General features: G+C 39.3%; 1 protein-coding gene across 1 annotated transcript; it reads left to right on the forward strand.

The window, feature by feature from the left end:
• Positions 1-8,310: 8,310 nt before the first annotated feature.
• On the forward strand, positions 8,311-120,827 carry LOC128100676 (serine/threonine-protein phosphatase with EF-hands 1-like). The gene is made up of 17 exons (XM_052723207.1): positions 8,311-8,500; positions 16,907-17,062; positions 47,434-47,561; positions 49,760-49,820; positions 59,782-59,945; positions 68,914-69,028; positions 72,693-72,739; positions 91,825-91,991; positions 94,992-95,028; positions 95,894-96,043; positions 98,590-98,742; positions 102,359-102,544; positions 104,394-104,536; positions 107,395-107,501; positions 112,802-112,965; positions 114,536-114,620; positions 116,026-120,827. Exons 2-17 carry the CDS (start codon positions 17,017-17,019, stop codon positions 116,223-116,225), a joined length of 1,953 nt encoding a protein of 650 aa, XP_052579167.1. The 5' UTR covers positions 8,311-8,500; positions 16,907-17,016; the 3' UTR covers positions 116,226-120,827.
• Positions 120,828-123,788: the final 2,961 nt, after the last annotated feature.

Here is a 123,788-nt window from a genome sequence, read left to right on the forward strand (position 1 = left end):
TGAATGGTTGGGTCTCAGGAGGGCCCTTACCTGTCAGTGGCAAGAGCTCTTTTAATTACTTCCTGTGACTAATCAAATATGACCTCTCGTCTTTTGCAGTCTCCTTGTTTGTTCAATACCTAGAATTCATCCTTGGAGATATGCTTGAGCCATTTTATTTATTTAAATACAATTACTTGATATTCCTTTAGTCTCTTCAAAAGAGAGCAGGCCCTTTATATCAAAATTCTTTGTGTTTTTGGATAAATTAACCCTGTTGCAGTAAATTTTTTCTGAGGATGGACCTGTGATATAGACATTTATGTTTATTTACAGCTAGACTACTAAAGTCACATTTTGTATACATGATTAAATGCACATGGAAATAGAAAATTAGTGATAAAGAAAACAGATAAAGACATGTTTTAATACTTTGTTTTCTACTAGCAGATCTCTGTGCATTTGTTGGGAAAAGCACCCCAATTAGGAAACTACTAGGAATCAGGATGTATTAATTGGGTGTGATTGCATACTACTGTGGCCCCAGCATTAGAAGGATAGTTCCTAGTTACTAGGGTTGGGAAGCCTGTCCTGACTTCTCATCATTTTGGTGCTATTGAACTTGAAGGTAACAGGGACCATGAGTAGATAGACTCCTTCAACATTCCCAGCCAAGCAGATATGTGAATGTTGTTATGTCTCAGTCTATTCAAACCTGCTGCTGTGCCTAGATGCTACCATATTCCTCAGGGTGTGTCATGATTCATAAAGGCAGATACCTATTAGAAGAACTTTGCCTTGGCAGAAATTAGAACTGTGGCCATTTCCAAGAAGTGAAATAAGAGAGCTTTTCCCGCAATGCCCCCTCTTGCCTCTGCTGTTAGCCAACATTTTCTATTCCCTTCTGTCTTTTTGGAGTTTGTTACTACCATCCAACTAACCAAATATCCTAGCTTGGGGTCCCTCAGTAGCAGAGCCTGAAACCAACATTTTAGGATAATAAATTTGGTTTTTGCGGGCTTTTTTTTAGGGTGCAGTCCCTCTATGTAGCCCTGGCTGTTCTAGAACTCACTATGTAGACCAGGCTGGCCATGAACTCACAGAGATCTGCTTCTCTGCCTCCCAAATTCTGGGTTTACAGTTTTGTGTGTGTGTGCAAGCCACTATGCCTATCTAAGAAGTTTATTTGTAAGATGAAAGGAAAGCCAGTAGGGGAGTGGAGAAGTGAGAAGAGGGAGACAGTGAAGAGCCAGTTCCTCCTGTAGAGATGGACACGATATTTTTTTCTATTATTATTATCAAGAATGCAGTTCATGCCGGGCGGTGGTGGCACATGCCTTTAATCCCAGCACTTGGGAGGCAGAGGCAGGCAGATCTCTGTGAGTTCGAGGCCAGCCTGGGCTACAGAGTGAGTTCCAGGAAAGGCTCCAAAGCTACACAGAGAAACTCATTGCTAAGTGTTGTAGAATGTGCATGTTTGTGGGAACAGTCAACCTTTTTTTTAATTCCATGTGTTTTTCATATCATGTATCTTGATCCCATTTATTCCCATCCCTTTGTATCCGCCCTCCGCCCCTGCACCCCCCCCTGGATAAAAAAAAATTCAAGAGAAGAAAAGGAAGTAAATAAAATAAGAAAAATACAAAAGGGGAAGGAATTAAAAATCTCGTCATGGAAGCTGCAGTGCCACCCAACAAGTCACGCTACATACCCTTTTGTCCATACATCTATCTCTACTTGCAAGTGTTCATTGCAAAGAGTCATTGGTCTGGTTCGAGGCCTCTGGTCTCCACTACACGGTCGATGCTGGGCCCCCACTAGGACTCTTCCTGGACATCCCGATGCTGCCCTGTGTTGTGGAGATCCTGCAGCTTTGGGTCTGTGGGTCAGGTCCTATCATGTGCTTCAGAAGATCATAGATGGGGTGGATGTTGGGGCAGGCCAAGTCACAACCCTGGGTCTGGGCCTAGGCAGCTGTAGGGTTGGTTCACCAGATGGGAAATAGGGACAACTCTCCCATGGTCACAACTTCAGGGCTGGCTCACCCACACCTGCACTAACAGGATTGACTCTATTGTGCTGCCCTGGTGAGGTGCAGGGCCTGCTCTCCCAACTGTTGCAGCTGGTGGGGGTCAGGGACAGTTCTCTTGCACTTATGACTAGAAGGCCAGCTCTTCTACCTGCCCCAGGTGTTGATGGGGGGGGCACTTCTCCCCTGCCCATGTCACCACCACCAGATAGGTAGTGGAGACAGTTCTCCCATGGTCACATTTTCGGGGCTGGCTCTCTTATTCTCACTTCTTCTAAGTTCTTCTCAGTCTTCAGGTCATGTGTCCCTTCTTTTAGAAAGCCTTCTCACATCCCCCTCTATGGGCTTTTTGTGCCCCTGAAGTGCCCTGTATTTGTCCTATTAGGTATTCTATCTTACCATATCACTTTATTTATTGATGTAATATTGCTTTTGTGCCCCTTACCATTAGAGGTACCTGAAGTTTATAAAACAGTAAGGAAGATTTTTGTTTGTAAATTTATGCCATTTCTCATCTACTTATGTGTTTGTTCCACCAAATACTGTATTTTAGTTACCATCTGTGTCCTTTCCTTCAGCATAATTGAGTGAACTAGCTCCCTCTGTGTCTGTCTGTCTGTCCGTCTTTTGAGAGGGAGTCTCATGTTGTCTAGGCTTTCCTGGGGACTCACTATGTATACAGGATGCTCTTAAACTCCCAACTCCCTGCCTTCACCTCCCAAACATATGGTGTGTACCACCATGTCCAGCTCTCCATCCCATTTGGATGTTTTTGTTGCCTGTGCTTTTGGCATCACATCTATGAAATCTCTGTCAAGATTAAAATCTTGAAACTTTTGTTGTTATTCCAAGAAGTTCTTCTTTATTTTCTTCTTAGGAATTTTATGGACACAAGTCTTTCATTTAAGATTTTAATCCACTTTGAGTTGACTTTTTGTGTATAGTGTAAGGTAGAGATCCAATCTGATTCTTGTGTGTACGTATATTCAATCTCCCTAGCACTGATTAATTGGAGACTATCTTGTTGTTGTTGTTGTTGTTGTTGTTGTTGTTGTTGTTTGAGACAAGTTCTCACTTGTATCACTTGTAGCCTTGGCTAGTTTGGGACTCACTGTTTAGAACAGGCTAGCCTCAAAACCACAGATACCTGCCTACCTGTGCCTTCCAAACTCTGGGATTATGGGCATGCACCACCAAGCCTGACTTGCTATCACGTTAAAATGATACCATTGCTTGATGGAATAATCTTTGTTAGTAGTGATTTACATTCAGAGCTTGAAAGATATCATTCCATGCTTTCTGGATTTGGGGTTTTGTGATGAAAGGCCAGACGTTTCTCTGATAGATCTGCTTTTATGAATTTTCTTTTGTGGCTTTTAACAGTTTATTTATTGTGTCACTTTAGCATCATGGATAGTGTGCTGGTTGGATATATCCCTAGAAATATTTGGGGAGAGGGAATCTTAATTGAGTAATGCCCCATAAGATTGGCTTGTGTATTTTCTAGATTGACCTCCTATATACAATTGACAAACAGGCTGAGAAGGAAATCAGAGATACATCACTCTTTACAATAGCCATAAATGATATAAAATACCTTGGGGTAACTCTAACTAAGCAAGTGAAGGACCTATATGACAAGAACTTTAAGTCCCTGAAAAAAGAAATTGAAGATATCAGAAAATGGAAAGATCTCCCATGCTCATGGATAGGCAGGACTAACATAGTAAAAATGGCAATCTTACCAAAAGCAAGCTACAGATTCAATGCAATTCCTATCAAAATACCAACACAATTCTTCACAGACCTGAAAAGAATAATACTCAACTTCATATGGAAAAACAAAAAAAACCCAGGATAACCAAAAGAATCCTGTACAATAAAACAACCTCTGGAGGCATCACAATCCCTGACCTCAAGCTCTACTATAGAGCTACAGTAATAAAAACAGCTTGGTACTGGCATAAAAACTGACATGTGGCCGGGCGGTGGTGGCGCACGCCTTTAATCCCAGCACTCGGGAGGCAGAGCCAGGCGGATCTCTGTGAGTTCGAGGCCAGCCTGGGCTACCAAGTGAGTCCCAGGAAAGGCGCAAAACTACACAGAGAAACCCTGTCTCGAAAAACCAAAAAAAAAAAAAAAAAAACTGACATGTGGACCAATGGAATCAAACTGAAGACCCTGACATTAATCCGTACACCTATGAACATATAATTTTTGATAAAGAAGCCAAAACTGTACAGTGGAAAAAAAGAAAGCATCTTCAACAAATGGTGCTGGCATAACTGGATATCAACATGTAGAAGGTTGCAAATAGATCCATATCTATCACCGTGCACAAAACGTAAGTCCAAGTGGATCAAAGACCTCAAACATAAATCCAGTTACTCTGAACCTGATAGAAGAGAAAGTAGGAAGTAGTCTTGAATGCATTGGCATAGGAGATCACTTCCTAAATATAACACCAGTAGCACAGACACTGAAAGAAATAATCAATCAATGGGACCTCTTGAAACTGAGAAGCTTTTGTAGAGCAAAGGATACGGTCAACAAGGCAAAGCAACAGCCTACAGAATGGGAAAAGGTCTTCACCAACCCCACATCTGACAGAGGGCTGATATCCAGAATATATAAAGAACTCAAGAAATTAGACATCAAAACGCCCAACAGTCCAATTAAGAAATGGGCTATAGAACTAAACAGAGAATTCTCAACAGAGGAAGCTCAAATGGCTGAAAGACATTTAAGGAATTGCTCAACATCCCTAATCATCAGGGAAATGCAAATCAAAAAGACTCTGAGATACCACCTTATGCCTGTCAGAATGGCTAAGATCAAAAATACTGAAGACAGCTTATGCTGGAGAGGATGTGGAGTTAGGGGAACTCTCCTCCACTGCTGGTGGGAATGCAAGCATGTACAACCACTTTGGAAATCAATACGGCGCTTTCTTAGAAAATTGGGAATCCATCTCCCCCAAGATCCAGCTATACCACTCTTGGGCATATACCCAAGCAATGCTCAATCATACCACAAGGGCACTTGCTCAGCTATGTTCATATCAGCATTGTTTGTAATAGCCAGAACCTGGAAACAACCTAGATGCCCTTCAACTGAAGAATGGATAAATAAAATGTGGTACATATACACAACAGAATACTACTCAGCAGAAAAAAAACAATGACATCATGAGGTTTGCAGGCAAATGGATGGATCTAGAAAAAATCATCCTGAGTGAGGTAACCCAGACTCAGAAAGACAAACATGGTATGTACTTACTCATAGGAGGATACTAGATGTAAAACAAAGATGACTAGACTGCTACTCACAACTCTAGGGAGGCTACCTAGAAAACAGGACCCTAAGAAATACACAGGGATTGCCCAATGACAGAAATGGATGAGATCTACATGAACAACCTGGATGTGAGTGGGGGTAATGAAGGACAAAGTTCGAGGGAAAGAGAGCTTAGGGGAGCGGGAGATCCCAGCTGGATCAAGAACAGAGAGGGAGAACAAGAAATAAGAGACCATGATAATTGAAGACCACATGAAAATAGGAAGAAGCAAAGTGCTAGAGAGGTCCACAGAAATCAACAAAGATACCTCCACAATAGACTACTGGCAATGGTTGAGAGAAAGCCCGAACTGACCTACTCTGGTGATAGGATGGCCGAACACCCTAATTGTCGTGCTAGAAATCTCATCCAATGACTGAGGGAACCGGATGCAGAGATCCATGGCCAGGCCCCAGGTGGAGCTCCAGGAGTCCAATTGGTGAGAAAGAGGAGGGTTTGTATGAGCGAGAATTGTTGAGACCAAGATTGGAAAAAGCACAGGGACAAATAGCCAAACGAATGGAAACACATGAACTATGAACCAATAGCTGAGGAGCCCCCAACTGGATCAGGCCCTCTGAATGGGTGAGACAGTTGATTCGCTTGATCTGTTTGGGAGGCACCCAGGCAGTGGGACTGGGTCCTGTCCTTAGTGCATGAGCCGGCTGTTTGGAACCTGGGGACACTTTGCTCAGCCTGGGAGGAGGGGACTGGACCTGCCTGGACTGAATCTATCAGGTTGAACTCAATCCCCAGGGGAGTCTTTGTCCTGGAGGAGATGGGAATGGGGGGTGGGCTGGAAAGAAGGCGGAGGGGGGGACTGCGGGGGGAGAACAAGGGAACCCGTGGCAGATATGTAAAATTAAATTAAATTATAAAATAAAAAATATATAATTACATAATTTTCTCCCTTCCGTTTCCTCCCTCTAACCCTGCTCATTCCCTCTCCTCTGTTCCTCTCAAATCTACTGCCTCTTTTTCTTTATTTTGTTACATATGTGTGTATACACAAATATATGTATATGTGCATAAAGGACCACTTGGGGCAAAGGCAAACTGCCTCTATATGAGGTTTCTGTCCCCTCCCCTCTCTTGGGAGTTATGCTGGGAGCCATTTGGTGGTCACTCATTTCCCTTTTCTGTTTCTCTACACTCTTCAGCGGCCCTAATTATCCTATCTGTGATTTCTCATGTCTGTTCTCTGTCACCCTGATTGTGCTCATTTACTCTTCCCATGGAGGCAGCTTCTAATCTCCTATCCTACCTTAGAAGTCACCCTATGCCTTTTTTTAAATTATATTAAAGATATAGCTAATCTAATTCATGGTGCAGAGGCTGGCTGTTAAAATAACCATCCGAGTTCTTTTCCTTCTTTCTGTGATTAAACAAATAATTATTGAGTACCTCTTGTGTATCCAAGCCTATGGATGCCAAGAGGACTAGCATGAGTTCTTTCTCTTTAGGGTTTAATTTGTAAAAGGACAAATTAGAGCACACTTTGGGAAGCTCTGTGATTGGACACGCCCATGACTTTTCGAGACAGGAGACAGAATGACTAATTCCCCTTTGGTGATTCAGAGAAGGCTTCACACAGAGGAGGTGACATCTGAACAACTACATCTAGACATAGCCATCATTTACTCACTGTGGACCCAACAGGCACTTGGCTGGAAAGCTGCCCATGGAGCTACATGGTCCACAATTTTGCAGGGGAGCCTGGGTAATTATGCTATCATTTACGATGTGTGTGGCAGCCTCATCAGATCCTAACTTTGGCATTCCTGCCATGAAAACCTGTATGGTTGTAGTGCCTCATAAGGAGACTCTCTGGTAATATTAAATATGCTAATAAAATACAGAAACTTCAGACTGCCTTCCCAGTTATTTTTGAAGTGACTCCATTAGATTAAATAGCAAACTAGTCACTATTTTGCTAGCTCTCCTGTGGCTCTCAATTGTAGAAAGATATTGAACTAAAGAGCAGTTTGGGGAGGGTTATGAAATGGTTATATCCAGAGTCCTGTCAATCTTGGTTGCCAAAGCCTAAAGACAGTTAAGTGTGAAAACATATACTGATGTAACCACCTCGTGAGAGTTTGAGAGAAAAATTGCTGGTGATGTAGCCTGAAGCCAGCATGAGTCTTGGGAATAGAGTCTCTGGGAACAAGGGCCTCGCATTGTTCCAGAAGGTAGATGAGCTGCTGCCGTTGGCATCTGTTAATGATATTGTTGCTTGAGGTTTCACGTGTGCCTTCCACCTCTTCCTTCTAAAACCCACCCTGCAGAACTACAGATCGATTTTCTGTTTCCTTTTTGATAATAAGGAGACTGTGTCTCTTTCATAGGTAGGTTCTCTAAAAAGGAGTTAATTGAACAGCTGAAGCAATATAAACATCATATGAAATAGTGTTTGAGTGTTCTCAAATGCATTTCCTTTAAACTCATGTCTTTCTAGTCTTAAGGAATATTTTCCTACTTCTTTCTCCTAATTATATACAAATTATATCAATGCTTTCTAAAATTCACCTTCATTGGACACAAAGAACAATTTTTCTGCCCTTATTTACTGAATTTCTCTTTTCTCTTTTATGCTGATGTGGCTTTCCTTTGCAAACAGCAGTCTGGTCCTGCCTGGATGGAGTATGGTCCCCTTGGAAGTAGTCATATGACTGCAGATTGCAGACCATTACTTGGGCACGCCCTATTATGTCCAGGCCAGTAACAGCAGGGTTGTGGCAGACAGCCACGCCTTAGAGGCTTGATCAGCTTCCCCAGGGTGTGTATATCCTGGCTTTTCTTTCACACTGAAAGGCACAGTAGTTTGGCCCTGCTCTAGCTATTGCTCGTTCTCTCTCAATCTTTCTCTCTCTCTCTCTCTCTCTCTCTCTCTCTCTCTCTCTCTCTCTCTCTCTCTCTCTCTCTCTCTCTCTCTCTCTCTCTCTCTCTGTGGTTATTTAAGCAAGAACTTTCCCTCCAAAGATGTGAAGTGTGGTTTTGTGTGTACACGTGTGAGGGGCGCTCCAGAGTGTTCTGAAACTGTACCTCTTTCTTTGCAGACCTCTGAATTATTCCACACACAGGCTTTTCTCATCTTTGCTTCTCCCAAAACACCTGGAGTGAGGAAAACTTCTACACTGGTCAAGCAGAAGATACAGGTAATATTTTTTTTGTACTTAGGCATTATTGGTCAGTGAAATCATATACTATAAACATATCTCATATGGAAAGAGGGAATATGTACTCCTTACAGTATGTTTTATGGTTTCGTAATTTCTCAGGGTGATTTTTTTTTTCAGCATTGCTGTTTGTAAAACAAGTAGCATCATTTAAAAAGAATGTGCAGATGACTTTGCACTCTGAAGAGCTGTGGTCTATTCCAAATGAATTTGATTTTTGGAAAAACTCTATGGTTTCCTTGGGTGAAGGCTAAGAGATGAGGAAAGAGATAAATGAGGAAAGAACCTTCCAGGCAGGTCCTTCATGGAGTATTTTCCACATTCCTCTATACAATCTCATGTGTAGAATTTTCCCTTTCTCTCCTTTGTCCTCATATAATCTTAGTAGACCACCACATATCTATCTGTGTGTTAAGAATTGGTACTAGTACCTTGTAGTGGTCAAGAATTCTGTTTACTGATTTAGTTCTTATATAGAATGATAGACCAGATCCTGAAACCAAGACCTAGCTATCCTTTAGTAGGCTTGTATTTCATTTTTTGGTTTGTTTTCCAGACACAGTCTCACTTTATAACTCAGATTGGCCTGGACGTTCCACTGTAGCTTGGGCTAGCCTGGAACTTCAGGTGATTCTCTGACATTCAGGGATTCTAATATGAACCACCATGTCCAGTTTAGGTCTACTCTCCCCACCTCACTATGCTCCCTGCCTGCCTCTTTGCCATGGCTTATGTAGAACACGCTGGCTTTAAACTTTCTGAGTTACTGAAGCTGTTTGCAAACTCCCGATCCTCCTGCCTCCACCTCCCAAGTGCCAGGATCATAGGTATGGGCCACCATGCCCAGCTATCACTCTTGAATGACTGCTAAGAGGTTTTAGTGTTGCCACTAATAACCTGTGCCAGGGAATATGGTATTTAGTTTTGAGTCTTATTTTCTTCATAACATGGAATGATGATGATACTACCTTGAAGATGTGTTGAAAATTCACTAGAATACTCTAACCATAAAGCACCTACTGGGTGAGTAAATAGTAGTGATCTTAGCTATTATCATTACTGTTAGAATAGCATTGTTTCAGATCTTAGCACCCTGGTGGGGACTAGGAGAGCCCATTTCTTTGTGAATCTTCAGTTATCCCAGATTCTCTAGCTACCCCTGGGGGTTTAGCCTCTGAGAGGCCCCAACCAAGTCATTCTGAAGGAAGTGGGTACCTGCCATGCACAGCCCCTCCTAACTTTACACCCACAAAGAAGGGCTGCTCTTTGTTCGAGCCGGTTCTGCATTCCTTCCGGAAGCTCTTCACTAAGTACTGAGTACAAGTCCCATCAGGTGAAGTGCTCTTACCCAGTTTTCTTACACACAATCTGAGCTATAGGGGTTTTAAGGACAAGCTGAATTCAAATTCTAGTTTGTCAGACTTTAAAACCAAGGCTCCCTGAGCCAGCATTAAGCAGATAGGAACAACAGTTTTTTGTTTGTTTGTTTGTTTGTTTTGTGAGATGCTTTCCCTCAAGAGTTCTTTGGAAAACAGTGGATTGCTTAGAGATTCACAATGCCTATTATTGTGAGAAGTCCTACGGTAAGGAAACCTGTTCAACCTGCCCTTTCCTGAACTTCTCAGATGGTGGGACCTTTGCCTCACCTGTATCTCTAAAATCATAAACTACAGAGACGGTCAAACTTTGGAAAACCTGCTGCCAGTGCAAGCTGCTGCCTGGCTATAATAATTTCAGATGCACCAACAGGTACTTTCAGGCACTTGATAGTTGATAGAAGTTTTCTTATTTTTTTCTACCGTTTCATCTGATGGGATCAAGGAAGAATTACCACGTCAATCTTGCATGTCTTTCCTTGTTCATTTAAGACCCTGGACACAGGCAAATGCTTGGTAGAAGAAAGCTGTGCAAAGGACGTACTTAGTGGCATCTGATGGCCATTTCTCTACCCCACCCTATCTCCATTAAGTATGTTTAGGCCATAGGCAGCAGGCTCAGAACTGCCGTTGCAGCAAGTGCCAATAAAAATGCACGGCCTGATGAGGCACCTGTCCCTCTTTCTTCCCAGAGAATGTCTACTCATTTCATGGAGGATGAATGACACCTTCCTGCCGATTTCCCATTATGCTGGTGAGGAAGGACTTGGGGACAGAGTCGGGTTCCGGATTTTACTTCTGTAGGGCCAGAGCTTGTGTAGCAATTTTTCACAAAACCAACACCTTTAGGAAAAGCTGAACTTTTGACATGGGGAGCTGCAAAGCTGACATCCAAGGCATTGTCAGAAGTGGACTTCTGTCAGGGTGGCTGAGCCACGGTGTGGGAGTTGGATAGAGATGCACTTTGCAATAAAAAGAATGCTAAGACGGAATAAGAACAAGTTGAGGAGGCTGGGCTGACACTTGGAAAGCTCCTAGAGCTGGAGGTGAAGCTGCCTCCAAGGGCCATCTTTTGTTCTCTGCACAGTTTCAGCTCTGCAGTTACAGTGGTAAAGTGAGAAGAATGAGCACCATCCAGCAGTTCCCCCCTCCAGACCTCCCCTGAATACACTGTACAAACCTTCTAATAGAACCCTTTCCTTTTACAGATTGTCCGCCAGTGGCCGATGACTCACTATTTCATGTTTGTTCTTTAAAACCATCCGTGGTATGGTTTTCGAGAAATTTTCATGATACAACGTGTCAACTCGAGCAGGGCTTTAGGAACCCCTGAGAAACCCATGGTCCCCTGAGCCTGAGAGCTCCTCAGGGAATCGCTTCTTCAGGCTTTGTTAGTGCGTTAAGTGCTCTGCTAATGCTGGCAGAGGGCGGGGCTAGAAGCAGCTTAGGCTGCACTGAGGAGTGGGAAATCTCTCCATCATCTTTATCAGCTATACAGTCAGAGGTGTCCTCAGAGGCACATGGGCACGGCTCACAAGTTGTTTCCCCCTCTGCTTTAAAGTCTAGGTTGGGCAGCCTAAAACAGCGTTTCCAATCCTGAACTGACTCATGTTTTGGTGAGAGCTAAACAGAACTCTGTTTCTTTGTCTTCCTCCCTTCCCTTTTTCCTCCGTCCATTAATGGAGAGAGAATAATAGGTTTAAAATAATTTAATAATTAATAACATACAATTCTAGCAGTCAATTACTGTTTCTAACAGACAACCAAATGATTCTAGAACAATTACCATTTCTTTCCATCCTGATTTTAAAATACGCTTTAACAAAGGCTTGATAAGCACTACCTATTTCTACTTTAATAAAAAGCTTTTATACCTTCAAAATAGCACATATCTGTGTATGCAATGATGCAATAACAATGATTTTTAGTAATTAATTTTTAAGGAACTCTAGCTTAGAAATATTCATTTCTTTACTTATCTTTTCGGCGTTTATCAAACACATTCTATGGGAATGCACTGTACAGGTGCTGGAGATTCAGAGGGTATTCAGGAAGAAAGTTATCAGTATGGAGCTCACAGTGTGCAGAAATGAACTCAAGTTTCGTGCTTTTGAAGTTCCTAGTGACTCTTTTGCTTTGTTTTTATTTTTGAGGCAGGCTTTTCCTCTGTATCTTAGGATGGCCTCCAGCTCTTAGTTTTACAAATTAATGAAATTTCTCCTTTCACAAGTTCTTTCAAAATTTTCTATTGCATATATTTATTTTGTGTAAATGTGTGGTGCCTGTTACAACATGTATGTGGAGGTCAGAAGACAAGATTGTGAGATTAGTTCTTTTCTCCCACTGTGTGGGTTCCAGGGATTGAACTCGGGTCCTCAGACTTCGTGGCAAGTGTCTTCCCCCACTGTGCCATCTTGCCAGCCCTTTGTGAGAGTTTCAGACATGCGTGGAATCCACTCTGATTATTCTCACCTTCACTGTCTCTTTCTGCCTTCCCACCTCTGTCAAACTCCTTTCTCCCCATTGGTCCCTTTACCATGTTCATGTCTTTTTATTTTGTTTTGTGACCCACTGAGGTTAACCAGGGCCATTGGTGTGTCCTTGGGTCTGGAGCTATCTGATGAAGCCTGATGGGTTTACTGACCTCATCCAAAATCCTTCAGTAGCCAATGGTTCAGTGGTGAGGAAATGGGCTCCATGCACTCATCCTCCACCTGGGACTGGGGTACTGACAAGTTTAGTTCTTTCCAGAGCCCCAAACACTTGAGTCTTCTGTTTCCCTCTCCTGGGTGCTGAGATTATAGGCATGTGTTACTGTGCCCAGCTTCCTAATGTAATTTTGTTATGTGATGAATTAACTTTGAGGGGGCCTTGATACAAATATCTTTGGAGATGCACTGCTTTTTTTTTCTGGCCAAGAAAAACATCAGGATTAAACTATATCACTTCCTGTTATCCAATCAGTGTTTGTTGCCTGCTCAGGGGCCAACTCTTTAAAATTTTTTAAAATTATTTTATTTTATGTTTGTGGGTGTTTTGCCTACATGTACGTCTATGTACCATGTGCATGCCTGGTACCCATGGAGGCCAGAAGAGAGCATTGAATCCTGGTACTGGAGTTAAAGATGATTGTAAGCCGACATATGGATGCTGAGAATAGAGCCAGAATACACTGGAGGAACAGCCAGTGCTCTTAACCATTAAGCCATCTCTCCAACTCCTCAAAATCCTACTCTTACAATTCATAAAAAGGGATAGAAGAAGTAGCATAAGGAAATATGGATACTATGGGAAGATAGTAGTTTTTGATCTGTGATATGTAGACTGCCAACATCAAAGTTCCCTGAAGGGTACACTTTATTGTTTATTTCTATACTTCTGGGGATTCAACTTGAGGTTCTTGGGCGTGCTAGGAAAGAATTCTACCACTCAGCTATGCCCCCAACCCATGGCTGTGTTCCAAGGCAGATTCCAAGACCCTAGGTTTTAAAAAGATGTCTAGCTTTATTGGTAAGGCCTGGGAATCTGTGTCTTAACCCCTCTCCCTCACTGGAAAGTACTGACTTGGAGAAAGCTGCTATGTCTGGAATAATAACTTCAAAAAGGGATGAAAGAACTTGCTTTCTCATAGGTAACCACAAATGACCTTTGGGAAATTCCTGAGAATGGAAATGGTACACTAATTTAAAAAGTGAGAAAAGAATAGATGCCCCAAACTACAGGCTTGTAATTATGACTGCAAAATTCAGCTTCAAATAGATGGATTGAAAGCACTTCTAGGAAAATGATTGCTAGGTAGAATCCAGGGTTTGCTAACACACGCCTTCTAGTAGAGACTGTCAAACTCTGTTGCATATTAGAAGTATTTAGAAAACTTTAACAGCATTTCTATTCGTGTGTGTGTGTGTGTGTGTGTGTGTGTGTGTGTGTGTGTGTGTGTGTGTGTGTGTATGTTCATCTATGTGTAGGTATACTGTATGTGCTGTGGAGGCCAAAGGACAACTTTATGTATTATTTCCTAGACGCTGTCCACATTGTTTTCTTGAGACAGGGTCTCTCACAGGCCTAGAAATCCTTGGTTAGGCTAGGCTGGCTGGTCACTGAGACATAGGAGTCTGTTCATTTTTTGCCTCCTCATTGCTTGCTCTACAAATGTATACTACCATACCTGGTTTTTGTTGTTGTTTTGTTTTTTAACCCAGGTACTGGAGATGAAATTCAGGTTCTTATGCTTGCACAGCAAGAACATTACTGACTGAGCCATCTCCCTAACCCCGTCATCCGATGCTCAATCATCCCATCCAGTAACAATTATATGAGAATCTCAATTGGTAGGTCCTGGGCATCAGTCTTTTTTAAACTCCTAGAGATTCTGATTTAATGGTTCAGGCTGAGATTGGGAGTTTTAAAAAGCCCCTTCAATAATTCTAATTGCTAACAAAGTTTGACAACTATAGGTCTGTATGACACTAAGCAAGTTGCTTAACTTTCTTGCACTGTATATACATACTAATTGTAAAGATCTTTCACATATTTAAATGTCTGTGATTCCTTTATTAAAATCTCTCCAAACTGACTGTTTTCCTTCCTCCTTCCCCAGACCACCTCCTTCTTCATCTCCTCTTCTTCCTCCTCCCTACCTCCTAAACAAATGAGCTTAGGCTGATAGATTATGAATGCAGTGGATCTGTGGTGATCCTGAAGAATGATGTGGAGTGTCACAAGGCTTGTTCGGCCTTTGAACTTGAGCTTGTTAACATTTTTATCCATGTGTTGTGTGACAAAACTTTTCCTGGGGAGATGCAACACACAAGCCCATGGTAGACCAACGTATGGATACCACCAAAGTCCAACTTGGTGAACCAATGAATTTAATTGGGGTTACTTACAATTATGGGTGAAGGGTTACTTACAAGAGCAGGAATGACTCAAAGACAGCTGCATCACCAAAGCCCACCCCAGCATGAGTAACAACTTATAAAAGCTGGGAACCTGGAGTGTACTGCACAGTCTATAGGCAGCTCAACAAGTTGGAACGTGTCCTTTCCAGATGTCTCAGTCAGTCTAAACCTCTTTCAGGCAGCTGGTATGGTCTCAGAGTCTTTACTGTTTGGCTTCTCTGAGAGTGAGCAGCTTGTTGGAGAGTGACTCTTGGTAGTCTTTATTGCTTACTCTAGCTGAGAGGATCCTAGTGAATCTAGTCAGTTTCAGGGACTTCCTGAAGCTCTTTTGAGTTGTTTACCTCCCTGCTTAAAGAGCTTCCCTGCAGGATATGATGTTTCAATATTGGAGGAAACTGTTATATAACACCATGATTTAGAAAACAAATATGCAAAAGGAGAAACTGAGGATCTCAGATTATAATTAATAAATTTGGGGAAGGTCTTGGGCCTTGGGTTTTTTTTGTGGTTTTGTTTGTTTGTTTGTTTGGGTTTTTGTTGTTGTTGTTTGTAAGGAGTCTCCTCCTTAGTGACTCTAAGGAATAGCCAAAAATTTCACTTTAACTTGGTTTTTGGCATAGTTAAATGTTTTTTTGTCTCATAGTCAGCCTCCAATTTGTGGTTAAAAGCCTAGGTAGATTTAATTACTCTCAGCTTAAAGCCAAAGCATCTGAATTATGTTAGCTCAATTGGTAGAGTGCTTCCCTAACATGGATGAAGCCTCCAGCACTGAATAAACTGAGTGGTACATATCTGTTATCCTAGTACTTGTGAAGTGGAGCAAGAGGATTTGGAGTCAAGATCATCCTTGGTTGCATAGGGAATTTGAGGCAACCCTGGGCCACATAAGTCTCAATCTCAAAATGAAATAAGACAAGCCCCAAAATGCAAAAACAAAATCACCACCAACAAAACAATCTACAAAAGAAATTCCCATCCAACTTGAAATAACCCAATGTTTAGAAAGGTTGATTAACTCAATACATAATGAAATCAGTTCTGAATAGAAAATCTGGTTATTAAGGTTATTATTGATTGCAAATAATTTTATAGTTAAATTTTATTTATTTAGTTTTGGTGCCTAGACTTGAACTTAGAGCATCAAGAATGCCACGAACATGCTATACCATTGAGCTATATTTCTAGTTTGGTCATTTTAATGTTTCCCTTCTTTAGCTGAGTTGAAAAATTTTTAAGCTTTTAGTGTAGAAGTAAAAGAAAAATACAGTTGTTCTCTGTGTTCTTATCAATAAATGTAAATAGGCCATCTGAATGTATCACAAAATAGAAGAAACACCCCCCACACACACAGCAAACAATGGGATGAGATGAGCAGATGCTATGCTCCACAGAGGAACCCTGTTGGAAGCCTTCATCTGATGATTCCAAAAGGATTAACTGGGTGGCTTTCTCTGAAGGATGTAGTAAGTATGAGGGGAGATGGCAAGGCTTTGGAGCTGCCTCTGCCACACCTGGAAGCTTGTTTAAGGACACACTCAAATTACGATTTATAAGTTTTAGGGGAGGTCTTGGGCCTCCTGTTTTGTAAGGAAGGCCCTTCTTGACTGATTCTAAGGAATATTGCCAAAAACTCACTTTGATTTGATTTTTGGCATAGTTAAATGTGTTGTTTTTGTCTCATAGCCTCCAATTTGAGCTTAAAAGCCTAGATAGATTTAATTACTTTCAGTTTTAAAGCCAAAACAACTGAATTATGTTAGCTCCTCCATATTCCATCCCCTGTATTTTAATTAGAAAATTACACACTCTTGCATTTCAGTGTTTCTTTTCATTTTTAGTGCCCAATTTTATACAAAGCTTGAACTGACCTGAACATGGGAAACTATCATTTTGGTGTAGCAGCAAAAACTATCTACAGCTATTTTGTGGCCGTTCCTGTGGTTTGAAAACTAAACAAGGATCGGATTATATGTGCTCACTTTTCACATCAAGTGATGAACAGCAATTCAGAAGCATAAAGTGAGGCGTGAGGCCTGCTGAGCAGGCCCTTAGCTACCATGTTGTTAACTGGTGCTTTCTGTCCCTCCCTGCTCTGTCTTCCTCATTAGCATCCATGTGCTGAAGGGAATCCGCGGCTTCTTGAAGCACAAAGGGAGGGACTTCACACTCAATTGTGGAGTCAGAAGTTGAATTTGTAAGCACCATTCGATTGAGAGTCATGGGCTGTGGCAGTTCTTCAGTAAAAATTAACAACACGGAGAAAGGTGAGTGCTGGGTACAAGCCTGTTTTTATGAATGAAAAAGAGGGATCAAGCTGGACGCACACTCCTTCCTGTTTCTTGTTTATTATTCCCATGGTTCTCAAGCTGCCCTGTGTGTTTCTGTACTAAAACATCATTATGTGGACTGAAGGTGAAATATTAGGGGAACATGGGAAACCATCTGTAGAAAGATGCAGCTTTGAGATCATGATATACTATAAAGTATTATTTAAGAGATGTGTTTGATTTCATTTCAGTTAAAATGTTCCAGTATAAAGTATCAATTTATAACTCAGTGACAAGGAACCAGAAAGACAATGGAATTTATATATCTACTTCTTCTATACTCATGTAATAGGCATACTATACCTATATGACATTTAGTGCTGGCATTGAATTTAATTGGATTTTATAGCTCAATGATCACATTTTAAAAATATCTATTCAATGTAGAACTTCATGAGATTTGCCTTACGTTTTAAAAATATTCTAGTGACAATGCCAGATATTCATTTCCAAAAGAAGTGTGTTGCTTCTGCATAGATGACATATCCACTTCTACCTCCATGTAGTTGGAGACTTAAATGTTGCCTTTGTTTATTTTGTACAGAGATACTTTTCCATAGCTACTGGAATCCAGCTGAAACTCACTTGCATGTTTAAGACACCTAGCTTCTGCAAGCAAACTAAAATAACAAGCTGCGACAATTATATGAACACTTTGCTACTAAGCTCCATTCTTTTGTTATCTAAGTTACGGATTCTTTCATTGGTTTTTATTCTATATCTCGGTTCAAGTTTATCCAGGTTTATGGTAGAGAGTTTAGGAGGCAGCGTATTCTATACTAGTTAGTCTAGGGTATTTTCTTTGGGGAGTCAACTCTTGTTCTCATCAGCTGAATTGTGCTAGGTTTGTAGGCTAATTTCTGATATTAGGAAGGAATATGACAGGTGTATTAACTGTTTGGAATCTAAGTATACCACAAACTAATTCCATGGTAGTAGTTTATTAACACAAACAGAGGAGACTATTACCTTATTTGATTATACAAAATGAGTGAACAAATAAAGGGTTTTATTATGATACCATTCTATGTGCATCATGTACTTTGCCATACTCATATGTATTTTGCTCATATTCACCTTCATATCACTTTTTCCTGCCTATTCCTTCACAGTTTGTCAGATTTCTTAGGTTAATAAAACACTAAGCTCAGGCTGGAGAGAGGGCTCAGTGGTTAAGAGGAATTGCTACTCTAGCAGAGGACCTGGATTTGATTCCCAGAAGCCATGTGGTGGCTCACAACCACCTGAAACTCCAGTTCTAGGGAAAATGATGGTCTCTTCTGGCTTCCACGGGCACTGTACACTCATGGTACACATATATACATGCAGGCAAACATTCATATACATAAAATAAAAATTAATAAATCTTTTTAAAAGATCATATATTTAAGGGCTGAAAAGATGGCTTAGTGGTTAAGAGCACTTGTTGCTCTTCCAGAGGACCCAGGCCTGTTTCCCAGCACCCACATAGTGTCTTCGACATCCGCAACTCCAGTTCTGGGGGACCTAAGTAACTTCTAGCTCTTTGAATTGCTTTTCAAATTTTTTTTTTTTTTTGGTTTTTCGAGACAGGGTTTCTCTGTGTAGCTTTGCGCCTTTCCTGGGACTCACTTGGTAGCCCAGGCTGGCCTCTAACTCACAGAGATCCGCCTGGCTCTGCCTCCCGAGTGCTGGGATTAAAGGCGTGCACCACCACCGCCCGGCGCTTTTCAACTTTTAAAATGTTATTTATAAATGGAAATACTAGCTTAGGTTTTGTATTGCTTTTTCTTTTAAGTAATTTATTGAGGTAAAAATTCACATAACATGAAATTAGCTGTCATAAAGTAAACAACTCAGTGGCATTTAGTGTATTTATGATATTGTATAACCACCACTCTTGTCTCATTCCAAAATGTTTCCATGACTCCAAGGTAAAACCCCAACAGTTTTTGTCTATTTCCATCTCCTTCCAATGTATAACAACAGTCAATTTGTGATCTGTCTCTATGGATTTATCTATTCCAGATGTTTGATTGCAATGGAACCATATACTAAGTGGCCTTTTGTGTTTGGCTTCATTCTTGTTGTAGCATCTATCAGTATTTCATTCCTTTTTATTGTTGAATAATACTTCACTGTGAGAATAGACCATGTTGTGTTTATCCCATTTATTAATTGGTAGATACTAGGTTATAAGTTGTTTATGCTTCACCCCCTTCTTGCTATTATGAACAATGTTTCTACGAACAGTCATGTATAGGTTATTGTGTAAACACAGGGTTTCAGTTTTCTTAGGCATATACCAATGAGTAAAATTGCTGGGTCAAAATGCTGAACATTTTGAGAAACTTCCAACCTATTTCCTCAAGTGATTACACCATTCTGTGTTCCTACCAGCAATATGTTAGTGCTACAAATTTTCCACATCCTTGGCTCCATTTTTATTGTATTTTTAAAAAATAATAACCATACTAGTGGGTATCAGGAGGCATCTCATTGTGGTTTTTATTTGTACTTGCCTAATGACTGATGATTTTGGGCTTCTTTTCGTGTGGTTATTGACCATTTGTACCAGTCTCTTTAGATAAGTGTCTATTAAGATCATTCACACTCCCAATATTTTGAGACAGGATGTCACTAGGGAGCCCATGGGGCCATAACTTGCTATGGAATATAGATGCCCTCTGTTACTGCCTCCTGAGTACTGGAATTATAGGCATGTGCTGCCATGTCCAAACACCCACTTTAAGAATTGTTATTTTTATACCATTTTATTGTAAGAGTTATTTATGAATACTATATACAAAGTTATTATCAAATATATAATTTGGAAAGCAGCTATGCTTATCAGTGTTCACCCACCTATCACTCAATATATAATTTGTAAGTATTTTTCTCACTCAATGACTTGTCTTCAAATATTTTTTTTGTTATTGTTTTTGAAGTGGTCTCCTGTAGTTCAGGCTGGCCTTGAACTTACTATGTAGCTGAGGATAACCTTGAACTCCTGATCTGCCTGCCTCTACTTCCCAAGTGTGCACCACCATGTCTGGTTTAAGGCATGGTCCAGGCTGGTCTTGAAATACTGAACTTTATGCCTTGTATTCTTTAGCACTTGCCTACTAGCATGATGCCTTTTTCGATTTCTTTCTTTCTTTCTTTCTTTCTTTCTTTCTTTCTTTCTTTCTTTCTTTCTTTCTTTCTTTCTTCTTTCTTTCTTTCTTCCTTCCTTCCTTCCTTCCTTCCTTCCTTCCTTCCTTCCTTCCTTCCTTCCTTCCCTTCTTCTTCTTCTTCTTCTTCTTCTTCTTCTTCTTCTTCTTCTTCTTCTTCTTCTTCTTCTTTTCCTCCTCCTCCTCCTCCTCCTCTTCTTCTTCTTCTTCCTCATCTTCTCTTCCCCCTACTCATCCTCCTCTTCTTTTGAATTGGGAAATAACAGTATTTTGCTTCATTTAGTTTGTGAACCAACATGCTTAATTAGGATTACTTACTGGAGAACAGGTGAGGGATATTTACAGAAGCATGGACCATTTATCAGTGGCTATACTGCTGAAGAATATCTCTCTCCTTCTGTAACTGTTAACTGCCTATAGATCTCAGGGAGGGCCTGGTACTCATCAACTCTTCCTCTTTAAATTCCTTTACTGTGCAGTTAAAATATAACATCAAAGAGCAGCACATGGTTTCTAGCTGCCATCTAACTTAACTGCCCACCTTGTGAGTTTAGTGGTGTCAGCCTGGAGACCCAGGTTTATATTTCCTGGCGGGGAGGTAGGTAGGGGTGTGTGTGTGTGAGACACACACACACAGAGACAGAGACAGAGACAGAGACAGAGAAAGAATTCGTTTTTTTTTCCTGAAGGGAATCTTTGAAATCTTTTGGATTTCAATATAGGTTTAATACCAGAAAGTAATTCCAAATGAAATGTTATGAATTAAAGAACTAAGATAGAATAAAGGCTCCATTTCCAAAGCCCCACACTTGATGGTTGGTGAACCCACCTCCTCCTATAGGGCATATGATGGACTGGGGCTGCAGACACTCTACATCTGAATCCTGAGGTCAGTTCTGTTACCATGTAGGGGTCTTGATCAAGTTCATCTTCTCTGCCAATTAAGAAATTAAAAGGCAGGGAAAAATCTCAAGCTCAATAGGTAGCAATGGGGGGAATTCTCAAACACAGCAGTCTGCTAAAGAAATCTGCTAAAGAAAGGCCTTTATTAGGGGTGAGGCATGTGTGCCTGCAGCAAGCACACAGAGAGAAAGACTCTCTGCAAAGCAGAGGTGATTTTTAACTTTCTTTATAGTGTTCTTTGCAGTGAAAAAGTTTTCAATTTTGACCAAGTCTAGCTTATTTTTAATTTTTGGTTTCTTTTGCTTTTGATGTCACCTATAATAATTGTTGCCAAATATAAGAAGATTTATGCTCATGTTTAACCTATAAGGTCTTTGTAGTTTTAGTTCTTACATTTAGATTTTTTGATCCATTTTGAGTTATTTTCACATATATGAGGTATGAGTATAAATACATTCCTTGTATGTGGATATCTGGTTCTCCCAATACCATTTGTTGAAAAGACTACTTTTTAAAATTGTCTTGACACTCTCACAAAATGAATTAACTGGAGGACTGGGGCGTGTAGCTCAGTGGTAGACTGTTTGCCTAGTGTGTGTGAAAGTCCTGGGTTGTGTATTCAGCACTAGAAAAAAATATGGGACTTCAGATGTAGCTCAGTTGGTAGAGTACCTGTGTAGCATGCACAAAGTCTTGTTTTTGATCGATAGCATGCTATAAAGCCAGGTAGAGAGCACATACCCATAATCCCAGCACTTAGGAGACAGATACTGAAGGATCAAGGTCATCCTTGGCTACCTTGCAATTTTGAGGCCAGCTTGTTTTATATGAAAGCTGTCGCTTAGACTTTGTTTCTCTTTTACAAGGTTACTGTAGGTATTTTGGGTCTTTTGTATTTTCATAAGGATTTTATAGTTAATTTGTCAATATATTTTAAAAATCCATATGAAATGTTTTGGGGGGATTATACTGAATATGTCTGGGGAATATTGCCAGCATAACAACTGAAACATGAAATCTATGAACATAGTATGTCTTCCCATTTATTTAGTTTTGGGTGCTACTATAAATAAGAGCGGTGGTACACGCCTTTAATCCCAGCACTCAGGAGGCAGAGCCAGGCGGAGCTCTGTGATTTCGAGGCCAGCCTAGTCTACAGAGCGAGATCCAGGACAGGCACCAAAACTACACAGAGAAACCCTGTCCCCAAAAACAAAACAAAAACAAAAATAAAACAAAAAAAGTTTATTTTCTTAACTTTTTAAAAATATTCATGCCAAGTGTGTATAAAATAACGGATTATTTTTCAAGACAGGGTTTCACTGTGTGGCCATTGCTATTCTGGAACTAGCTGTATAGACCAGGCTGGCCTTGAACTCACAGAGTGAGTCCTGGGATTAAAGATGTACGCCACCACCACCTGACTAATAACTAAATTTTGTATCCCCCAAAGTTTTTCTAACTTGAGTTATTAGCATGAAGAGCTAGTTATTTAGGGATTTTTATTTATGTCCTTTCATGTGAAAATAGGGTTAGTTTTACTTTCTTCCAGTGCTTTTCATATTACATTATTGCTTAATTATTCTAGCCAGATACTTTGTTTAAATACTGAACAGAAATAAGAGGGTAAATTTCCTTGTATTGTCCAGTCTTCATTGTCAACCTGACTGGATTTAGAATCACTTAGTAGACTGAGCATACTTCTGTGTTTATCTTTGAGGGCATTTCAAGATGGATTAACTGATAGGAGAAGATCCACTTTGAATGTGGGCAGCATAATCCCATGGGTTGGAGATTTGATAGAATACATTATTTTATTTTAATTAATTTTTCATGCAATATATTTTGATCATATTTCCCCTCCCCCAACTCTTCCCAGATCCTCCTCACCTACATATCCATACCCACCCAACTTTCCGTGCTGGCTTGTGCTCTCTCTCACTCTTTCTTTCTCTCTCATTCTAATAGGTCCATCTTTATATGTTACTTGGTCTTTTACACTTGCAGCTTTTAATATTCTTTCTTCTGTACATTTAGTGTTTTGATTATTATGTCATTAGATTATTATGTCATTGATTATTATGTCATTAGTGTTTTGATTATTATGTCATTAGAATGTCATTTCTGATGCAGTCTATTTGGTGTTCTATAAACTTTTTGTACCTTTATAGGCATCTCCTTTTTTATTTAAATTTTTTTCATTTTACATACCAACCACAGTTCCTCCTCTCTTCTCTCCTGCTGCTCCCCCTTCCCTCCTCCCCACCGTACCCGCCCCCCACTCCTCAGAGAGGGTAAGGCCTCCCATGGAGAGTCAACAAAGTCTGCAGTCAAGTTGAGGGAGGCCCAAGCCCCTCCCCCCTGCATCAAGGATGAGCAAGGTATGCCACCATAGGGAATGGACTCCAAAAAGCCAGTTCATGCACCAGGGATAAATCCTGGTCCCACTGCCAGGGGCCCCACAAACAGACCAAGCCACACAACTGTCACCCACATGCAGAGGGCCTAGTTCTTTCCCCTGCAGGTTCCCCAGCCGTCAGTCCAGAGTCCATGAGCTCCCACTAGCTCAGGTCAGCTGTCTCTTTGGGTTTCCCCATCATGATCTTGACCCCCACCCCTGCTCATACAATCCCTCCTCCATCTCTTCAACTGGACTCCAGGTGCTCAGTCCAATGCTTGGCTATGGATCTCTGCATCTGCTTCCATTGGATGAAGGTTCTATGATGACAATTAGGGTAGTCACCAATCTGATTACAGGGGAAAGCCTGTTCAGGCACCCTCTCCACTATTGCTAGGAGTCTTAGCTGGAGTCATCCTTGTGGTTTTCTGGGAATTTCCCTAGCACCAGGTTTCTCCCTAACCCCATAATGGTATCTCTATCAAGGTACCTCTTTCATTGCTCTGCCTCACTGTTCCTCCCCCAACTCAATCCCTCATGTTCTCATCCCTCATCCCATCCTCTCCCCCCTCCCAGTTTACCCAAGAGATCTGATCTATTTCCCCCTCCCAGGGTGACTCATGCATGTTTCTCTTAGGGTCTTCCTTGTTACCTAGTTTCTCTGGGGTTCTAGATTGTAGCCTGGTTATCCTTTGCTTTGCATCTAATATCTACATATGAGTGAGTACATACCATGTTTGTCTTTTTGGGTCTCGGTTACCTCATTCAGGATGAATTTTTTCTAATTCTATCCACTTGCCTGCTACTTTCATGATTTCATTGGTTTTTTGTTTTTGTTGTTGTTTTGTTTTGGTGGGGTTTTTTTTAACACTGAGTAATACTCCATTGTGAAAATGTACCACATTTTCTTTATCAATTCTTTGGTTTATGGGCATCTAGGTTGTTTCTAGGTTCTGGCTATAATGAATAATGCTGCTATGAACATAGTTGAGCAAGTATCCTTATGGTATGATTAAGCACCCTTTGGGTATATGTCCAAGAGTGGTGTTGCTAGGTCTTAAGGTAGATTAATTACCAATTTTCTGATAAACTGCCATATTGATTTCCAAAGTGGCTGTACAAGTTTGCACTCCCATCAGCAATGAAGGAATGTTCCCCTTGCTCCACATCCTCTCCAACATAAGCTGTTATCAGTGTTTTTGATCTTAACCATTCTGACAGGTGTAAGATGGTATCTCAGAGTTGTTTTGATTTGCATTTCCCTGATGGCTAAGGATGTTGAACAGTTCCTTAAATGTCTTTTGGCCATTTGAGATTATTCTGCTGAGAATTCTCTGTTTAGATTCATACCCCATTTTTAAATGGATTATTTGGTTTGTTGATGTCTAGTTTCTTGAGTTCTTTTTATATTTTGGAGATCAGCCCTCTGTCAGATGTGGGGTTGGTGAAGATCTTTTCCCATTCTGTAGGCTGCCATTTTGTCTTATTTACCATGTTCTTTGCCTTACAGAAGCGTCTCAGTTTTAGGAGGTCCCATTTATTAATTGTTGATCTCAGTGTCTGTGCTGCTGTTGTTATATTTAGGAAGTGATCTCCTGTGCCAGTGCATTCAAAGCTACTTTGCACTTACGTTCAGTGTAACTGGATTTATGTTGAGGACTTTGACCTACTTGACTTGAGTTTTGTGAATTTTTTGTGATAGATATGGATCTATTTGCATTCTTCTACATGTGGACATTCAGTTATGCCAGCACCATTTGCTGAAGATGCTTACCTTTTCCTGTTGTACAATTTTGGCTTCTTTGTCAAAAATCAGGTATTCATAGATATGTGGATTAATGTCAGGGTCTTCAGTTTGATTCCACTGATGCATTTGTTGGTTTTTATGCCAGTACCAAGCTGTTTTTATTACTGTAGCTCTATAGTAGAGCTTGAAGTCAGGGATGGTGATGCCTCCAGAGGTTGTTTTATTGTACAGGGTTGCTTTAGCCATCTTGGGTTGTCTGTTTTTCCATATGAAGTTGAGTATTTTTCTTTTGAGGTCTGTGAAGAATTGTGTTGGTATTTTGATGGGGATTGCATTGAATCTGTAGATTGCTTTGGTAAGATTGCCATTTTTACTATGTTGATCCTACCTATCCAAGAGCATTGGAGATCTTTCCATTTTCTGATATCTTCTTAATTTCTTTCTTCACAGACTTAAAGTTCTTATCATATAGGTCTTTCACTTGCTTGGTTAGAGTTACCCCAAGATATTTTATGTTATTTGTGGCTGTTGTAAAGGGTGATGTTTCTCTGATTTCTTTCTCAGCCCATTTATCATTTGCATATAAGAGGGCTAATTTTTTTTTTTTTTAGTTAATCTTGTATCCCGCCACATTACTGAAGGTGTTTATCAGCTGTAGGAGTTTCCTGGTAGAATTTTGGGGTCACTTATGTATATTATCATATCATCTGCAAATAGTGAAAGTTTAACTTCTTCCTTTCCAATTTGTATCCCCTTGATGGCCTTTTGTTGTCTTATTGCTCTAGCTAGAACTTCAAGTACTAGTGCATATATTGAATAAATATGGAGAGAGTGGACAGCCTTATCTTGTTCCTGATTTTAGTGGAATCACTTTGAGTTTCTCTCCGTTTAATTTGATGGTGGCTGTTGGCTTGCTGTAAATTGCCGTTATTATGTTTAGGTATGTTCCTTGTATCCCTGATCTCTCCAAGACCTTTATCATGAAGGGGTATTGGATTTTGTCAAAGGCTTTTTCAGCATCTAATGAGATGATCATGTGATTTTTTTTCTTTCAGTTTGTTTATATGGTGGATTACATTGACAGAATTTCATATGTTGAACCATCCCTGCCTCTCTGGTATGAAGCCTCCTTGGTCATGGTGGATGCTTTTTTTGATGGGTTCTTGGATCCATTTTGCCAGCATTTTATTGAGTACTTTTGCATCAATGTTCATGAGGGAGATTGGTCTGTAATTCAATTCTTTGTTGCATCTTTGTGTGGTTTGGGTATCAGGGTAACTGTAGCCTCATAAAAAGAATTTGGTAATGTTCCTTCTGTTTCTATTGTGTGGAACAATTTAAAGAGTATTGGTATTAGCTCTTCTTTGAAAATCTGGTAGAATTCAGCACTGAAACCATCTGGTCCTGGGATTTTTTTGGTTGGGAGACTTTTAACCACTGTTTCTACTTCCTTAGGGGTTATTGGTATATTTAAATAGTTTATCTGGTCTTGATTTTTTTTTTTTTTGGTTTTTCGAGACACGGTTTCTCTGTGTAGCTTTGTGCCTTTCCTGGGACTCACTTGGTAGCCCAGGCTGGCCTCTAACTCACAGAGATCCGCCTGGCTCTGCCTCCCGAGTGCTGGGATTATAGGCATGCGCCACCACCGCCCGGCAATCTGGTCTTGATTTAACTTTGATATGTGGTACCTATCCAGAAAATTGTCCATTTCTTTCAGATTGTCCAATTTTGTGGAGTATAGGTTTTTTGAAGTATGACTTAATGATTCTCTGGATTTCCTCAGTGTCTGTTGTTATGTCCCCTTTTCATTTCTGATTTTGTTAATTTGGATATTCTCTCTCTGCCTTTTGGTTGGTTTGGATAAGGGCTTGTCTGACTTGTTGATTTTCTCAAAGAACCAACTCTTTGTTTCTTTTATTCTTTGTATTGTTCCCTTTGTTTCTATTTTATTGATTTCAGCCCTCACTTTCCTGGGTGACTTTGATTCTTTTTGTTCTAGAGATTTGAGGTATGCTGTTAAGTTGCTAGTGTGAAATTTCTCCAAATTCTTTATGTGGTCACTTAGTGCTACGAACTTTCCTCTTAGCACTGCTTTCATAGTGACCCACAGGTTTGGGTATGTTGTACATTCATTTTCATTGAATTCTAGGAAGTCTTTAATTTATTTCTTCCTTGACCCACTGGTGATTCAGTTGGTTGTTGTTCAGTTACCATGTGTTTGTAGGATTTCTGTAATTTGTATTGTTGCTGAATCCTAACTTTAACCCATGGTGATCCAATAAGATACAGGGGCTAACTCCAATTTTTTGTATCTGTTGAGATTTGCTTTGTGCCTGAGTATGTGGTCTATTTTAGAAAAGGTTCCATGAGGTGCTGAGAAGAAGGTATATTCTTTTGTGTTTGAGTGAAATATTCTATAGATGTCTGTTATATCCATTTGAGTCATAACATCTGTTAGTTCCCTTATTTCCCTTTGAAGTTTCTGTCTGGCAGACCTATCCATTGGTGATAGTGGGGTGTTGAAGTCTCCTACTATTAGTGTGTGGGGTTTGATGTGTGATTTTAACTTTATTAATGTCTCTTTTACAAATGTGGGTGCCCCTATATTTGGGGCATAAATGTTTAGAATTGAGTCTTCAACTTGATAGATTTGACCTGTGATGAATATGAAATGTCCTTCTCCATCTCTCTTGATTAATTTTAGTTTGAAGTCTTTTTGTTAGTTATTAAGATAGCTATACCAGCTTGTTTCTTAGGTCCATTTGATTGGAAAATCTTTCCCAACTTTTTACTCTACAGTAATGTCTGTCTTTGAAATTGAGGTGTGTTTCTTTTATGCAGTAGAAGGATTAATCCTGTTTTTGTACCCATCCTATTAGCCTGTGTCTTTTTATAGGTAAATTGAGTCCATTGATATTAAGAAATATTAATGACCAGTGATTGTTAATTCCTGCTATTTTTTGGTTTTGTTGGTGGTAGCGTGTGTATTTCCCTTCTTTTGGATTTGTTGGTGTGATATTATCTATTGCCTGTGTTTTCATGGGTGCAGCTAAGTTCCTTGAGTTGGAGTTTTCCTTCTAGTACTTTCTGTAGTGCTGAATTTGTGGATACGTATTGTTTAAATCTGGTTTTGTTGTGGAATATCTTGTTTTCTCCGTCTATGGTGATTGAAGTTTTTGCTGGGTATAGTAGTCTTGGCTGGTATCTGTGGCCTCTTAGTGTCTGCGTCTGGAAAACATCTGTCCAGGACCTTCTGGCTTTCAGAGTTTCCATTGAGAAGTCAGGTGTGATTCTGATAGATCTACTTTTACATGTTACTTGGCTTTTAAATTTTTTTTTAATTTTGTCGAATATATTTTCTGTGCCTTTGAGCTGGAATTCTTCTCCTTCTTCTATCCCTATTATTCTTAAGTTTGGTCTTTTCATGGTGTCCCAGATTTCCTGGATGTTTTGTGTTAGGAATATTTTGGATTTAACATTTTCTTTGACCAATGAATCTATTTCCTCTATTGTATCTTCAACACCTGAGATTCTCTTTTCCATCTCTTGTATTCTGTTGGCTATGCTTGCTTCTGTAGTTCCTGTTTGTTTACCAAGATTTTCCGTTCCAGAATTCCCTCAGTTTGTGTTTTCTTTATTGTCTCTATTTCAGTTTTCAAGTCTTAAACTGTTTTCTTCACCTGTTTGATGTTTTTTTCTTGGCTTTCTTGGCTTTTTTGAAAGGATTTTTTATTTCTTCCAATTTTTTGTTTGCATTTTCCTCCATTTCTTTAAGGGAATTTTTCATTTCCTCTTTAAAGACCTCTATCATCTTCATAAAGTTATTTTTTAAGGTCATTTTCTTCTGCTTCACCTGCATTGGTATGTTCAGGTCTTGCTGTTGTAGGATATTGCTATTTATGTTGTTGAATGTATTCTTACCCTGCCATCTACCATCTGGGGTGGGGTAGTTACAGGTACAGGTGTTGATTCTTCCTCCAATTGGTGGAGGTGGTGCCTGTACCTCTGGGGGGCTGCTCTTCCTCCAATCAGAGCAGGTGGAGCCTGTGTATCCAGGCGGCCTCTGAAGCCGTGGGGGATGGTTGTGTGTGTGGGAGGATGATGGGTCCCACGTGTTTGGGGCTTGGGGTGGGACTTGTAGTTACAGGGTCCAATAGGTGGCAGGGGTGGTGGAGTGGCCTGACTGCAGGAGTCTTACCTGCTGACTGGCTGCTGGGGGCTGTGATGGGTGGGCAGGCATCTCCCTCTTTAAGTTAGGAAAATTTTTCTTCTATGATTTTGTTGAAAATATTTTTTGTGCCTTTAACCTGGTTTTGTTCTTCTTCTATACCTATCATTCATCGATTTGGTCTTTTCATAGTGTCCTAGATTTCCTGGAACTTTTGTGCCTGTCCTTTTTTTAAAGATTTAGTGTTTTCTCTGGCTGAGCTATCTTTCTTCTACCTTGTCTTCAAGTCTTATAATCTATTGGTGAGGCTTACCTCTGAGGTTTTTGTTTGACTGTCTGAATTCTTCGTTTCCAGTTGTATTTTTCTGTTTGAGTTTTCTTTAGGGATTCTATTTCTTTGTTGAATTCTGCCTTCATGGCTTGAATTGTTTTCATTGTTCTATTCAGTTCTTATGTTTTCATGAAGGCATTTATTCATATGCTCTTTAATGTCCTTGAATATATTCCCAAGTCTTTGTCTTGTGCTTCAGCTAAATTGCTTTTCTCAAGGCCTACTGCATGATGTTACTGGCTTCTGTAAGAAGCATATTGGCTTGACTGTTTATGTTTGTGTTTTGTGCCAGGATCTAGGCATCTGGAGTTATGATGTTTGAGGTGTTCCTTGGTGTAGATATCTGGTCTTGTCATTGTTGGGTGGGTGTTCTGTTCTTTGGTTGCTGTTGCCCACTCTGGATCTTAGCCAAGTATTTTAGATTACTTCCACCACTAGGTGATTAGATATTAAATTACTGTGTCAAGGGATAGGGATAATTTGAAAGCTCTTTATAGAAAATAATAGCTTTTAGGGCTGTGGGCTTCCTGGTAGAGTGTTTCTCAGGGTCAGTGGATAACACAAAGGAATGGAGATGGGCTGGAAGGGAAGACTGAGCTGGTCTGAAGGAAAAATCTAAGGAAACCCTGGGTCTGTGCCAAAATGTGATTCTCCAGGGTATGGAGGTGGTGTGGGAGGAGGGCTCTGGACTAAGAGTAAGTCTGGAAAGGGGATAAATTTTAATACTTGCACTGAATTTCAATGCTTAAATAATAATTTAATACATAAAATACATAAAGTAGCTTAAGGGAGAAAAGATTTGTTTGGGCTCCCAGTTCCAGGTTACCATCCATCATGGTGGGGAAGTCATAGAGACAGGAGCTTGAGGCCGCTGCTCAGGTTGCATCTTCAGACAAGAAACAGAGTGATCTGAATGCATGGTGCAGTTCATCTCCTTTTTTCCGTTTGTACAGAGCAAGATCCCTTGTCCAGATTTAAGGTGAATATTCCTGTTTCAATTAAAGTAATCAAGATAATTCCCCATAGGCCTATTCAGAGACCTGTTTTCCAGGTGATTCTAGAGTCTGTCAAGATAACCACACTAACCACCACAGGGCTATTTACTTATAATTCTTTTTATTTCATTATCTCCTGTTCAATGTGTTACTCAAAGTTTATTATGACTTCATATAATAACTATCTGAAATGCTAATACAATGCTGTTTACCCTCATTTATCCATAGATGAACATTTTATTTAAAAAAAGATTTTTTTCATCTGTGATGTGTGTGTGCACATGTACATGTGCCTGTGTGTAGAGGCCAGAGATTGATTTTCTGTGTCTTCTTTGGTCATTTTAACCATAGGTTTTGAGAGAGGATCACTCAGTTAACCTGTAGCTCACCAATTCAGAGATCCTTCTGTCTCCACCTCCTGAACAAGAGATGTTACAGGTTCTGTCTCCATACTTATCTTTATGTGTAAGTGTTGGGGATCCAAATTCAATCCTTCTGCTTGGGGAGCAAACACTTTACCTATTGAACCAGCACCCTGTCCCCATAAATGTTCACATTTTTAGAAATGTTGGAAGATATAAAAGCAAATAGAAATAAGACTCATCATTCTGCTCCCCATAGATTACGGACTCCAGATATTTTCTTGAGGTATTTTAATCATCCTAAATGTTAGTTTTTTTGAAGCCTTGCTTGCAACACAAAATATTGCTATATATAAATATTTCTCAATTTTTATAAGTGTTTTGTAGACAACATTTTCTCCATTGATAAGTATATCATTTCAGAGATAAATTATACATATTGAAGTATTTTTCTAATATTGCAATTTTATGCTAAATAACACTTGGAAGAATTTCTTCATGCAAAGCTGTTTATTTTAGATTACTTCTACAATCAAGTGATTAGATATGAAATTACTGTGTCAAAGGCTAGGGATAATTTGAAAGCTCTTGATAGAAAATAATAGTTTTTAGTTCCTGAGTATTCTAGAAAGTGTTCACCATATTGCACATGCATTTCATTTACTCGTTTTTTTACTCTTTATAGTAAACCTGAAAATATTTTAATTTTCTTTTCTTTTGGGACAGTGTCTTGCTTTGTAGGCCAGGCTGGCCTCAAATCTGTGTTAATCCTGCTGCCTCAGCCTACCAGAGTGTTGTGAGTTATGCAAGAGCCATCAAGCCCTGCTCTTGAGTAAAGTTTCATCATTCCTCTTCGTATAGTTGAAGCAGCTGATGGCAAATACTTGTCAAAATTGCACAGCTTTCAACTATGAGAGTTGGGATTGGAGCTCATGCATTTTTGGTACAAAGTGGTTTTGCTGCCAGCCATTCCACCCTCCTATGCCTCCTACAGTTGCTCCTTTCAGAAATTATCTTTTCATTTTATTTTGTTTTCTTGTGACAGAGTCTCGTGTATTCTAGGTTGCTCTCAAACTCACTGTATAGCTGAAGATGACTTTGAACTCTTTTTGATCCTTCTATCTCTTCCTCCGGAGTGTTGAGATTACAGACATGTACCACTAAATCTGGTTTACTTGGCGCTGAGGATCAAACTCAGGGCTTTGTACATTCTAGGTATGTGCTCTACCAACCAAGCCACATCTCCAGCCCTAAAATTAGCTTTCATTAAGTTTACTTATATAAAAATATGTTGCTAGAGTTTTTCTGCCTGGCCCACAGTCAGGGCAAATCTCTCTCACCCGCCAGTTCTAAGCCGCTCAAACCCGATCAAGTAAACACAGAGACTTATTTTGGTTACAAACTGTATGGCCGTGGCAGGCTTCTTGCTAACTGTTCTTACAGCTTAAATTAATCCATTTCTATTAATCTATACCTTGCCACGTGGCTTGTGGCTTACCGGTACTTTACATCTTCCTTGTCCTGATGGTGGCTGGCAGTGTCTCTCCCCCCCAGCTTCCTGTTTTCTCAATTTTCCTCTCTGTTAGTCCCACCTATACTTCCTGCCTGGCCACTGCCAATCAGTGATTTATTCATTGACCAATCAGCAACACATTTGACATACAGACCATCCCACAGCAAAAATACCTTCTGTTTCTGTAGTGCTTACTTATAGGCTAGGCCCTTTTGTGTATATTTGATCTTAATAACCTGGTATGAAGGTGTATTCTTGTCAGAGTGGAAACTGAGGTTTTGAGAGGAAAACTGATTTGCTCAATAATTGTCACGGCCATGGCCAAAACTTAATACTTACTTCTTGGGGTCTGACTGCTTAAGTGTTTGTTTTGTTTTATTGTGTAATCACCCAGCTCCATCACAGTACTCTGGCTGTGGTGTACTGTGGCAAGTTTGAGGAAGACTAGTCTGTGTAGAGTTCTAGCACAGGCTCAGAAGCTATGCAAAACAAAACAAAACAAAACAAAAAACCTGTCTTGAAAAACCAAAAAAAAAAAAAAAAGAAAAGAAAAGAAAAGAAAAGAAAATCAAGGCCATTTTCTTCTTGTGGGTTAGGCACCATCTATACACATAAATAGCATCTAGACTTGTACTATTGCTATGATTGTTACTATTTTGCTTCTTTTGTGATATGTAATAGATAAGAGAATACAAGTCATAGCTATCCTTCATTGAATACTTACTGCATTCATTCATTTTCACTAAAACTCTTAGAGGAAGCTCTGATTAGTCATAGGCAAAGAAACTTAGACTTGGATTAGAGAATTATTAAGTATTAGCCACTAGTTGTAGGCAGAGGCTGAATTAGTGCCAGCTCTACAGTGTCCAGAGTTTAATTCCATCTGTGTGTGTTTGGGTGCATGTATGTATATGCATGTGGAGGCCATAAGGCAACTTTGGCTGTTGTTCCTCAAATGCCATCCATGTTATTTTTGAGATGAAGTCTTTGACTGACCTGGAGCTCACAAAGTAGGTTAGGCTGGACAAATTGAGTTCTGAGGCTCTGCCTGTCTCTGCCTCTTCTGCTCTGAGATTGTAAGTGCATACATACCATTATGCCCAGCTTTCTAGGTATCAAACTTGGGTCCTCATGCATTTACAGTGACTGGGCTATTATCCCAGTCCCAACGTTTAAGTCCTGTGTCATATGCTATCCTGACTTGGAGAACTGGAATTTATGCAATGAACAGAAATTAAATATAATTTCTTTCTGCTGAAATTCACTTTGCACTTAAACTTTTATGTTGATGGGCTTTCAGCTAATGATCTATTGCTTTTTGTTCTACACAGAGCACTCTAAGAGCACTAATATGTTTTATTTCTGCCCTTGAAACCACTTAGAAATATATCTCATTAAATGCTAAAGAGCAGAAAGCAAACACCTCTTTGGCTTTGAAGTTTGATGCTTAAACTATAACAGAAAAATTCTCTAATGGAGATTTTTTTTTTATCAAACTATTTGTTCTTTGTTTTTCATTAGAAATCTGAAAAAATGGGGAGCGGCTGGAGCAACAGCATAATAAAGTGCTTGCCATGTAAGTTCAAGGACCTAAATTCAGTTTCCAGCACCCATATGAAAAATGGAATGGCAAGTTACTGTAATCTCAGCACTGTAGAGGTGGAGAGGATCTCCCTGGGGCTTACTGGCCAACCATTCTAATTGAGTAAGTGGGCTCCAGATTCAGCCAGACACTGAGTCTCAAAAAATGAGGCAGGAAGCGATTGAGAAAGATACCTGTCGCTGATTTCTGGTTTCCACATACATGCACATGCATTTGAACACACACACATGCATATGCATGTACACGCGCACACACACACACACAATTAAAATCTGAAAAATACTAAGTAGCACACCAAACATTTCTCTAATTCTTGATAATTTAAAAAAAAATAAATTTAGGAAAAAAAGAGTTCATTAACTTCAAGTTAATTTAGTTATTTAAAAATCTCACAAGCTGCTCACAACTGCTGGAGGGATTCTCTGTGGTTACTTCTAGCCCTATGTTCCCCAGCCCCTCGCTATCAATTATAAATGTATATTTAAATTTAGGACCATATGGAAAATGAATTATGATATTTCTTTGGCATTCCCTAAAGAATGTTCTCCCCAGTTTAGAGAGTCTTTTGCCACTCCTGTTATATTTGTTATTGCGGTTGCCATAAGCACTGGGAAGTGTAGCGGCAGCCAGTGTCGCCGGAACCTCCCTTGTTTCCCTTCTTCATGAAATACAGATACCAGATAAGATGTGTTGTAACTGGTGTCTGTCACTGAAACTCTGGACTGAAGAGAGCTGCAGGGACACTGCTTTCCCCATTCTGCCTCTTTTGCTTGTCCCCTCACTAGCTGTTACCCATAAGCCTCTGGGTATGTTAAGTTCCTGCTCTTTAATTTTTTTTCTTTTTGTGTGTATGTGTTTGTATGTATGTGAGTGGTATGTGTGCGTGTGTGTACATGTACACACCTCTGCATGAATGGAAGCCAGGAGGATTACATAGAGTATGCCTTGTTTTACCTCTTTCTGACTTATTTTTCTGAGACAAGGTATCTTGGTGAATCTGGATCTAGGCTGGCAGCTGAGATGCGTACCCCATCCTCCTGTGTCCACTCCCTGCAGTGTTGGGCTTACAGGCAAGTATAGCTCAACCTGGTCTTTGACTTGGGTGCTGAGGTCTGAACTCAGCTCTTCAGATTTGTACTGTGAGTACTCTTAGCCTGCTGAGTCATCGCTCCAGCCCCCTTCCTTTTCTCATGAAATTTTGGTTTGCTTCACTTTGCTTTCCTTCTAACTTCCTGTTCTTGACAATTAAAACCTACAAGGACTGTGAATCCCCATATACTCATTGGCTAGCTTCACTTGTTGACGTTTTGCTATCCTTTCTCTCTGTCCATCCTCTCTCTTCTTTTCCATTTGAAAAGAAAAAAAAAACTAGAGCCATTATGATGTTGACCTATATATACCTCGCTATGAATGTCCTAAAAAGAGAGCTATTCTCTTACATAATTACAAAACCGAATCACATTGAAGAAATTTAACATCGGTGACATCTACAAATAGATAACATTGCATTCAGACTTCCCCAGTTGTACAAAATTGCTCTCTCCGTTCTTCCTCGTCAGTCCTAGACCAGGGAAAATGATCTGATAGATTCTTAAATCTCTTCAGAATTCAGTGGAGCATGTCTGATCTGATTTTGCTCAACTTCCTGGCAGAACATGGCATTCCTGCACACCCCTTTCTTAAAATAGCCATTGCCCTTGGCTCCAGTGACAACACCTTCTCCGGGATTTCCTTTTATGTCTTTGTCTTAAATGTTCACACTGGCTCCACTTTCTTCCAACTTTTAAATACTGAAATTCCTGTGGGTTTCTCTTAGGCCTCTTACTTTGTCGCCCTTATACTCCCCTTTGGTGGCTTTATGACTTTAATCATAAGTCTTCATTTTTCACCACATCATATATTCCTAGTTTACTGAGAATTATCATAAGGACTTTTCTTTGTAAAAGGAGATCACTTGTTTTTCATTTCAAATTGTAGTCCCTCTCAATAATAGTGAATCAATCACTTTTTGATATGGTAATATGTTTGCCTCGAGACTTGTGTAGGATTGATATTCCAAACATTTTATTGTCTGAGTAAAATGGGCAAAAATCCCAAATCAAGCCAAAATAACAGCCTAGTTCCAACAACCTTTTTATTCTGTATACCAATTAAATGGATTTTCACTTTTTTCTTTATTTTCTGTGTGATTAGCCCACCTTTGCTTTTAAAATCCTCATTATTTTCAGACCCTGACAGAGGCTATTTAAGTATCATTTTTTGAATCAAGAGTCTTTAGAAGGCAGAAAATAAAATACCTCTTAAATGATGTGGCATTATCTATTTAAGTGACTTTTTTTTCACCAGCTTCAAGTTTTTTACTAGGCCAATGTGCCATCTCTATGGCTGCATCCTGTTAATCACTAGAAAATCCTGTTGCAGAGAGAACATATTTCAAATTAATAAAGGGCACTACCTAAGCTCCAGTTGCCAGTTATTTTTCATAATCAGAACATTTATATAATTGCGATTCATAGTCTATTAGGCTTTTAGCAGGTGTAAATGACAAAATGCTAATTGTATTTGACCTATGAATAACAAATGTGGTAATATAACTCAGATTAGTAATTAATAGCAAGGGAGACAAAACAGAATTGTTATCAAGATAGTTAATATTTTTCTAAGTAAGATTAAAGATCATTACTGGACTGTTGCATAGGGTACATTTCCTATGAAAAAAATTAAAATAATTAAAAATGATGTTGATACTTGTCTACATTTCTTTTAGATAGTTAAGAATATAATAGCATTACCAATTAGATATCTTCACAATAATGATTCTTTTAGAAAATTTGATACTGCTTTTGTCCTGTTCTGAGTGTTTTACTGAGCTGTCTTGTTTTATTTTGGTATTACCTAGATACATCTTCACATTTTCCTACATTAGTGTAGCCAAGGATTACACTTGTAATATAAACTTTCATAAGATGGCATTGTGCCATCTCCCTATTAGATAAAATGGGGCTTTAAATGGGGTATTTAAAAATCCAAGTCCTAATAAATATAAAGAATGAGTTGGAACATGACTGTTCTGTGACCACAACAGAAGCAATTGCTTTAAGCAAAACTCTGATATTTTGTAGGACAGACTATACACATAGTTTCCAAGCATGTTACTGCAAATTGTTTATTAAAAGGATACAAAACAGTACTTCTTTGGTAGAAGATTTCTGGTCCTTTGAATACCACCTTTACCAAGCTATCCAAGTTAGCATAATCATTGATGAGACTGAACATCGTGTGCTTATGTTTTAAAACATAAGCCTTTTACATTTTTTAGATTCACTTTTTATTTTGTGTGTATAGTAGTTTTATGTGCATATATGCATGTGCATCATGTGCATGCCTGGTGCCCGGGGAGGTCAGAAGAGGGTATTTGATCTCCTGGAACTGGAGTCATGGATGCTTGTGAGCCATCATGTAGATGCTGGGAACTGAACCCTGGTCCTCTGCAAGAACAGTAAGTGCTCATAACTACTGAGCCAATTTTCTGGCTCCATCGTGTGCTTCTTGATATAACTGTTCCAAGAATGACACATTGCTTATCCTAGCAAAATATATAACCCAAATAGAATTGAGAAGAAATAGCAGAAAAATTAAAATTGAGGGATAGTTTATAAACAACTATCCTATACTCTTCAATAATTTCGGTGTTGGGCTGAAGAGATGGTTCAGTGGGGCAATTTCCCTTAACTTCTGATTCTTCCAAGAATTTTCTCCAAGCCTCATCATCCTGATACCCTCCCCTGCCCCTACAATGTTTTGTGACACCTCAGTTCTTTGATCTCCGGCGTTTAGCAGCCTCCTCCACTACTGAGATTTATTTGCTTACTTTCATTTCCTGCCACAGTGGCTTACCTCTGATATCTTTGCAGTTACTGTCTGATTCTCTTACCTCTTTGTCTACATTGAAACCTCTATACCTTAGGTTCTGCCCGTGTGGCTATTGGTTTCAGTTCCCTCTGGGCTTAATTTTCTTCTCCATTTATCCTTCCCCACCCTTGACCATGCCAGTTAACAGGTTAGCCCCGGCAATGACACTTTAGAGTATTTATTTATTTATTTATTTATTTATTTATTTTTATTTTATTTATTTATTTTTTTTTTTGGTTTTTCGAGACAGGGTTTCTCTGTGTAGCTTTGCGCCTTTCCTGGAACTCACTTGGTAGCCCAGGCTGGCCTCGAACTCACAGAGATCCACCTGGCTCTGCCTCCCGAGTGCTGGGATTAAAGGCGTGCGCCACCACCGCCTGGCTGAGTATTTAAAGAGGTAAATTGGGAGTGGTGGCACATGCCTGTAATCTCAACATTTAGAGGCAGAGGTGAGGATTGCAAATCCCTTGACTATAGAGAGAGAACCTGACATAAACCAAACAACCAACAAAATAAAACAAGACTTGAGACAAAAGGTCATACTAGGAAAAAAATAATTTTCCTGAAACAACTTGATGGCAAAACAAGAGGTTTTTGTAGTTTTACTTACATTTTTCTACAGGGATAATTCATTTATTCATTGTTTATCTAGTTTTATCTAGCAGTAGTAGGGGTGAAAATCAGGGTCTTATACATGCTAGGCAAGTGTTCTTCCACTAGGCTACATCTGTATCAAGTCTTTCTTAGTTTTGAGTAGCCTGTGGAATTTGTCTTGTTTTTCCAGAAGTTTCTGACTGAGCGTTAAGTTTTACTCATCCTCTTTTGTTCGTCAATAGCTATTTTCAACTTTGCAATAATAGGTTGGCTGCAGCTGTGTCTGTAAAAAAGCCGATGGTTTGAATATTTTCTAATTGGAAAGGATCGTAGAGACCACAGAAACCCGACATTGTCAGTGTTCACAGGAGAAATGATGACCAGAGAGGTTACGTGATTTGCCTGAAGTTACACAGCTGGTACCTGGGTCAGTAAAGACCAAAATGGAAGTCTTCTAAGTACAAATTCAGAACTTAGTTGTTTTGGTTTTTTTTTTTTTTTTAAACTCTTATAGATAGGGTTGGTAGGTGGATGAACAAGTAAATAAAATGTAATATAAATGACTTCTAATTCTTACTCTTCTCTAACTGGAAAGCCAGGGGGTTCTGACAAAGATAAAATTATCATCTCCATTGTCACTTGATGTGATGGTCCTAAAACACTTACCATTATTTGGAGATTGAGCTTCATGATTTAGTTTCTTTTTGAAGAAAATGTCTGGAGCTGGGATGATGGCTCAGTGGTCAAGATCACACAGTACTTTTGTAGAGGAATGGAGTTATATACCCAGCACCCGTATAAGACAGCTCAGCAGCACCTCCCTCTCCAGGGGTCTAATGCTTCAAGAATCCACAGGCACTTCTCTCTCTCTCTCTCTCTCTCTCTCTCTCTCTCTCTCTCTCTCTCTCTCACACACACACACACACACACACACACACACACACACACACACACACTTCAAAAAACACTTTTAAAAATGCCTTTCAGAGACTGGCAAGATGATTTGGTGTGTAAAGGGCTTGCTGCCAAGGCTAAAGACCTGAGTTTGATCCCGGCACCCATATGATGACAGGAGAGAATTGACTCCAGCAAGTTGTCCTCTGTCTCCCTTATGTGTACTATTGCACACACACACACCACCACCACCACCAGCAGTAAATAAATAAGTGTAGTTTAAAAATGTAAAAGTGTGTCCTTCAGGACTGTCCCTTGCTCTGCAGAGAAGTCAGAGTTTGTGGATGAGCGGGGCTCAATAAGCTCTTTGCTTTGCTTGCCTCCTATTTTAGTCCGTTTTCTGCTGCTGTAACAGAATACTGCAGACTGTGTGATGTATAAAAAAAAAGGCATTTATCACAGTGCTGGAGAAGTGGAAGTCTAATATTAAGGTATTGACATCTGATGAAGGGCTCCTTGCTGCCTCATAAGATGACTAAGGACATCATATGGTCAGAGAGCCTGTGCATGCAGAGAGAAGAATGGGGCTGCATCATCCTTTCCTTAGGAACCCACTCCTAAGATAACAGGACTAATCAATTCACAAGGGACCTAAGGACACCCCGGAAGTCTTATCTCTTAATATTGTCATGCTAGCAATCATATCCTTTTTTTTTGTTTATTTTGTTTTAGTGTGTGTGTGTGTGTGTGTGTGTGTGTGAGAGAGAGAGAGAGAGAGAGAGAGAGAGAGAGAGAGAGAGAGAGAGAGAGAGAGAGAGAGAGAGAGAGATCCATTCTGTAGCCCAGGAGGCCTAGAACTAACTGTGTAGTTCAGGCTGGATTTGAACTCACGGTCATCTTCTGCCTTAGCCTCGAAAGTGCTGGCACTACAAGTGTGAATCACCATGCTTTGTATGACTATGACATTTAACATAGAAACCATGGCACTGTTCAAGAAGTAGGCTTTGTGGCCATCTCATGTCTGCAAAGCATGTGCTTAATGTTCTCACAAGTGGAGCTGGAAGAAGGACTAGAATAACCTCGCTCTCTTGCATGTGGCAGCTATAGAATATAGATAAGCAAAACTAACAATAATGACACCTGTAGTCCCCAGAAAGAGGTGAGCCATACTCTAGTCTTAACCATGCTTTGAGCAGTTGAGGGAATGGGTGTGTTTCCTTCTCAATTAAAGCCTTTTGCCACTAGAGGATCCATTCTCTTTCCAATTCATTTAAATTCTTTTTAATCAGCTCTATTGCACTTGTGCTCCATGTCTTCCTGACTGGCTGCCAGGCTCCTTAAAAGTACATTAGCAATTTGCTCATCCTGGTGCTTCCTCAGAAGACCTTTGCCAGCAGAATTTCAAAAGCAGAGTCTGAATGCCTTATCATTCCAAATACGAAACTTCAGGTTTAAAGAACTGCCTGCCAAGGAAGCTCCTGTTTAAAAAACAAAAAACAAGCAAGATAAGACATCTCTACCAGTCACCATAAAGAGAAACACATATAGAAAGAGTGAATCTCTGATTCTTGAGCCGTCTCTTAGGCTCTTTTCCTTCTGTTGGTTTGTCTTGTTCAACTTCAATGTGCTAGTTTTTATTTTATCTTACTATATTTTATTTTGTTACATTTTTTTTTTTTTTTGGTTTTTCGAGACAGGGTTTCTCTGTGTAGCTTTGCGCCTCTCCTGGAACTCATTTGGTAGCCCAGGCTGGCCTCGAACTCACAGAGATCCGCCTGGCTCTGCCTCCTGAGTGCTGGGATTAAAGGCGTGCGCCACCACCGCCCGGCCTTTGTTACATTTTTTTTAAAAAATGAATGTATGAATGAGGTAACCCAGACCCAGAAAGACAAACATGGTATGTACTCACTTATAAGTGGATATTAGCTGTAAAGTAAAGGATAGCCATTTTACAATCCACAGCCCCAGAGATGCTAGGTAACAAGGAGGGCCCAAAGAGGAATGCATGGATTTCCCTAGGAAGGGGAAATAGAAGAGATCTCCTGGGTAAAGTAGGAGTGAGTGGGGATGGGAATGGGAAGGATCAAGTGGTGGGGGAGGAATGGATGGAGAAAGTATGGGGAGAGAGGACTGGAATTGGAGAGCATTTGATGGGGGCTGGTGTCAGTGGAGTAAAAAAAAAAAAAAACAGGACCTGCTTAGATCTCAAGCTTTCAACTTCCTGGGTCCTCCAATTCAGGCCCTTCTAGAATTCTATACTGGTATTTTGAATACTTGGGCCACAGTTGACCAATAAAATGGGTTTTGATCCATACCCTAGTCTTTTTGAGCATTCAACTTCCTCAGAAACCTCTCCAGGAGAGGTTAGGAGATTGATAGGGCAGGAGTAGGCATACCAACAGCAGGCCTCTAAAACCTTATTTGGTGCCTGAGAGTCCAGCTACACACTGCAGGGCAACACTAGCCAGCTGATGACCTTCCTCTGGATTGGAAAATTCCAAAGTAGCATGAGGTAGAACCCAGATGTGATAGACTACCCGAGGGGTTGTTACTTTGATACATCCAGCCCAAGGAGGTGGAGATCTTTGTTGTCTAGCTCTCACCTTGTTGGACAGCTTAAAGCTGCTTCAGATCTTGCTGTATCGATGTGTAAGACGGTCTGTCTTCCTGATCATATTAATCCTATGCAGGAGGAGAAAAGAGTTACTGCCATATGTATCCCTTGGAAAGCAACAGCATAGGTTTAGTAAGTTACCTATCCAACTTTTTTTCCCCCAGCATGGATGGTTTTTCTATTGCCAAGTTGCTTTTGTTTGTTTTTTTTTTTAATAGATTCTTGTCTCTGGTGATGATTATTATTGTGGCATTTTGCCAGAAATAAAAAAAATCCGGGTAAGAGGTGGGTGAGCAAGACAAATCAGGGACATTTACTTTGTGCAGTCATCATGATGTAGATAACTTGATTTGATTTAATCCTTCCTATGAATTGTCATTAGCCAGAGTTTGCAAAATAAGGCAACTGAGATCCAGAGATAAATTGTTTGTGATCACCTTGCTTGTCAGTGAGAGAATGCAGAGCAAGACTCAGATCTCTAATCTAGAACCTAGGTGCATGATCATTGTGCTATAGAACCCAACATGGCATTTGGGATCAGCCACAAGTCACTAGGCAGCACATAGAATGGCTCTGTATGATGCTCACCCCACATTCCCCATTCTCATCCACCCCACATTCCCCATTCTCATCCTATCTTGTACTGCTCTCCGTAGAAATATCCCTATGTAAGAGGAATGCCTTCTCTCTGTAGGCAACCTTCACGGTAAATGTGATCTGTGCTGGAATTCTTTCTTTCCTTTTTTGTTGTTGTTTTAACTATTTTTATTTCTTTAATAATATATTTCATTTAAAATATGTTTTGTCCACAACTTCTGGAGGCATCACGATCCCTGACTTCAAGCTCTACTATAGAGTTACAGTAATAAAAACAGCTTGGTACTGGCATAAAAACCGACATGTGGACCAATGGAATCGAATTGAAGACCCTGACATTAATCCGCACACCTATGAACATATAATTTTTGACAAAGAATCCAAAAGTGCACAATGGAAAAAAGAAAGCATCTTCAACAAATGGTGCTGGCAAAACTGGATATCAGCATGTAGAAGGCTGCAAATAGATCCATATCTATCACTGTGCACAAAACTTAAGTCCAAGTGGATCAAGGACCTCAACATAAATCCAGCTACTCTGAACCTGCTAGAAGAGAAAGTAGGAAGTAGTCTTGAACGCATTGGCATAGGAGACTACTTCCTAAATAGAACACCAGTAGCACAGACTCTGAGACAAACAATCAATCAATGGGACCTCTTGAAACTGAGAAGCTTTTGTAGAGCAAAGGATACGGTCAACAAGGCAAAGCGACAGCCTACAGAATGGGAAAAGATCTTCACCAACCCCACATCTGACAGAGGACTGATATCCAGAATATATAAGGAATTCAAGAAATTAGACATCAAAATGCCCAACAGTCCAATTAAGAAATGGGCTATAGAACTAAACAGAGAATTCTCAACAGAGGAAACTCAAATGGCCGAAAGACATTTAAGGAACTGCTCAACATCCCTAATCATCAGGGAAATGCAAATCAAAACAACTCTGAGATACCACCTTACGCCTGTCAGAATGGCTAAGATCAAAAACACTGAAGACACCTTATGCTGGAGAGGATGTGGAGCTAGGGGAACTCTCCTCCACTGCTGGTGGGAATGCAAGCTTGTACAACCACTTTGGAAATCAATATGGCGCTTTCTTAGAAAATTGGGAATCAATCTCCCCCAAGATCCAGCTATACCACTCTTGGGCATATACCCAAGAAATGCTCAACCACACCATAAGAGCACTTGTTCAGTTATGTTCATATCAGCATTGTTTGTAATAGCCAGAACATGGAAACAACCCAGATGCCCTTCAACTGAAGAATGGATAAACAAAATGTGGTACATATACACAATGGAATACTACTCAGCAGAGAAAAACAATGGCATCATGAGGTTTGCAGACAAATGGATGGATCTAGAAAAAATCATCCTGAGTGAGGTAACCCAGACTCAGAAAGACAAACATGGTATGTACTCACTCATAGGAGGATACTAGATGTGGAACAAGGATGACTGGACTGCTACTCACATCACCAGGGAGGCTACCTGGAAAACAGGACCCCAAGAAAGACACAGGGATCGCCCAATGACAGAGAAATGGAATGAGATCTACATGAACAGCCTGGACATGAGTGGGGGTAATGAAAGGCGAGGGTTGAGGGAAAGAGAGCTTGGGGGAGCGGGAGATCCCAGCTGGATCAACAACAGAGAGGGAGAACAAGGAATAGGAGACCATGGTAAATGAAGACCACATGAGAATAGGAAGAAGCAAAGTGCTAGAGAGGCCCACAGAAATCCACAAAGATACCCCCACGATAGACTGCTGGCAATGGTCGAGATACAGCCCGAACTGACCTACTCTGGTGATGGGATGGCCAAACACCCTAACTGTTGTGCTAGAAACCTCATCCAACTACTGAGGGATCTGGATGCAGAGATCCATGACTAGGCCCAGGGTGGATCTCTGGGAGTCCAATTAGCGAGAATGAGGAGGGTTTATATGAGCGAGAATTGTTGAGACCAAGGTTGGATAAAGCACAGGGACAAATAGCCAAATGAATGGAAACACATGAACTATGAACCAATGGCTGAGGGCCCCCCAACTGGATCAGGCCCTCTGAGTGGGTGAGATAGTCGATTGGCTTGATCTGTTTGGGAGGCATCCAGGCAGTGGGACCAGATCTTGTGCTCATTGCATGAGTTGGCTGTTTGAAACCTGGGGCCTATGCAGGGTCGCTTGGCTCGGCCTGGGAGGAGGGGACTGGACCTACCTGGACTGAGTCTACCAGGTTGACCTCAGTCTGTGGGGAAGGCTTTGCCCTGGAGGAGGTGGGGATGGGGGGGTGTTGGGGGGAAGGTGAGGGGGACCGGAGGGGGGAGAACAAGGGAATCCATGGCTGATATGTAGAACTGAATTGTATTGCAAAATAAATTAATAAAAAAAAATATGTTTTGTCATATTCCCCCTATTTTCTCTCTTATCCCCCAACACTGAACTTCTTCTTTTCCCCTACAAATCCCCTTCCTACTTTCCTGTCTTTGTGTGTGTGTGTGTGTGTGTGTGTGTGTGTGAGAGAGAGAGAGAGAGAGAGAGAGAGAGAGAGAGAGAGAGAGAGAGAGAGAGAGAGAGAGAGAGATTTAATTAGGGTTGTTTGCATGAGCATGGGTTGGGGGTTATTTACTTGAGTGAGAACAACTTACCAGTGGCTATACCATTGAGGAATATGACTCCCCCTCCCATAGCAATCATTAACTGAATATAGCTCCTTATGGAGGGGTGGGACTACAGGGACTCCTCTTCCATCTATGGTGGAATGTTGATGAGCCCAGTCATGTGCAGGTAATCCCCACTGATGTGAGTTCATGGATGTAACATCCAGTTAAGTCTAAAAGACATCATTTCACGATGTTCTTCTCCATCCTCTGTCACTTACATTCTTTATACTCCTTTTTAGTTGATGCTTCATTAGCCTTGGAGGGGGTAATATAGATGTCCCATTTGGGGATTAGCACTCAAAAGTCACTTATGGGGATGGAAAGATGGCTCAGCAGTTACAAGCACCTGTTGTTCTTACAGAGAACCCAGGTTTGGTTCTAGACACCAACATAGTGACCCACAACCACCCATAACTCCAGTTTCAGGAATCCAACACTTTCTTCTGACCTCTGTGGGCACCAGGCATACATATGGTGCACATACATACATGTAGGCAAAACACCCATACATATAAAAATTTAAATATCTTTTAAAAGTCATTTATTATCAGCACTTTGATTAGTTATGAGACTTTGCATTTAAAAGTCATTTATTATTAGCACTTTGACTAGTTATGAGTCTTTGAATTAATCATTTCCCACTGTACACAGAAATTTCTCCTACCCAGACTAAAGGTAGTACCAATCTATGGGTATAAACACAAATATTTAGAAGGCAGTTTGATATCATGTCCATTTAGCCAAACAATAGTAGTGAATTTCCTCCTGGGGCCTTATGACCTCCTCAGCCATGAGCTATCAGCCAGATTTACAGTACCAGGCATGCCTTCCTCCTTTGGAGTGGACCTCAAATCCAATCAGAAACTGGTTACCCCCCATAACCATCATGCCATTCTTGCTCCAGTGAGCATGTCTTGCTTGTGGTAGTGTATTGTAGCCCTCAGAGTTCACAGTTGGGTAAGACTATGGATGACTTTTCTCCCCCCAAATTCTACATAGTACCTTTCAGCACTAAACTAATTAGCCATCAGAGAGGAAGCTTCCAACTTGATTTACCAGCTGAATTACATACATGATGTAGCAACATCATGCCTCCAGAAATAGGTTCTTATCATCTAGTTTGGGTGAGTAAACAAGAATAATAGCAATAGGCTGTGTTATTTAGAGGGCCTCTGGGGTCTCTCTGACCATAGGGAGATATCCTATACCTGTGGAGTATTTGACTCTCAGCTGGCTGAAGACTTTCACTAGACTCCAGGATGAGAGGCTCCTTTCCCTTCCACATCCCTGTCTTTCTGTTCTGCCTTAGAATAAAACCTAGGACCACGTGCCTAGAGGTGACACCACCCACAATGGTCTGAACCCTCCCACATCAATCATGAATCAAGATAATGCCCTATGGGTCAATCTTATGGAGGTGTTTTTTTTTTTTCAAATAAGTTTCTCCTATTCCCATATATGTCTAGATTTCTATCATATTGACAAAAAGCAACCAGCACACCCATATTTCCAAGGGTTTATTTAATTCATTGTTTCTAATGGTGGCAAGATACTCCATGGTATGTATTCACTGCAAGTCTACACTTTTTTTCCTAGTGACTGACAGCCAGGAAGCATCAAATTCAGGCAATCTTACTTTAAAACTTCTACCCTTAATGGCTATGACATCATTGTTCTCTGAGCTCTCTGAGTGTTTGAGACTTAAGAACATTTTATAAAAAGCATAAAGGTCAAACTCATTGTTTATAATGTTCCTATTTTCTAGGACTAAGAAATTGATTGTTTTTTGTTAAAACACCTGCTTCCCCTAAAGCTGTATGTAATTGTTTTTCTCTGCCTTTCATATCCTGTGGGTCTGCAGCGCTGAAAGCCGCATTAATCATCCAAACCTGGTACCGACGGTACAGAGCCCGACTGAGGGTTAGACAACATTATGCCCTCGCCATCTTCCAGTCTATCGAATATGCTGATGAGCAAGGCCAACTGCAGGTCTGTTTGGCAAGTGTCTCCCCCCTTCTTGTTATTGAAGGAATGAAACTGTGGGTCTGTTTGAAGCTGAGGAACCTTGATGAAATGCTTTCTTAGAGGCTGTAATGACCATTGTTTTGTAACTAGTTGTTAAGGGATTGTCGTTTAGGGAGATGGTATTTCTCAGTTTTGAAGTTCACATTTTTTAGAGCAATGCCAGATGTCTAGCTAACTAATAAAAATAGTCTTTTTCTATTTCTTGAGCATATTCCATAATGGTGAATAAAATCGTTACTTTATAAGTGGAATTTTTTTAAAAAATGGAAGTGGAAGGCTACATGTTAGGCAAACACTATACCACGGAGCCATAGCCTCAGCCCAGAAAAAATAGTTGTGTTTGCATATGTTGTGTGTGTAGGTGCAGGAGCGTGTGCACATCCATGTGTATGTGTGTGGAATGGGTATCAGTCCTCAAGAGCGGTCCACCTTGGCCTTTTTGAGATAGGATCTTTCAGTGAGATCTAAATCTTCCCAATAGGGTTGGCTTTTAGGGAAGTGATTCCTGGTGACTTTTTAAAATCTCTGCCTCTCCAGTTCTGGGATTACAAATGGATACCACCCTGTTGGGTTGGCTTTTAGGGAAGTGATTCCTGGGACCTTCTTATCTCTGCCTCCCCAGTTCTGGGATTACAGAAATACCACCGTTCGACTTTTTTTATATAAGTTCTTCGGATCAAACTCAGGTCCTCATAGCGAGCACTTTGCCAACTAAGTTATCTCCAAAGCCCTTCAGACAGGCTACTTTTAGGCCTTAAATAGAGAAGGTTTTCCAGGGAACAAGCCTATGAAAGTTCTAAAAGAAAATATGTGAATGTGGAAGTCCTTTATAAAATGATGGCACAAATTCATAACTCTAGCTTTAATACTCACTAATAAAAATGAGTACCTTTTAACCATAAAATGATCTTGAAAAATATTCAATATAGTTATGAATGAAAGAACCCACTTACGGAGTACTACCTAGAGTTTGTCCCCTGCATGTAAAAGAAAATTAAGCATTCAACCAACTCTGAAAAAAGATACACAGCAAATTCTGCATAATGGCTGCTGGCAGGGACAAGGGTGGCATTGAGGAGTGGGTAGGGATATTAAGAGAGATGTCATGTTCCTTTGGTATTGGTTAAAGTTTTAACAAGCATATTTAAGTATCAGATTATAGTCTTTAAAAAGAACTAAGCAAATTTCATAAAGAGTTAAGTTGGCAAATCTCTTCTTGGTAGCTATTAAAATGACACAGGTTAGGCCAGGCATGGTAGTGCTTGTCTTAAATCCCAGCACTCAGGAGGCAGAGGCAGGAGGATCTCTGAGTTTGAGGCCAACCTGGTCTATATAGTGAGTCTGCGGACAGCCAGGGCTACACAGTGAAACCCTGTCTCAAAAAACAAACAAACAAACAAACAAACAAACAACCCACCACCACCAAAAACAACAACAACAACAAACCCAACAAGAACAAAAGAGACAGGTCATTCAATATTCCCTTTGCTTTTATTAGGAGCTCATAGTGTTGGCTGTCTTTTTTCAAGTATTTATTTATTTGTTTGTTTGTTTGTGTATAGGTGTTTTGCCTTCATGTATGTCTGTTCACTGTGTGTGTTCAGTGCCCAAAAGAGAGAACTGGATTCCTGAGACTGGAGTTATAGATAGTTGTAGGCTGCCATGTGGATACTGCAAATTGAACCCTGTTTCTCTGGGAAAACAGCCAGTGCTCTTAGCCACTGAGCAATCTCTCCAAACCCATGTAGGCTGTCAATTTAAACAGTATTAATTTTGCTACCAAAGAGATAAAAAGGAGAACATAAGGAACAAAGAAGTCAGGAAGAACTATACTTTCTGGACAAGTCTAACTTCAGCCTGATCCCATGAGAAGTGATTAAATGTGAAATAGATCATCGTTTGTCCCATGTATGGCAAGGAGGTGGAGGACTGGGTTGTTACACTTTTGCTTCAGTCAGTCATGTATGGGCAGCTTCCCAGGAGGGGTGCATGTATCATTTCTATGCAGCTCAGTGTGGTGCTGCCCATCTGTGACTCTTGGCATGTGCTGTAGCAGGAAGATGAGTACAGCAGGAGAACAAGGGACTTGCATAGACCTCCGATATTTGCTGCAGCAGCTCCTCAGTCTTTATTAATGATTTATATCATTTTATCTTGTGCAGCTGTCCAACTTCTTTTCCTTCATGTTGGAAAACTACACCAAGACACCCAAGGAAGATTCAGGTAAGCAACCAAAAAAAGTTTAGCCTTTTAAGGTTTTACTCACTTTTATTTTTAAATTATGTGGGGGAGAGGAGTGAGTGGGGAGGTGTGTGTGTGTGTGTGTGTGTGTGTGTGTGTGTGTGTGTGTGTGTGTGTGAAGGTGAGTACAGAGTCAGTGGAGGCTAAAAGGAGACATAAGATTCTCTGGAGCTGGAGTTACAGGAGGTTATGAACCACACAATGTGGGTGCTGGGAACTGAACTCTGGTTTTCTACAAGAATAGTATGTACTCCTAACTGCCAAACAATCATTCCACTTCTAAAGCATGGTCTTTTGAAAAGCAGTTTTGTATATTGAACTGTCTTCATTGAAAATGTAAATGAAGATGGTAGATGCTATGCAATTAAAAAATGTTCACCTTTCTTGTCTGTGTGACACCTAGCAACTTAATTTGGTTCAACTTGTTACACACACACACACACACACACACACACACACACACACACACACAGACACACACCAGCATGGATGGAATTTGCTAAACCAGCATTTAATTAGAAAATAACAATATTCAGCATTCCTTTGTTAAATATTTTGTCTTGAACCACAATCTATTGATACACAACAGTAGCTTAGTAATAAGTATCTTGTGTTTTCCCCACAAAAGTTTTATGTTAAGAAACCAAAATAAGCCGGGCAGTGGTGGCTCACACCTTTAATCCCAGCACTCGGGAGGCAGAGCCAGGTGGATCTCTGTGAGTTCAAGGCCAGCCTGGTCTACAGAGCAAGATCTAGGACAGGCACCAAAACTACAGAGAGAAACCCTATCTTGAAAAAAAAAGAGAAAAGAAAAAAAAAGAAAAAGAAAAAAGAAACCAAAGTATTTTGCATATTTCATGCAGTGGAGTCTAGTTGAAAATGTAATCTCTTCCCCTCTCTCCACTCTGTATGTCTGCTGTGTCTTCAATCTTTTCCCCAAAGTTCATGCAACATGTTGAAAGTGAGACCTGTAAGAACTGTTTAAGTTAGATGCCCTTCCCCCGTAATGGATTCGTTATTTGAACAGTGGTGACCTTGTAAAGTACGGGCCCCCATTCCCCTTCCTTGCACCTGTTCATTTGCTGTGATGTTTTTCAGTCATGTTACGACTTACAGCATGAAGTCCTCACCAAACATTTCTCCTGGGTCTTAGATTTCCAGACTTTAGAACCCTTAGACAGTAATTTGGTTTTGGTATGGAGACTGTGGGTGATTTTTATTTCATTTCTCATTTATACCTGAATTTTTAAAAATCTGTAATATATGCTAATTGGTTTTATAACTCCCTTTAAAAATTGCCAACAGTTTCAGACTTAAGGTACATGTGAACTCATTTTAGTTTGATTTTTGTCTGAACCAGAATGCAAAAGAATCCAAAAACAACTAGGCCCATTCATAAACTTGTGTTTGCTTTAAATTATCCAGTTTGTGGTATTCTGTTATAATAGCAAAAACTAGACTAAGGTACTTGGTGTGATGTGTTTATATCATCTATTTGTCTATCATCTATATAATCATTTTGAATTGATGCAGGCAGTATAGGAGTTTAAAATTATAATTATTCATAAGACATATATTTCTCATGCTAAATAAAATCTGCCTGTTACTTCCAAGGTAGATGCCAAACTTAAAAGCTGTTAAAAAAACACCTTGAGCAAACCATTTTTAATTCTAACAACACGCAATGTATTTAGGACACACCCCCATATATGCATGCACATGTGTACATATGCCTCTGTGTGTGTATGTGTGTGTGTGTGTGTGTGTGCGTACAGAGGCCAGCAGAGGATCTAAGGTTACCTGCTCTATCTCTCTCTACCTTATCCCCTTAACATAGTCTCTCATTGAATGTGGAGCTCACCATTTTTTCAGGTAGGCTGCCTGGCCAACAAGCCTCATATCTCTGGCTTCTACCAGTGATGGAGTCACAGAAGTGTGACGCCACACCTGGCTTTTTATGTGGGAGCGTAGAATCCACATGCAGCCACAATTAGATCCTCAAGCTTTCACAGGAAGTGTTCTTACCCACTGTACCATCTGCCTAACACCCTAAGAGCATCTTTAAATACGCCAATTAATACTTTTTTCTAAAATTTTCTTACACACACACACACACAGAGAGAGAGAGAGAGAGAGAGAGAGAGAGAGAGAGAGAGAGAGAGAGAGAGAGAGAGAGAGAGAGAGAGGATGAGAGGATGAGAGAATGAGAGAAAGAATGAGAGTTCACACATGTGTCTTGGCATGTGTGTGGAGGTCAGAAGACAACTTGCAGGATTTGGTTCTCTCTCCCATGTGGATCTTAGGAATGAAACTCAGGTCCTCAGGCTTGGCAGCAGGCACTTTACCCACGGAGCCATCTCCTCAGCCTGTAAATACTCTTTAAAGTGGGAAGAAAAGTGGTATTTTAGTGGCATGGTTTGAGACACGTATATTTGTATGAAAATAATGAAGGCATTTATGGATCCGTAGAGGTTTTCTGAGTGGTGGAATAGCCAAACCCGATGAGAGGAAATTGCAAAGAAGTGGGTACTTTGCCATTTTCTTCATTTTAGATAGCTGCATTTTGAAGACAGTCGTTTCTGCTTCATGTTCTTGGTCAAAAATGTTTTGAGGAGAAAATATAATAATGATGAAATGAAACATGACTCTTTCTGCTAATGATCTAATATTTCAACCTAGACTCACTTGATTATAGTCACTTGTATGGGGTTTTAGAGCCACATATGCCTGGATTACAGCTCAGAGTTATTTATTCAGATTCTCCATTTTTCAAAATCTGCATTTTGAAAAAAAATTGCAGATGATTTAAAAATATAACAGAATGTTTCTTCTCAAAGAAGGGAAGAGTATTTTCCTTGAAATATAAAATATGTTATAGGAAAGTATACAAATAATATATGACTGAAATTTTCTCAAAGAAAACATGCCCAGAAAATAGGTACTCAGAACAAGAAATGAAACACGATGGCTGGAGATGGAGCTCAGTTGGTAGAGTGCTTGCCTAACATGCAGGGGTCCTGGGCTTAGTCCCTAGCACTGCATAAATCAAGCATGGTGACACACACTTGCAATCTCAGCTTTTGAGGAGGGGGTAGGAGGATCAGAAATTCAAGGTCATCCTTGCTACATGAGACCTTGTCTCAAAAACCAAAAATATACCCTTTAATCATTATTAGAGCCACAGAAGCCTCCCTTCTGCTTCTTCTAGTTACAACCCAACTTCCACAACACTATGGAACTAGTTTTGAATGTCTATACCATAAGTTAATTAATTATGCTTGCTTTTTAAATTTATTTGTATAAGTAGAAACATAGAGAATAGACCTTGAATATAGCTTCGACTCAACATTGTATTTGTGAGATCATTCATGTTATTGTAATTTAGTCATTCTTATTGTTGAATAGCATTCCATTCTACCCAGATACTATAATTTCTGCATTCTATCGTTTATAGTGCTAGAGGTATTTTCAGTTTGGCAGTGCAGTCGTGCTGCTGTGCATATTTATATACATGTCCCTTTGGGTGAACATGCATTCTGCTCTTCACTCTCTTCTTCCTTCTCCATCCTCCTGCCTCCTTCTCCTCTCCTCCTCACCTTTTCCCTTCTCCTTCTCCTTCCCTGAGGCAGAATGTCAGTATGTGTGAGGTGACTTTATCTATGTAGATCAAGCTGACTTTGAGCTCTTAATCATCCTGCCTCAGCATATTGAGCATTGGAATGAGAGGCATATGCCATTATGTATATACTTTGTAAGTTGATTTCTCACACCTTTGGTGGGAGATTCTAGACAACCTCTACTTTGACCTGTTTAACTGAAGTGCTAAGATCTCTTAGCATCCAGAAAGTTATTTAGCATTCCCAGAAAAGAGGCCAGGTTAGTGAGTGATTTTTGAAATGCAGAGTATCTCAAGACATTTTGGTTCCAAAGGAAAGAGGGGTCCTAATGTAGTACTTGTGCCGGCAAGCACACTACATCTTATGCAAAACTCAATTATGCCAGCTTATGTCCCTGTTCTACTTGCAGAGCTCAAACAGATTCATAAACTTGAGAGAGAGAGAGTAGAGTCTACATACAAGTTCCCGGTGTGTGTTTTATAACAATTCCTTCTACAGTCAAAAAGGAAAAGTTGCCATAGGTTTAAGCAGAGGCTGGTGGGAGTAGGCTGAGTCATATGCAAGTGGAGTTTAGACTTTTCTTCTGCCTCCCCATCAGCCAAAATGCCCCCTCAGACCACATAGTTTACATATATGTTCTTTAGGACTACCTGTGTGCATGTATGTATTTATATTTTTAACCTTTGTGGTGCTAGAGTATTTAAATTTTTTTATTGCTATGGTGAATACGATATTTTCTAGCATGCTATCTTCTCATTACTTATTTTTAATATTCCATTAAATTTTTATATCCATATCTCATCTTGTGATTCTACTGAATATTACTAGTAGTTCATATATTATTATTGATTTTTTTCAGTAAACTTTACCATGTACCATGTGTTTCAATAATTTATGTCATTTCATTTAGTATTCATAACAAACTAAAAGAGTACTAGTATTAATTATTTACCTTCTATAAGTGTAGAATCTGAGGGTATGAGGGTACCCTTCCAAGGTTATTTATCTTATCAGTAATAAAAATATGATTCAAGCCTGTGAAATTAATCTCTGTATTGTATTTAATTCTCATCAGTTTTTAGAGTTTTTCTTGAGTTTATTTTTTAATCATATCAATAGATTTTATTATTATCAATTTTCGTATAATAACTACTATTCTTGTTTCAGCTTCAAGTCCTATTGGATTAGTTAGAGATAACAGAAGTATATTAAAAACCAATAAAAGTAGGTAGCCTTTTTTGTTGATGATTTAATGGAAACCCATATCGCTTATTTATTTAATTTAAAAATTATGTCAAAAAATTATGTCAAGAATGTATCCTTCCATTCCATGTTTTTTAAATAAAAAATTGATGGTTAATTTTATTAACTGTCATTTTGTCATCCATTGAATTTAATATATGAACACTAATAATTTTGACCAAGATTTATGGTTATCTTTATTAACTGTCATTTTGGCATCCATTGGATTTAATGTATGGACACTAATGATTTTGACTCAGATTTGTAATTAGGAAATGAAATAACTATAAACGTTGTCAAATGGTGTTTCTCCTTGTCCAGAAACATGTGGGCCTTGTTTTCAAAGGAATATGTGGTTAGTATAAGCTGATGTTATCTGTGTGAAAAAAAATTACAGATTTAATTTTTCCCTAAAAATGTACTTTATTCCTCTTCAGATGAAAGAAAAGATCTTTTCTTTGAGTTTTAATCGCTGGCAGTGATGGAATTTACTTGTTATCAGCTAGTGAGAAAGAGAAATGGCAGCGTGGGTTAAGGCAAGGGTTTAAAAGTTATTTTCTTATAAAAACTCGTAGAGGTATCATTTGTTGTTAGTATTTTATTATATTTAATTACTTTAGATCCATGTTCACAAAGTTATAAATCAAATAACTAAGGGTTAACTCCAACTAAATGTTGCACAAATCTTCATATATTGCTTGCATTTATTGAATTATTGTTTATTAGTTGTGGGCCACAACGACAATATATACATTAGAAATGTTAAAGCTTGCTGGGTGATGGTGGTGCACACCTTTAATCCCAGCACTTGGGAACCAGAGACAGGTAGATCTCTGTGAGTTCCAGGCCAGCCTGGTCTACAAAGTGAGTTCCAGGACAGCCAGGTCTGTTACACATAAAAACCCTGTCTCAAAATAAAAAAAAAAAATTAAAAAAAAGAAAAAGAAAGAAATGTTAAAGCTTAATTTTCGTACATGATACACACTAGTTATTAGACGAGAATCTGTTACTAATTTTCATGTTAATAAAAACCCGACAGAAGGATAATGATTTAATATAGATTAATATTTCATATCAGGAACTGGAGAGATGGCTCAGCAGTTAAGAGCACTTGCTACTCTTGCAGAGGACCTAAGTTCATTTCCTAGTGCCCACATAGCAGCTCACAACCTTCTGTAACTCTGATGCCAGAGAATACAATGTCCTCTTCTTGCCTCTGTGGGCACCAGACATGTGTGTGGTCAAAAATATATGTGCAGGCAGAAATTCATACACATAAACCAAAATTAGAATAAATTATGTTGCATAGTGTTACTGAAGAATTGGCTTAGAGAAGTGGTGTCTTTCATTAATTTATCTTAAATGTTTTTAAATCTCTGGCAGGAAGAACTATACTGAGCTATTGATTTTAAAAGAATATTTTGTTTTGTTCTTGAAACAATTGAACTCAGTTTTCATCACTGGCGTTGAGAGAATGTACTTATTATTAGCCAATGGAAAGGGGACAAATGGCATCAGGTGTGAAGGCAGTGACCAGGAAAATGGAATAGTTCCTTCAATTAAAAAAGTTAACATTTTTCATGATCTATTAAAATGAATTCTTTTGGTTAATGCACAAATAAACAGTTTTTATCGTTGATGTTTCTTATTTATGTCTCACAAAGCTGGGTTTCCTTAATATATCAGTTAAGAATATATAAATACTATAAATGTATTTTCATATATAGTAAAAATCACAATGGTTAAAAGTTTGGGGGCTAGATCCATGACTCAGTAAAGTACTTGACACATAAGCATGAGACCTGCCTGAGTACGGATCTCCAGCATTCCCATAGAAATCTGGGCACAGTGGTGTGCACCTGTAGTTCCAGTGCTGAAAGGCAAGATAGGAAGATCCATGGGGCTTGTTAACTAATCAGCCTGGCAAATCAGTGACCTCCAGGTTCAGTGAGACACTGTCTCAAAAAATGGGAGAGAGGACTGGAGAGATGGCTCAGCGGTTAAGAGCACTGGTTGCTCTTCCAGAGGTCCTGAGTTCAATTCCCAGCAACCACATGGTGGTTCACAACCATCTATAATGAGAACACTGTATACATATTAAATAAATCTTTTTTTTTTTTTTTTTTTTTTTTTTCGAGACAGGGTTTCTCTGTGTAGCTTTGCGCCTTTCCTGGAACTCGCTTTGGAGACCAGGCTGGCCTCGAACTCACAGAGATCCGCCTGGCTCTGCCTCCCGAGTGCTGGGATTAAAGGTGTGCGCCACCACCGCCCGGCTAAATCTTTTTTAAAAATGAGATGAGAGTGATTGAAGGAGACTCCTGATGTTGACCTCTGGTCTCCACATTCACCTGTACACATATGTGTATATGTGTATGCACACACATACACATGCACAGACACACAGAGAGTTTAGGGACACAATTTCATTTCTCTACTTAGATGCTCTGCTTCATTTTCATGTATATAATGAGAAAATGGCAATCCTTACCTTCTTATAACACTGCCTGGTACATAATAAGCATTTAATAAGTTAAAGCTATCTATCTATCTATCTATCTATCTATCTATCTATCATCATCATCATCATCATCATCATCATTTTGTTATTGAAAAGGTCGAGTTTGGGACTCAACATGGGAATCCTGTGGAGTTTTGAAGGATGAATATAAATTATCCAAAGTAGAAAGATAAAGAAGTAAGGGTTGTCCAAGGGTAGAAAAAAAACTAGGAACAATAAATGTAGAAATGTCAGTAAAAGCAAACATGTGATCCAAGGACAGTGTTTTAAATTAGCCATGTCTTTGGCCATGTTTTATTGTATTACAGAGCCTGAAGAGAGGATTATACTGAAGATACAGACAACAGAAAGTGACTCCCAAGGTTGCCAAGCTTCTGAGGACTTAGAAAGGGGCTGCATGAGTGTGTGGGTCTCTATATGTATTGGCATATACAAATCTATATATTCAACTTTTTCTCTTTTCTGCCAGCATCCGTGTTTTAGTCAGGTACAGCCTTTTCCATGAACACTATAGTCATGCCATAAGTATACCTCACCTAAAGTACAAGATCCCTCCCTCAGTTCTGATCACATGTGCTCCATGTTCACTTTCTTTCTTAGAGTCTATAACAAAATATTTGTGACTCTGTTAGCTGATATAGTGCAACTGTTGGGGATTCTTGTGGAGTTTCTTTGGGCAGGAGTGTTATATTCCTAAGAGTTGCTAATATTTCAGCTTTCCTTTGCAGGAGGTAATTCCCAACTGAAATGGATGGCATGATCATTAGGATAGTTAAGTAGACTATTTAGGCTCTACTGTCTACATGATGAATCTGAAATCGAGTTTACCAGGATGTCCTGCATTTCTGGTTTCTAACATAAATTAAAAAATTCAGTTGTTTTTAAATATCAGACCAAAACCAAAGGAGAAAAATGATGTCTGCTGACCACATTGAATACAGATGTTATTATACTTCAGTTCCACTTTGTATAAAGCATTATCAACTATCACCAAAATATACTGGGGTTATACAACAATTTAGAATATATTTTAATGCAATTATTAAATGTTATTTCTTAGTTCAGAACAAGTTTTCAAATTTCTTGACTTACTACTGCTCATCATAATTGATCATGGAAAACATATATTCTATCTACATCAGTTAGCTTCCTATTTTCTGTAGGTGACCAACTTTCAATACTCAGAAAAGATAGGCTTTGGGTTTTTATCTTTGTTTTTGTTTTGTTTGTTTTTGTTTTTGCTTTTGTTTTCAGAGAGCTTAGGGTGATAGCCTTAATAATAAATAAGTGTTAATGGGTTAAAGTGTATGTCATTGTCCTCTGGGTCGGTTATAATACTGCAAAGGAGCCACAATATCTCAGTGACATAGTAAAAAAGTGGGTTTTTTTTCCTAGCAAGTCTACAAATTAGCTGAACACTTCTGACATTGGCGTAGTTGATTTGACAGATTTTTGGATATTGGCTGGAGTTTACTGATGTGTCTAGAGGTCTGCTGGCTGTTAGTTGATCTAGGACATCCTTGGCTAGGTTTATCTGCTCTGTTCCATTGTAATCATGGCCTTTCAATAGGAAAAGCCTGGGTTGGGTGGAAATGGCTATGTTCCCAAACAGAGAGCATGGAATCATATAAGGCTTCTTGAGACCTGGACTTGGAGCTGCTAGGTAGCTCTTGGACCACATTGTTCAGGATAGTATAAAGTTATGAGCCTAGCTCATCTTGAAAGTGAGGGCAAGTAGACTCTTGATGAAAATCACATTCTAAGAAGCATGGATAGAAGTTAGGATACAGTATTGAGGCCGCTTTGCAGCTGGTCTACCATATCCTCTTGCATCTTTCTCTGTCTGAATTGTCTAGGTTTCTGTTCAGGGGGCCGTTTCATGGGCAACTTGGCAAGAAATGATTGTGGGTCTCAGCCATACTCAATTGCCTTAGTAAATGGGCAAAGCAGGCAGTCTGTTACTATACAGACATATCGAAGGGAGAGAGAGGCCTTTGGTCCTTTCTGCCTATGGTTTGTCCTTTAAGTTTTATCTGCTTTGTTCCCAAGAATAAAAGAGAAAATCACAGAAGAAATATTGTACATAAAGCAAGAAACAAATCAATTAAAGCTAAGTAAAATCCTCTGAAGTATTTAACAAGGGAAAAATTGAATATTGCAGTTTAATTTCGTGTAGATCATGAATAGCAGCAGCTGTTGGAACCAAATGCAGTGCATTGTTCATGCTTTTAGCCTTGCTGGTAAGAGTCTGATAAGTAAGAGTGGACAAAAGAATTGGAGCTTCAACTTCAAAACATCAGAATACCTTCTTCACTGAGCAGTTTTTCACATGCTTTGTGGTCTTCTCCCCATTGATTATGGACTCACTGCTTTGACAAAACATGATTCCAAGAAGGGACGATGGTGGTTACTGGCTTCAGAATCAGTTATTCCTCATAGTTTTATATGCTTTGTCCAGGCATTCATAACAGCACAGTGCCTTGTATGATATAGATATTTCAGTGGGTGTTTTGAAGCATTAGAATGTTAATTCCCCATCTTATACCTCTTTTTCTTTCCTTTTCAGCATTAGTAAATCGACTTATTGAAAGCACCATTCAAGAAAACAAGGCTAGACAGGACTATGTGGGTTTGATAGAAGTGCCCGACTCTTATGATGGTCCTCGGCTGCAATTTCCTCTCACGTTTACTGATATTGATTTACTTCTTCAGGCCTTCAAGCAACAGCAGGTAACCTCAAGCAGAAGCTGCTCTGGTTCTCATTCCGAGCTATCAAATGCATGAATGAAAATGCTGTAGCATGTATTTCCATGGGGAATGTTTTTCATTGTGTGACAATTACTGTCTTTGTGTAACCTAATAAATAGATGTTTCCTTGGGTGCACAGTAACTTCCTCTTTGTAGGCCTACTGCATGTCCCTTTTCATTTTCTGAGAATAGTTCACAAACTATAAAGTTTGTTACTTAAAAAATATATGGTTCAAAAATTTTAATGTAGTCACAAGGTTGTATACTTACTAGCACTATCTAATTATAGAACATTCTCATCATCTCCATCTACTATTATTCCTCCTTTGCCCTAAACAGCTACTGATTCGTTTTCAGTCTCTGATGATTTGCCTATTCCAGATATTTCATATGTATAAATGAGGATGTACTAAATTGACTTTTTATAGTTGGCTTCTTTCACTAAACATAGTGTTTCTAATATTTGCCCATGTTGGAGCATGTATCAATATATCATTTCTTAGGCCAGGCATGGTGGCGCACACCTTTATTCCCAGCACTCAGGAGGCAGAGGCAGGTGAATCTCTGTGAGTTTGAGGCCAGCCTGGTCTACCGAGTGAGTTCTAGGATAGGCTCCAAAGCTACACAGAGAAACCTTGTCTTGAAAAACAAAAAAAAAAAACATCATCTCTTTTTATGGCTACATAATATTTCATTGTGTACTATATAGTTGTTTACTGATTTATCAGCATATGGATATTTGAATTTTTTATACCTTTTGGCTGCTATAAATAATGCTGCTATGAAAATTCACATCCAATTTTTAATGGACATGTTCCCATTTACTTGGTTATATATGTGCTTAGGAGAGGAATTCTGGGGTTATATACTTAACTCTATGTCTAAGTTTTTGAGTAACTGCTGAAGTTTTTCTACAAGTGGTTGAATAGTTTTATATTTCTACCAGCAGTATATAAGGGTTCTACTTACTCCACTTTTTGACATTTGTTATTTTATTTTGATTATTGCTTTCCTAATGTATGGGAAGTGATGTCTAGTTCTAGTTTTGACTGATATTTCTCTAATTAATAATGTTCAGTCTTTTCATCCATTTGTATAACTTCTTGGAGAAGTACCTATGCAGAACCTTTGCGCATTTTAAAATCAGTTGTCTTTTTCTTCTTGGGCTGTAGGCGTTCTCTCTAGATACAGGTGCCTTATCACATATTATATGACCTGAAACCATTTTCTCCTTTCTTTAGTTGGTCTTTTCGCTTTGCATTTTGTATTTGTGAGATTATAATGTAATCACAACATCTCTCCCTTCCCTTCCCTCCTTCCAAACCCTCCCATATGTCCCTCCCCCCCACTCTTCAATTTCTTAGCCTCATTTTCACTAATTGCTGTTACATGCATATATTATACACATACCCCCAGTGACACACCTTCGCCCACAAGGTCACACCTCCTAATCCTTCCCAAACAGCTTCAACAACAGGGGACCAAATAGTCAAATATATGAGCCTATGGGGGCCGTTCTCATTCAGACCACCACAACCATCAAAGCATATGCTTTGAAATAGTTAAAATGACCAATTTTTATATGAATTTTATCTCAACTTTAAATATACATATTTCTTGATTTATTTTTACAAATGAGAATGCATTATATACTGTGCTTAACCTTGATTCTTCTCTTAATATAATTTTTCCATATTTATAGAGCCAAAATGATCATTAACATGTAAATAAAATTAACATCTCTATAATGGTTCCTTGAATCAATGTTGCATATTTTGTCTACTTGAACATACTATCCATGTTTGTTTTAACTCTGACTCTAATGATGTAATTATTTAAATATTCTACCAGTCTGTTGCCATTGCTTATTATTTGCCTCAGTTTTATTTCATGTATTTTATATCCTCATAGGCCTGGCTACAGTTATACTGAGTTCTGGACATTATATATGAAAAACTATAAAAATATTTTTAGGTCTATTTTCTCCCAGAGAATTTAAATTTGCTGTTAGCAGGTGGCCCGAAGATCTAGCTGTCTAGTATGATCTCAAATCATTTTTAGGAATTAGATGATTCAAAGCTCTGCTTCAGTTCCAGCAAAACCAATCTATCACTTCCAGATCACTCTTACTTCTGGGGTGTGTCTTCCAGTGTCCTAATCAGAGAATGATGGTTTGGGATGATGTCAGAGAAAAGGGTGGTGTAGGAAACTCCAAGGCCCAATCTTTCCAGATAAATTGAAAAATCAGGCAAAATTTATTTTGCTTTATTTTCCTTTCCCTTTTCTTTCTCTCTTGAGAGTTAAAAAGACTTGAACCATTCTCTCTGCCTAGTTCTTGTTGACCGAGGAGATGTGAGTGCTCAGGTACTGCCTTGGTACCTTGCCTGCCTTCCTGCTGCTGTGCTCCCTATCATGACAGTCATGGACTCAAACCCTCTGGAACCATAGTCCCGAAATTAAATGCTCTCTTTTATAAGTTTCCCTGGTCATGTTGTTTTGTCACAGCAATTGAAAAGTAACTAAGATATTGTTTTGGATATATTAAAATGCTATACAACTGTCACCACTATTTATTTCAAGAACTTTTTTTAAAAAAAATTTTATTTTTCAGTATTAGGGATTGAACCCTCAGCCTTGTATGTATGAGGCAAGTGTAGCTGAATTTCCTGTGTCCCGCCTGGTCTGCAGCTGCTCAGACTCAAGTAAACATACACAGGCTTATATTAATTAAAAAGCTTGGCATTAGTTACTCTTCAAGAATAACTGTTTCAGCTGCTGTTCCATTGCACATCAGAAGCCATCGGCCCACTGCCTATTCAGCTGCCTTCGAAGAAAAGGGCACTGTACCTTTTCCAAATTGCGAAGGCCACTTCAGGGATGGTGCCATATTGTCCTGGCCTCAGAAGATGCCTTTTGATAAAGCCATAACCACACTCGTTTTGGCAAGAATCAGTAGTCCTTTGTTTCATGTCCTGTCTGTCCATTTTGTCAGCAGTTGATTCAAGGATACTTTGTTGTCCAGTGGCTAACTTTTGCCACAATGAAAGTTAACTCCATATGCAGTTTCTTCAATGCCCATATTTTCTCTGAAGTAGATTGGTACTGCCAGGAGCCGACATGTCTCATAATCATAACAAAAAAGAAAAATTTTCTAAGTTATTAAAACATTTTAAATGCCATATTCTGTAGATCTCTGAAGGGTTTGAAGATGACCTGTCTAAAATATATCTGCTCAATTTTTAAAACATATCTAATATGACTACAACTTCTATTGTAATGTCTAACTACTAACTTTCATTTCTTTTTTTTTTTTTTTATTAATTTATTTTGCAATACAATTCAGTTCTACATATCAGCCACGGATTCCCTTGTTCTCCCCCCCTCCCGTCCCCCTCACCTTCCCCTCAACACCCCCCCCCCCCATTCCCATCTCCTCCAGGGCAAAGCCTTCCCCACAGACTGAGGTCAACCTGGTAGACTCAGTCCAGGTAGGTCTAGTCCCCTCCTCCCAGGCCGAGCCAAACAATCCTGCATAGGCCCCAGGTTTCAAACAGCCAACTCATGCAATGAGCACAAGATCTGGTCCCACTGCCTGGGTGCCTCCCAAACAGATCAAGCCAATCAACTGTCTCATCCATTCAGAGGGCCTGATCCAGTGGGGACCCCTCAGCCATTGGTTCATAGTTCATGTGTTTCCATTCATTTGGCCATTTGTCCCTGTGCTTTATCCAACCTTGGTCTCAACAACTCTCGCTCATATAAACCCTCCTCATTCTCGCTAATTGGACTCCCAGAGATCCACCCGGGGCCTAGTCATGGATCTCTGCATCCAGATCCCTCAGTAGTTGGATGGGGTTTCTAGCACAACAATTAGGGTGTTTGGCCATCCCATCACCAGAGTAGGTCAGTTCAGGCTGTCTCTCGACCTCTGCCAGCAGTCTGTTGTGTGGGTATCTTTGTGGATTTCTGTGGGCCTCTCTAGCACTTTGCTTCTTCCTATTCTCATGTGGTCTTTATTTACCATGGTCTCCTATTCCTTGTTCTCCCTCTCTGTTGTTGATCCAGCTGGGATCTCCCGCTCCCCCAAGCTCTCTTTCCCTCAACCCTCGCCTTTCATTACCCCCACTCATGTCCAGGCTGTTCATGTAGATCTCATTCCATTTCTCTGTCATTGGGTGATCCCTGTGTCTTTCTTGGGGTCCTGTTTTCCAGGTAGCCTCCCTGGTGATGTGAGTAGCAGACAAGTCATCCTTGTTTCATGTCTAGTATCCTGCTATGAGTGAGTACATACCATGTTTGTCTTTCTGAGTCTGGGTTACCTCACTCAGGATGATTTTTTCTAGATCCATCCATTTGTCTGCAAACCTCATGATGCCATTGTTTTTCTCTGCTGATAAGGCTTTGCTCTTTTTGAGATAATGATCTAGAAAGGAATGTGTTTCCAGATTTGATACCATGCCAACCAATCAATTCAGCACCACAGACCTGGATTCACTTCTTCTTCCAAACAGCAGTGTGCTTATCTGTGGTGGTTCAATAAAAGCAGCCCACATAGGCTTTTATATTTGAATGCTTAGTAACAAAGGAATAGAACTCTTTGATTGGATTAGAAGAATTAGGAGATCTGGCCTTGTTGAAGGGTGTGTGTCACTTATGGGTGGGTTTTGAGATTTCAAAAGCCTATGGCAGACCCAGTTACTCATCCTCTCAGCCTGTGGACCAGGATATAGCTCTTAGCTACTGCTCCAGCACCATAAGTGTCCATCCCACCATGATGATAATGGACTAAACTTCTGAAACTGTAAATAATTCCTAAATTAAAAGCTTTCTTTTATAAGAAAAAAAAAACAAAAACAAAAAAAACAAAACAAAACAAAACAAAACAAAAAAAAAAAAAAAAAGCTTGGCATTAGCTCAGGCCTACCACTGACTAGCTCCTACACTTAAACTCAGCCCATTTTTGTTAGTCTCTAAATCGCCATGTTTATGTGGCTTTACCTGTGTGCTATTACATGCTGTTCTCTGGACAATGGGCTGGCATCTCCTCACTCAGTCTTCCTCTTGTCTCTCTCTTTGAATTTCCTGCCTGCCTCTAAGCTGCTTTGCCATGGGCCAAATAGCTTTATTTATCAACCAATCAGAACAACACATATTCACGCATACAGAAAGACATTCCCCCATCAGGCAAGGGCTCCTATTTCCCAAATGTTTTTGTCATCTCAAAATGAAACTTTATACTCATTAGCAGCCACTCTTTTTCCTGCAGCCCTCAGCTCCTGACAGTCACTAATCTGGATATTTCATATTAATGGAACATATGTGGCCTTTGGTGTTTGGCTTCTTTCACTTGTCATAATGCTTTCAGAGTTTATCCATGTTGTTACATAAACCAGTGCTTTATTCCTATTTTTTAGGTTAATGTATGGTTACTTTCCATGTATAACATCACATTTATTTAAGGAATTAAACATTTATACCTACATTTGAATATTAATGTGTGGTTATATTAATTTTTATATGCTCATAAACAAAGAATATTTTGGGGAAAGATATTAAAAACATTATCAACATTAGCTGTCTCGAGGGACAGAGATTAAGACACAAAGGTCTGGGGAAAGGGGAAAATAATTTTTCATTATTCTACCCCTTTTTAATGATTTTTTTTATTTCAGCCAGAAGAATGTGTTGTTTGTCATTTAAAAGCTACTTGAGCCAGTCATGGTAACACATGCTTTTAATCCCAGTACTTGGGAGGCAGAGGCAATAGGGTCACTATGAGTTTAAGGCTAGCCTGGTCTTAATAGTGAGTTCTAGGTAAGCCAAGGCTGTTTAGTGAGACCCTGTCTCAACAAACAACTTAAAAACAGAAATAAGCCAGGCATGGTAGCATATGTCTGCATTCCAGAACTTGAAATGAAGGCAGAGACAGGAGGATTGCTCCAAGTTCAAGACTAGCTTAGTCTACATAGCTAGTTCGAGGATAGACAGTCTCTTTCTTTGTCTCATCTCCCTCTCTGTCTCTCTGTCTTTCTCTCTCTCTCATACATACAAACACATATACACATTAACACACACACACACACACACACACACACACACACACAAACACACACACAAAGAGGAAAATATCCTTACAAAGTAGAAGTTTCTTCCTTGAACTCCTTTATGATAATGTTAATATTTTATTTAAGTGGTTCTTTTATCTGATATGTTTATAAAAGTAAAAACCAACATTTGAATAAACTACTTTGAATATTTAATATTTTGGTTATAAACGTAACAATTATAATCCTGTTGATATATAGCTTTCTAAACAAGTACTAATAGTAACAAAGTTATTTTAGTCAATCTTAAGGATGTTCAAGAAAACTATATTAATATTAAGAATTTTCTGTTTACAAGGTATTTTCAGTGAAATTTGTTAACATTAGAAAACAAAATGAAAATAAAGATGACTTTAGATGCAGTTACTCTGATTAGTGATACAATGGTCCAGAAAAGCTACAATTGCACATTAAACCAGCATTAGAAATCTGTAGATTAAATGTACAATTAAATGTACAGAAACAAGCCATTAAACAGCAACATTTTTGCCCATTCTTTAAAAATATTTAGCCAGGGGCCACTGAGATGGGTCATGGGTAAAGGCACATAACACAAGCTGAGGAATATGGTGGCAGGAGGGAATCAGCTCTCATAAGTTGTCCTTTGACCTCCACACATGTGCTGTGACATGTATGTGCTCCCCAATAAAATACATAAGAAAATATAAAACTATAAATAAAATGGGAATTCAAGGACTTGGGAAGCTGAGGCAGGAGGGATGTCATGATGTTTGAGCCAACCTGTGCTACATAGTGAGATCCAGGCCCTGTGTTAAAAATCTAACTTTAGACCAACAGCTGTGGAGCCTCCATGGGACTGGACTAGGCCCTCTGCATAAGTGACACAGTTGTGTAGCTTGATCTACTTAAGAGGCCCCCTGGAAATAGGATCAGAATCCATCCCTGGTGCATGAGCTGGCTTTTTGGAGCCCACTACCTATGGTGGGATACCTCACACAGCCTTGAGGCAAGGGGAAGGGCTTAGACCTTCCTCTACTGAATGTACCAGGCTCTGCTGACTCTCCATGGGAGGCCTTACCTTGTCGGATGAGGGAATGAGGGGTGAGTTGGAGGGAGTAGTCTGGGGGTGCAGGAGGAGGGAAGAGAGGGGGATCTGTGGTTGGTATGTAAAATGAAAAAATCTAAATAAATAAATAGAAAAGTAAAAAGTAATAAAATGTGGCTGTGGATTGAATGGCTTTAGAATACGTTTGTAGGGGGAAAAGATTTATGAGTCCATTGGCTTATGTGGGCAGGAAATGATGGTCTAATAGAAATATGTGAACCATATATTTAGAATTTTCTAGTATTCACATAAAAAAAGACAAAATCAATTTTAGCAATATATTTAACTCAGTACACCTTAGTATATGAAACATTTTAATATACAATCATATTAAAATCATTGAGACATTTTGTGCTTTTTTTCCATACCAAGTCTTTGAAATCCACTTTGAATTTTGTTCTTTGTTGTTGTTTGAGACAGGGTTTCTCTATGTAGCAGCCTTGGCTGTCCTGGAGCTTGCTCTGTAGACCAGGCTGGCCTTGAACTCACAGAGAGCCGCCTGCCTCTGCCTCCCCAGTGTATGTGCCACCACCACCCTGCCTGAAATTTGCTCTTATAGCACATCTCAATTCTCACTAGCCCCCATTTCAAATACTCTGTTATCTCATATTGCAAATAGCTACCATATTGAACATCCCAATTCTAAGTCCATCTGAACACTAAAGCTATGTTGGCATCAGTTAAGTTTGTGTGATAATCACATATTTTAATCTTTTCTTGTGGAGTATGTGTTTGGAAAATTCATAATTTAAAACCAAGGAGAAAGGCACACTGGATTTTTAAAAGCTTAAGGGAAAGGACAGTAAGTCTGTAGAAAGCAACGACCCCATTGATGCTGTAACTGGAGGAGTGTGGTAAGGCAGTAATAAATAGGAAGTCATCCAAGTGTTTTGAGATTGGAACATTTTCTCTAGTTAGACTTTTATCACAATGTGCTTGCTGTCTTGAGCATTCTGTACACCCAATTCTGGAGCTATACTTCGGAGGTTTGGGAGCTTGTGTGGTTCCCCAGTGAAGTCTCTGTGCTCAGCAACACCTGCTACGCAAGTAGCAAGGCGTGTCAACCAATGAAAAGCTACACCTCAGCCATAGGCTCTTTGCTTTGCTTTTCCTTCCTTGTTTCCTTTTCCCCTCCCTTTTAAATGATTCTCTTTTTTTTTGCCCTTTTCCTCATGTCCACTATTTTTTTTCTTTTTTTATTAAGAATTTTTTTCATTCATTTTACACACCAATCACAGATCCCCCTTTTCCCTCCTCCCGCCCCCGCAGCCTTCCCCCCAACTCACTCCCAATCCCCCCCCCCCACAAGAAGGCAAGGCCTCCCATGGGGAGGCACATTCAGTAGAGGCAAGTCCAAGCCCTTCCCCCTGCCTCTACCTATGATGGGACACCTCGTGCAGCCTTAAATGATTCTTATTGTTACTCTTTTGTCTAAACCTTTTCTTTGGGCAAGTGAACCCCACCCCCATTTTCCCCATCTCTCCTCTTGGGATCTAAAAACCAAAAATAAACAAAAATATTCTAAACAAATGTATAATGTCAAAAAAGAACATGATACTATAAATAATTTTAGGAACCATTCATTTATTTAATTACAAATATCTCCTGAGGGCTTTTTATATACTAGACACTATGTTAGAATAATCTATTTGAGAATAAAGATTATCCTGAAATACAGTGACCTAAAATGTGCTCATATGCTTCATTTTTATAGTTTTCTACACAGTCATGTCTTTCTCCCTCGTTCATTATCTCTATTTCCTCTGCTTCCCCTTCGCAGACACTTCATGCTCATTATGTCTTAGAGGTGCTATTTGAAGCTAGGAAAGTCCTGAAGCAAATGCCGAATTTCACTCACATCAAAACCTTTCCCTGCAAAGAGGTAACAATCTGTGGTAAGTTTCAGAGGAGAGTTGTCACATTAATATTTAGGAGCCTCTTGGTCCTGCATCATTTGCCTAACTTGAAAACTATGGAAATTGGATTGTGTTAAGGGGAAAATGTTAATATAGAATTATCTATCATGATAATACTGTTCCCATCTTGTCTTTGTTTTGCATACCAGCTGGCAGGAATTAATTATGTGGGAAATTAAAGAACTCTTGTAGCTTTTTCTAAAGGCAGATAGCATTTTAATATGGAAAGCCACTAATGGGTAGAATAAGTGTTCTTTGCCCTGACTAGCTCTCATTATCTACGTCCCATGTTGCTTTTCCCAGGTGGGTCTCTGTGTGCATGCCACTTCTACTGGGAAGAGAAACACCCAAGGCTGGGTGGAGATTATATTCTTTTCTGCCCTTGGCTGCTGTTTTGGATTTTTCCAACTGGTCTTTGAAGCTTTTAAAGGAGTGGAATGTCCCCAAAATCTGTTTCTTGTACTTCTAAATAACAAGATTTGAGATTTTGTTATCTTATAGGCCAGCCTGGCAGGATATTGCTTCAAGAAACAGTACACATTGAAATTCATCACAGTTGGTGCTCAGCATGCTTACACTGTCTGCGAGTGGGGTGCATGGAAGGAACAGCAATTCCCTAACTTCTAATTAAGGCTTTAGGTTACAAAACAGTGATTGTTATTTTCCAAATCAGTTTTTAGCCCACGTTCTCTTATGCTGGCAGGTAGAAGTGGATTTGACAATCTAATTAAACCCTTTCCATTCCCAGCATCTCACAGTGGTGACAGGGACTTGATGTAGCAGTGTATGTTTCATGACATGGCCTGACTCTGGTTTTTGAAGAGTCTCTAATGGTTTAATTTCAACCTTATCAGGCCACCAGATCTCTCTAGATAATAATATACCTAAGCACAGAGACCTTTTATTCAAAGCCATAGCAGGCTTTGCTTCTGATGGAAATAAAGAACTATGGGTCATAAGGCTCAGTAAACCATGCCAACCTGTGAAGCCTCTGAAGCCAGGGGCTAGGTTTTCTAGCAGAAAATACTTTAACAGTCCAAACCAGATGTTAGGATCCGCTCCTGTGCATTTTCCATTAACCCTCCAGTTGCCATTGCAGATCTAGCTACATTGAGGTTAGAGATGTGTGCCACTGCACCCTAGAAGAAGAAATGAGTTAGAGGGCATGGAGGTCCTAGAATTCCCCAGTACCGAAAATCTTGTACAGAGATATACTGGTTCCTTTACTGAAAGTTACGTTTTTAAATTTTTTTCCCGTTAGGGATCAAACCCAGGGCCTTGCACATGCTAGGCAAGCACTGTGTCACTGAATTATATTCCCAGCCCCTATATCTTGTTCATATGGGTGAAATAGAGGCCCAGAGAGAAATACGTGTTGTCATCAATGCATTTCTATATAGTACCCTGTACCCTAACTTGCTCAACTAGTCAGTGATAGGATTGAGATTAAAAATGAGATCTTCTATATTCCAGACTAAGGAGAATGCTACCTTTGTACTTGTCTGTCTATTTTTCACTTATCTTCATCCGAAAAGGGCTGGAGACCAGATACACTGGACAAGTCCATTCATTTAAGGGACCCTACATTTGGGGCATTTATTTCCAGATTTTTTTCCCTCTGCATAGCACCTTTGGTAAAGAAAACGCCAGAACCAGTAGATTTCCTTAACATAAATTAGTTTTTTTCTGTCCCCCTTCATTTTTAAGAAAAAAAGTGTTTTAGATTGTGTCTCATTATGTTGCTGACGCTGCCCTGGAACTCACTGTGTAATATCGGATGGTCTTCTACCTTAGCTTCTTGGAGTTTTGGTGTTTAATTTACAATTCATGTTGTAAATCATAATCAATTCTGTACTCACATTGTTGTTTGCAGTGAAAATATCTTTATGTCTGCCTTCCCATGGCATGTTGATCTTAAGTCCCTAAAAATATTTGTATAGCTTTCCTTTCTCCCATCTGCTGTGACTTGAACCAAGGATCCTCAACTTTTAATATGCTGAAACAACTTCATATTTTAGCATCCAGCTCTCATAGTACTTCATATTCAAATTTCCCTACATGTGGTGATAGTAGTGGTGGTGGTGTTTGTGGTGGTGGTGGTGTCTGTGTGTGTGTGTGTGTGTGTGCTCGCACATACATGTGTGCATGTGCACACATATGCACATGGGAATGTGTGTGCATGCATGCGGAGACCAGAGATTGATGAGGGATGTCTTTCTCCATTGCTATCCACTTCACTTTTTGAGTCAGGGTATTTCTATGAACCTGGAGCTCACTAATTGGCAAGATTAGCTGGCCAGTGAGCTCCAGGGCTCTGCCTGTCACTGCTGCCTGCAGCACTGAGGTTACAGGTGGGTGCCAATGCACCTTGTTTTTGACTTGGTTGATGGGGATCCGAACTCAGATTGTCAGGCTTGAATAACAAGCACTATACTCACTGAATCATCTCCACTGCCGAAATACTGATATTTTCAAAAGTCAAATGACTCTGATGCAAATTAGAACAAAATAATTAGCAAAATATATTAAACAGTTAATTGTTTAACTTTCTGAGTGAGACTATCTAAAGGTATTGACCTTTAAGTATTCAGACACATCAATATACCCTTTATCTTATTGTTAATATTATAACAATTTTATAAATAAGTGCTGGTGATGTGGGATTTAGACTTTATTATTTCTGGTGTAATTCAAGTCTTCTGTCACATATACTTGATTTATCTTGTTTGTGGGATTTTAAATAAACTGAGAAAAATGTTCCTAAATTAAATTATATGGTAATTAAGTTGAAAACAAATTTTGAGAAAAGATTATGAAAGATAGATATTTTACTTAAAACTATTTATCCAAATAGAAATGTTGAATATTCATATAGCCACTCATTTTTTAATTAATGAGTCATATATTCAATAGCTTTAGTTGGATTTTGTTTTTTCCTATTCTCATCAAGAGAATCTCAACTATCTAGTCATAATTTTTAAACTTTTAAAGTTAGAAATAAAATAAAGCAAAACCCAACAATGAATGGCTATGGATTTAGTGATTAAATGTATATCACATATTGAGTGCCTGCAATCTCCTAGGGTCTATGGTAGGTCCTTGGGGAGTTAATGCTCCCTGTGATAAGTACTTTTGCTGCTCTCCTGAGCATTCAAATGTAGGCAATACAGTGGAAATCACTCTGAGTTTTAATTTTGAGTTGAGAGTATGCTGGGTTTGAATTCTAGCTCTGATTTTGGTGGCTGGGTGACTGGATAAGTTTCGTAACTACTCTGAGCCTCCTTTGGAATATAAGAATGATGACAATATTACTCATCTCATAGAATGGTTGTTGAAGATTGAACAAGAAAATAAACATAAAATTCTTAGTATAGAGTTTAGCTCAGAATAAATGAAGGCCTACATAAATGGCTGGAGCAAACAGTTCCAGATTTCCAGATGCTGCCCCCACCCCTCTAGGCACCAGAGGAGGGAAAGAAAGAGTCCATGGAAGCAAGCTGCATATTGAATTAGCATCATCGACTTAAGGTGGAAACCCAATCCCATTAGAATACTTGGGGTATTTGAGATTTAAAATTCCATAACAAAGTAAGCTTTACATCTTGGTGCCTACTGAATAATGATTTTTTCATTTGTATTCCAGGTGATTTGCATGGGAAATTGGATGATCTTTTGTTGATCTTCTATAAGGTAAATGATTGCTTTCCTAACTATTTGTGCTTTTGGTGAGTGAGGGCAGTCCTAGGGCATATAACAATATTAGTTTTGTTGTATGCATGCCTGTACACACAAATATAAATGTAATGTAACAGTTTTTTTAAACTTAGAACCTCAAAGATTTGTAGAGACATGTCTTTTGATTTTTTTCACACATCTCAGAGATTTGCTAAAAAATGTAATTAGATTCTTTGTTCAACATTGTGGCTATCTGTGTATCAGTTGGAATGTGTACCTTTATTATGCCATAGAAGTTGAAGTGGTACAGGATGAAGAGGAATGCAGTCTGTTTTATTTTGCTTGGAAATTAACACATCGCATAATGAGTCTTCTCCTTGATTGCACACTAATTATGTGTGAAAAGAGATTCCTTTAGTAAGTTTCAAATTGCTGTCTTTTCTCCCTCGATTCATCAGCTCTGAGTTCAGTGGCTCAGCGGGTGTGTCATCTTTTTCACGGAGGGTATAACATAGTGTGGCTGGCATGGAGTAGATCTGGATCCCTTTGACTGGATTCACTCTTCTCTCCGAGCCAACAGTTGCTACCTGAATGTTTGCTTCTAGAATGATGACATCTAGAAAATTGTTCATGGGACTCCAGGACTACCTTTTAACACTGCTCTTCTAAATGTCTCTTTTGTTTGATGCATTTATTATTCACCTATGTTATCCTCGTGACTAGCAAGATTAACCACAATTAATTTTTTAGCTTCCATATTATCTTGGGCTTCCATTCCATACAATATCTTATGGATACAATAATGGAATTATCCAAGAACATTTTTATTTTTTTAATACTTATTTATTATATTTTTATTTAAATTTTTTATATAATATATTCTGATCATATTCTTTCCCTTCTCCCAACTTCTCCTAGATCCTCCCCATGTCACTACCAACTCAACTTCAAGTTCATGTTCTCTCTCTGTCTCTCTCTGCTTCTCTGTCTGTGTCTCTGTCTCTGTCTGTCTGTCTGTCTCTCTCTCTCTCTCTCTCACACACACACACACACACACACACACACACACACACACACACACTAGCAATTTTACTGTTTTTTTAAGACAGGGTTTCTTTATGTAACAGCCCTAGCTGTCCTTGGACTCTCTTTGTAGACCAGGCTGGCCTCAAACTCACAGAGATCTGCCTGCCTTTGCCTCCTGAGTGCTGGGATTAAAGGCACATGCCACCATGCCTGACTCACCCAGCAGCATTTTTAAAGAACTACATTATAACAGAAGTGCAATCTTTTGTTTTATTCATCCATAATGGCAACTTGGAAGAAAATGGGATAGGCCAAACTAGAAGTAGGTCAATGGATCTGGCACTTTGGAGCAGATTTGGATGAGACTTCCAGCAGCCTAAGCAAGGAGGGTGTTGATAGGAAGTTGGAAGCTCCCTAGGCAGTTGGTGGTATAGGAATTTCAGACAAAGGCTTACTAGTAAGGAACTGAGGGAGTTAGTAAAGAGAACTTCTGGATGTCAGCCATAGGAGTCAAGCTAGGGAAGGAAGGAAGAGTGTAGCTAGAGTTTTCCTGCCTGGCCCACAGTCAGGACAAATCTCTCTCACCTGTCAGTCCCACAGCCATTCAGACCAGAACAAGTAAACACAGAGACTTATATTGGTTACAAACTGTATGGCCGTGGCAGGCTTCTTGCTAACTGTTCTTACAGCTTAAATTAATCCATTTCCATTAATCTATACCTTGCCACATGGCTTGTGGCTTACCGGTACTTTACATCTTCTTTGTCCTGATGGCGGCTGGCAGTGTCTCCCTCACCCAGCTTTCTGTTCTCTCAGTTCTTCTCTCTGTTAGTCCCGCCTATACTTCCTGCCTGGCCACTGCCAATCAGCGATTTATTCATTGACCAATCAACAACACATTTGACATACAGACCATCCCACAGCAGAAGAGACCAGTGTGGGAGGAATGGGAGTATTGAAGGATTAGAATGCTCACTAGGTTCAGGGAGTAGCTGGAAGGGCCTTAGGAAGCAGGATGGGTAGGAAATTGCAGGAGCAATATTCCCAGGTGATATGAGGTAGAATCAGAAGGCAAGCTCCAAGGATGAGTAAAAGAATATCGGTGGCAACAAGGAGGGCAAGCACCAGGCAAAAAATATGTGTTGAATGAGTTGGCCCCATAGACCTAGCTAGAGCGGAGGAGCTGAGGAGCTGAGCAAGAGATTTCGTCAAAGGTTCTGGGTTTGAAAGGAGGCATGCAAAGTGTTAGACCTTCCCCTACCCTGACCCTGAAGTGTTTATCCTTGCAGAAAATGGGTTCTTTTCTTTCAGAGTGATGCTGGAGTCAGGGGTCCAGCAGCATCCTTAAAGGAGGCCCACATTGTGGAGAGAATTCTTTCTGGATGAGGTGAATTAGAGGGAGCTTATTTACTATGATTTGGGGATACCCCTGGCCAGATTGGAAAGGTGTAGGAGATGACGGATGGAGTGGTAAAGGGAAGTCTCAGGTTGCCCAATGTGAGGAATATTTCCCTGACTTACCATAATACCCCATACTAAATGTCCCAAAGTATGATCTGAGGATGGGGATATGGAAAGCAATAACCAAAACTATCTATCTGGCAATAACCAAAACTATCTGGCAAGTCTTTACCTAGAGACTTTAGAAAATACATAAAAAGGAAAATGGTTGAGCACGTTAGATGGGGAAGTGGTCTCTAAATTCCAAGGCATTTGGAAAAGAACCGTTTTCAAGGGGGAGCCGAAGGTATTGGGGTGTGATCAGTCACTGAGTCCTGGAGCAGAGAGGTCAGAACAGAGTATTCTGATACCATTCTTTAATTGCACTAGCAAAGTGACATGGAACATATAAAACTGGAAGGTGCTAATGTAAAGACTGAACAGGAGGCGGTGGGCGGTAAGAAGCATAAAAGGAACTCAAGGTGAAAATATAGCATTCACATGGAAGCAAGAAACATCTCAAGAGTTCTCCAGTGACATTATTCAGGGAATGGAGATTAGAGGCCCTTAAGAAACGGAGAAGGAAGTGTGGATTGGGGGACATTTTGGAGTGATATATAAGAGCCCTGGGTTAGAATTTTGCCAAGCTCAAGGTGAGAAGGTAAAATGCAGATTGGGCCTGGAACGAACCATCTACATCACTTGCCTGACTTAATGGAGAGTAGAGGGAAGGACCATTGACGATGTCGAGGTTTCCCTTTGAAGAAACTGCAAAGAGATCTATGTCCAACATGAGGACTATATTAATCAAATTGTATTTATTGGCTGCTGAGTTATGAGGTAGGTGCTTTTAGGGACAAACTCCTGTATTAATGCATTTTCCAAGTGTCCTTTTCCTTCTGCAGCTAAAATCATATATGGGAAGTAAGTATGCCCAGATGCTTTCCTTTCTGCCATCTTTATAAGACAAGCTAAGCATACCCAAAAGTGTCCCTGTCTACCATTTTAACCTTTGAAATGTGTTCTTCATAACCCTGAGCTGAGCATGCTGAAAAATGTGTCCACTCTTTTTCCTTCTTAAACTGAACATGCTCAGAAATGTACTCCCTGAGTGAGTATTCCAGGAACATGCCCACCCTTACAGAGATTTCCTATGTAAAACCCCTATGCTGCTTTCACTGGAAGAGGATGTTTCACTGGAAGAGGATGTCTGCTGTTCCCTTACCTACTACCACAGGGAGCAAACTTCCCTCGCGTGCATTTCTTGGTCACACCTGTTTTGGTTTTATGATCCAAGATGTGAACCTACTGTGCTCAGTTACTTACTCTGTCTGATATTCATGCTAAATGAGTTTATTTTAGTGGTGAGTGCCAAAAAAAATGAGTAGCTATGTGAGACGATAGGTATGTTGATTTCCTTCACTGTGGTTCCTTTTTTAGTCTTTGTATGTAGCCTATAACATCATGTTATATATCTGAAGCATATAAAATAATAACCTTTTAAAAGGAAGAAAATTTTTTAAAAGAAATAATAACCTTTTAAAACTTTTAAAAGGAAGTCAGGAGTAACTATGATAAGGTAGTGAGGGCAAGGGAGTTCGGCACTAATATCATTAGTATTTTTAACAATGGCACAAGAAAAAGTGCTGAAACCTTACATTCGTGTGTGTGTGTGTGTGTGTGTGTGTGTGTGTGTGTGTGTGTGTGTGTGTGTATGTGTACAGTTTCAGTTTTTGAGACAGGATCTTGCTTTGTAACCCAGGCTGCCCTTAATGAGCCCAGGCTTCCCTAAAACTCAGGATGATTCTACTTTGAATGCTAAGATTACAGATCTGACTCACCATGCTCAGCTTATTATTATTATTGTTGTTGTTGTTTTGAGACAGGGTCTCACTATGTTGCATTGGTTGGTTTGGAACTCACTCTGTAGACCAGGCTGCCTTTGAACTCACAGAGATCCTGCTTCTGCCTCTGAGTGCTGAGATTAGAGACATATGCCACCATGCCAAGCCTCATATTATTATTTGAAAAGCATTTATACTAATTGAATAAAGTTTTTTTATTGTATTGGGGAAAATTCCTGAGAAGATGCAGTTTAATGGTATCTGAGAGAAGAAATGGCAGGAAGACCTTATGATGATGTTATAGGGCCTCAGCCTATGCCAACTGAGTACTGAGATAAAGACAGTGAAGTGAAGAGTCAGGACAAAAGACACATGCAAAGAAGCACTCTCTGATTTCCAAAAGTCAGCATTTTGGCCCTTTCTGTCTCATTTTGGTCTGTAATTTGAATGCAGAATGGTAACACTTGGCATGAGGGTGGTCCTACCTAAAACCAAGAATACAAACTGTTCTAGAAACTGTGTTTCCATATGAGAAAAAGGATACCTCACCTCTCAGGCTGTCAAACTTACAACTGTGTTCCTTTCTTTGCTGTCACTCATGTGGTTTCAAATGGAGGACTGGGTTCAAATCTAATCTTTTGACCTCTTGAAATAGTCATGAATCCGTTTGACTATTCATAGGACAGGCCATAGGCCCTAACTCAAAGATCATTAATCATATATCACAGAAACATTTTCTCACACAAGGTCCACATAAATTTGCCTATCTTGCTACTCACCCCACATGCGATTGGTCAGTAGGAAGAGATGAGGCACAAGTCAGCTACAATGGCAGCAACAGAAAGTGAACATGCTTCCTTATGGTGAGAGGAGGTGTGTAATTATAAAAACAATATTACCACGAACTGAGTAATATTAGGAAGCATGTTAGACTTTGCAGAAGCACCCGAGGGCATGTTTAGATCAATAGCCTGTGTGACGAAGAAATTTTCAGGTTGTGTGGCATATAGTCTGTTAAGCAAATGAACAAATGACACATTTTCCAAATTCCAAGAAGGTTAAAGTAACTCACAAACTATTTTAACTTTTAAAGGAGTCAGTTTCCATGACCTGGATAATGAATATAAACAATGCTTACAGTATGAATGAATATTATTGTGACATCAGATACAAAGGTTTTCTACTCAGGGTTGTAGCAGGTGCACAGCTAGGAGCTAAGTGATCCCTTCAGGGCATGGTAGGATTTCCGTGATGGGCTCTGATTCTCACTGCAATGTTTTGTTCTCAGTCAGTGCAACAACAGTTCACTGAATCCCTGTCCAGTGCAATAATTCACTCCAGCTAATTGGCAGGAGCTATGGGTTGAGTCATGTTGATGTGAACCCTGATCTCCAAAGCTTGTTTAGAGCTAGCTAGTGGTCATACTTTAACTTATGTTGATTTCATTATTATGCTTTAAGGGAAACAAATTTTGAATTTTGCAGAACAGTTTGCTCAACTGTATCCTGTTGGAAAATTTTAAAGCTAGAAATACCTGATGTTTTTGTCTTCCTTTGGCCAAAATATTCTTCTCCATCAACCCTAAAGAAACCAGAAGCTTTGCTTTAATGAAAAATTCTTATTCACCTCTCAGTTGGCATTTTGCTATAACCTTTCTTCCTCATCAGCTCCTCTGTAACTTATGATATGAGCAAGGCTCTATGCTCAGGTTTGTTCCAGGTCAACCGAGTCTGACAGACAGCAGCATTACTGAAATTCCTTATCAGTTTACTTTTCCCTTCCAAGTGGTTGGTTTGGCTCAAGACTTTGTTTTACAATGCTAGGGATTGAACCTAGAGCCTCCCACATGCTAGGCAGACACTCCCACTGAGCTATATCCTCAATCCTTTGTTCCTTTTTTAAAAAAATGTTTGAGACATTAGACTCACTCCAGAGCCCAGACATGCCTTAAACTGTGATCTTCCAGCCTCATCCTCTTAAGTAGTGGGATTTCAGGGTCAAAACTTTTAACATTCTATCTGATCATGTGCAAAAAATGAATCTTTTCACTAATTTATTCACTTTTTATTTGGTCTCTGTGGTGCTGAAGGCATAAGCATCATGCACAAACTAGAGCAACATCCTAAGATGGACTATAGGGTTCACTCATTTCATACCTATTAAATACCAGTTATATAGGAGATAATATGCTAAAACTTGGCAACATAGTATGACTAAGAGGAAATTATTGCCTTGACAGAGTTTAGTGGGAAATTTGATTAATAAAAAAGACATGATACCCTGCGATCAGTTCCTAGCATAGATATGGAGGTGGGGACCATAAGGAACAAAAAATAATTGAGAGAAGGTGTATTATGATTGGGATAAATTTGAAGTTCTAAAGGAGCATATTGGCGGGACACTAACTTCACTGAAGACTTCCTGGATGAAGTGGCTAGTTTTTGTGTTTGAGACAAGATCTTGCTGTGGACCAAAGTTTGATCTCCAACTTGTAGCAATCCTCCTCCCTCAACTTCCCAAATGCTGGGATTCCAGGTGTGCAGCATCTTGCCTGATTTATCATTTTATTTTTTCTTGAGACAATGTCACTATACAGCTCAGGCTAGCCTTGAACTCAAAATCTTTATCCTTTAGCATTCTGAATACTTGTGGGATTACAGGGATGTACTACAATGCCTGGGTTAAGGGATAGTGGTTTTGACAAACCTTTTAAGGAAGTTTAATCATTAAGTAAGGGCCCAAATCATGAAGGAAATTCTTGAAGGGTAGGGAAGACTTTGTTATATAGTTTCATGTGTTATACTGCAATTTCAGACCAATGATTGCTTTTGAGGAATTGTTCTTAGGTTTTTGTTTGTTTGTTTGTTTAGTATTTGACTATCCTTAAATTTTTTGTCATTTAGCACTTTAATATTGAGATATTCTCAGCTCACACAATCCCATCTGGCTTGGGAAAGAATTATTCCCCTCTAGATACCATACTCCTAACCACAACAGACCTTTGCTAAAAGGGCACCTCCACTTTATATGTCTTCAAATGTAATTTTATCATCAAGTGAAGCAATTTACATATCATTAGTTAGGTCATGTTTTTAGATTTTATTTTCTGAAAAGGTTAAGTCTAATCAGCCACTTTTGCTTAATTGGAGTGACCAATTTGAAATACTTCATTTAGAGCCTCAGTCTTGCGAACATTATAAGACATTTTCCCTCACTGAATGGAAAGCTTGAAACTGTAAATCAAGTATTAGTGAGTTAGTTTGTTAAATTGGTGCTGAGAGTGGTGCTCCTGAAGCTGAAAAGGAGCTGGCCGTGACCACAGAGCAGCTAATTAACTCTTAACCCTGTGGGTAGCATACTGATGCTGTTTGTTGGGTTCCAGGCTGTCTTGTTTCACTTTTCTTCCTTTCTTCCCCACACTCCTCCACCTCAGCCCGTGCCCATAGCTTTCCCACTGTGAAGGTAATCAAACCCTTTATTCCCATCGCTGGGATACTTCATGCTGCCACTGGGATAAAGTCGTTTCCTTTTTGAGAAGAGTAGATCTTGAAAATCAAGGTTGGAAAAATGAAAGTTGCAATATTATGGAGTTAAAGTCCAGACGTTGTCGTTTGATATGCTTTAGGGTATGTCCAGATATGTTGAAATAACCTCCAGATGTCTATTATCAAATGCTTCGGTAGGAAGTAAGCGAGAATATAGAAAAATACCTCATCTGTTGTGTGTGTCTATTTAAGTTAATTATGTTCTGCTTCTTTTTTTCCCTTGCAGATCATCTGAGTGCTTTTCAAAACTATAGTTACCCTGGGTTTTCTGTAATTCTTAGCTTAATCTCCATGTCATGAGTGATGTGTTATTTATTAGCTACAGCGCAAATCTGAGTTTACTGGAACTGCGTGAAGAAGTTTTGCTCATTTGAAAGGAACTGAGAGAGCTCTCAGTAGCAGGAGCCTAGAGACTCATGTAACTAAGGAGACTTAGTTCCTTTATTATTTGGAGACTAAAATGTGTTCTAACTTAGATTGTGCAAAGTAATTTGACTAATCCTGAACAAGCAAGACAGAAATATATCCAAATAAATCTTGCCTTTCTTGAAGCCATTGTCTTGAGAGGCTTAACAGTTAGGTCAGTATACATTTAAGATTTCTTATTTTTTTTAATTGTGGAAGTGGGGAAGTGGTAGTGGTGTCTGTGCAAGCATGCATGCATGTATGGGTGTGCGTGTGTGTGTGTGTGTGTGTGTGTGTGTGTGTGTGTGTGTGTGTGTGTATGTGCTCACTTCTGCTAGCATATATGGAGGCTAGAGGTTGACATCAGTGTCTTCCTTCATCACATTCCACGTGATATTTTGAGACAGGGTCTTTCAAAGTACTTGATGCTTCTCGTGTTGGCTAGACTGGATAACCATTGAGTCCTAGGATCCACTTGTCTCCGTCCCCTAGTGTTGTGGTTACACACATGTACCAGCACACCTATCTTTATTGTGAGTTCTGGGAATCTGAATTCAGGCCCTCCTGCTTGCCTAACAACTAGTTTACTCACTGAGCCTTCTCCTCAGCCCTCATGTGAAACTTGAGTCTTGCTTTATTTTTTTTCTTTGAGCCACTGCTTATCAAGAATACAACCATTAATTTCTAAGAATCAATTCATGGAGCAAGAATTTTTCTAGTCACATTGTATTATTATTTCTTCCAAATATTATTGGATTGTGATATAAGAAAATGCCCTGTGAGATATTTTTCAGTTTGAATTTATTAAGGATTTCTTTTAGGCCAAGTATAAAGTTAATTTTCACCAAGTTTGCATGGGCATCTGAAAAATTAATTATACTGTATTTGTAAAATTTTCTATATATCTATTAAAGTTTATTGTTTTTTCAATTTGTGTATCTTTTCTATTTTAGTTGCCTAAGTATGTGTATTATATATTACAATAAATAGTCACCTTTGTACTTAGTGCCTTGAAATGACAAAATTTAGTATCTAAGAGTTTATGTGGGTCTGAAATTTGGGTGCAGCTTAGCTGCATGATTCTGACTCAGGAGTTCTCATGGGATTCTAGGTAAGCTATTGTCCAGGGCTGTGGTCATCTGAGAGACTGACTGGATCAAAAGAGCCTATTTTCAAGAAGACTACCTCAGGGCTAGAGAGAAAACACAGTGGTTAAGAGCACTCCTCCTGCACAAGACCCATGTTTGGTTCCCAGCACCCACATGGCCCTGCACAACCATTTTAACTCCAGTTCAGGGCTTCTTTTGGCCTCTGAGAGCACTGTACACACATGGTGTGTGTGTGTGTGTGTGTGTGTGTGTGTGTGTGTGTGTACAGACAAGCACTCTTACGCACAAAATAAATCTTTAAATCTTTTAAAAGTACAGAAAGAGATGGCTAACTCATACGGCTCTAGGTGCAGCATTTCATTTCCTTCCTAAACTCATTGGCCCCTCTAGAAGGCTGGCTGAACATTCTCGTGACAATAGCAGTTGGTTTTCCCCAAAGTGCGCAATCTAAGAGACAGAAAGAGGAAGCTGCACTGTCTTCTATGATTTAAGTCTCTAAAGTTTCACATAATCACGTCTATGTTTTTTTCTGTTTATTAGAAGCATGTCATTAAGTCTGTCTCACTCAAGGGGAAGAAAATTAGACTTTACCTTTTAAAAAAAGAGTGTCAAGAATTTATGAAGGTTTTTTTAAAGCAATAATTAAACACAAATATTCGCTACCTTTGTATTGTTAAACAATTTATTTTTGCACTTGTGGTTAGAATATGAAACAAATATTCCTTCTTTGAATATTGATTACAAGTTCAAAAAGTGTATATTGTTTATGAAGTGCTTTTTATCCTGTTATAATGAAACTTTATGATTTTGTTAAACACTTTAATTTTTAGGGTGCTAGGGGTCATGCCCAAGCCTTCTGTGTGTTAGGCAAGTATTCTACCACAAAGGCACATTACCACCATCACCTGCTTTTGAGTCAAAGTCTCACTGTCACTCAGGCTGACCTTGAACCTGTTCTGTAGCTTGAGTTAGCCTAACACTTGTGATCCTTCTGTTTCTACTTCTCCAATACTAGGATTATACATGTTATGATACAGCACCCAGTTAACATTTTAATCTTAAATTCTATTTTGTCTCCTGATAATATTTCCATTTTTATCTTCTCTTTGTTATAGCTACCTGTTTTTAATCTTCTCTAACCTAATATGTATATATTTTTCAGAAGTAATATTTACCTGAGTTTTTTTAACATAACTTTCATATTTTAATGTGAAAATTTAACTCATTTACATGTTTGAATTTTTCCTTCTATTTTTCTTTCCCATTTATTTTGCTTTGTTTTGTTTTTTCTTTATGTTGTTTTGATGATTTTCTTTTGTATTATTATTATATTTGGACTTTAAAAACTAATTTCTAAAATTGTCTTTGGAAATTTAACTTTTTCCCATTTATTTTTATTTCCTTCCTATTCTTGATGTTTCTAATACATTGTGTGTATTTATTAAATAGTTAAACATTTATTTTTACACCATCTTTCTTACTTAGGGTTACTATTGCTGTGATAAAACACCACAAACAAAAGCAAGTTGGAAGGAATGTTTTTTGTTTGTTTGGCTTTGGTTTTGGTTTTGGTTTTGGTTTGCCTTATGCTTCCACAGCACTGTCCATCACTGAAGGAAGTCAGGACAGGAACTCAGCAGGGTAGGAACCTGCAGACAGGAACTGATGTAGAGGCTGTGAAGGGCTGGTACATGCTTATTCCTAATGGCTTGCTCAGTCTGCTTTCTTATAAAACCCAGGACCACCAGTCCAGGGATGGCACCATCCACAATGGGCTGAGCCCTCCCACATCAATCACTAATGAAGAAAATGCTTCACAGGCTTGCTTATAGTCTGAATTCATAAAAGTATTTTCTCAATTGAGGCTCCCTTCTCTCTGATAACTCTAGCTTGTGTTAAGTTGATATAAAACTAGAAAGTACACCATGATTCTCTTTTACTGGGTAAATCATTCACTTCTTATGCATTTACTTATTTATTTAGTCATTTATCTATCTAGCTAGCTAGCTAGCTATTTATTTATTTATTTTTGAGACTAAGTCTCATGTTATATGGCCTAGGCTGGTGTTAAACTCTCTTTGTAGCTGAGGATGACTTTGAATATCTGATTCCTTTGTCTCCATTTCTCAAGTGCTGAAATTCCAGGTGACTGCCATCATGCTCAGTATTGTGTGGTACTAGGGACTTCAGGCGTGCTGTGGTGGTTTGAAAGAAAATGGCCCCCAAAGAGAGTGGCACTATTAGGAGATGTGGCCTTGTTAAGGAAGTGTGTCACTGTGGGGGGTGGACTTTAAGGTCTCTTTTGCTCAAACTTCCCTCAGTGTGACTATTAGTCGACTTTTTATTGCCTGCAAGATGTAGCACTCTCAGCTCCAGCACCACATCTACCTGCATGCCATCATGCTCCTCGTCATGATGATAACGGACTGAACCTCTGAAACTGTAATCGAGCCACCCCAGTTACATGTTACCTTTATAAGAGTTGCTGTAGTCATGGTGTCTCTTCACAGCAATAGAAAACCTTAAGACACATGCTAAGCTAGCAGTCTACATCTCCAGCCCCATTTTTGAGATTCTGAACTTTAATTTCTGTCTATTGAATCTGAATAATGTATTTGTAATTTTAAACAATTTCCTCCTCTGTTTCTAGAATTCTTGCTTAGTAATTAAATGCAAGTTTGATAATTTCATATTGACTTACGTTTAATAATATATTTGAATGCTAACTGTTCATAGTTGTATTCTGTAGACAGATTTTTTCTTTGGGCCACTACCTCACAAAAATGACATGGAGACTTATTATTAATTATGAAAGCTCAGCCTTAGCTTAGGCTTGTTTCTAACTAACTCTTATAACTTAATTAATCCATATTTTTTAATCTGTGTTCTCCAACGTGTTTGTTACTTCATCTCCATTTTGCCCATCCTGTTTCTTCCATGTCTGGCTGGCAATTCCACCTTTCTTCTTCTCTCAAGACCTCTTTGTCCCCAGAAGTCCCATCTAACCTTTTTCCCTGCCTAGATATTGGCCATTCAGCTCTTTACTAAACCAATTAGAAGGCACTTTGGCAAAGACACATCTTCACAGTGTACAAAAATGATTATTCCACAACATTTCCCCCTTTTTTGTCTAAAAAAGAAAGGTTTTTAACTCTAACATAGTAAAACCATATACAATAAGAAAAATTATGAGATAAGAATTACATCTATAATGTCCAGTCCATTTGCATTTTGCAAATTCAGAGAAAATACTGTATTATCTATCTTATCTTGATGAATTTAAAGTTTTATCCCTAAAACATTTTCTATCATAGCTTGTCTTACCATCTTAAAACTATCTTTTTAGACCTCAAAACATTTTCTTAGATAAACAATTTAAGCTTTTATGTCTCTCAACCTTATAAACTTTGTATCTTTTATGTAAGTTTCTTTTCTGGATTTGATAACAAGGAAAACTATAACTATCTAATCTTCAATACCCATCAGAGACCCAATATGGTATTTTCCATCGTTATTTGGCTTATCCTTTTTATATTATTTTATTCTCTCTTTAAAGACTTTATCTTATTATTTATGAACTATTTTTATATGACTCTCTATACCCATTTCCTTTTCTTTTTTAAGCCTAAGCACATTTTTTAAACACACGGTAACCTGTTTAGAGGTTTTTTCCATCTGGATCTGTCTTCAGTGTTCTCTGACCAAGTAAGACAAATCTTAAACTGTCATGTCAGCTGCTGCGCAGCTCAGCTTAGCACGTGGTGCTGACAGCTAGCTCCAGCCCCCAGGCAGTGGCCGGTAGCTACATCTTTGTACGCCAAGCCTACCCAAGAGACCTGTCACCAGGAAGCCTCATTTGACTCTGTGTTCTGAACTTTTTTTTTTAATGTTTGTTAGGCCTTATATGGCTATATGTGCCAGACATTGGGCGCCATGTGTAACAAGTCTTTCTTAGTCCTGCCTGCCAGCTCCCATATAGCCACACAGAGACTTCTTATTAATTATGAAAACTCAGCCTTAGCTTAGGCTTGTTTCTAACTAGCTCATATAATTTAAATTAACCCATTTCTATTAATTTATGTGCTGCCATGTGGCTTGTAGCTTTTACCTCTCCTCCTACATGTCCTTCTTCCTTTGCATTCAACTGGTGACTCTGCCTTTCTTCTTCTGAGACCTCTCTGTCCCCAGAAGTCCCTCCTAACCTCTTTTCCTATCTAGCTATGGGCTGTTTAGCTCTTTATTAAACCAATCACAAAGCACTTTGGCAAAGACACATCTTCATGTGTACAAAAAGTTTATTCCACAACAGTACTCTTTCCTCTTAATCTTTCCCTGGCTTGAAGACATTTTAGTTGTATTGTAACTTGGTTACAGTATTTTGTTGAGTGCTTTCCATTGTGAAACATATGAGGGCTATCTTTCTGAGTGCAACCTCATTGAATACTGTGGCTTTGTATTATCAACGTGTTTGTTCCTCACACCTGAAACTGTGCTTGGTATACATGTATACATACTCATTGTTTTTGTGGTACTAAACCACTGCATATTTTTCTTCTACCCTGAAGAACCTTTGAACCCTCACATATCTGTGTAAGTATTTTCTGCTATTCTTAGATGTTAATGATGTCTTTGTTGATATAGAATTCTTGTCTCTTAGTCTCCTTTTTCTCTTTAATGTATAGATTTTTATTCTACATCTTCTGCCTTCCTCTACTTCAAATGATAAGTGTGATACCAGGCTTATTCTTTCTTTTCCCTTTGTTATTTTATTCTGGCATCTTCTAAGACCTTTAACAGGTAATGGAATTTCTCCCTCATTATGCCTAAGAGTAATGAGCTCTTTCAAACATCAAACTGAAATTTCCTTTTAAAATTGTATTTTTAGTTTATGTGTTTGTATTTCTGCACACATGTGTGCATGCACATGAATATGGGCACCTATAAAGGCCAGAAGAAGGCATTGGATTCTCTTCCTCTGGGGTTACAGGTGGTTTGAGACACCCAATATGGGTGCTGGATCCTCTGCAAGAAAGACAAGCTCTCTTAACCACCGAGCTGTCACTCTAACTCCTGAAGTCTTTTAGCCATAGAAAATTCCTTTTAGTATTATTTGAATTATTTCTTCTCCATCTGTCCCCCCCCAACATGGGCTGCCTATTATTAGTACATTAGTTTCTTGGTTTTGAGCTGTCTCTCTCCCTCCTTGCCTCCCTTTCTTTCCTTTATTCTTATTTTTCTTCGTTCCTTTGTTTCTTCTTCTTTTTTTGAGGGGCCTTGTGTTTCTTAGGATGGCCTTGGTCTCAGTATATTGTCAAGGATGGTCTTGAATTCCTCTTACCCCTGCCTCTATCTCACACCCAAATGCTGAGATTGTAGGCATACACCACCGTGCATGGCTCCTACTTATTCTTTATGAATTCTATCATTTTTGGTTTTTAAAAATCTGTTTGCTCTCTGAAGCCAGTAATATATTTCAGCTCTTCTTTAGTTATCTCTAATCCACTAATTTTTAAAATTCAAATACCTTATTTTAATGTCATGAATTTTAAGAAGATTTATTTGTATTTTTTTTTTGTGTGTGTGTGTGTAGTTGAATGCAGGTGCCCTTGGAGGCCAGCGACATCAGATCACCCTGCAGCTGGTTTTGCAAGTGATTGTGAGCCACCAGATGTGATGCTAGGACCAGAATTTAGATCCTGTGCAAGAGCAGTACTTCTTATTTAAGTATTTTGTTATTGAAGATATATTTTCTTTGCACACTATATTCTGATCATAGTTTCCCTTTCTTCATCTCCGAGATCCTCCCACATCCTCAGCCATCCAACTCTATGCCTTCTTTCCCTCTCTCCTTAGAAAACAAATAGGCAAAAAGAAAAAGGACTAGAATAAGAAAAAAGAAAAAGCATGAGAAACACACACACACACACACACACACACACACACACACACCAAGAGAAAAAACAAACCACATAAAAGCACAAAATTGGAAACCATAATATACAAGGGAAAAGAGGAGTAAGGTAAAAGTTGTCCCCCAAAAGCACTATGAGACAAAAAAAAATCTATAAAACCATCATTGAGTTTGATTTGTGTTGGCCATCTACTGCTGGGCCTGGGGCCTCACCTTAAGTGTGGTTTCTATATCCTGTGAGACTCCATTGGAGAAAACTAGTTTTTCCTTTGCAAGAGGTTGCCAAACTGGGGATATCTTCTTGGTTAGAGATGGGAGCTCATCTCATTGCTAGAACGCTATCTGGCTTGGACCTGTGCCACAGTCTCTGGGAGTTCACGTGTGCATTAGTCCTGTTCTGTCTAGAAGGCCTTGTTTCTTTGGGTGTCCTCCATCCTCTCTGGCTCTTACAGTCTTTTTGCCTCCTCTTCTGCAAGGTTCCTGAGCCCTGAGGGAAGGAGTTTGATGACGACATCTCATTTAGCACAGGATGTTTCAAGGTCTCACTCTCTGTGCGTTGTCCAGTTGTGGGTCTCTGTATCAGGCAGGACTTGTTGCGAACTGCTGAGCCATCTCTCCAGCCCTTCCCGTGGATTTTGAAACCTTTTATGCTTTATATGTGTCTTACGATTTTCTTCTGAAACAAAGTCGCTCTTTGTTTTGGCTTTTGTTGCTTGAAAGCAGTTCCCACATTTTTCCTAGTAAGAGCCAACATTCTATAAACCCCAACCAGGGCTGCCCTCTTCATGTGAGGCAATCATCCTTTAGGCATGGGTTCCTTCTTTCCCTCAGGCTTAGTCTTCCATGGCCTTGCCTCACGGCTCTCTGCTGCTGACTCCTTAACCTCTCAGAGACTGTACATCTCAGCAGAGTCAGAGTCTGTCAGTCCTCTCAGCTTTATTCCAACCAGCTGAAGGCTGGGGGAAGGAAGAATATCAGAGGTACAGAATCCTTCTCTCTTTCTGTAAGTTTTGATGAGTATAGCTTATATTTTTGTAACAGTTTACACTACCTGAGCCCATTAAGAAAATGTTCTCTCCCCACCCTATCAACACCTGAGGTAGGTGGGAGAGCTGGCCCTGAGGGCATAAGCTGCAGCCCACTCAGAAAAAGGGCAGCACAGGAGAGCTGACTCTGTTGGCAGAGGTGTGGGTGAGCCAGCCCCGAAGATGTGAGCACGGGAGAGCTGTCCCCATTACTCATCTGTCATGTGGCAGCCTAGGGGATGGAGAGATGGCCCCCACCCCTGCCCATCAACTCCTGAGGCAGGTGGGAGAGCTGACCCTGAGGTCCTAAGAGCAGAAAAGCTGTCCCTGCCCCTCATCAGCTGCAGCACTCGGGAGAGTGGACCCTATACCTCACCTGGGCAACACAGTAGAGCCGGCCCTGAAGGTGTAGGTGTGGAAGAACTGACCTTTAGGATGTGAAAGCAGCCGCCCCTTGCTCATTGCTGCAAGCGGTGAATTATCACCAGGGCAATGCTAGAGAGCTCCCCCTGGTGGCGAAGACCCACCCTGCAACTACTGAGGCCCAGAACCAAGATTATTTGTCGGCCCACCCCAACATCCACCCCATCTGTGATCTGCTGGAGCCCAAGGGTAGGGGTTGGTGGGGTCAGTCTTGTGAACTCAGGGCTTCAGGATCTCCACGACACAGGGCAGCAACGGGATGTCCAGGAAGAGTCCCAGTGAGGGCCTAGTGTTGATGGTGTAGCGGAGACCAGGGCCTTGAACCAGACGAATGATTTTTTTTTTTTTTGTGATGAACGACCGCATGTAAAAATGTATGGATAAAGGGATTTACTGCGTGACTCACTGTGTCACACTGCAGCTTCCATGATGAGATCCTCCCTTTCTCCCCCTCCCCCATTTTTTTTCCTTTTTTCTCTTAAATTTTATTTTGTTTTATTCTGGGGGGAGGGAAATGGGGGCGGGGGACTGGGAGGCATGATGTGAAAGACACAAAGAATAAATGAAAAGCAAGTTAAAAAAGAAAATGTTAAGTAATGCAATCTTAAAATTAGAAATAGCATGGAGATCATAATTAATGAATCTTTATTTGTGTTTATGGTTTGCATGGAATTGTTTGTACATATAATGTTGAGTTCCCAAATGTTTTTGCATGGTAATTAAAGAGGGGTTTCATTCCCATTTTTCAGACAAAGAAAAGGTTAAATAACTTTCTCAAAGATAACTGTGTTATAGGTGGAGCTAGCTGGACTGTGATATTAATCATCTTATTACAATACGCCACTGATTCCCTTCCTCACTTACCTTCAGAACACATTACACTGTAAAAATAATTTTGGGAATCCCTAAGTCATGTGTTATAACCTGAATTGTTTTAAATTACTTTTTATACTGAGATAGATGATTTTAAATGCCCATAAATGGTCGAATGTTGAAATAAAGTAGTAAGATTTTCTTACATAGTTTGAAATCTATCAAAAGAAGAATTTGAAAATAGTTTGAAACAGTAAAATAATTAGAATATGTGTATTCTTTCTTGAAGATAACATTTCTGGGAGAAAGTGTATATTTTGACATGACTTTCCTCTTTGTAATACATTTCAAAACATTCAACTGTATCTTGCTGTGAAGTAGGAATGCACTTGGATATTTCCTTATCAAGTATGACACTGAGAAAATGTAACCATGTCATATTAAACATGTTTTGTTTTAGAGTTTGTAGTGAAAGACTGAACAAGTTAATAGCTATTTTAAAACTAGTGCTTCCCCTGCTCTCAGTTTCTTTTCATACAAATACTGTTTTTATCTTAACAATACATACATACATAAATAAATAAATCATAAATAAATAAAAATAGTATCTCATACTCAGGAGTGATACTCAAAGTAGCTGATATCTGATATGGCCTGGTCATCAACCAATCAATCAGAATACATACTGAGTAGAGGTACCAAGTATGGTTATATCTGCCCACTGGTATACCGGTCCTGTCCCAGTCATATCTTAAAGAACTGTCCCCTTGCCTGAGTTCTTTTTTTTTTAATTTTGTTTCATTTTTGTTTTTGTTTTTGCTTTGTGCTTTTTAAGGTAGTGTTTCTCTGTGTAAGAGCTCTGGCTGTCCTTGAACTCACTTTGTAGACCAGATTGGCCTCGAACACACAGAGATCCACCTGCCACTGCCTCCTGAGTGCTGGGATCAAAAGCATGCGCCACCACTGCCCAGCTTGCCTGAGTTCTTACATGTCCATTATCACAGGTGATTTGGCAAGGAATATATTGTCATCTCCATTTTGTAGATTGAGATAATTGCAACCCATAGAAGTTAAATATAGGGCCCTTTGAATGAAAGTGCTCCAACTGTTAATTTAGTGTTTTTCTTTGGGTGGAAGTTTCCCTCTTTTCAGAGAGAAGGATGGGATAAGACTATACACTTTTTTGGTAGTTACATTATGTGTTTTCTTTTTTATTGGATTTTTTCATACAATATATTCTTCTTACAATTTCTCTTCTCCCACAAAGGTATCTACTTTTGACAGGACAAATCCTAGCTCCTTCCACAGAAAACGCATGGTATGTGATGGGTAGAATAAGCAATCCCCATCCTCCCTGAAATCTTCCTGTCCCAAGCTCATTCTTTGGTTCCAGGTCCCTTGCTGGTATGTGCCCTGGAAGAAGCTCAAGCCAGTGAGCTGATTCTTCCCAGTAAAAGTAATGACTGAACTTCTTTTCTGTTTCTGCAGGAACAAACACATAGCCCTTCTTTTCAAAGAGCATTCTTTTAACTCCTTGTTTTCTTCCCTCTCCTTCCCAGAATGGCCTGCCTTCAGAGAACAATCTGTATGTTTTTAATGGTGATTTTGTAGATCGAGGGAATAATTCCATGGAAGTCCTAATGATCCTGTTAGTTAGTTTTCTTGTCTACCCCACCGACGTGCACCTGAACAGGGGGAACCATGAAGACTTTATGATGAATCTCAGGTAAGATTGACTTTGGACTTCATCTTTTCATCTCACTCTGGAATTGATGCTGTGTTTAGTTTCCAGCAGATATGTGTACGCTTAGCTGTATAGAAGGAGAGATAAGATGAATCTCAAGGAAAATCTCTAAGTTCTTACCCTTGTTCACCAACCCCAGTCTTTCAGCTAAGTATCACCTGCTCTGAAGCTCTCCTCTTATCTCTTCTTCCAGTCCTGTGTTTCCTCTTCCTCTTCATTATATTCTTGTTTTTCCTGTCATACGTACCCTTCACAGTCCAAACTGCATGCTGGGTAGGCATGTTAGGTCAGGGTTGTGGGTCTGGTAGGTTGTATGAGCAGACTTAGATGGAAGTTTCTGTTGCTTCTCTTGGCTTGCTATAAATTCTGTCTCAGAAGCGAGCACAATGTTTTACATTGCTGTGTGTATTTTTTGTGTCCTGGTAATTGCTTCTGGCATAGTTGTTCATAAACATTTTTTGAGAACAGCTGTAACATAGCATTTGGACTATCTGACTCACTGGAGATTTGAGGGATAAAGACTGCTTAAATGGTTTATGAATTCTGTCTGAAAGGCACAGTAGGTAATAAATGTTCCCATCTTTCTTTTTCTTTTCTTTTTATGGAAAACAGAAATCGATTTGTTCTAGAACAATAAGGTTATGGGATGTCTCAGGCTTTGGGTCCTAGGCTTTTGGGTACTGGGATCAAAGCTTTAGCAAATCACTTTTGTCTTCAAGTACAGAGTTTCAGTTCTAATTCCCAAGTGCAAAATCTATAAAGAACAAGAATCTAGAGGTGCTATTGGAAGCCTATTCTGGGTGCTATAAGATGGAAGGCTGAGCAAACAATGGGGAGCAAGTCAGCAAACAGAGATCTTCTGTGTCCAGGTTTCTGCCTTGAGTTTCCTTCACGATGGACTGTGATTGGGACATGTAAGCTGACATAAGCCCTTTCTTGTCCAAGTTGCCTTTGGTCATGGTGTTTTATCACAGCAATAGAGACCCTACTAGGCCTGGTAGGATTGGAGATGTAAAAGATGGTTGAGTGTTGTGAAGGAATATGAGCATGCAACTAAGGATAAGAGAATATCATTGAAGACTATTACACCTGTTTTTAAAAGAAGAGTGACTTGGAAGAGGGCCAAGAATGGATAGAGGGAGTTTGACTAGGAAGTAGTTGAAGAAATGGTAGCTTCCTATTTAGACTAGCATGATAGCAATGGAGATGGCAAAAATATAGACTTAAGAAGACTTTAGGCAATGAAAGTTTAACACCCAATAACTTGATATGGAGGCCTTGAAAGAGGATGAGCATGGTTGAGTTTAAGGGTATAACAGCATCATTCTGAATGGGAATGGATTCAGTCTGAGGTAGGTTTATTTGGTGTATTGTTGAGTATAGGTCCAGAGATAAAAGTGAAGTGTAACCCACAATATCACCCTATAGTATTGACACTAGATAGTAATTGAAACCCTGACTGGGTAGGGGTGAGAGTACTAAGGAAGAAATTGAAGGTAATGGATAGCCTAGGACAGAATATGAAAGAATTCTAACAATAGAGGTTATGTGGAAGAAGATAACTCGTGAGGTCGTTTTAGAATACCCTGAAAGTTTACTGTCACAAAATGGAAGAGAGGAAGTTTTCTAGAAGGATAGTACAGCCAATTATATTTAGTGTTTCAGAGTGGGCCAGAAAGGTAAGAATGCTGTTTTAGTTACTTCTCTGTTGCTATGACTAGAAACCACAACCAAGACCTTATAAAGGAAGGCATTTAATTGGGGGCTTGTTTACAGTGTCAGAGTGTGAGTCCATGACCATCAGGTAGGAAGCATGGTGGCAGACAGGCATGGTGCTGGAGCAGTAGCTGAAAGCTTACATCTTATTCACAAGCATCAGAGAGAGAGAGACAGAGACAGAGACAGACAGACATAGTGAGACAAAGACAGACAAAAACAGAGAGAGAGAGAGAGAGAGAGAGAGAGAGAGAGAGAGAGAGAGAGAGAGAGAGAAGAGAGAGAGAGAGAGAAAATGAGAATAGACCTGGTTTGGGCTTTTGAAGCCTCAAAGCCAACCCTCACCTTCCCCAACAAGGCCACACCTCCTAAATCCTTCCTAAACAATTCCACCAACTGGGAACCAAACATTCAAATATATGAGCCTATGGGGACCATTCTCATTCAAACCATCACAGATGGCAAGATGTATATTAGTCTAACACTGTGATGTCTTTGGTGAGTACAGGGAGGGAATTCACCTTGAAATATACAGTGTCATACTAGAGAAACCTGACATGATGTGGTTTGTATGAAAATAAGGGGTAAGTGTGCTTTGTTCCTACTTTGCCTGTTGGGGATTAAGAGTACACATTATTATCTGGGTGTGGTATTGCATATCTTTAATCCCAGCACTCAGGAGGCAGGGGTACATGAAAAAGGGTACACAATATTATAAAGTAATTGAAAAATCTCCCTTAGCTTTTCTTAGCCAGGCATTAAAATTCCTGATACTTTCTGTTAAACCCTTTAGTACCATTCATTCACATGATCCATATCAGGGGAGGCATGAAGACCCAACTTGCCTTGTGTGCTTTTCTTTGTCTTTTTCACTCTTCTTTTTTCCTGATCATTCATTTTGAATCATCCGATGTCTGAGCAATGCTATCTAGATGAGAAGTCTTCTACGTACAGCTTCCTCTAACTGTCATTGCATACCTCTCCAAATACTTGGAGCCTTTACATAGCCCATGGCATGCATTTGTTAAGTTGTCTTACAGTTGTTCCACAAAGATCTGTTCTCTTTCCCTGGTTATACTCTAGGTTTCTTGAGAATAAAAGTTGTACCATTGATTGCTTTGGTTCTTTCTCACGATGCTCCAGAGAGACTCTGCTAAGCATTTTAACTGAAGTCTCTAGTTTCTTGAGTTCCTACTCTTTGGTAATAGTGAGACATCAATGGCTCTCCTTTTTGCAATAATTAACAGTTTAAAATCTATTTTTCAGGTATGGCTTTACAAGAGAAGTCTTACATAAATACAAGGTAAGACTCATACTTGTTTTTCTGTGAGGAAAAAAAAGAGCTAATGAAGACCAGATTGTTGCTTTAAGAAAGGTGATGGGCTAATTAGTTAGAAACTGTGCCAATAAAATAATAAGCACAGCAGGAATCTTAGATTTTCTTTTTCATTATGACTGTTGGATCAGTTTCAGCATAGCTGTGAATATATTGCATTGCTTTAAAGGTACCCATGCAGAATTTTTTATTCAGGTGTAGCACAACAGGCAGACAGAGAAATGAACAATATGAAGGAGGGGGTTTTATTCAGCTACCTACGTGCAGGAGACATAGCATGCCACATTAGGGATACCACATGGGGAATTATCAGAGGCAGACAGAGGCAGATGGAGCCAGAAGAAAACACAGACAAGGACATTTATTAGGTTTCAGGGAGAGAAAGGGCAAAGCCCCTCAGTGTTGAAAGCTGAGTAGTGTGAACAATGGCAGCCAGCTGTGGGGCATGAGGGTTATCACTAGTTGTCTACTATCTTGCTCTGGGTTGATGAGCACACCAGAGTAGTGGCCCTGAGTTAGAGTCTAAGAAAAGAATTCTTTAGTGTGGAATCTGAAATGGTTGGTTTGTACATGAAAACATTTAAGTCATTTAAGATCTCTAGGAATTAGCCCTGAGAGGGGCAGTTTCCTCCCTGAGCAAGGCCCCAAAATGCCAAAGTATCAAAAATACAGAATGAAAACTTCCCATGCTAAATACTTGCTGGTTGGTTGATAGCTCCCTGACGGCTTCCTTTGGTTGACATGGAAAACATGGCTTTTGTCTATATATTGAGACTATTTGCTTAACAGGACATATCAGGAAAATAAAACTTACTCGGGCTCTTACTTACAGCTACATGGAAGAAAAATCTTGCAAATATTGGAAGAAGTCTATACCTGGCTCCCAATTGGTACAATTATTGACGATGAAATCCTGATCATACATGGAGGGGTATCAGAGTCCACAGACTTGAAGACACTCCACTGCTTACAAAGAAATAAAGTAAGAAGTATTATATGCATGGATCTTGTCTCAGAGATTTATAATGGCATATGCTTCTTTTCATTTGTCATTTTAAATAGTTATGTGCTTTGGTGGTGTAGCTGAGAAAATTAGTAAAAGTCTTAAGAAAAGCTGTGATTGATTGCATGACAACTAGGTGGTTTTTCTATACACAGTACATTTTTAAAAAAGAAATCCTGTTGAAAATGGAAAATGGGGCTGCATTAGCACATCAGATAGTTTCTAAAAGTGACTTGTTTTAGAAGTAAAGTTTAAACGCATTCACTTACATTGTGGCAAAAGAAACACAATTTGGCGCTGTAGTCTTTTGTAAGTCTAACGTTCCTGGTCACTGAGTGCATTCCCAGTGTGCTGTCACCGCTGTGGCCACCATCCATTCACAGAACTTCCTTGACTGAATCCATGCCTATAAAACAGTAACGCCCCCTTCCCTCTCCTTCTGGCTCTGATGACCAACATTTTCCATATGAACTCTAGGTAACTCATATAGATTTGTTTCATATAGAATTGCCATCCTGCCCCTTTATTTCAACTGAGCAGAGTAACTATCCTCAGAGTCTTTTAACTCTAAACAATCATTCAATACAACACAGCCAGAACAAGAGCCTGTGTAGACCCTCGCAGGGAACTGGCTCTATGGTGCCTGTAAGATTCCACACCTACTAAAGGGTTCCTGGGCTGTACCTTACACACAACTAGAGCCTTTACCAGATCTTCCTCCTTTACCAGAGCCAAGCTGAAGCCCCAAGCCTAGAAATTAACCAGGTGCCAGAGGGCAGGAAGATCAATAGTAGCTATAGAACAGAGGATGGTATATGGTCCAAATGGGAAACTTTAGCCAGTATCTTTAAAGACCCATAATAAAGATCCAGTCACTCTGGGAAAGGTGGGGCTGAAGCTGGTATTGATCTGATAGAGACAGAATGGGATCTCAGTTGCACCTTGAGGTTTGGGAGCCTTCCTACTTTAGTACACATGTGAGTGATAAAATTACCATCTTCTCATTGGCCTTTCACTTTAACCTTACTATAACCTCTAGGCTGGATAGGTTCCCTTTCTGCACTCTCTAGGCCTTTATACATGTCTTTCATAAGTTACCAAATTCAAGTAGGGAATGGTGATATTATTTTCTTACTATATTCTCATGCTTCTCCAACCCTGGCAAAACTCCAGTACCTGAGATGTAATAAGTATGTCTTATTTGTTGAATATTTCTTTAGACATTTAAGACCAAAGCAGGACAAAATAAAAGTGGATAGGAATTTTCTTAAAAGTCCTTTCCCTGGTCTATGGTGATACCCTGAGAGGGGCAGTCTCCACCATGAGTAAGGCCTCAAGATGTCAAAAATACAGAATAAAAACTTCTAGGTGATTTAGCCTGATGGCAGCCTCCATTCTAGTTCATTAAGGGCCTTTTGTAAGGCGAGCAGAGTAGGGGTCAATGCCAAGAAATCAGATTCTGTAAGACAAAGGCTCTGGTTTAGTAGTCTTCAAATTTCCAAGCAGGAGTATAGAGAAAGATGGTTAGTAGGACTCCTAAGAGAAAATGGTGGCGTGGTGCCTTATGGGGGTCTAGGGAAAGTATCCCAATCCTAAATAGCTTTGAAAACTGCAGAGCTCCATGTTCTTAAGTGACCATGTGGCCTCGCCTAATGAGCTAATCAGAAAATTATGTGGACATAATGCTGGAAGGTCTACCCAGAATATTCTTTTCTGCCTAAGACCTAAGATCATTTGCTTGGGGAAGGCAAGGTAGGCAATAGACTAGTAATTAGTAGCTGAGATTGTTTCTAACCAACTTTATGAGGACGTTTTAGAATAAGCCTTAGTTTTAGTTTTGAAAAATAAAAATAGAATTTCATACCATGGTTTATTGGAGAAGCTAAGTATCTGCCATGGAGAGTTGTCCATCACTGAACCATGGCCACCAGTGTAACAGAAGTATTATTTAAAGTTGCTTTTTGTGGGCCAGTAAAATAGCTCCACGGGTAAACGTGCTTGTCCCCAAGCCTAACCACCTGAGCTCAAGCTCAATCCTTGGAATTTACATGGTAGAAAGAGAGAACCAACCCCTACAAGTTGTCCTCTGACCTCCATTATGTGCTGTGGAGTGTGGCGTGCACTCGCGCGCACACACACACACACACACACACACACACACACACACACACACATACACACACAAATAAATAAGTATAAAAACATTTTAATTTCTTTGAATGAAAGTATAATGCTTAGAAGAGACAAGAACAAAATTCCAATCTCAGATTATGTAAGACAATCAAGTGAGCTTATCATGTTGTATTTTTGAAAACTTTTTCTTTATCTTTTTTTTGTTTTAGTTTTTCATTTTAATAGGCCCACCTTACAGATGTTAGTAAATTAACAATGCATATGAGATGAGTGAGATGAAAAAGGAAACGGCATGGCTTTTCAGAGTTGATGCATGGTATAGACAGATTTCCAACCAAAACTGAAGTCCCTGCATACGGTATTTAACTAAAGTATGACTCTATGTTTTACAGATGAGATCTGTGTTGATGCCACCAATGTCTATAAATCGAGAACATGCCATTGACTTAAAGAGAAATAAAGCAGGTTCGATCACTGGTGTACCCAGGAAGGCTGAATTAGAGAAATCCTCTTTGGAACAGCTAACAAAGCAGGAATGGGAACAAGTAGGTAACCAAAACATTTACCAGAGTGGTAACATCAGCTCATCAGTAGTGATGATGTTGTCCTTTACAAAATACAGGTTAAAATGACTTTACCTTTGTAAGCACAATAGATCATCTTCTCTAAATCCATCTCAATGTTTTACATATAATCAAGTATATTTCTAGGCTGAAAAAAGAAATTTAGAGCCGGGCGGTGGTGGCGCACGCCTTTAATCCCAGCGCTCGGGAGGCAGAGCCAGTCGGATCTCTGTGAGTTCAAGGCCAGCCTGGGCTACCAAGTGAGTTCCAGGAAAGGCACCAAAACTACACAGAGAAACCCTGTCTCGAAAAACCAAAAAAAAAAAAAAAAAAAAAAGAAATCTAGAACTCATGGAATGAATTCTGAAAGAGAAACTCATTTCTTAAAACTGTTAGCCCTTGTGATTTTAAGTCAATGAAAAATGAATAATAGATACTTATTTGTTTTGTTAATAAGACTCAAGTGAGTAAAGTGATTTACCCAAGGTAACATAAATAACTACTGAAGAAGAAGCCCCTTGGCTGGTACTCTCTCTCAATGGAGTTCCAGCAATATGTATTTTTAAATGATTTAAATTTTTTAAAGATTATAATAACATCATTTCCCCCTTCCCTTTCCTCCCTCAAACTCCTCCCATGGACCCATTGCTTTCATTTAAAGTCATGACTTCTTTTCCTTTAATTCAGTGGTTCTCAACCTTCCTACTGCTGCGACCCTTTAATACAGTTCCTCACGTTGTGGTGACGCTCAACCATAACATTATTTTTATTGCTACTTCATAACTATAATTTTGCCATTGTTATGAACTGTAATGTAAATATCTGTGTTTTCCAATGGTCTTAGGAGACCTCTGTGAAAGAGTTGTTCAGCCCTCCAATGGGATCATGACCCCCAGGTGGAGAACCACTGCTTTAATTGTTGTTGCATATATCTATATCTATCTATGACCTAAATATTGTATACATCCTAGTCAGTCCATATAATGTTACTTGTATTTTTTTATAGTACTAGAGATTGAACACAAGCTTCGTGTAGGCTAGGTAGGCACTCTAATACTCTAATATTACAATATATATGTTAGTCTTTAGTTTTTTGAGACAGGGACTTGCTGCATAGCCCAGGTTGGCCTGGAATTTGTAATCCTTCTGCCTCTACCTCCCTATAAGGTATACCTCCATGCTCCCCTCATATGTATATTTAATTTATGTAAATTTTGAGTATTGGTAGTAGTGGTAAAAAGGAAGAAAAAAAGAAAAGAAGATGCTTTGAGAGTTTACTTTCATATACTTTATCATGGAATATTCATCGAGTATCATATACACAAAATATTTTTTATATATTCCTATATAGGGTTACGTGCATAACATAATGTATGCTGTACTTCAAGGATAAGTTAAGATGCTTTCCAGAGGAAATTTTACCTATGTTCATGTAGGAATTGAAAATTTAATCCTTTCCTAATAAAATATGACCCCTTATGTTTCACGTTTCCTCCTTTATTATACTACAGGTCAAGTCACACACACACACACACACACACACACACACACACACACACACACACACACACACACACAATGTGAGTTCATTGTATAAGAGCCAGAGATGACTAGGTTTGAAATGCAAGTGGTGTTTTTGTCATAAACACCAGAACTTAAAGGTGTTACATTATATTTATGTGTAGGGTACAGTTGTGCCAATATTGGAATTCAGTGAGAAGGAAGGAGACGCTTGGAGTGATTCTGGGCTATTTTAATTCTCACATCAACTAGTCATCAGAAACTCCCTGTCTGGTCTGAGCCCGGTACAGAGTATCTCTAATGCTGACCAGGTACTGATCATCCCAAAATGGTTCTTCCACTTCTGCTCTTCTTTCTGCCACTCTGTCCCCTCTCTCATTTATCTCTAGGTCTCCCTTTATATCAAACCTAGAAATGGTTGCCCAGCCCAGTTGAATGGAGCAGTAGTATCTGGACCTCTTCTAAAGACCTGATTTGAACTTACTAGAATAACCAGAGATTTTCAATTGAAGAGACCTGACAAGATGGCTCAGTCAGAAAGTGCTTGGTGGGCAACCATGAGCTCCTAACTTATTGCCCCAGCACTGACATGAAAGTTGGTTGTGGTAGTCCACAACTGTAATCCCAGCACTGGGGAGGCAAAGATAGGTGGATCTCTGGAGCTTGTTGGCCAGTCAGTCTAACTAAATTGTTAAGCTATGGGTTCAGTGAGAGAGGGGAATAGTTGAGGAAGACCCTTGCTGTAGACCTGGCTTCTACACACATATAGATTTCAGTTGCATGCTTTTTCTCCAAAGAAACATGTAGATGTGGAGGGCCTGGGAGTGTGGCTCAGAAGTATTACATTGGCCTAGCCTACATTTGGCCCTGGATTCAATTCTCTGCACACATAGGAACAACAGAGAAAACTATGGAAAATAGTAGACTTTTAGAATCATTGTCTGTTAGACCCCTGATACATGATTGAGGGACTTTCAAAGTGAGACACAGATGGTTTGTTCAAGGTTGTCACTGTCTTTAGTGATAATGAGGCTTGTGTTTTGTTTTTTTTTAAACTACTCTTTCTTAAGTTCTTGATACAATAGTAGTTTAAAAAATTGAGTTCAGTATTCAATGTAGATCAGAGACTCCGCAGCCTCTGATTTTCTGTGAAAACGTTGTTGTGGTGATATTTTATCTATGTACCTCAATAAAGTTTATCTGAGGATCAGAGGAAAAAGCCAGCCACTATAGTAAACACAGAGGTCAGGCAATGGTAGCACATGCCTTTAATCCTATCACTCGGAAGGCAGAGATCCGTCTGAGTACAGACAGACAGGAAGTGACAGAGCTGGGCAGGAAGAGGAAGTGATGTAGCTGGGCCAAGAGAGGAAATGAGGTGGCAGAACAGAAAGGCATATAGGCATGGGTATACAGGAAGTAGGTCTCTTTGGCTAAGGATTTCCAAATGGTAAGAACGTGGCTGGCTTTCTTCTGTTTTTCTCAGGTTTTACTCAGGTTTTTTTAATTGATAAGACCATTTAGCAATTCGTGTTACACATTCTTAGAAATTTGAGTCTTCAGTCCTGGGTATTGTGTGACCTACATTTGCTTCTTCTAGCCACCTGAGGAAATATTAAGCTGAAAAAAAAATCATTGTGGGCTTAGAATGCCTGGTGGAATCCAGTCAATGGGTGAATGTACTACTGAATTGGAGGACGTCGTTATGTGGGCAGAAGAGCAAAAGAAGCTTTGGGGGAGGTTCTTGGAAAAACACGAACCACCATGCCCAGCTAAATTCAGAAGAGAAAGTAGTACTTTCTAATGAACATGTATTAGATCTCCTTATTATGTTCAACTGGGCAAAAAATCTGGGCCAATGGGTGGGAGATCTATCTAATCTCTTTGAGTATATTAAGAACACCTACTATGTGTTCACTGGAAGGTACTACTTTCTCTTCTGAATTTAGCCCAGGCATGGTGGTTCATGTCTGTAACACCAGATACCTTTAATACTTCTGCCAAATAAGTTGGAATAGAAAAAAGATGATAGACTGTTACTTGTAAGTAGAGGCCTAATTTATTTTATTGTTTCAAGATTATTGATCTTCTGTGGAGTGACCCTAAAGGAAGAAAAGGCTGTTATCCAAACACAAGCCGAGGAGGGGGCTGCTATTTTGGACCAGACGTTACCTCCAAGATTCTAAGCAGAAACCAGTTGAAGATGCTCATTAGGTCTCATGAGTGTAAACCCGATGGGTATGAAATCTGTCATGATGGAAAGGTGAGCTAGCATCGTGGCTGAAATTCTCACAGATGTCCTTGCCACAAGCCTGGTCTTCTCCACACAGTATTGTACTACCTAAAAGGCCATGCAACATCTTCACTACTTCCAAACAGAAAACAAAGATGGAAGGGGCTCAGCTCTCTCTTATCCTTAGAAATATTTGGCTTATTTCTCGATCTTTACTATTCCCAGAAGCAGAAATTCTGAAGTGTGATTGCATTAATTACTCTTCTCGTTGTTATAACCAAGTAACAACAAGCAACCTAAGGAAGGAAGGCTATATTTTGACTCACAGTTTGAGAGTATAGTCACATGATGGAGAAGGACTTGGTGGCAGGCCACTTCTCAGATCTCAGATGACCAGGAAGTAGAGAGATGCTGATGCTCAGCTGACATTCTCCTCACCCCACCTTTTTTTGAGACAGGGTTTCTCTATGAAGCCCTGGTTGTTCTGGAACTTACTCTGTAGATCAGGCCGACCTTGAACTCAGAGATCTGTCTGTCTGTGCCTCCTGCATACTGGGATTAAAGGCGTTCACCTTCCTTTCCCCCCCTTTCCCCTTTTTGTTCTGTCCAGGACCCCACACTAAGTGATGGTGCCATCCACATCCAGGGAAAATCTTCCTTCCTTAATTAATATTCTATGGAAATGCCTTCACAGACATACCCAGAATTATGGATTATTCTCTTTTCAGTAATCTGATCAAGTTGACAAATAAAATTAACCTTCACAAGTATACCTCTTTCCAACTTGATACCCAAATACATCACTTTAAACCATAACAGTAACACTAAGTATGCACTCTCTCCCTCCCCCTCCCTTTCTCTTTCTCTGTTATACACACACACACACACACACACACACACACACACACACACACACACACACTTCATTTTTCATTTTTCACTAATTGCAAGCCAATTCGAACAATATGCAGTGGCAATTTCCACAGACAGCACTTTTCCTTACAAAGCAGTTCCAATGTAGTTTTCTCTCTTCTTCCAAGGGAGGCCTTACCCACTCTGAGGAGCAGATGTGGGGGAGGTGGGGAGGAGTGGGAGAAGGGGAGAGAGGGGAAACTGTGGTTGGTATGTAAAATGAAAACACGCAGCAAGAAGTTGAAATTTCTTTCAAGTCACTGAGAGGTGATCACTAGCAAGTTTCTTACTGTGGTCAGTTTAACTACTGCCATGAAAATGGAGTATCTTGTTCTTTAGTTATGTCAATAATGCAAGAAGAGGTGAGGACTAAGAAACTGGTTCTTGTCTTCAGTTGCCCTGGGATGGTTCTTCATAACAAGTATTATCTTTCTATAATCGACCTACCATACCTTCAAGGCTGATTTCTTCCAAAGGTGGTGGTCATAGTCCCATTATGTCTCTGCTCTTAAAACATTGGTTTTGTGCAGCTCTGAGCCCTCTAAAGCACTCATCTTTGTGCAAAAGAACAGGAATGAGCTTCTAAGCAAACTTTTTTTTGAACCCTCAGACATCACAAGGTAAGAAAATATGGGATTTATCTCCGTTGAAAATTAGAATTTATAAAACTAAACATTAAAGAGAATTCTAAGGTCTGGCACTACAATAGTGTGTAGGAACTCAGGTCCATACCCTGGGGATATTGGATGAAAAGCTAGGAGTTAGTACTAGAGACACTGATTGAAGACTTTCCTTTCCTCCAAGGGAATCATATGAAATCATGTCAGACCCAGATAATTTGCAGATATTATGAGGTTTGTTTGTGTTTTGGTTTTTTTTTTTTTGAGACTTGAGCTATTTCTGGCTTTTATTGAATGACCTTTTGAGAATTAACTTAATGAACTTGATTCTCTTTTTCTTTAATCAGGTTATTACTGTATTTTCTGCTTCTAATTATTATGAAGAAGGCAGCAACCGAGGAGCTTACATCAGAGTAGGTTATGGTACACCTCCACAATTTTTCCAGTACCAAGTAACTAGTACATCATGCCTCAGCCCTCTTCACCAAAGGTATATAGCTCTGAAAATACTAAGGACTGTATTTGTGACCAAGTAGAATGAGTCTTGAGTGACTAAGAGCCAGTGAAGTTTCTAGCCATCGTTATTGAGTTATCTGTTTCTTTTAGTTTGTGCTTCATGTAGCTTTCGGTTCTGCCGTTAGGTTCGCTATCTTCTGTCATTAAGAAGTGGCCCCCTTTATTCTAGTTTTCAGTTATGGCTTCTAGTTACAGTTTTCATCTAATGTCTGTTTTGTCTCCTATTAGCATGACACTCTTCATTTTGAAGCCGCATTTGAGTCTCATAATCTCTGTCTTTTGGTTGATTGCTTAATTTACTTACATATGCTGTTATTATTCATATTTTAATCTGCCATTTTATGTTTTTAATTCATAGCCCACACTGTATTAGTGGGCTCCACACTGAAAATATATTTTTAAAATGTCTTTTCTGTAAATGTACAGACATTTTTCTTATTGTATCCCCCAAATAATACAATACACCAAATATTTATATTAAATTAAGTATTATAAATAATCTATAAGTTAAAGTATATAGGAAGTTGTACATCAATTATATGCAAATACAATGTCGGTTTATTTGAGGAAATTGAGAAGCCTTAGATTTTTTTTATGTGACCGACACATAGCAACAAGAACCTGTATTATTTTTTCCAGATACAGAAGTTGGCATGTTTTGCAAATATTGCTTGAGAGCAACACTCCTATGTACAGAGCCTCCTGTCCAATAGCATGTAAACACAGATACGTATCCACAGTGCAATGTTGACTCAGCCAGGAGCCACCTTGCATACATACTTAAACAAATGACTGCTCAAACTAGAACTGTTGTGTCAAGGCGACTTTCCATAGGTGGACAGTTTTCTCAACAGACAGAACTTAGCACACGTCTTTCTAAATTGTATCTGCATTGTTTGCTCCACCTCAGGGGTTAATTCACTGTGACCCAGGAACTGGGAGAGGAGCCCCTCAACATGGCTTTAAGTTAGGGAAGAACTGAGGTTATCAGAACATGGGGAGTCTGCTTTGCTTCCCTGAGAACAAAAGTCACAATGAAACCAGATCACTTCCTTCACAAAACCTAAATGATAAACCCAGCAATGACCGACCACCTGGCAAAATTAGGATCATTCAGTTTCTGAAAAACTACCTTTTGTTTGTTTGTTTGTGTGTTGTTTTTTGTTTTTTTGAGACAGGATTTCTCTGTGTAGCCCTGACTGTCCTGGAGAGAAGCCTCAGATTTTTAAAATCCATTTTGTATCCTAGAATTTATACTCCAGGAACACTGAAGATGTCTGTGTCTCAGGACTATTCTTTTCTTCTGTTCCTCCTTGAAACTCATTTTATGAATGACCTGAGGTAGAAATTCATGTTGAGGTAGTTAACTAAGTATTCTAGCATCGATCAAAAGATTGTCTTTTCTACTAAATTATACTATCTCTGTTGGCTGTATGTGTTCTCATAATACTTGGATCTATTTTTTGAAGGTCCTGTTATATTCTACTCATGTGCATATCTTCTTTTATCACAGCCAGAACCCATTTTGTCTCACTAATGTGTAGGCAGTTTTTCATCGAGACTGCCAGCTCCCCAATAAGTGCACAGAGCCTTAATATTAATTATAAATGCTTGTCTGATAGCTCAGGCTTGTTACTAGCTAGCTCTTACATTTAAATTAATGCATATTTCTTACCTACCCTCTGCCATGTGGCAGTACCTTTTTCAGCACAGCATATTTACCTTACTTCCCTCTGTGTCTCCTGGCAACTCAGCCCTCCCTCTTCCCCCTGCTCTCTTTTTGTCCACAAGTCCTGCTTAACTTCCACCTGCCCAGCTATTGGCCATTCAGCCCTTTATTAGACTAATGAGAGCAACAAATACTCTCAGTGTACAAAAAGATTGCTCCACAGCACTAATATAATGGTAAATTTAAATATCTCATATAACAAGTTCCTTTTTTCAAATAATTATTTATATGAATCTTTCTTTCTTTTTTTTTTTTTTTTTTTTTGGTTTTTCGAGACAGGATTTCTCTGTGTAGCTTTGCGCCTTTCCTGGAACTCACTTGGTAGCCCAGGCTGGCCTCGAACTCACAGAGATCCGCCTGGCTCTGCCTCCCGAGTGCTGGGATTAAAGGCGTGCGCCACCACCGCCCGGCTTATATGAATCTTTCAAATTCCAGAAAACTCTGTAAGGTCTGTAATCTTAAAAAAAAATCCAGGAAAATACTATTTGTGGCTGTGGTAATTGCTGACCCTGTGAGAATGTGAAACTGGATCATAAACACAATGCAAAATAAAAATTAACAAAATGGCTGAGCATGCCTGTACATAAATGTAATCCCACCACCCGGGAGTCAGAGGCAGGAGGATTTTGGATTGTAGGCTAGTTTAAGCTCTGTTTTAAAAGAGAATTTTCAAATCATCAAGATGGCTAAGCAGGTAAAAGCACTTACTGTGCAAGCCTAGTGCCTTGTGTTTGAGCCCTGGAACATCCATAAAGGGACAAGAGGAGAACCAGCTCCATAAAGTTGTCCTCTGATCTGCACATATATACTGCACACAACCCCATCACCACATCCAATTGTCAAATACAAAATATAAAATGTCTAAGAAGTGAAAAAGGAACAATATACAAATAATAACAATAATAATAGTAATGTTTCAAATGTCTAACAGATCTCGAAAATGCACACACAATATGTTACATTTACTATCTAGCAGCATAGTATATGTAAACATAGACAATTTATTTAAAGTGGAAACTGGTATGTGATAACATAGCACATTAAAATTAAGTAGAACAGATGATTTATGTAAGTTTCACTGAAATACTGTTCTCTTAACACAGGGTAAATGCTATGGAATTCAATGCCTTCAAGATATTAAAAGAAAGAATGCTTTCACGAAAAACTGATCTCATCAATGCTTTCCAGCTCCGTGACTATAGTAGATCAGGTAAAATTATTTATCATTTCTCAACATATTTGCCTATATGCAGAGTAGGCTTTCTTCAATGAGACTTTAGTTCTTCTTTGTTGCTAGAAAGGAATGATAGAAAATAAAGAATCCATTAATCACTAAAAAATATCACTACGTATCTCCTTTACAGTAAGCTTCTTTGAACTGCAGAGACTAACAGCCCTGAATTAGACTTCTCTTTTGGTTGCCTGTGAAGAAACAGATTCTGGAGGATGCAGAATTGTAATGTGTTTGTCAGCTTCCGGTGTCTTAGGCTCATGACTGCCATTCTTCTGAATGATTAGTCGAGCCGGCTATAGAGGCACATGGCTGTGATTCCCACACTGAGGCTGAAGCAGGAGAATTATGAGTATGAGGCCAGCTTGGGCTACACAGAGAGATCTTGTCTTTGAAAAACAACAGTCATAACAAAAAGATGATTTGAATGGCAAGCATGACGCGATGAGTAAGCACCAAAGGCTAGACTGTGCTGGCATGAAGGCTGATGTTGCTCTAGCAACCATCCTGACACCAAATTCCAGGATGGTAGGAAGAGAGAAAAGGTGAATTTTGAATTTCTGTACCTTCAAAGTGGCTAAATAATGTTCCCAACTGCATCTTCGAGGAAAATATCCTTAATTGTAGCCACTAGTATATTCAGAGGTTAACATCAATTAGTGTGAGCGTGCAATTAAGGACTGACTATTAAACAGATGAGGTGAGCTATGATGACTAAGAGTCAACAACAAAACCCAGCAAATAACAGAGCTAGTTCCCCAAGGGAATCAGCTGTTGGAGTTGTCATATACAAAATATAAAATGTCTAAGAAAGGAACAAAGGAGAACCACGGATATGTGTTTGAAAGATTTGAAATATGATATGGTTTGAAGAAGCAGCAAATACTTATAACACTGTGTTTATTAAAATAAAGGAAAACGGAGCTGGTGCTGCATACCTGTAATGCCAGCACTTGGGAGGCCGTGGCAGGAAGTCAGGAATTTGAGCCAGCTGAACTATGCGAGACCTTGTCTCAAAACCAAAACAAAACCCTGGAGAGTGAGAAAGAGAGTGTTCATTATGAATGTGTAAAAGAGAAGATTAGCCTCAAGAATTAGACTGAGAGATCTGAACTTCAAAGCTAGCCTAAACTGCACAGTAACCCCAAGGCTAGCCTGAGCTATGTAGTTACACCCTCTCTCAAAAAATTGTTATGGACAACAAAATGTGAAGGTTTAACAAATATTTAGTCAGGATCAAAGTCTAACATATATCAGGGTACCAGAAAGGAAGACTATGGAGACTGAAGGGAAGGCAAGCTATAGTCACCATGATAATGCCTGCAGCTCTTCCAGGATGGATGACAGACTCCTAGAGAGAAAGAGGAACAATGATTCTCAAACACGATAAATACAATTAGATCTGCACTTGCATTCACTTGTAATGAAGCTGCAAAGCACCAATAGGGGAGAGGACATTCAAATCCAGGCAGAGAGGAAACACATTGCTACAAAGACACAGCAGTTAGACTGATAGGCTAATCAGCAACTGAGAAAAAAAAAAGCCAGTAGATAGTGGATCATATATACAAAGATTGGAAGTTATATTTAGAAAAATAGCATGAAAACATTAACAGAAACACAGCTGGAACTACTCTTAATAGCAAACAAAGTAGACTCTGAGGAAATATATGTTAGTAGACATGAAAAGGGACACTTCAAGATAGCAAACACTTAATTTGCCAGTCAAATTTGTTCTACGTGTTTATGTTCCTACTGATATAGCCTCAAAATATGTAAAACAAAACTGAGAGAGCAATGAGCAGAAGTAGAAAAATCTGCCATCATAGTGGGAGATTTTAATACTCCTCCCTCAGTAACTAAAGGAGACAGACCAAAGATAATACCCTGACATAGTGAGCAGTGGTACAGCTCAATATAATCTAACCATAAAAATCCCTTTTGGTGGCACATGCCTATAATCCCAACACTCAAGGCAGAGGCAAGGGAATCACGAGTTCGGTGCTAGCTTGTGATATATAACAAAATACACACCTACGTGCGTGCGTGCACGCACACGTACATACTTTTGGAAATGAGAAATGACTTTTGAATAATCCTTGAATCGAAGAAGAAATCACAGTAGAACTTAAAATACTCAAACTGAATGATATTGGAAATTCACCATGTAAAGTTTACAGAATACAAATTAGAGAAACATTGGTCACTTTGAATGCATGTATTTTAAAAAATGAAACTGTTATCAACTAATAAGAAAATAGTTCTTTGAAGAAACTGGAAAACTTGATAAAATGAAGAAAGAGAAGAGCAAGCGAGCACACAGAGAACACACGTTCAAGTACAATTAAGCAATAGTAAGATAGAAAGAGGTGTTATTATAGAATTTATAATCATTAAGATCATAAGATACATTATGAAAATTTGTCTAGCAATGAATTAGAACTTTACATCAAATGGACATATTCCTAAAATATATACATCTATACACACATTCTAAACTGAGACAGAAATAAATCAAAAGTCTTAATGATTCTGTAGCTGTTAAAGAAACTGAATCATAAAATTTGGAAGTGTCTATAAAAAAATCCCTGATTTCAGACAGCTTCATTCAGCATGACAGCAAGCACTGAAGAAAACTCTTACACCACCTTTTATAGAGACTAAGGACAGAATATTTTAGGAGGTCAGTCTAACCTTTGTGCTTAAACCTAACAAGAATATGGAGAAGGACAATTAAGGATTGTAATGGAAATTTCCCAAGTTCCAGCCCTGAGAAAATTCCTCCCAGAGTCTTGGGGAAGACCTACATCAGGTGTGGGGTATCTGAGGGAAAGGAATCTATATACACTACGCTCTTTTGTCCATTTACTTTATTCCTTTATGACAAAACTCTATCTATACAGCTTCAGTTCCATCCTGAGTCTCAGTTCCTCTTTGTACCTACTTTTTCTGTCCCCTCAAAGCCCTGGTAATAACTAAGCCCTCATCTTCCTCGTCTGTTCCTTCTTCCTCCATCTATCCTTCCTGGCTCCTTACCCCTGGCCCTGATAAACTCTACAAGAGATCTGCCTTACTCTCTACAGAATCTCTGTCTTCCTCTCTTTTCTCTGGCCATGCAGTTCTGTGTCTGCCTCTGGAATTCCACTCCAGTCCTTACTGCACCTGGTTATGCAAAAACCTCCTTTGTTCTCAATCAATTGCTCTGGAAAGCCACTAGGTCTGAAGGCAAGGGATGCACAAGAAGCAAAGCTATGTATCTACAGCCTGCTCGTCTCCTAGGCTCAGTGGTGGAGTTAGTTACCTAGAGTCAGCAGGTCTGAGAAGCAGAACTGTTTGCCAAATGATCTAGTGGTATACAGGCCCACAAGAAATTCATAGCAAGGCACAGCTGAATATTAAAGCTGTATAACATCAAATATTCCATGATAAGTGGCTTCCCATTTGACGGACCCTTGGTCCATCAAAGTATAGCTTTAATACAAAGCTGAATCTCTATAATATATTCTTGTGGCCTGCAAGAGGGCTGATCTTATTGATAAATGTATATGAAAAAAACATAAATGAAATAGTCAAATATTAGAATATCACAACCAAATTTGGCTTTTGCTATGAATACTGGGAATTCCAAGTTGTTTTGTCATTCAAAACCCAGTCAGTGTAATTTGATATTTTAATAAAGATATCCTATAATTCACTTAAAAATAATTATTTGATATATTTTACTCTGTTTTATGGTTTAGTTTTATTTGGAAATTTTTGAGACAAGTCTCTACAACAATCTGGCCTCAAAACCCATATGTAGCTGAGGATGAATACCTGAACTTTTGATCCTCCTGCCTCCACCTCCTATGTGCTGAGATTATAGATTTAGGCCACCATGCCAAATATATGTGGTACTGGCGATCAAACCCAGGGCTCTGTGCATGCTAGACAAGCAGTCTACCAACTGAGCTCCATCCTGAGACCTGGTTTCATGGTTTGTAAAAGCATTTAGACAAGTAAGAATCAATGTTGAATGTGGTGGTTCATGCCTGTAATTCTAGCACTGGGGAGGTGGAGGCAGGAAGATAAAGAATTCAGTGTCAGCTTCAGCTACATATTGTATTCAAGGTGTGGGCACTGTTCACATATGGTGCCCAGACATACATGCAGGCAAAACATTCAGTCACATAAAATAAGTCTAATAGTGAAAGACAAACTATATATACGTATTTATGCATAAAAATTGATATACTTGGGACTGGAGAGATGGCTCAGAGGTTAAGAGCACTGACTGCTCTTCCAGAGGTCCTGAGTTCAATTCCCAGCAACCACATGGTGGCTCGCAGCCATCTATAATGAGGTCTGGTGCCCTCTTCTGGCCTGCAGGCCTACATGCAGGCGGAACACTGTATATGTAATAAATAAAGAAATTTAAAAAAAAAAGGAAAAAAAATGATATACTTAGTAGGAAGACTAGAAATAATAAAAGTGATTATTTAAAATCATTTAAGTGCTGGGCATGGTGACTCACACCTGTCGGAAAGGATGAAGGAAGATTGTAAGTTTGAGGCCAGCCTGGGCTATATAGTGAGTTCAAGACTAGCCTGAGTTATATATTGAGACTCTGTCTCAAAAGCCAAGGTTTGGCAATATAGTTTGGTGGTAGAGTGCTTGCCTATTATATATACTAGGTTTGATCCCCAACAAAAAGTTGCTTCAAATGAAAATATATCTTCAATAATCAGAAAAATAAAAATATCTGTGGTTTGACAAATTACAATATAATATTAAACCAAAAAACATTAGTTGGGAAAAATACATGAATGATATGCTAAAATATTAAAAATGAAAGTAAGTCTTTTTTCTGTATTTTCAAATCCTCTGTAATACCTTACTTTGTGTATTAGATAAAGGGAAAAAGGTCTTTTCTTTTTTCTACTTATTATTTGTTTATTTGGTTTTTTGAAACAGAGTTTCTCTGTGTAGCCTTGGCTGTCCTGGAACTTGCTCTATAGACCAGGCTGGCCTTGAACTTACAGAGGTCCACCTGCCTCTGCCTCCCAAGTGCCCAGCTACAAATGGAATTTCTTTCATGTGACAGTAAGATTTACCGAACAAAAACTTTCTTTACTTATTGTTCCCTCAAGGCTCTAGAGCCTGGTCAGATAGATCATGAAGGAGAGCAGGGGGCCCTCAGGCCTCAAAACCGCAGGCTGCCACTAGCTCTGCAAGAGAGCATGCACCTTTATTTTGTCAAATTATACACCAATCATATGGGTTTTTGTTGTTGCTGTTAGGGAAGATTTCATTGGCCCAGTGGGCTTTTTCTATGGAGAGCATTTTGGGGCTGAACTTACCATGGAGATCTCTGAGGTCACACCTGGTAAACATCGACAGTGATGGAAATGTTGACTACATGTCCAGCTTCCAGGATGTCCACATTGAAAAGCCTGTGAAAGAGGTGAGTGACATATTAGTTCCAGCTAAAAATCGGGTTCCCTCAAAATACCCTTTGGATAACCTCTAAGCAACATAATGCTTTCAAAAGTTGAGGGTGGAATTATCTAATGAATGGGAATGACAGTTTCAAGAAAGGCCAAAAGGGAATCTCCCAGGAACATGGTGAGGAGGTTGGGAAATGTGTGCATGCTCTATAGAACAGACAAAATAAAAAAGCAAAATCTTTGTAAGCAAATCTACATCAAATCTGACATTCTTAGTTTCAAGTACTGTCCAGCAAATGGGCAGATATAACAATGTAACAACAGTCTCTCATAAAAAATACGCTCACATACTCAACATACATGTACAGACTTGCTGACATGTCCTAGAATATCCCCTAAAGTATTAAAAGATATAAAATATCTTATTAAAATGACAATACCACATGAACACTGATCAGATTCCATCTAACTAGTGAGCAATTCATCAGCGATTAGTTATAACACAGTGAATGGGAAGGAAGACTTGGGTGATCATTTGCAGGGAAGACGGGAAGAACAGAGAGAATCATGTAGGCCAGGTGGGAAACTATCCATAGGAAGAAGGCTTTGGATGGTAGAGACAGTTTACCACAATGAGTCAGATCATAGGCTTCAGCACAGAGGGGCTACAATCCATATAGCACTCAGTAGCTACCTTACCTCTGGGAAAGTTGCTTTACTTCTTTGTTTTCTGTCCCTATTCTTTAAGACCATAGAAGATGAGGAATTCTATGAGCAAGGGGCATCAAGATCATGGGAAAACCTACAGAGACAACCAAACCAAACTAGTAGGAACTCATGAAATTTAGATCAATAGCTGTGGAGCCTGCATGGGACTGGACTAGGCCCTCTGCATAGCGAGACAGTTGTGTAGCTTGATCTACTTAAGAGGCCCCCTGGCAGTAGGATCAGGATCCATCCCTGGTGCATGAGCTGGCTTTTTGGAGCCCACTAGCTATGGTGAGAGACACCTTGCACAGCCTTGAGGCAGGGGCAGGGGCTTGGACCTGCCTCTACTGAATGTATCAGGCTCTGCTGACTCCCCATGGGATGCCTTACCTTCTTGTAGGAGGGAATGGGGGGTGAATTGTGTGTGGGGGGCGGGGAAGGCTGGAGGAGTTGGAGAAGGGAAGAGGGGGATCTGTGATTGGTATGTAAAATGAATAAAAAATGTTCTTAATAGAAAAAGACCATAGAAGATGAAATTGAACAATCCCTGAAGACCTTTCTGTAGATTTGCAAGTGCTGTTGTGTTGACTCTTTGTCCCAGTAGAGCACATGAGAAAATCTTTAATCTAACTCAAAGTGGTTAGGCCAAGTGATGGCTTGCCTTCTCGTATATGAGTCCATGATCTTAAGACCTAGTTCAGTGGTAAAGCACTTGCCCAGCATGCTTATGGGGCCCTGGGTTTATCCCTTAGCACCATAAAAAGATAAAAAGAAAGGAAAAAGAATTTGTGAGATTATTTTGTATTCGTTACATTTGCTGAAATTATTCTGTATTATTAATCCTTAGTACTTTAACACCTAAAAAAATCTTTATTCTAGATGAAATCTAGTCTAATTGAAACTGTGTACAGATACCGATCTGACCTGAAAATCATATTTAATGTCATCGACACTGATCACTCAGGTAAGTGAACGCTGATTGGTTCAGGAGTAATACAAAGCAAAAGCTAGTTTTTTTCCTTGAACTCAGGACTCAGTTTTCACCAATTTCATTCTTCATCCAAACTTGGGGAGACATGAAGAGAAAAGATAAACTAGTGTTTAAGATCATTAGTAATTTAGCTTGGCCACAAATTCTGTACTGGAGACCATAGCGTTCTACAGAAGCCTTTGAAGTCACTGGTCTCACTGGAATAGCTCCTTTCTATAAACCACCAGCAGAGATGAGAAAGACAACTCACTCTCCCTTGATCTTAGCCACAAGGCTGAGAACCAATTAAGGATAATTCACTTTCTGCTTTAGTATCTTAGCTAATATGAAAAAGAGTTCTAATTTTGTTCAAGGGATTGGAAAATCAGTTTTGATTTAGCTTTGATATATAATTACTGATTTTCTAACTTAAAGATGCAGGACTGGGCCGGGCGGTGGTGGCGCACGCCTTTAATCCCAGCACTCGGGAGGCAGAGCCAGGCGGATCTCTGTGAGTTCGAGGCCAGCCTGCTCTACAAAGCGAGATCCAGGAAAGGCGCAAAGCTACACAGAGAAACCCTGTCTCGAAAAACCAAAAAAAAAAAAAAAAAAAAAAAAAAAAAAAAAAAAAAAAAAAGATGCAGGACTGGGAAGATAGCTCAGTCGTAGAGAGATTGCCTGTTGTGTATGAGGCTCTGGGTATCATCCTCAGCACCCTGCCACCACCCCAACCTCTGTGCAGAGACATTTGAGTATGAAAAAGTATCAATAGTTATCCATGAAAGTAGATTATTGCATATAAAAACAGTAACAGTGGGTTTATGAGATGACTCATCGGACAAAGGTGCTTGCTGCTGACCATGATGATCTGAATTCAATCCCCAAGACTCATCTCTCAAGTTGTCCTCTGACTTCAGCATGTGCAATATGGCTTGGGCTGTGCACACACACACACACACACACACACACACACACACACACACACACACCACCACCACCACCACCACCACCACTACCACCACCACCACCACCACCATCTTATTGACTCTCAGGATACTTTCTCCTGTTTTAATGTTGCTCTCTATTCTGACATTCTTCTGTGTCCTGCACCCTGGGATTTTAGTTCTTATAATTTCTACACCACTTTTGTCCACATCTGCTCACTATTTCTTCACCTGTTACTCTTTTTGGCATTAGAATATTCCCAGGATCCTTGGTAGTTGCAAGTGGCATACTGTTTCTTGTATGTATGATCTTATTCTTCTGTTTCCTTCAGTGTTTTGAGTCTCAGGCATATTAGTGAACTTGCAATTAGGACTGTTCAGTCAGTGTGGCTTTCCCCCTACTCTTTCAGGGGGGTCTTAACATTGGCACTTAACCTTCTCCTGTTTCCTTTTAGGTATGATCTCTATGGATGAATTCCGGACCATGTGGAAACTTTTCAATACTCACTACAATGTTCATATTGATGATTCCCAAATTGATGAGCTTGCCAACACAATGGACTTCAACAAAGATGGAAGCATAGACTTCAATGAGTTTTTAAAGGCTTTCTATGTAGTACATAAATATGAGAAGCCAGACAGCCATCCTGCTTAAGATGAACAAAAACTTCTCCCAGCCTCCTTGGAAACAGCTGACCCCAACTTCCAGTCTTAACCAGGGCCCTTAAAATCCATTATAGTAGAGAAAAGTAGAGCCTTAGTCACACCATAGGCAGATGCACAGTGTGAGTGTCAGTAGCCCTTAGCAAATCATTATTGGTAAGACTAGGTTAAATATCAGTGATGAAATATACTTCCAGTGTTGGGATCCATACATTGCCAGTGATAAACTAGGCTTGAGCTTAGTGCTGGTCTCCGATGATACCTAATCAGGAGGCTAGAGCAATTTGGAAGCATCCTGAAGAACCCGCATAGCAGGAGAGAACAGCACTAGGTGTAATATCTATGAGTGGCTGAGGAGGAGAGGAGTGCTAAACTATTATTGAAATAAAGTATTTCCATCATCAAACTGTAATCATTTTTGGAGATTCCATAACCAGCCATCTTCAGTGGGGGACTACCTTCAGGGATGAGGGCCATATAAGAATCTGAGAAAGACTGAGAGCAATAGTACCTCTATTTTTCATGTTTGCTGGAAATATAAAGTCAGTATGTTCAGATTGAGTCCTATAATTAATATGGTCTGACAACAACTGATGATAAGACAGGGCCCTGGTTATATACACTATACAACTTATTCTGCTGTTCTGATTGTATATCAAACAATTTATTTCTGTCTAAGGGTGAGGCTATATTTCATTATTTTTAAAGCTTTAGAACTCAAGATCAAGAAACAATCCAGATCATACAAGCCTGCCTGCTACATATATCAGAAATAATGGATGAACTGTACCATATCTTTTGAAATGAATATCTAATCTTATAGAAAAGCAAAAGAAATCCTCAGGGGCAGGAAAACGGTATAATTGAAATCATGGTAATACTAGCATGAGACAAAATAGGTTTTAATGCTATTGATGTAAAAACACAACTTTCATCTCAAAGAATAAGTGATAATTTATTTAACTATGTATGGCCATGCCCAGAAACCTATTTTACCTCCAATTCTATGTTGTAACATACCAACAGTTTCATAAAGTTTTACAGTGAAAGAAAAAAGAAAGTCATATATCAAAACACAATACATTGGTGGAAACATCGGCTATGAGGGTTATAGCAAAGTGTGGAATTCTCCGTCATAGGCCTCACACACTATTGATGACACTATTAGAATGGATTGATGGAAGCTAGTGGCTTGTTAAAAATACATATAAACTGTTTTTTTTCATTTTTTTTTATTAAAATGTAATTACATCCTGTTTCCCCTTCCCTTTCCTCCCTGCAACCTCTCCCATATATGCCCCCCTCCCCTGCTCTCTCTCAAATTCATGGCTTCTGTCAAACTTAGGAATGGGCAATGCATGGCTTTTAAAGGGACTGAAAACAGCCCCAAATAATTTGACTTGGACTGAAACATTTGAATTTTCCACAATCATAAAATGAAGTCATTTGGCCTTGTATAATCTTTATCACAGGTGCAGCTCTTTTTCCCCTCCCCCATGGGAACTTCAGTCCACAATACAAAGAACCCTGTTGAGGACTTAAGGATCATTACTAAATGCTAAAAAGAATAATTCACCAGGAAGAAAAAGTAATTTTAGATGTATGTGCATCTAATAGCAAAGCTTTCAAATGAATGCAGAAATTTGCATAAGTGCTAGGCTAAATTGATAGAGGAAGCTTTGTGATATATCTTTTCACATATATAATTTGTTATGGAAATATAAAATGAATGTATGGAAGATTGGACAGCCTAACTAATTAACCTGATGTGTCATGTGAATGTGTATGAATGTATATGTATATTCTATATAGATATGTGCATGTGCAAACACGTTTATGGGACTAAAATCAGTTTTTGAAACATGATTTTTAAAATCAACTCTAAATAATACACATTTTAAGCACACAGGAACATTTATCAAAATAGACCACAATTACTAATCAATGAGAAACATTATATTCTATGATTCTAATGAAATTAAATTCAAAATAAATAGGCACAAGGCCCTAGGTTTGAGCTCCAGTACTGATAAAAAAGTAAAAAGCTAGCTATATTAATGGAGACTAAAAAGGGATATAACTATAAAAAGCTAGCCATACTAACAGAGACTAAAAAGGAATATAACTATAGATTTATCATAAAACTTTAAAAAGTTCACAAGAATTCTGTAACGCTATGCTAAATTTTAACAACAACAACAACAACAATAACTGCTACATGAAAACATTTTGGTTGCTGAGATAAAATACCCTTACTGAAAGAATCACAGAGGAGGAAAGGGTTTATTTGGCTTAAAATTCCAGGTCCTAGCCCATCTTTTCAGGGAAGTGAAGGCAGGAAGTCAAACAGCCAGTCACATCACATTGCAGTCAAGAGCAAGAGAGAATATACACACCCTTGCTTGCGTGTGCTAGTCTTCACATAGCCTTCTCCTGTCTCATATAGCTCAGAGTCCTCTGTCTAGGGAATGGTGCCATCCATAATGGGCTGGACAGCAGCTATGGAAAAAATAAAAACTGAGGTTTTCAACTCCTTTCCTCTTATCTCATATTAAAACTGTACAAAACATATCACAACTATAAAAAAAAAGTGTACAAAACTCCTTTCCTCTTATATTAAAACTGACTGATAATGCAGAGTTTGAGAAATGTCTAAAGAAAGCCTCAGGCAGGCTCAGATGACCGTTTTTGTTATTTTGTGAATATCATTTGGTTATTTATTTTCAGAGTTGTTTCTGGAACCCTAGAAAAACCAGATAGGTGTAATTGATCTTCATGCTCAGAGCTCATACTTACCAATTTTCCTGCTTGCTAAAACTTATTTCCAAAATTAATATGTGCAATCATCATGTGCAAAGGTGGTGAAAAAAAACAGTCAAATGCATGGTTCCAGTTGAGGTGAAACAAGATGACACTCTGCCTTCCTATTTAAGCTTTCAGATCATAACCAAGTGTCCTTCTAGAGATAAACTTACACATCACGCTTTTCATGTAGGGGTGTGTGTGTGTGTGTGTGTGTGTGTGTGTGTGTGTGTGTGTCTTAGAGAGTTTGCTATTGAAAATGGCTCCCAAGCTAGTAGTGAAGTGTTGCCTAGTATTCCTTAAGTGTAAGAAAGCTGTGCGGTACCTTATGGAGAAAATACATGTGTTAAATAAAACTAATTCAAGCATGTGTGATAGTACTGTTGGCATGAATTTAGTGTTAATGAATTGACAACACACAGTAAATGAATTATATTTAAAGAGAAATACTTGTAAAACAAGGTATATATTGATCAGTTCATAGAAATGGTGGCCAAAGCCTGACAGGAACCCAACCCTATATTTCCCCTAGGAGCATTCGTTCAGTATTTGCTAATCTAGTGTTCACTTACAATATATAGATCCAAAATACTATGAATAATGAGAATCAAGTGGGTTCTCCAACAATTTTCTCCTTTTTTAAATTTTGCTTCTCAAGGGCATCTATCCACTCAATTTGCTGTGAATTACTTAGGGGTATTTATTGAATAATTCGTTTGTTTTTACTCATGTATAATGACACTTCTGTCATATGGTAGGATCCTACATGCATGTGGCTCTCATTTTAGGCTCCTTGTTATCAGCCACTGATCTGTGGAGGTATTTTCTTACAAATGCTTCATGTATTGAATACTATATATTTATAATGTATAATTTTCTTGCTTTCTGGTACCATGAACCCTGCCCTCACCTGGATTCTTCAAATTTTTTTTTGGTCCTTTTGCCCTCTGTACACATATTAGAATCAGCTTGTCAAATTTGTGAAATCAGCTATTGGAGTTTGAGAGGAACTGCATCATTTATAAATTAGCCTTTACTGTACTGACTCTTCCTGCTCATAAACATGACATATTTTCCAGTCATTTTAGAATTTGTTTATCTACTTTAATGAAGAATTTTGTCATTTCTATAATCTTTAAAAGAGATTTATGCTGAGGAGGAGTACCTGAGAGGGTTTGGAAAGAAGAAAGGGAAGGGGAGAAATGATGTAATTATAATCTCAAAAAAAATTATTTCAAGATATACCATGTGAGTTTTTGGTATTGTTATTATTCTATTTTTTTCTATCTTCCCCACTCACAGAGTTCTATTTTTAGGGTTTGATTTATTCTTCTCTATTCTTCTGTTGCTTTATGTGTTTATTATGTGATCTGTGTGTATTTGTGGGGGAGGACCTATTTATGTGTTTGTACTATGTGCAGACACTTGATCAGTCCGAATTGTTCACTTGTGGGCTTTCTCATTTTTCATTGTGAACTCATCATTAGTAGCACTTTGTTGTTATTTCACATGTCTGTATGTCTGGAAGAGTCCATGACATTTGGGATGTGGGCGCTTTTCTTCCATGTCTTTGTTTGACTTGTTCCCAGGGGTATCAGTGCTTAAGGGACTGTTCTTATGTAACTTTTTAGTCTGGAGTCTCTGAATTATGTGGGTAGAGTTTAGCAGTATGAATTGTAGTCCTGTGGTTTTAAATTCTCAGAGAGCTTTTATTATTTTCCCACCCAAAGCCCAGTTGCCCTGTGGTCTCTCTTGTTTTTAAATCTTTTCATAAATAAACTAGTTCTTTGAGGGTCTTGGCTTTATGTGAAGTTCTCAGTTGAATTCTCTACCCCCTAGAGTCCAAAGCCTCATTTCCTGTGCCTGTGTAGGGTATTAAATCCCAACCCCTTAGCTTCTGGAGACAAATACCCCCTGTTATCTCAGGCATTCACTCTTCTGCTTTTTCTTTTTCCCTTTTGTTTCTGGCACCCAGGGGTTGGCGTTTATTATTTGTGAGCCTAGTTGTACATTTAAAATAATCATGAGAGATTTTACTCAGTGTATCTAGGTGATTATAGTAAAAGGATTTTCATGTTGTCCAAGTTGCTATATTACTAGCAATGATAAATAGAGTTTTTGTATTCTTTAGTCTGATAATACACTGTGTTTTTAGTGTTTGTTAATAATCTTTAGACTTCATATTTTATCCAATGATTAAATGTTCATAATATGCAATGCATTTGGATTATATAATGTGTGTCATTTATTGGCCCACAGATTTTAAAACCTTGGTAGGACTTCTGATTTTCTGTAACAATTTTTGCATAAATGGTATCATATTGTATATTTTTTTAAAGCAAGGCCACACCTTTTTTCTTTTCACTTTTCCTTCTCCAGCATTAGCATGGCCCTCATCCATTCTTCCTCACATACAGAAGGCATATTAACTCACTTTAGGACTTTCCATATTTTTATTCTCTGCTTATAAATTATATAGAGCCATTTATATCCTCATATATGTGTGCATTCATATACACTTTAGGACAATCACAGCGTTTTTATTTTGTGTTGCATTGAAAATGGATTTGGGTAATCATCTTTCCATTCTGCTTTTACTATTCTATGGTGCTGAAGGCCCAGGGAGCTGCTGCAGTTCCTGCTCTTTTATCTTTTGAATAGTGATCCAGTTGAATGTGCCCCTCGCACCCCAAGTTTATGTGTTGAAAACTTAATCTCGAAATTCATATGTTAATTATTTCTAGAGAAAGAGCTTCTGGTAAGTAAGGAGATTTAGAAAAGGCCATCAGAGTGAGGGCTCCATGATGGCGGTTAGTGAATGTATAAGAGGAAGAGAGACCTCAGCTGGTACAGGGCTTTCCTGCCATGTGATGTCTCCTGCCGTGTTATACTGTAGTAGGAAGGCCTGCACCAGATGCAAAAAAGACTCCAAGGCTGTACTCTTGAACTTCTCAGCCTTCAAAACCATGTCCCAAATATACTTCCATTGTTTCTAAATTCCCCAGTTTCAGGAATTTTGTTCTAGGCAACAGAAAATGGACCAAGAGAAATGCGCAAATCATCACTATACTGCTTAATGAATTTCCACATGCAACCAGCACCCAATCAAGAAACAGAATATGGTGCTGTTGTTATGCCCAGATCTTGGGGACCCCCCAAAAGACCACCACAGAGACCAAATTCCATATGTAAAAGCAAAGAGCTTTTATTTTCAAGCTCTGGGGCTTGGTCTCTCTGTCTGTCGGACACAGCAGTGAGTGCAGAGAGCCCTGAGCTCAGGCAAGGTAGAGTTTTTATCATAGCAGAGGTTGGGGTGAAGGAATTTCCAGAGTTGAGGACCTGATTGGCTGACATTTGTCTAGGGGTATCTGTAAAACAAAAATAGGTGTGTGCTAAACTCAGGAACATTTGGCCACCTTATCTCATGGTTGGAATGTTTGGGATGTCAGGTACTTTCCCTTAGATGTAGGCCCTCCCTGGGTGGGGTCAGCTTATGGCTTTTCCTGGATCTGGGTGTTGCCTGCCAGTAAGCCTGTCACGGAAGCTGTGTCTAGGCCTCTAAGCCTGTCATGGCAGCTGTGTGGTCAAGCTGTTTGGGGGCCCCTCTACACTGTCGAGATGGCTAAGAGAATAAGGGCACTTGCCACCAAGCCTGGTGACCTGACTTTGATCCCTGGAACCTGCATGGTGGCAGGAGAGACCTTACTCTCCAAATTGTTCTCTGACTTCCACACGTACACGGCATGTGTGCACTCACACACATGTACAAACATGTATACAATAAATAAATATGAAAATGATTTTAAAACAAAGTAGAATATTACCAGTTTCCCAGCCTCTCCCACCTATGCCTCCTCCTGAGGGTACTCATCATCTTGACTTTAACAACATAAATTTCTTTAGCCTTTTTTTTGGGATTCTATAGAAAATAAACCATTCAGTAGTATTGTAAGAATTCTGTCCTTAATTACATCACCAGCCTGCGACAGCGTCCCAGCCTAAAAAGCGAGCGGGCCCTCTGTGCGTCCCCCTTCTCTTTCTGCTCTCTTTTCCTTCCGTCTGTTTTCTCTCTCTCTCTCTCTCTCTCTCTCTCTCTCTCTCTCTCTCTCTCTCTCTCTCTCTCTCTCTCTCTCTCTTTTCCCTCCCTCTCTCCCTGCCCAATAAAGCTCTAAAAAGGTAACCATGGCTTGTGATTCTTCCGATCAGCACTCTCCTCCACTGGCATGGCCGCCGTGGGAGGCGGCTAGCCACAAGCACCAGTGCATAACCAACAAGTATTCTATAATATAACATCATTATGTATAGCATTCATAATGCACTTGCATTTAGTTATTCATTCTAATGGCTGTATAATACCTCATCATATGGGTATATCAGAATATATTTATCTATCTACTGGTTGACCTTGGAGCATATGGACAGTGCTGCCATGAACACTTTGTTCATTAATTTATACTTTTTAACAACTGTAAAATATTCTGTGTTGTGAAGGACTACCTTTAATTCAGTCACTCTGCTTTGATTAATGGGCTGCTTGTATATTGATGATAAACTTGGCAGGATCTAGAATTACCTTGGAGACAAATCTCTGGACATGTCTGTGAAGAATCATCTATACTAGGTTAATTGGGTTAGAAAAACTCAAGTTAACTCTGGGCAGCACCATTCCCTGGGCTGGTGTCCTGGACTGCATTAAAAGGAGAAGGCTGGGCATAACAAGCATCCATCACGCTCTGCTTCCCAACTGTGGATG

This window comes from Peromyscus californicus, unplaced genomic scaffold (genome assembly GCF_007827085.1).
Source record: "Peromyscus californicus insignis strain IS unplaced genomic scaffold, ASM782708v3 Scaffold_10__1_contigs__length_136768540, whole genome shotgun sequence".
In the NCBI taxonomy this organism is placed as follows: domain Eukaryota; kingdom Metazoa; phylum Chordata; class Mammalia; order Rodentia; family Cricetidae; genus Peromyscus; species Peromyscus californicus.

Excerpts from the sequence above, each read along its gene's own strand:
- LOC128100676 (XM_052723207.1), top strand. The coding sequence starts at position 17,017 with ATGGGCTGTGGCAGTTCTTCAGTAAAAATTAACAACACGGAGAAAG. Across the intron at positions 17,063-47,433 it reads AATTAACAACACGGAGAAAG|CGCTGAAAGCCGCATTAATC; the intron begins GTGAGTGCTGGG and ends GTGGGTCTGCAG. Across the intron at positions 47,562-49,759 it reads ATGAGCAAGGCCAACTGCAG|CTGTCCAACTTCTTTTCCTT; the intron begins GTCTGTTTGGCA and ends TATCTTGTGCAG.